This window comes from Schistocerca gregaria, chromosome 3, assembly GCF_023897955.1.
Source record: "Schistocerca gregaria isolate iqSchGreg1 chromosome 3, iqSchGreg1.2, whole genome shotgun sequence".
NCBI classification, from domain to species: Eukaryota; Metazoa; Arthropoda; class Insecta; order Orthoptera; family Acrididae; genus Schistocerca; species Schistocerca gregaria.
This window is the reverse complement of record NC_064922.1, coordinates 539,519,085-539,663,263: the sequence shown is the minus strand read 5'-3', so window position 1 is coordinate 539,663,263 and position 144,179 is coordinate 539,519,085. Positions and strand designations below refer to the sequence as shown.

Here is a 144,179-nt window from a genome sequence, read left to right as displayed (position 1 = left end):
ACACCGTCAGGTGGCTTGCGGAGTACGGATGTAGATGTAGATGTAGATGTAGTGTAGCCATGTATTGAAGTGAAACATGGACGATAACTAGTTTGGACAAGAAGAGAATAGAAGCTTTCGAAATGTGGTGCTACAGAAGAATTCCGAAGATTAGATGGGTAGATCATATAACTAATGAGTAGGTATTGAATAGAATTGGGGAGAAGAAGAGCTTGTGGCACAACTTGACTGGAAGAAGTGATCGGTTGGTAGGACATGTTCTGAGGCACCAAGGGATCACAAATTTAGCATTGGAGGGCAGCGTGGAGGGTAAAAGTCGTAGAGGGGGACCAAGAGATGAATACACTAAGCAGATTCAGAGGGATGTAGTTTGCAGTAGGTACTGGGAGAAGAAGATGCTTGCACAGGATAGAGTAGCATGGAGAGCTGCATGAAACCAGTCTCTGGACTGAAGACCACAACAACAACATTAAGTAGAGTTCCTCCACGCCCACATTGGATAGTGATGAATCAAAAAGCTCCGTCACAATGCTTTGGTTACTATCTGAATAGAATTCCGCTGAAAATGCAGCAATTTATTTTCGTCCGGCTTGTTAACCATTTGTAACTCTCATAGCAGGACCACGAGTGTCGAATTTTGAGTAAAACCTACAAATTTCTCTTGTTGTCATGTTAAAATTTGCTTTCTTTGCCATAACACAGCGTAATTTAGACAATCTCTCCTCACTAACACATTGTGCAGATGCAATTGCTACAGAATTCTGAAGCAGTGGTTGATTCGTTTTATTAACTGAGGAACTGAAGAAAAGTAAAGTCAGTATCTTATGAAAAAGCACAGCCTCGGTACAAAACAAACATGTAATATCTTCATTTATATTGTTCTAAAATCCATAGCATTTCTCATTTCACCAGCTATCGATGGCCCTTAAAAATTATATTCTTTCATCCCAAAACTCTGTAGCTAGTGGAATAACAAAGTAGATAATGAGATTTTGAGTAACAATCATATAGCAAAATACTCTTCTCTTTGTATGCTATCATTACCCAGAATCTCATTTCGATATCTCAAACCATTTGTGAAGTATTAGGAATATTAGGATATTCCACTTTGACTTTATCGCTGGCGAGGAGTGATCACAAATGAGTGCGCTACATCACACGAATTATCTCGAGATCCGTGACTGATACAGACCTCCTTGCAAGTCTCGAGAAAAATTAGATATGTTAGCTAAATTTTATATGCAGCAAGATATTATGTTATATGCACCAACTGCAAAATCATGGCGACACCTTTTTTTTATTGCAAACCTTTTCGAATTTAGGGGAGTGTCTTAATTCCATATAAATACCACAAGAGCTATGACCATTAACGAAATGATGGTCACATTATCGTGAACAAAAACTGGTCACTGTGCATAGCCGCGGACTCTTTACGCGTACCTTAAGCAACAACACACAGCAACAAGGACGTTATTGCCTCAGCAACGCTGTAACAATTCTTATGCCATGTATTTGTACCTCGTTTCTGTCGGCATTGTTATTAAAATAGCACCGATCGCTTTCCTCATTTTCTGTAATAGACGATATTTCAAATCAATGCATATTTTGCGAATAACAATTACTCCTCATTTAAGAAAATATTTTTGTAAAATCGAAAAATTTTTGCGCTGCTGCAATGGCTAATTTATTTTTCGGTTTTTTATTCGGTTATTAGGAAAAAGACGCCTGTTATATAACCGAGACCAAACAAGTACCAATAAATACCTATTATTTAGAATTAAAATACCGGTGTAGGTTTTAACTGGTCTATCAGGCTCCGACTTCTAGCGTGTAACACAGCGCGTGTAACGTACCTATGTCGGTGCGTTAGATACAGCCTATTGTAATCGAGTTTGTAACAGCAGAAAACGTGTCTCCCATTGAAATCCATAGAAAAGTGAAAGCTGTGAACGGTGATATAATACCAGACCACTTATGAGCACTGGGACATCTGGAAGAATCCGACAAAAAAAAATGGCTCTGAGCACTATGGGACTTAACATCTGAGGTCATCAGTCCCCTAGAACTTAGAACTACTTAAACCTAACTAACCTAAGGGAATCACACACATCCATGCCCGAGGCAGGATTCGAACCTGCAACCGTAGCAGTCCCGATGTTCCGGACTGAAGCGCCTAGAACCGCTCGGCCACCGCAGCCGGCAGAATCCTACATTTTGGATTCATTGCTGTCGATCGTCCTCCATACAATCCTGACTTTGCTCCATCCGATTTTCATCTTTTCCCAAAACTTACAGAACGCCCTCAAGGACCTCACTTAAGATAGTTATGAAGCGCTCCGGGTAGAGGTGTGTCAAGCACTGTACAGTGTCAAAATGCTCTATTGTTGGGAAAAACGTGTTTGTCACAGGGAGACTATGTTGAGAAATTAATGTATAGACATGAAGAAGAAAGATGTAGAATGTTAATGAACTTCGTTTTAGTAAAAAAAAATAAGAATCTTCGCATTAAAAATTTAGACGCATTGTTTTTCTGCATGCCCTTGAAGAATGCATGTAGGTACAATGTTACATGTTGGGAAAAATAATCGTGCACAAATAGTTTAGATTATTTGTAACATTCTGTTGTATATCATGATCAGTGATATCGATCCATTTCACGATTAGAGCACGGTAGTTGATGTTTTATTGGAAACGGAAGATATCGTACGGATGGCGTGGCCTGCTTGCTCTCCTGATTTGACTCCCACAGAGCACGTCTGGGATGCGCTATGGAGACAGGTTGCATCAAATCGGCACTCACCAACCACTCTCCAAGACTTGTGAGCAGTTGTGCAGGAATAATGGTTGTTATTGTCTCAACACGGGACTGATGACAGCACTCACAGCATGCCCCGTCTTTGTCAGGCCTATATTGCTGCCGCATGTGGTAACACCCTATGCTGTGGAAATTAACCAGTTTTCACCATGTATGTGCAAATCCGTTAAATTAGAACAAACGAAGAACATTTTTGTCTGCCGTTATGCATGTTACAGTTATTTACATTCTGTGTTATTTACATCGTTTCTACTTTATTATCACCTGTTTAGACTGTGTTGCGAGAGTAAAAAAAAACGCAACCTAGCAAAATTTCCGTTGGTTTCATTAGTTTTGGACACCAGAGTACACGAACCATTGGCTGGAGCCTACTAAGGGTGGAAGTATTGATCCTGATACGTCTTGTGAATAATCGACTCTACGAACCATAGCCACAAAAATGTTATACTGTCAGCATGACTGTTTCTCGTAAATCCCGACAGTATTAGTTGGTCAATATTGCCAATTGAAAGAGGTATCATGAGCATGTGTGTTACTAGCTTCGATCCGTACCAAAGATGGACGCAAATAGTATATAGCATTAAAATTGTGTAGGGCAGGGTGTAGTAATTTCTCTCCATTCTATGGATGCATGGTAATAGCATATGGAGAGAGTGCAGCTAGCAGCGAGTGCAGCTGAGAGGGCTCAGTACCTGACATACTGGATTCCACGTGGGACACAAAATCCGGACAGTACTGTTGTCTTGGCTGTAGGCAGATGTGCTGGTTCCGACTTCTAAAGAGCTACTTGCCAGTGGAAAAAGATAATATATGGTGTGTGTTCTTGTAGTGTCTCTGTATTGTTCAAATGGCTCTAAGCATTAAGGGACTTAACATCTGAGATCATCAGTCCCCTAGACTTAGAACTACTTAAACCTAACTAACCTAAGGACATCAGACACATCCATGCCTGGGGCAAGATTGAAACCTGCAACCATAGCAGCAGCACAGTTCGAGACTGAAGCACCTAGAACCACTCCGCCACAGCGTCCGGCCTCTGTATTGTGATTGCGTGTAGGATATATGATGGGCGTTGGCTAAAATTCAAACGCATATCATGTAAACTAAATGAAATACATATTGTAAACCTGAAGCAGTTAAGACAAATCACATAGAAACTGTAGAATACTTCATCATATATGACTGGTTACTGTACTGACATCATGGGTATTCCATGAAGATTCACAAGATGTCATACATAGAAATATCTCAGACAAGAAAAAGGTTCTGACACTTTCAGTAAGCCAACGCTAATTATACATGCACCAGTCATAAAATTAAATCCTGCGGTGCAAGACCACGCCAATGTGTGAAGTAGGCCTAGCCAATATAATTGTAAATAAATTGCCTGCGAGTGTGAATACCATGTCTGGAAGGTTCCAAAAGTGTCGTTAACAAGTAATGTGATTAAAGATCACTTGAGTGCCTTGTTAGAACAAACAGAAGATGGCATCATACAAATTATTGAGCAAAATGAGGGTTTCACTAAGAAGTGCGTAAATGTGGACATAACTAGGCCCAGCAAAGCTAGTGCCCCAGTCACGGACAAAATACTGGGATAGAGGAGACAAAAACTAATGTTGACACATGGAAAAAAAAGAAAAAAATGTGTAACAAAGATTTTCCAGTAAGTGTTGTAGGCAAAGTGAAAGTGTCCAGACAGATGCACAACAAGAAATTCATTCGATACGCAAGGACCAGAGGGAGGTGGATGGGGTGGTAACACTTGGTCTGGTATATATTTTCTATCTGTTGTGTCGACCAGGTACCAGCCAGTCCCCATTATCAGCTGGGTGTGGCAACCATTATTCACCGCTTGTACCAAAACCAGGCATCACACATATTTGCAGAGTAGTGGAGCCTTAGTCTTTCCTTTTCAAAATGAAGCACTGTGCAATAATACACAACCACTTTATTGATATGGAGGCAGTACTATTCCTTTATTTTTTCTCTGCACTTGTTTGGCTGAAACCTTTATGTTGTTATATCATACTTGATATAAGATTATTTTGAGTCTGTGAGCTAAACATCTCACTTCTTTTGAATCTACATCTGGTGATAACTGGTTTATTTCAAAGGGGGAGCTCACAGGATTGCCATTATTATTCAGATTTGCATAAATGAATTTGTTGAATGGAAAAGCTCCGAAATATCTGTCCTATATGGTGATAATATAATCAGTTACTCACTGTATGGGAAAACTATCTCATTATATTCAAAAACGGTTTAACAAAATTAGATTAGTTATAAATTCTGGAAACAGTATTTATCAACTTTAATTCATATTTGCCATCCGACTGAGAAATAGGCAAAGACATAGTTCCAAAAAGTTTAAAGTTTATGGTTCGGTGGATCCAGCAAGACCTGCAGCCCTTACACACGTAATTAACTTATTAAAGATAGTCTCACAAGTGTGGTGGATGTGAAAAAACAGTGAAGTAGGTGTCCACATGGAATTCCATTCACTGCTTGACTATGGAATAGTTTTCTTGGGCAATGCTACTCATAAAATAAATGCACTGAAATGAAATAAAGGATATAGACACTACTGTACCAGAGCACACTCAACTAAAGGCATCTCTCATCAAGAGGTGTTTCTCCGCTGTAAAATAAAATTGATGGGCACATAAGAATGGTACCAGTAAAGCAGAAAACAGCAATGTAAGTCATTTTCCAGAAAACACTTTTAGACTTTGGCAGCTTTCTGTGAAATTTACCTTTGTTATCAGTAGTCAGCTTAGGTTGTTAGACAAGGGATAAAAGATTAGTAGATTATTAAATAAAAAGAGTGAAGTCCTATGTCAAAACAGCAAAAGGATAGTAGTAATGGAATATCAGCAGATGCGTAATAATTATGGAAACATCACCTGAAGGTCACTGGAATTTAACAGATACATTTCCATGGTTGGAAACTAATATCACACTATTTTACCAGTAATATGCTGGAGGTAGCTAAAATTCAGATCTATTGCTGCATAGAAATCAGTGCTGTGCTACTGTAATTCGTTCAGCTTCCTCAATGACCAGCATACCAAGAAGCTCTGTATCTACTTTACAAATTGTTACATTCAATCCCAGGTTTTCCACTGTTAGATTTTACACAGAGAGAGGTAGTTTATCAGCTTATTCTGTCTGGAATGAATTTTCACTCTGCAGCAGAGTGTGTTCTGATTTGAAAGTTCCTACCAGATTAAAACTGTGTTCTGGACTGGTAGTCAAACCTGGGACCATTGAAATTATTGTATTCAGATTTCATTCTGCTTATTTACGAAGTTCTGTTTTTCATTAACGACACATTTTATCGTCTGGCCTGTATAGAATGAAATGTATCAAGATACATTTGTAAAGGTAAATACTGAAATTATCTAATACTATGCCCTTATCTAGTGTGCTATGTTCTATATCTTCTTGCATGATGATGATACAGATTATGGTTTTAAAGGGACTATGTATCTAAAATCATCAACAATATTAGGAAGATGATAGACTAGTATCCATTGTAAAAATGACAAGTTGCATTGCAGACAAGTGCACCAAAAAATCTGTCACGCAATAAATTTTAGCTTTCAGTCAAAGCCGTCCTCATAAAAGGAAAAACTCATATGTTCATACAAGCAAGCACATCTCATGCACACATACCACCATCTCCAGCAGCTTGGACTGGAATGAATTCTGCAAACTATCCTTTTCCTAGCATTGTCGACATTCCAGCCTGGAGTTCACACTATTTTATCTAACATCATGAGCTGTATTCATACCCCAGGCCATAATTTGTGTACCCATCTGTCTGCATCAAGAGTAAATCTCAAGCAAGTGTGAGAATATTTTGTAAATGTTTGTGTGGTTTATATGTTAGGTAGGGTGTTGGTACCAATCCAGTGTTCAACAAGTGAGATGTAGAAAAGCATCTAGAAACCACATCCAGGCTGGTCAATATTATTCTGTGAAACAGGGTTGGTCTGGGTCAGGTTTACCTCCCTGTACCCTGGAACAAGGGCATTAACATTTCCATAGCTGTGATTCTTGAGTTTCTCCCGGCGTATTTGATAATCAAAATATCCACGAGTGTACTGCCGGTCTATAGTGTCCAACGGGCACAATATTTCGACGATCAAACATGTCGCCATCATCAGGTGAACTGACGGACTGAGCTCCTGTGAACGTGCCGGCACCGAGATCCGTACGCTATGGCTGCTCAGGGGGAACTGGGTTCGGTCGCGGCGGCGGCCGATTTAAATACCCTCCGCCCGCAGCGCGCTCCCTCCGCCGTCCGCGCCCCGCGCCACGGTATCAGGTGGAACAGATTGCGACGGCGTCTGAGATGAGATGACGTCGGTGTGATGGCTCTGTCCGCCGTGGTCGTCACAACTATGTGCGTTTGCTCGATCTACTCTTGATTAACCCAATCGCTGGTTCCCAAGCCTTGCTAAGATTATAGCCACAGTTACGGTTTATGAGGTCGTCATTGGTGCGAATTTCGATGGCCTCTCTAACAACGCTGTCCCAGTATCTCGACGTCTGTACCAGAATCCTCGTGCGGTCATACTCCATAGCGTGATTTTCTGACAAACAATGTTCAGCGACCGCCGACGGCATCGATCCTCGACAGTTCGCATCGTCTGACCACCGGTGGTAGCGAATTTATACATGGAGAACTTCGAGGAGGAAGCCCTGTCGTCATCCGAATGGAAACCTACTTGCTTTTTCCGTTACGTGGACGACACGTTCATCGTCTGGCCACATGGCACGGATAAACTCCTTGACTTCCTTACACATCTAAACTCCATACACCCCAACATCAAATTCACTATGGAGACTGAAAAGGAGGGTAAATTACCTTTCCTTGACGTCTTGGTCAGGAGAAGGGCTGACGGCACCCTAGGTCATGGGGTGTGTCGAAAGACAACACACACTGATCTGTATTTGCACGCAGACAGCTGCCACCACCCTTCACAGAGGAATGGGGTACTTAAAACTCTAGTACATAGGGCGCGCACTATCTCTGACACAGAGAGTCTACCCCAGGAATTGGAACATCTGAGAACTGTGTTTCGAAAAAAAATGGGTACTCAGAGTGGCAGATCCAACGTGCTCTCCGCCCAACCACTGCAACACAACCTGTTGAGTTGGATGAAGTCACGAGGGAGGAGGTAGGCACTGCTTTTATTCCATACACAGGCGCACTCTCGGGGAAAATCGCCCGCATTCTGAAGAAACTCCGGGTCGGAACTGTGTTTTGTCCTCCGAATAAAACTCGTGCACTGGTTGGGAGTGCCAAAGATGACCTCGGTTTGAGGAAGGCCGGCGTGTACCAGATTCCGTGTCAATGTGGCAAGTCGTATATTGGTCAGACGATGCGTACTGTCGAGGATCGATGCCGTGAACACCAGAGGCACACTCGACTGATGTATCCGAGCAAGTCGGCGCTCGCTGAACATTGTTTGTCGGAAAATCACGCTATGGAGTATGACCGCACGAGGATTCTGGTACAGGCGTCGAGATACTGGGACAGCGTTGTTAGAGAGGCCATCGAAATTCGCACCAATGACGACCTCATAAACCGTGACTGTGGCTATAATCTTAGCAAGGCTTGTGAGCCAGCGATTGGGTTAATCAAGAGTAAATCGAGCAAACGCATAGTTGTGACGACCACGGCGGACAAAGCCATCACACCGACGTCATCTCAGACGCCGTCGCAATCTGTTCCACCTGAAACCGTGGCGCGGGGCGCGGACGGCGGAGGGAGCGCGCTGCGGGCGGAGGGTATTTAAATCGGCCGCCGCCGCGACCGAACCGAGTTCCCCCTGAGCAGCCATAACGTACGGATCTCTGTGCCGGCACGTTCACAGGAGCTCAGTCCGTCAGTTCACCTGATGATGGCGACATGCTTGATCGCCGAAATATTGTGCCCGTTGGACACTATAGACCGGCAGTACACCCGTGGATATTTTGACTTCCATAGCTATCTGGATAGATGTTTGTTTTCGTGAGGCAGAGAGTCATTTGAAGCACGGGTTCAATCCTCAGTGGGCATTAAATAATTACATAATGCGACTGTTACTTTTACTGCTTTGTCAATGCCCTCCACCATCAAATTTAGCAGGTAGTGGAAAATTCTAATGAAGGATGTCAAAACTGCAAAGACAGTCTCTTTTCCTAAAATCTCTGCATAATAGATAGCTCAGAATATTTTTCTCTTTGAATGGTTTTCAGTATGTTAGAAAAAAAGGTAGTGTCTCTTGTAAATGACAGATTTCATGAACTATTGATATATTGTCACTTGTGGAATGTAAAATGACTGGCTTTATAGTTCTGCAGAACCATTCTATCCAATATTCAAATTTTCATACAAAAATGACACAAAATAAATCTATAATTTGCATTTACTATCTCAAGTATGACCAGACTGTGCTTTTTAAAAAATAACTTAAAATGGGTCACTTTAAGCTGCAGGAGTTATTACAATAAGTTTTCCTTTAATGCAACCAACACAATGCACAAAATTCCCTTTTTTTAAATTCACTTTTATGAGCCATTCATACTCAGTTCCAGGAAATGTAAAACAAACAGTCCATGCATTACCTAATAATGATTAATGATTATAAGAACAAGTCTGTAATTTGTAAATGTTTCTACTTTTTAATGTTACTTTTTGATATTACTTTCTGGTAATGAAGCTCAATGACAAGCAATAACAAACAGATAAAGAAGAGTTAGAGGAAATTATGACTGGAATTAAGATATATTTGTCATGTGTAGATCTTACAATCACTTCTGGAAGCATGATTATTCAGCCTTCTCTGAAGACATCAATCTATTATGCTAAGCTCTCTAAATAATGTAGCACTTCAGTTGATTCTGTACTAGGGGCAATAGAAATCCACTTCAGTAATCCAAAGGGAAAGAAGATAGACACAGTGGCTTGGATAAAGCTGTGACTTTGTGGCTGTAGAAATTCCAGATGGATTGCTGTTAGGAATAATGCTGGCATGGTCATAGAGTGAAAATACAGTATTTTATTGAACAGATGATTGAACACATCTACAGAGTATTCAAACTAGTAGGATTCAGAGAACCAACTGAACAAAATGCTACACTATAAAGATGAAGCACACTTCAAAAAATTTGTCACTCAGAGATAGTTGCACATAATCACTGTTCAGGTGCAAAGTCCCAAAAAGGATGAAGGACAGCTCTGATGTTACACACAGATTGCTACAAGACAAATTAATAAATGGTACTTTATTCATTTATTCCTTGAACAAGTGAGCCAGTTAACAAAGCAACACACTATCTACTGTCACAGCATTGGTACATCATTTTGAGTATTCTTTAGGTCCTTTGATTTTTAATGATCCTGATGAAACTTGTATCTCCCAAATTGTTATTACTATTGACTCCCATGAATTTTTTATTTCTCACTTTCCATATTTCAGTGACTCCTAAATTATATAGAAAAGACGATACACGATGAAGAATGTTTCACAGCTAAACTTTTTTTTCAGTGTATCATAATTATACTAGCAGAAGATTTCATGTACAATAAATGTAATAGAAGTGAGTACATCACCTTCTGAGTTTGACACATTCCATTTATAATCGTGTGAAGGTGAAAAGTATTTGTACATGTTCACATAAAATGCTTGCACTACAGTGTTTAGCAAGCACAGTGCTATAATGTGAACCTTTGATAATAGTGAAAGTTTACAGTCTATGAGTATTATTGTCTTAAGGATCATCAAACAGTAAAAGAGAGTGTTAATACACTCAGCAAGAGGCCATTATTTAGAAAAACATTTATGGTGGACTTCTATCTGATAGTATTCATCACCAGTGTGCAGGGGTATTGCCATCTACTTTTAAATTGCATACAACAACAAAGTCCTAACAAATACTGAAGGTCATAGCAGTAAGACCACTGATATTTTGTTCTTTGACCAAGATCAGTTGTTTGGATGTCAAAACGTTAGTAATTACTTTATCTGGCAACAATGCTCAAACATTCCCAAAAAAATCCTAAGCAGTTAGAGTGATGTTATAGAAGGAAACAGCATCTCACAGAAGTTTCACAACTGACTAAGTTACACTGCTTAGAGAAAATGTGGGGAGAATACTATATATATGCTCATACAGTATTTATTATTAATAAAAGGTGTGAAACTGGAATGAACTGCGCAATTCACAACCGCAATACAAGAAGCAAAAACAGTTTGATACAGATTTTGCACAGACTAGTGTTCAGAATGGAGTATTATCTAATCAAACTCTGGAAATGTTGTCAGTACACATCAGGCAGAGAGTTAAATGAATGAGGTTTTGGTATGATGTGTTCCACTACATGCACCATCTGGTTTATCTGTGTGTCAACTTTTACCTAACAGATGTCTTGTGGTCACCATGTTTGAAGTTATTTACTGTAGCCGACCAGCTATGTGATGTCATTAGACTGTGATCTATGGCTTCCTCAACTTTTACGGAGGGTATGTGCTGAAAGAGAGCTCCAATCTATTGAAGCTGCTAAAATGAATTAATCAGTTTTGTGATAACTCTTCTCTATTATCATTGCAGTGTCTCCACTGTGCTGCTTCATTTACAACTAAGGGTAAAGCAGCTCTTTCTTAACTGGTAGCTCAGTCTAGATCACAAAATATGTTCCTGTACTGATCTGATAATACTGAATGTCAATTTTCATATATCTCCTATTGCTCTGGCATTGACATTATCACCAACATCCTTTGCTCTATGACATCCAAGGCAGTGCAAAGCCCTGATGCCAAAGCACAAGTGGCCCTCCAGAGCAGGTGAAGATGCTCATTCTCTCTCAACCCTTAACAATGTTCTGAGCTGATGCCCTTTACACCAAATCTGCAATCCTGACAAAATACAGTATGCACATTTAACAACTATTTAAATAATATTTCCAGTTTCCAAAAGCATCTTTTGTTGCATGAAAAGGTTATTAGTGGAACGGAATCAATATATTACACCACAGATTTCCCCATTGAGAAAAAACATGTTTTATAATCAACTGTGATTGACTAATTACAAACATCACATAACATTGAAAAATGTCAACTAAAAAAACTACAGTTTTATGTTTCATTCAATTGTTATTGTTTTTATCTGTATCTAAAGTCGCTTACAACAAAACCAATATTTATTTTTGAAAAATATCCATCATGTAATTCAAGTTATTTAGATAAAAGATAGAATATGTCATTTAAGTGCTCCATTTCACACTTAATATACTTCGTTCAAAATATTTGTGTCTGTCTATTCAACCATACCAGTGTTCATTGCAGGATATCGTCTAGTAAATGACTCTTCTATTACACCTTTTATTGCTATATTTGTATTGGATTTCCCTTGTGCTCTTAAACAATTATTTCACATGCACATTGTTTCTCTTTTATGGATAAAAACATGAGAGACATTTGCCATGTTATATCAGGCCATATTATTGTTACAGTACTCTCACTCAAAGGTAATTGCATTTATTTTGGTGTCAGTTCATGGATTCCAACAGCATAATGTTGGTAAGTCAATTATGTGCAGAAATATAAATTCAAAGAATCAGAGCCCAGGTAGGACTATTGGCCTTAAACTGTTTTGGAGAGCACTTCTACAGTGCAACAAACAGTCACTGCACAGCTTCCTACCTCTGTAAGAGCGGTGCTTACACCAACTCCTATGGGCAGATACTGTATAAATACCCTTTCATCTTTTTGATTTGAATGTCTCTTTATTAGTCCCTCTACTACACAAATATGATTCAGGTCATTTTGTCTATGGATTCATCTCCAATACCTGCATAAAACTGGGTACTTCCCATCTTAAAATCTTTAAGAGTGTGCACAACCACTGAACCTTAGCTTTATGCATCCCAGTGATGAAGTTTTTCCGTAGCACATTGACTAGCTTGTTATTCCTTCTTTTGTATATTTTTACCTATACACTTTGTAATCCCATAAGTTACATATATTCCATTAAATCATCTAATAATAAGTCTTCTATCATGTTATGCCTCCCGTGAACATTTTACCATGAGTTACTAATAACATTTGTTTCTCCTTCACTGATGATTGTATTATTAAGTGATCATGTTCCACTAACACAATAATCAAATGCAAAAATGCAGCACCAAGAGTTTACATACACGAAATATGTTTTTTTCCTTCATTTCTATAGACAAATGCTTGATATATATATTAAAAGGTAACATCTTGAGTTCTGTTGAGAATAATTCTAATTTTGCTCTTCATGTTTAGTTAATATGTCCAATACTTATGAAATTAGCCACATCTACTAAACAACTCATTGATTCTTTGATTTTATTCCTCTTAACATGACATGTGAATAACTATAGCATTCTTCATTGAAGTTTTGGAATTGCAGCCAGATAACATCGACTACCTGCCACAATATTTCAGCTGACAACCGTTCAGCCATCTTCAGATGAGTATTTTTACCTGAAGAGTACTCACCAGAAAATGGTTGTTAGCCAAAATATTGTGGCAGGAAGATGATTTTATCTGTCTGCAATCCTGAAACACCATGGAGTACTCCTTATACCATGAAAATTTCAAGAACTATAGTCTTTTTTATTTCACTTCCTTAGGTCATTTATGCATTAGCACTGTCTCATGAGATATAACTTGAGTCTTTTATATTATTTTTGCACATCAACTGTTAAACAATCCATTAATGCTCTTTCACCAGAGGTAACAATAATCTTAGCTACTGTACTGTTGTATAACGACTGGTTCACCAAAATATTATTTATTCTCATGCATGTCAGCATGTCATACTCCACATAGGGAAAGATTTCCTTCCCCCTCCCCTCTTCCCTCTCTTCATATGATATGCCTAGCATATATTTGAACATCAACCATTAAATAAATACGTGATAAGGCTACAGAACTTCAAGTAAGTAACAAAAATAAATAAAATTGTAAAAATTTAACCTATAGTTTTGAAATAAACCTTAGACCTTTCATCAGTTCAACAGCTGGTTAACTCGAGGCACACTGCATCTGTAAAGATTTTTAGGTGTTGTCAACACAACATACAATAGTCTCCTATAAGGTCAGGAGAACAGAAACACTTAAAAGTCATTTCCCACTTCTCTACTACACTATTCACATATTATAAGCATATGTAGCTCAGGTACATAACTTAGAATGCGTCTTGTTACACAGTATCTATTACTAATAAATTTCTATCTCCATACTAACACTAGTTCACATAATAACTTAAGAAATACATATCCTACACTTAAAGGTTCTTTTCAATGACCATTGGTGATTACACTTGCATTACTACAAAATTAAATCCAGTACAGATATGAATATCTCTCCTGACAAAATTACTCCTGTGCTCATTGGTAAACTCCAGTTTCAAATCTTCATCTGGATATTCAGTACAAGTTAAATATTTATCATACTTAGGTTTACAATCATTGTACATTTACCTCAACTTTATATTGTATTTTTCGTTCAGCTAACTGCTGTGGATGCTCCCCCAAAGAAGTGTTTGGGGCACTAATTACTTCACCAAATTTCCTACTTTGTTCTAATGCTTTTACACAACTCACATATCTGAGATTGAGTACAACTACTTTCAAATTCCTGGAATCATTTACTTCTTTAAAGTGTTTTTGAACCTCATTCCTGACTAAGTCACATTGTTCAGTTATCTCGATTTGTAGCTCCTTAGGTACCGGTAGGTTTGGTAATGTGGCTTTCATATTAGAAATGTTGTCTATTTTAGGAGATACCTCCTCCCCTTTGTTTTTTTTTTTTAAATCTGACAACACTTGTTCTTGGATTGTAATACTATTAGACAACTATTGTAATCTTTCTAATACTTCTGGTAAACTGTCTTCCAAGCATACAGTATAGACAACAATACAGCACACCATCGAACAAAGCCAAGGAAATGTGTTTTCACAATTCTTCACAGAATAAATTACTAATACAAAGAATCACAGATCAGCACTGTTTACAGCTTTCCTAATAAGGCATACAGTTAAAAGCAATGTACTGTGACACATCATGCATGGGCTAAGTGACTTAGCAATGAGCCCCTGCATAGCTGATGCATAGCCAGCTGACCAGCCGCTGCACCACAAAGCAGGACTGTGCTATTGTCATGCTGACCTGACACTGCAGGGATGCTGTTGGAGATCATTGCTACAGTTGCAGCACTGAAATGACGACAATTTTTGCATGTTGTTGATGATATTCTTCTCTACTCATATGCCCAAGGGTACTCTAGTGCAGGAATATCTTTTGCTGTTGACTTTGCCACTATGGTCAGTTGACATCCTCTCTTCAACTCCCTATGTCAATTAACACTCCTTTGATCTTAATCAAATTACACTTGTTTCTTCTTTTCCATCCATTTTAATTCAGGCAACATCAAAGTGTGTGCCTGCTTATATCTTATCAATTATTGACTTGGGTTACTCTGGGCATCATGTATAGTCTTCCTTTATTTTTGTCAAAATTCTCAAAAAATGCTTTTATCATTGTGAAACCTTTCTTCTTTCAGTGCCTGTAATTTGCATCTTATCAACATCACCAAATGGAATGAAACGAATTGAGTTTTCATATGATGTGTTCCACCCTATGCAAGATCTGTCACCTGGTTAATATGTATCCAACTATTGCCTTAGAAATATCTTGCCATCAGCCATAATTGTTCATGAAGTTATTTGCTTTAGTTGACCTGCTATACAGTGACATTAGACCATGACATTTGACTTATTCATCTTTTGCAGTAGGCAGTTACTGAAAGGGATCTCTGATGTATTCAAGTTACTAAAATCAGATTTGTAATATCACAACATCTATCCCTGTACTGATCTGACATTAAGGAATGACAGTTTTTATATAATCTTCAGTTGTTCTGGTGTAAAGATTATTGCCTGTGTCCTTTGCTCTGTGACTTCCAAGGAGCCACAAGGCCATGACGCCAACACATAAATGGTCCTCCACTGCAGGTGCAGATGCTCACTTGCTGTTTCTTCTTGTCCCAGTGGTCTGAGCTGATGTCTTTTACACTAAATCTGTACTTACAGCAAAAAAGAGCATTCACAGTTGGATGTTCCACATTTAACTTAAACAACAGTTCTTGTTTCCACCAGCACCTTTCTCCAGCATGAGAGGTTAGAAGTGGAATATGTTATTCTGCAGAATCAGCATGTTGCACCACAGGCAGGAAACTGAAAACACTGGTTAAAATAAATAAATAATGATACATCATTTGACACTCCCCATACAACTTATCAGTGTCTTTAGACTCGGAGATAAATTCTGCATGTGTCTGATATTCATATTAAGACAGGTTAATAATTTCCTCCAAGGGCATGCCACTTTCACAAAAGTACACAAGGAAGTTATTGAGTCAAGTACATAAAAATATACAATAAGCTTCCCACCAGTAAGGAAAAAGAAATTAATAATCTGCAGGTATTCAGAAAAAAAACTAAAAACATTCCTCACTGAACAATTGTCTCATAAAATGACTGCCTCCTCAGAGCTACAAAGCATCTCTTAGTGTAAGAACAGAAGAAACCACTTCCATAAAAACACACTATTAAGAGAAAAAAATCATGGTGCTACTACTTACATCATGGAGATAAAAAATTTGTATTGCAATTTAAATTAAGATAACAAAATTTAATATATGTATTTATAATGTCATTTGGGTAAAAATGTGAGTGGTAAAGAGAAATCCCTTGGCCAGAAGAAGCATCATAAGAATGTAGTGTTACATAAACTAATTTTGTAGTGTCCAGATGCATGAAATATGTTGGTAATAAACCCAACCAAGTGGTAGCCATGTGCTGCTTCCTACTCCCAGAAGGAATAACACCTACCATTAGGAAAGAGTAATTTTCACGTTTTGTCACTGGCATGTAACATAACAAGATGAAATTTGGATCATACATGGAAAGAATGAAGAACACTACCACAGTGCACCATACCTGCTTGTTGAGTGGCACATTCTGTCTCTTCCTGTTCTTTCAACTGACTTGTTTTGCCAGACCAAACTCCAGCCCCATTTGTTGCTATAGTCATGCTTACCTCACAGCATATGACATCTAGCCTTCTGTGCACAACCAAGAGACTTCTGGTAATTTGTTTCCATATTTTCATTCATTTTTATTGAGTGGTTAATATGTCATGGTTCTTTATCTAACTCTCCTTAAGTTTCATACAGCAGTGTAAATGCAGGCTGCTGAAACATTTCACCTCTAGGTCACTCCCCAAAGGCTGTAAAGTTGGTAATATAACTAACAAACAAGTGACAAAATGAGACTCTGTGTCTTCTGAACCAATAACAGCACCGAACAAAAGCTGGTTCTGGCATCGACAATACGACATTGCCAGCTTCCATGTAAACATAGTATGTTAGTGTGTGAATGCCTGCTTTTGTGTTGTATTGTGTTGTGTTGTATTAGTGCCTTGACTACAGTTTGTGTTTATTAAACAATGTCATCAAAAGATGTCATTCACCAAGTGACAATCCATTGCACTGTGAAGTGCCATTAATTAGTCAGGCTTTAGAATTGCTATAGAGGACAAATGAGATTTATGAGCCAGAAAAAAAATTGTTTCCATTCATGGGCATGCGTCAATTTCTGCCAATAAAGTTTTAGAGTGTACCTCAAAAACTCTAGGACTCAGTCAAAGAACAGTTATAGGGAAAGGAGTGCTACTTCAAGACTTTCAAGACACTGAAGTAAACAGCACGGAAGAAAGTGCCTGTGGGTGAAACAATGTGTTTTAAAGTACTCTGAGAAAGTAAGAAAAAACAGCCTTGTCCTGTTACAGATATTGATTCTTTCCAACCTGATGCAATTTGTTGGCACATATACAGATATGATAAAAGGAGAGAATATCCCACAATAGCAAAGTTGCTAAGTGAACTTTTCTCAGAAGGGAAAACATCACTTAAGATAGTATTAAAAAGTATCGGCTTCCATTTTCAAAAGTTACATTGAAAAAATCTCTAACCTCAAAAATCTTACATTTTTGGAGCTTGTACTGTTTTCTTACACAAAATTGTAGGAAAGAACATATGGCTAGGCAAAACCTGAGTCAGCTCTGGAGAATCAGTTGAGAAATGCTGAACAGATGATTCACCAACAGCAGCAGTCATCAGTCAACAGGAAGAGGATCCCGATTAATTGTGACCCATGCAGGATCTTCAAATGGCTTCATTGGCTTTTTCGATCAAGGAAAACTGGTGACTATCATGAGGATATGAACCATCCACAGTTTCTACAGTGGTTCAAAAATTTGTTGTTTCTACAGTGGTTTAAAAATTTGTTGCTCCAGTTTAGGGTTCTGACAGTGTTTGTGGTGGACAATGCACTATAACATTCCATGATTTTAGATAAAACTCCCACCACTAGTGAGTATAAAGAAGCAATGGTTCAGTGGTTGCAGATGAGATACGTTGCTGCAGATATGAGCATGATAAAGCTTCTGTTATACTCACTCATAAAACAAAATAAGCCTGTGATGCCTAAGTACGTTGTAGATAAAATTTCAAGTGAACAGGATCACTTGGTTATTAGGCTACCACCTTATCACTGCCATTTTAATTTAACTGAATTGTTTTGGAGATAAGTCAAGGTGTACATTAGAAGTAACAACAAGACTATAACAATAGTGGAAAGACTGCTACATGGAGGTTTGCTACTGTAGACACTACCTCAAGGAAAAAGAAAGTAGATTTTGTTGTCAAACTCATAAGAGAAGCACAGGCTATAGACAGTATTATAAATGAAAATGAACAATTAATGATTTCTCTTACTGATGATGATGATGAAGAAGACAACGGTTTTGACACTGACTCCAATAATAGTGAAGGAGAACTGGATGTAATAGCACCATTTATTTGGTAAATTGGTGAGTGTAAATGTATACAGAAATAATTCTTTCTCTCTGCAATCAGGTAGGCTATGCATGTTTTGCTTCATTTCTTTCTGTGAGAATGGATAGCCTGTTCTTTGGTATGCTTAATATTACATTATTATACATCACAAAATGATTTTTCATAGATATTGTCATTAACTATAGCTGTTTTTATTTCCAAGTTTAATATACTATCAAACCATCACCACATACTATTTCCATGATCATTCTCTCCAGTGTTAGAAAAATGTACTTTGTTCCACATACATATAACCATTGATTGTAGCTTACATTTACAAGACGTACTTCGGAGTTGTGGGCTTGTGCGGTGGCAGCTCTTGCAACCTCATAATCGCAGTATAGCCAAGTACATTCAAGCTGTCAAGTGACATGTTCCACCAGCCCAGATATATATTTCCAAGACTTACCAAGTGGGAAAGTGCCGGTAGATATGCACAATGAATGGAAGTTTCTTTCTATCATAGAGGGAAACATTCCACATGGGAAAAATATATCTTAAAACAAAGATGATGTGACTTAGCAAACAAAAGTGCTGGCAGGTATACAGACACACAAACATACACACAGAAATCAAGCTTTTGCAACCAATGGTTGCTTCTTCAGGAAAGAGGAAACGAGAGGGAAAGACGAAAGGATGTGGATTTTAAGGGAGAGGGTCATTCCAATTCCGGGAGTGGGAAGATTTACCTTAGGGGGAAAAAAGGACAGGTGTACACTCGCACACACACACACACACACACACACACACACACACACACACACACACACACACACACACACACACACATATCCATCCGCACATACACAGACACAAGCAGACATTTGTAAAGGCAAAGAGTTTGGGCAGAGATGTCAGTCGAGGTGGAAGTACAGATGCAAGGAAGTTGTTGAAAGACAGGTGAGGTATGAGCGGCGGCAACGAAATTAGCGGAGGTTGAGGCCTGGTGGATATCGAGAAGAGAGGATATACTGAAGGGCAAGTTCCCATCTCCAGAGTTCTGACAGGCTGGTGTTAGTGGGAAGTATTCAGATAACTCGGACAGTGTAACACTGTGCCAAGATGTGCTGGCTGTGCACCAAGGCAACTGTCCTATCCAAAGGCTTCACCTTCAGCCCCACTCCCAGATTCAACCAAACAGCCCTACTGCCCTACACTTGTACTCTCTGCTGGAAATATCACTTTGCCATGAAGTGAAATGATCCTACTCCTTCTCCTAATGATCCAGCTCCCCAAGACACTATCCAAATTGAACCCTGCCTGGAACAGTTCCGTCCTCCATCACAGTGGGACCCACCTCCTCTTCCTCAAAATCACCCACTCCAAACCTTCCAGGAATTTCTCATTTCCAGTCTTGCTTCTCAATCCTTCTTAAAAAAACCTTAATCCTACTCCCAACATCACCACTGCTGAAGCCCAAGCTATCCGTGATCTGAAGGCTGACCGATCCATCATCATTCTTCCGGCGGACAAGGGTTCCACGACCGTGGTACTTGATCATCGGGAGTATATGGCTGAGGGACTGCGTCAGCTTTCAGACAACACCACATACAAAATTTGCCAAGGTAATCCCATTTCTGATGTCCAGGTGGAGCTTCAAGGAATCCTCATAACCGTAGGCCCCCTACAAAACCTTTCACCTGACTCCATCAACCTCCTGACCCTACCAACACCCTGTACCCCTACCTTCTACCTTCTTCCTAAAATTCACAAACCCAATCATCCCGGCCACCCCATTGTAGCTGGTTACCAAGCACCCAAAGAACGTATCTCTGCCTCCTTTATTTAGAACTTCGGCATCTGAGAAGCATGTCCTGGTGTTTTCCTTTACTTCATGTTTTATTTGTATCTTTTTTTTCCTGTTTGTCAAGTATGAAATGAACCGTTTTAGTGCAGTGCCTGTAATGCCATATACTTAGAGCTTCTCCAATAATATGTTGTGGTCCAGTATGTCAACAGTTTTACTTAAGTCTAAAAAAATTCCAGTGGCTTTTTGTTTTTTCTCTATTGCTTGCAGGGCATTTTCTATCAAATCATAGATTGCACTGGTTGTTGATTTATTTTTTCTGAATCCACACTGACACTTAGTGAGAATTTTGTTTCTCTCTAAGAACTTCATTAACCTATTATACATTACTTTTTCTATGATTTTACTAAAGCCTGATAATAATGAAACTGGTCTATAGTTTTCTATATTTGTTTTGTCTCCTTTCTTATGGATAGGGACCAATTAATCAATTTTAAAGTGTCTGGAAATGTGCCTGTCAGAAATGATGAATTTACTATATCTGCAAGAAGAAGTAAAATGTTTTTAATACATTGCTTTATGATATAATCAGAAATACCATCAATCCCTATGACATTTTCCTATGAGCTGATGCACCACTGATGATTTCATCTGGGATTGTTCTATCAATGTAGATTGAAGAGGAACAAGAGTGCACTTTGTTTTTCTGTTTCTCTCTAGAATTTATGGTAAATTAAAAAAAACTGTTAGTCTTACTAACTAAGCCTATATATAAATACCAAAGAATCTTAATTTTTGGTGATATTAATATGGATATCAGGGTACAGAGTCATATCGTATTGGAATTCTTGGATAGCTTAAGAGCTTTTGATTGCTATTGTCTAAATGATAAGCCTACAAGATATAATGCCTGCTTAGACAATATAATAAGTAATATCCATGAAAATAATGTTGAAATTGGAGTAGTCAAGTTAGGCCTAGCTGACCATGATGGCCTATGGATTACAGTTCCAGTCAGCATTCCAGATGAACAATACAAAACTGTTAGACCTATGAATGAATGCAACATAAGAGAGTTTAGAACTAGATTAAGGTCAGTTAACTGGAATGACATCTTATACAAAGATATGTGTGTGAATAACACAAGCAAATTATTTATAGAGGAAATTGCAAGAATATTTGATGAGTGTTGTCCCAGATTAGTAAAAAGACAGAATAATAACCAATCTCATAAACCTCAGAGACTAAATAATTGGTTTACACCATACCTCAACAGCATCAGGATTATGCTTCTTATGTTTAAGGACAGATCTCACAACAGCAACGAGTACAAAGAGATGTACATTAGAATAAGAAAAATTTATAGATCTGAAATAAGTTTGGCAAAACGTAGGGCAAATGATAACTATATTCTTAAATCCAGAAACAGCTGTAAAGCTGCCTTGGAAGTAATTAAAAGTGAAATAAATAGACCAACAACACAACTAGCTATACCCATAGCCCCAGATATCTTAAACTCACACTTTGTTAACTTCAGTTTACAGCAAGATTTGTCTCCCCTCAACGCCATGCTTGATGCTAAAACTCTTCTAGGTTCAAATAAGAATGTAGTCCATAAATTCTGCTGGGCAACAGTAACTGAAAATGATGTTAGCAAAGCAATAGGCAAACTAAGTAGTTCCAGAGCAGAGGACTTCTACGGTCTATCAAGCTTTGTCATAAAGAAGATATCAAGTGATCTTCTGCCCCCTCTAACCAGTCTCATTAACCATATACTACAGCAAGGGATATTCCCCCGACTGTTTGAAAATAGCAGTAGCTATTCCCATATTTAAGAAAGGAGATAAATCAAATGAAAGTAACTATCGACCTATCTCATTAATCCGAATAATATCTAAAATAATCGAAGACTGTGTTCACCAACAAATGAATGACTATTTTGAGAGGAATAATTTGTTAAGTAACTCACAGTATGGATTCAGGTCTAAACTATCCACAGTTTAAGCAGTTGAAAATATTGTTAGTAATATATATGATTGCTTTGAAAATAAATTAATCTCCTGTGCTACTCTCCTAGACCTGAGTAAAGCATTTGGCACTGTATCTCATAGTACTTTAATCATGAAATTAAGACACTATGGCATGGAAGAGGACACCCTGAAATTATTAGAATCCTACTTAAGCAACAGAGTACAATTTGTTAGTGTAAACAGGCAGCTGTCAAAGCCACAAACAATAAAAAGAGGTGTGCTACGGGGCTCCATACTTGGGTCCTTCCTGTTTGTAGTGTATGTTAATGATATGCCACAGTATTTACCCTGTAAAACAGTCCTCTATGCAGACGATACAACTCTTATCAATTCAGGACAGACTCTTGAATCTGTACGAGAAAAAAAAAAATAATATTTGAAAAATCGGTTCATTGGTTTAGTGCAAACTCCCTATTCATAAATGAAACAAAAACTGAGGAAATATTCTTTAATTTGAAGGTATCAAACAAAGAAAATAAGTCCGTTAAACTGCTAGGAATGATGATTGACCAGAAACTTAGCTGGGATAAACATATCACATATGTCTATTCTAAACTTGCACGTGCTATGTTCCTACTTTATAAGCTTAGGAGTAATGTCAGCTAAAACTTACTGCTGCATTCATATTTTGCTTATATCCACCCCCATCTTTTATATGGTATTCTGCTCTGGGGAAATTCTCCCAATTCAATATCCATTTTCAGATGGCAAAAAAAAGCTCTTCGATGTATAGTGGGTTTATCTCCTTGGGATACATGAAGGGAAATTTTAAAAAAAACCTAACATCCTTGTTTGTACATCTATTATTGCTTACTACACGTAAAAGAAAACATAGGTCATCTGTCCACACCCACAATACAAGACAAAACCACACAATTGATCTGCCATACTCTAGACTGTCTAAGATACATAATAGTTATAAAAAATAGAAAGAAACTTCCACATGGGAAAAATATATTAAAAACAAAGATTCCAAGACTTACCAAGCAGGAAAGCGCTGGTAGAGAGGCACAATAAAATAACACACAAACACACACACAAAATTATGAGCTTTCACAACTGGCGGTTGCTTCATCAGGAAAGAGGGAAGGAGAAGGAGAGGTGAAAGGATGTGGGTTTTAAGGGAGAGGGTAAGGAGCTATTCCAATCCCAGGAGCGGAAAGACTTACCTTAGGGGGAAAAAGGATAGGTATATACTCGCACACACACACACACACACACATATATCCATCCATACATATACAGACACAAGCAGACATATTTAAAGGCAAAGTTTTTAGGTTTAGAGAGGATTATTTTTCTTCATGGCAAAATGATATTTCCAGCAGAGACTACGAGTGTAAGACAGTAAATCTTTGACAAGGGCAGTTTGGTTGAATCTGGGAGTGGGGCTGAAGGTGAGGCCTTTGGATAGGACAGAGGTTTCGGATTGGGAGAGAGGTTTGGAGGAAAGGTTAACTACTGAATTGGGGTGTTGTGGTTCCACATTGTGTTGACTACAATTTTGAGGTGTTGGGGGGAGTGGAGCTGGAAGTGGGAGATTGAGAAGATGAGAGAGACTGGGTCTGTGTGCAATGAGAGGAGGTTGAGGTTCGTTGGAAAGGTTGTGGAGGGTAAGTGAGTTGCCTTTCCGGAGGTGGGAAACAAGCAGATTGGATAGTTTTTTGAGGTGGAGGGTGGCATGCTGTTCTAATTTGCGGTTGGCCTGTAGGAGGATGCTCTGAACAGCCGGTGTGGATGTGGGAGAGGAAAGATTGAGGACTTTTATTAAGGATAGGAGTTGACAGGTGTGTTCATTGGTCGAGTCGATGTATAGTTGAAGGATTAGGCGGGTGAGGGCTATGGATTGTGCAGTTTGGAACTGGTATAAGACTGATGGAAAGAAGGATTGCAGCCAGAGATAGGAACTTTAAGTGTGAGGCATTTGGGTGTAATGCCAAATGTTAGACAAGCCTGAGTAAATAAAATATGGGAGCATAATCTGGCTAGGGTGAAGGCATGTTTGCGGAGGGAATGTAAATAAAATTTAATGGGGTCGTTGTAGGGATGTTGTGAGGTTGACATGGTATTAGGAGGTGGAAAGGGTAACATGAGGTTAAAGTGAAAATAAATAGATATATATATATATATATATATACAGGGAGAGATAAAGGTGTGAAAAAAGTCGAAAAAGTGTTAGTTTGAGACGAGCTATGTTGATGCTGTGCTGAACTTAAGTTGGTGTGAAGGTTAGGTAATTGTGTTGTCTTCAAAACACGTTAAAGGGTGGGGAAATTCAGGAAAATTTCGAAAAAAACTGCGTGTTGAGTATTCAAAGGACTGGTTATGTACTGGCAGATTATGAAAATGAGGCTAACAATTGTTTGACGAAGAAATAATAACGTACAAACCTGTGGGGAACTGCTAAAAAATTATCGGTTATGTGGGAAAAAAAGGAATGGAAATAAAACGAAAGTTGTTGCAAATAGCTGAGGTGGTTGTTTAATGGGTGAAAGGAACTGAAGCTGTGAAATAGTATTCATGAGTTTACACGAAATGTTTGTAAACTTGGAACAGTGGATTTTATAGCAGCGATAATGTTGAAAGCGTTAAAAGTATTTAGGTTATGGTTTGGAAGTAAATTACGTATTATTGAGTATAATTAGGCAGGGTAAAATGTATGGCAGATTACGGAAAAAGGGAAGATGAATACAAAGTGAAACTACTTGTACAAACAAAAAGAGAAAGTAAGATGATAGAAAAGATTTCGAAATGCAACAGAGACAATAACAAACGTAATTGTTGGGTTCAAATTAATGATGTAAAAAAATAGAAAGAAACTTCGACATGGGAAAAATATATTAAAAACAAAGATTTCAAGACTTACCAAGCTGGAAAGCGCTGGTAGGCAGGCACAACAAAATAACAAACAAAATTACAAGCTTTCGCAACCGGCAGTTGCTTCGTCAGGAAAGAGGGAAGGAGAAGGAAAGATGAAAGGATATGGGTTTTAAGGGTGAGGGTAAGGAGCCATTCCAATCCCAGGAGCGGAAAGACTTACCTTAGGGGAAAAAAGGATAGGTATATACTCGCACACACACACACACACACACACACACACACATATCCTTCCATACATATACAGACACAAGCAGACATATTTAAAGGAAAACTGTCTTGCTGTCATAGTGCTTTTATAGTTCTGGTTGGCCAGTAAGTAGCTTTCAATACTGACAACTTGAGCTTCGTGACCTCTAAGGCTTGCACTTATACAGGGTGAAAAGTATTTAAACCGACAAACTGTGGGAGGTTGTAGGACACACCAAAACAAATATTTTTCCCTAATGTCATTTTTTCCCAAGAGGAGTATTTAAACTGGTAGAGGAAGATTTCTCTAGTGGCAAATTAATTAAACCAACAAACACTTTTCCATTTTTTTATGACCAAGAGACAACAACTAGGTAGCAGATACAGCCCACTTAAACAGTCTCCAACGAGACCCCAATTAAACAGTCTCCAACAAGACCAACCCATACATTAACGAAGAGCCACACTTAATGAGTGCTAGTAACTGTGGCACGTGAGTTATCCTCACTCCAAACATCAAATTGTGCATGTTGAAGACTCCATCATGCCCGAATGTTGCTTCATTGCTAAGCAACGTTGCTTCATCGGTAAACAACACAGAAGATGGAAATGTAGGATGCATTTCATACTGTTCCAAGTACTACTGCAAAAACTGTGCTCTGAGTGGATAATCAACTGGTTCCAGGTTGTGGACACGTGTAAGTGAAATGGATGTAACAAATGCTCTCGAAGGATTGTTCTTACATTTGTCTGATTCATCCCTATATGACGTGCAATTGCACGAGTGCTGATTGAAGGATCCCGCTCCACATGCTGCAAGACAGCTTCCTCAAATTGCAGCGTTCTTACTGTGCAATGGCACCCCTGTCCAGGTAATCTGCTAAATGGCCTGGTCTCAAGCAGATGTTGGTACACTGCATCAAATGTCGTATGATGCAGGATACGGCAATTAGAATTTGTTGTTGATACACCCGCTGTGCAGCTCGCCCGTTGTGGTGCGCTATGTAGTACACACCAACCATATCAGTATACTCACTCCAGGTGTATCGCTTCATTAGTACACAGAGACAATGCACTACTATGCTGGTGGACAGTAGTTGCCTACAACTGAAGAGCGTAATACGCCCTCTAACTACTGAAAATCGTAATACGGTCTCTATCAACTGAAGAGCTTAATACGGCCTCCAATGGTTTAAATAATCCTTGTTGGAAAAAATGACATTAGGGAAAAATATTTGTTTTGATGTCCCCTACAACCTCCCAGAGTTTGTCGCTTTAAACACTTTTCATCCTGTATATTTTGCAGTACAGCTTACATTCACAAATATCTGATCCAAAGCAGTAGCAGTAGTTTTTGTTATTTCTGTTGGGATTGTTATAATCTGTTTTAAGTTGAAAGTATCTGTGAGGTTCCAAGAAAATCAATGTTGGAGTCCCCACAAAGCACTATAAATTTTTTGTGTAGATGAAGCCTGTTTAGTACATATTCAAGCTTATTTAGAAACGAGTCAAAATTTCAATTTGGGGAGTGATAAATACATGCTACAACTGTATTTGCCTCACTGACTTCAATGACTGTCAGCTCAAAGTCTCTTTCTGCACTGAGATGTTGAAACTTATTGACTGATTTATATTTTAACCCATGCTTGATTAAAATTGTGGTATGTCCATTTTTATAGCTGTTTCTACATAAATAATTTGCTAGTGTGTATCCTGGTATAGAAAAAGAGTCAATTTGGTCATTATTTAACCAGTATTCTGTAATGCACAGAACATTAATAAAGTTAAGCTCTGTATTTAGTAAGATCTCTACATCTAAAACTTTGTTTGTTATTGACTGAATATTTTGATGGCAAACAGAAAAATGTTTGTTGCTGTAATTTATTTGATTACCAGCACCGGGATTTACATTTACAGTTGAGATTCCTAAGGGCATTTTTATTTTATCACTTACCTCATTCTTGCTTGGTACAGATCAGTCCTTAAAAACCCATCTGTGTGGGAGCCTGCAGTCTTCTTCTACAGTGATGGAGTCTGCTTCTTTTCTTCCAATGTGCTGTGCCCCACTTATGCATAACAGGGAGTTGACTGCTGTTTTTTGTGAACAGAGAAGATGTGATGATGAATCTGTTTTCTTTGATTCTGTATGTCTTACCTCCAATTTCTTGTCAACACATATGTTTATTTTTTCCACAACAATCTGCTTCCCTAACCCATTTAGGTGTAGTCCATATGTCATGTGGAACCTATGTCCTATACCACTCAGATTAATGGCTTCTACTTTTTCATATTCTGTGCATATTTTCGACAGTAACATATTTGCAGAACTTACTTCTCTGTTTACACACGACTGTGGTGGTAGTTTGTATTTTTGTCAAAATAGTTTTAAAAAACTATTCTATTTTCCAACATTTCTTGGATATGCACCCAGGATATTTTTAACTATTGTATTATTCTTCCTCTTTCCCTTTAACTGCCCATGATTCGCTGCAGGCCTGTAGCAGTTCTCTTCAGATAACTCATTTCTGTCATCTAACTTTCCAAGTACTTTTTCCAAGATCTTTCCTTCTAATGGTATATTGATGGAATATTCAGAATAGTTCTATGTATACCTTTACATCAACTGACCTCGTTATATGTCCTAACGATAAAACTGATCAATCAGGATATTGCACCATGTCCCACAGCCTTTAAACATTTAACTGTCACTTTATCACAGCCTATTGTTTTCTATTTCTGAGATCCTTAATGTCCATCAGTACTTCACTTCTCAGTATCATTTTGCCACGTTCCAGTTCAAGCTCCAATCTCAATTTTGTATGACCTATATGTGTTTCTTATAATTCTTCAACCTACTCCTTCCATACACATTTGTTTCCTCTCACACATGCTGTCACCTTTCCATTCTTATTGAGTATTTTCTGTTTGTTGATTGCCTTTGGATCTTTGTTTGCAAGGGAGATTGTTTCTAATTTACCCTTAAAAAAAAAAAGAAATTCCCTCATGCATTCCTCTTTACCATTTATTTACCATCCTCAGTTAATATCCGTGATTCTTTATCCAGCTTTATATACTTTTCTTCCCTTCTGCTCCACAGTTATCATTCTTTCGTTATCCACATTTATTTATTTTATTGCAAGCTCTGTTGATCCTGATAGCAATGGAATTGCAAGGGTATGGAACGAGTCAGTATTTTTACATTGTTAACAATACAATAGCACACAATATGGCTAATTCATGACAAGACTCATAGTAACAACTTGGAACACTAATAGGAATTAAAGCTGATTACATACATAGTAATTAATATTTATGTATACACATTCAAATTAACAATAACAAAGTACTTGAACAGACCACAGGTGTACTGCACGTCCATCATGTCCAAGAGGCACAATATTTCGGTGATCAGATATGTCGCAACATAACTGTTCAAGCAAGAAATACGCTGGGACAAACTGCAGAATCATAACAATATCAAAGTATTTGAACAACAATATAACACTACAGCAACAAATAGTTTACATTTATGCTTACACTGAATGGCTAACTCAGTTGTATAATAAAAACTTGCCCCTATGCACTAAAAAACTCACTAATTGGGTAGAATGACTTTTGTATTAGGTATTCCTTCAGTTTGCTCTTGAACTTTGGTGTTTCATGAGCAAGACTTTTGATGACACTGAGTAGAGCACTGTAAATTTTGATTCTCTGTAATTTACTCCTTTCTGTACAAGGCTATAGTTTGACTGGTTGCTATGAAAGTCCTCTTTTGACCTTCTGTTGTGACCATGATATTCACTATTGGTTCTGAAGAGAGAGTGGTTTTTATTAATGAAACATACAAGGGAGTATATGTATTGAGATATCATTGTAAATAACTGTAGGTTCCTAAGCAGATTCCTGCGTGAGTGCATTGGTTGCACACCACTCATGATGCACATAGCTCTCTTCTGAGTAATAAAAGTTTTTCTGTGCCAATAAGTGGAAAAATAATCCAAACAAGATGGGAGCCTCAACAGTTGCTGAAAAACCAACACTAGCTGCAGAAGTTGAAATGCAGGCTGCACTCCCCAAGAAGACACCACTACCACATACAGAAAAGAAGAAAGTAGCCTCAGGAAGTACAGAATCTACGTCATCTCCTGCTGGCGTGGTACCAAGTACTTCAAAACAGTGAGGTCGCATAAATTCTGCAGAACATCATGTAAATCACATGTTTCTGAGTCTCAGGCAGGCTAAAAAAAATGCTCATAGAAGTGAAGATTTTTTTATAGGCTGCATCAAGGAAGTCCAATTGCGAACTAAGTTAGGACCTACTGCCACACAGACAATTCTGTGTCCTACCAAATTTCCCCATAACACAATAAATCTTCCTTTCTGTAATAACTGTTATGTTTTATTTTTACACTTAAATATTAGGTCCTAAAATATAAGACATGAACTTGGTATTCTTTTAAAAGATAATAGAAGAATGACATTATGCTTAAATGAACAATGGCTGATAGAAGAAGACATAAAACTTAATGTTCCGCCACATTTTGATCTAATAATAAGTTACTGTAGCCCCAGTGCAAGTTATGCACTTCCCCCTAAGATAAGTCTTTCCGCTCCCGGGATTGGAATGACTCCTTACCATCTCCCTCAAAACCCACATCCTTTCATCTTTCCTTCTCCTTCCCTCTTTCCTGATGAAGCAACCGCTGGTTGCGAAAGCTCGAAATTTTGTGTGTGTGTTTGTGTGTTATTTTATTGTGCCTGTCTGCCAGCGCTTTCCCGCTTGGTAAGTCTTGGAATCTTTGTTTTTAATATATTTTTCCCATGTGGAAGTTTCTTTCTAATTTATTTACATCACTAAATTGTATTTACCTTGGTATGTCAATATTTTATTTGATTCTTCTGTATATTATTTTCTATGTACTGTGAAATTAGCCATGCTGTTCTGTTCAGGTGTGTATGACCCGAAAGGGTTATAAATTTCGTTTCTTGTTATTTAAATATCAAAATAATATTATGAAATTTGATGAATTTGTCTGAAAATCCTAGGGCAGTATGTAATTAGAAAGTTTTAAAATATTTTAAGTCATCTGATCCACAGACTGTTCAAAGTAGTCTACAGACTTCTATTTCTAAAAGTGGTTACACAGAATGGCAGTTGCAACCACTAGCATAGTATGGCCGCCTACCTGCTTCTAATGTCATCAGGAGAACCCTGAAAATTACCAGGTATGCAAGCAGAAGAATAAATAATGTAAAAAATTCATTTGAAATACTATTTTCTACAGCACTTCAGAATGAAATGATAGGGATGTCAAATATTGAGAGGCAATGAGTTTATGGTAAACAATGGACAAACATTGATGATTCTCTTTTTCACACATACTTAGGACTCCTATTCGTAGTGAGTGTATATCGCTCACATACGGAATCTACAAAAGGTTTGTGGGATAAGAATACTGGTCAGAAAATATTTTGAGCCACCACATCCCTAGAAATACTCTGTAAAATATAGCTTGCCTTGTAGATTGATAAGAAATCCACAAGACAACATACTGATGAACTAGCTGCATTTCACAGTATCTGGGAGAAATTGTTAGAATTCCTTCCTAAATTGTATAATCCAGGAGAAAATGTGACCATCGACATTTAGAGGCTGCTGTTCATTCAAGCAGTACATCCGAAGCAAACCAGAAAAATATGGTATCAAGATACAGTCTCTGTGTGACAGCAAATCTTAATATGGACTGAAAGCCCTTTTTTTCCCTACAATGTACAGTTTGGGACAGCTGTTCCTGAAAAGGAAACTGACAGTGTTAGGAACCATACATAAAAATAAGCCAGAGGCTCCACAAAATATGACCAACAAGGAGGTTCATAGCTCTTCATTTGACTTCATAAATGACACTTTCCAAGAACAAAAGATTCTTTGAGAATGGTCAGGAGTGATAGGTGTGGCTAAACCAATAACAATAAGAAACTCTACTAAATGTGCATGCTGTAAGTTCTGTCCTTCAAGCAATGACAATAAAACAAAATATTGTGTAGAAAGTGTAATAAACATTATGCAAAATACACGTCACCGACTTCTGTCCAAAGTGCAGTGAGTAAGAAGGAAAGAAAGTGATATGGGCAGATGGTTGTTGAGAATAACTTTTTGTTAGAAATGTCTGTTGTTCCTAATATACACTGCATGCATAATAAAATAATAAATTTTCTGGAGTGAAATTCTATGTATTATTATTATTATTATTGTTGTTATTATTATTATAATTATTTCTTTTCTCAGACTTTATGTCTGGTCAAAAATGGAAACTGACGCAGACCTTGATCAAGCGTGACTTCTTTTTAACTGTCCGGTATATGTTACAATGCATTTAGGAACTTTTGGGTAATTGAACATGTATCAATAATTACAGATTTCGGTAGTTGTAAATATAATTTTGGATGTAGCTGTATTGCATTGATGTACTGGTGGATATTGTGTGGTATGACGCCTGTAGTTGATAGTATAATTGGTATAATGTAAACTTTATCCTGATGCCACATGTCCTTGACTTCCTCAGCCAGTTGGACGTATTTTTCAATTTTTTCTCCTGTTTTCTTTTGTATATTTGTTGTATTGGGTATGGATATTTCGATTAGTTGTGTTAATTTCTTCTTTTTATTGGTGAGTATGATGTCAGGTTTGTTATGTGGTGTTGTTTTATCTGTTATAATGGTTTTGTTCCAGTATAATTTGTATTCATCATTCTCCAGTACATTTTGTGGTGCATACTTGTATGTGGGAATGTGTTGTTTTATAAGTTTATGTTGTAAGGCAAGCTGTTGATGTATTATTTGTGCCACATTGTCATGTCTTCTCGGGTATTCTGCATTTGCTAGTATTGTACATCTGCTTGTGATGTGATCTATTGTTTCTATTTGTTGTTTGCAAAGTCTGCATTTATCTGTTGTGGTATTGGGATCTTTAATAGTATGCTTTCTGTAATATCTGGTGTTTATTGTTTGATCCTGTATTGCAATCATGAATCCCTCCATCTCACTGTATATATTGCCTTTTCTTAGCCATGTGTTGGATGTGTCTTGATCGATGTGTGGCTGTGTTAGATGATACAGGTGCTTGCCATGTGGTGTTTTCTTTCTCCAATTTAGCTTCTTCATATCTGTTGATGTTATGTGATCAAAAGGGTTGTAGAAGTGGTTATGAAATTGCAGTGATGTAGCTGATGTACTTATATGAGTGATTGCTTTGTGTATTTTGCTAGTTTCTGCTCGTTCTATAAATAATTTTCTTAAATTTTCTACCTGTCCATAATCTAGGTTTTTTATGTCAATAAATCCCCTTCCTCCTTCCTTTCCACTTAATGTGAATCTTTCTGTTGCTGAATGTATATGATGTATTCTATATTTGTGGCATTATGATCGTGTAAGTGTACTGAATGCTGCTAGGTCTGTGTTACTCCATTTCACTACTCCAAATGAGAAGGTCAATATTGGTATAGCATAAGTATTTATAGCTTTTGTCTTGTTTCTTGCTGTCAATTCTGTTTTCAGTATTTTTGTTAGTCTTTGTCTATATTTTTCTTTTAGTTCTTCTTTAATATTTGTATTATCTATTCCTATTTTTTGTCTGTATCCTAGATATTTATAGGCATCTGTTTTTTCCATCGCTTCTATGCAGTCGCTGTGGTTATCCAATATGTAATCTTCTTGTTTAGTGTGTTTTCCCTTGACTATGCTATTTTTCTTACATTTGTCTGTTCCAAAAGCCACATTTATATCATTGCTGAATACTTCTGTTATCTTTAGTAATTGGTTGAATTGTTGATTTGTTGCTGCCAGTAGTTTTAGATCATCCATGTAAAGCAAATGTGTGATTTTGTGTGGATATGTTCCAGTAATATTGTATCCATAATTTGTATTATTTAGCATGTTGGATAGTGGGTTCAGAGCAAGGCAGAACCAGAAAGGACTTAACAAGTCTCCTTGGTATATTCCACACTTAATCTGTATTGGCTGTAATGTGATACTATTTGAATTTGTTTGGACATTAAGTGTGGTTTTCCAATTTTTCATTACTATGTTTAGGAACTGTATCAATTTTGGATCTACTTTGTATATTTCCAATATTTGTAGTAACAATGAGTGGGGTACACTATCAAAAGCTTTTTGGTAATCAATGTATGCGTAGTGTAGCGACCTTTGTTTATTTTTAGCTTGATATGTCACCTCTGCATCTATTATCAGATGCTCTTTACATCCTCATGCTCCTTTGCAACAGCCCTTTTGTTCTTCATTTATAATTTTCTTCTGTGTTGTATGTGTCATTAATTTCTGTGTAATGACTGAAGTTAATATTTTGTATATTGTTGGTAGGCATCTTATGGAGCGATATTTAGCTGGGTTTGTTGTGTCTGCTTGATCTTTAGGTATCAGATAAGTTATTTCATGTGTAAGTGTATCAAGGAATGTGTATGTGTCTTCAATGTAACTGTTAAATAATTTAGTTAGATGTGAATGTGTTGAGGTGAACTTCTTTATTCAGAAATTTGCTGTTTCATCTTTTCCAGGGTCTTTCCAATTGCGAGTAGAATTAATTGCTTGGGTGACTTCATGTTGCAAAATTATCACTTCAGGCATTTGTGGTATCATCTTGTATGTGTCTGTTTCTGCTTGTATCCTCCACACATGCCTGTTATGTTGTACCGGGTTTGACCATATGTTGCTCCAGAAGTGTTCCATGTCTGTTATGTTTGGTGGATTGTCTATTGTAATGTGTGTGTTATCTATTGTCTGGTAAAATTTCTTTTGGTTTCTGTTGAATGTTTGGTTTTGTTTCCTTCTATTTTCACTTTTTTTGTATCTTCTAAGTCGTTTGGCCAATGCTTGTAATTTCTGCTTCTTTTCATCTAATTACTCTATCGCTTCTTGTTGTGAGATTTTACCTAACCTTCTTCGTTTTTTTTCTGATATTTCATTTCTTATAAATTGTGTTAGCTGTCTGATGTCTTTTCTCAGTTTTTCTATTCTGATCTGTAGCCTGTGTTGCCATGCTGGTTTTGTGGGTTTCTTCTGTGTGTTGGTTGGTTCTGATCTCTGCCTAGTGTGTATATTTAGTGTAGTGAGTGCTCCTATATAAACCAGTAGTTGTAACTCTTCCATAGTTGTATTTTCATTTATTTTGTTGTGTATGATTGTGTTGATAGTTGTTATTGTTGCTTCAACTAGAATAGAAGGGAGAACCGATAGAGGTACTCAGGGTACCCTCTGCCACACACCTTGATGCCTGTTGTTCTTCGTTTGGTTGCTCTGGGATGTTTGAGTCCATTACTGTATTTTCTTCTTCTTCTGATTGTACATTATTTTGTTCTAGTATTTGTTGTACTTGTTGTTTGATGTTTTCTAAGTCTGACTGGGGTATCCTGTTATTTTTTATTATTACATGGATCTGATGAGCTAGTTGTTGTTCTGTTAAAAATTTTAATTCTGGGTATCTGGTAATAAATGTTGTGTATACTTGTGATTTGTATCCAGTTGTGTTAGTTCCTAAGTTTGTTGCTTGGTAATAACACAACATGAGGTGTCGGTTAACTTCATATGACCATCTCATCCTCTGTCTTTGTTTTCTTTCTAGAGGGGTTGACGAAGCATGTCCTGCAAAATATCTCTATTTGGATTTAAATCATTTTCCATGTGGCTAGCAGTGTCGTTACCATTGTGGACGGGCATAGGGTTCAAGCACCATCCCCAGCCATGACAGCGCTTGTCCCAGGCTTCATTAGTTCTGTCCTGAACCAACTAATCACACTAAAAGGGGGGTTAGCCCTATTAGTTGTTTGTTCTTTTTGTCGCCTTTTACGACTGGCAGAACATACCGGAGGCCTATTCTTTTCCCGGGCCTCCACAGGTTTTATTATTATTATCATTATTATTATTGTTATTATTATTATTATCACAATGATCATTAACAACCTTCTGTAATATAAAAAAATATGTCAATGGCTTAAAAACTGTATGAAAAATACATGTGAGTAGAAGTAGTACATTTCTATAGTAAAAGTGAATAGAACAGCAGGGATAAGAAATTGTTCTCCAGTTTACATTTTATGAGCCTTGTATTATTATTATTATTATTATTATTATTATTATTATTATTAGTATATATACTGTAACTATGTCAACAAAATGAATTTGTACAATTTATGTAAACTCCCTATGACAACACCAAATGCATAAAAATGCTTAAAAATTGATCAAAATAAATAAATAAATCTACAATAAGAAATCAGTACATGATGCCGTAAACATGATTACCTATATTGAGTCTCGAACATACTTGTATTTTATGAAATCCTCAAATGTAGGTGTGGTGTGGTTAGTTGCCAGCCACAGGTTCCTTGCTCCAACTGACATGGAAGTGATAGCATCATGGTAACTAGGTGCAGACTTACACTTTTGGGGTGTGGTCACTCTTATAAATACTTGTGTAGAATTATTTGTTGATTTCAGAAACTAAATAATATTGTTAAAAATAGCTAGTTTAGATTTTACTATTCTGAATGCACTTTATACCAAGACAATAATGAGGTTCATAAAAAAGTTGAGGATAAATAAATTTTAAAAAATTCATAGTAAATCCCATATTATGAATAGCCTGTGCTACTTTGAATATGGTTGTCATCTTGAAAATTATCTTTCATTATGATAAATTGTACAATATCTTAATTAATTTGTTGATCAATTAGTGATAGATGTTAATGGATTCATAAAAATTCTGGTAGTGAAAGTACAATGCCAAAGTTAAGAATCTAATAGTTAGAACTGCACAAAAGACAATAGTAGGTATATCTACTCCCAAACTTTAATTGCAGATACCTCTCAAGCAAATTACTTTCCAGTAAATAGCAATATGCTCTCAGAAATGATTGCTATCAAATGTATAGTGTCAATATTCCAGATGCTGTCAATTAGCTCATGTTTTTCCACTAGATATTGTTATCATGGCTTTAATGAGCCATATTTTTTAATTATTGATGTTATAATGAAAGATATGTACTTTAAGTAAATCAGCATATTCCAAATAATCATTTGGATAATAAATGTAAGTGTGAGAAAGCTCAGATAAGCATCTGAAATACCATATTTATTTAAGTGTCACATAACACAGAGGTAACTGGACTGAAAATAGAATGAAATTTAGAAAATTAAATTTAGAAAATGAATTGGTTATTAATGGGAGAAAAAGCATAACAGATGAGGAGATTCCACCTTGCTATGTCACTCAACGTTCAATCTTTTGCACACATGCACTTAAAAAGAAATAACGAAATAGTCATGAAATAAAATAAAATAAAATAAAATAAAGGTATTTGAGATAAAACTTCGTCTTACTTTAAAATTAACAACTGATTGTTTTGCTCCTTTATACTACCACTCACTTACCAAAGTAGCAAAGTAGCTCCTCTTTTTTGATTGTGATAACACTGCTTGCATCTTCTTGCATCCCACCAGCTGTCTTTCTGCACACAGTTGCTGTGGGTTAAAATTCCTCTCATTTGTGTGTTGTGTGCAAAATAATGATAATGATTATTTACTCTCCCAAGTTTTTATCAGTATGCACTAATACACCTATTGTCTGTGAAGAAGCTCAAGCAATGGTGCACACTATTAGAACAATCCTGTTGTTATTCTATAACACAGGAAAAGATACAGACAAGCAGACAAGACATAAATAAATTATATAGGGTTGGCAGCCTCTTCTCCAAAATGTTCAAGATATTCACTAAATATATGACCAGCTGCATTGAAAAACATTGGATTTTAGTCAGGAAAATGAACAAGTTAATTTTAGAAGTGGATATTGCATATGGTATAGCATTTTCAGATTTTGAAAGAAATGAATGCTTTTCATTCAATTCTAACAAAATCAATACTAAACAGACCGTAGGAAACATGTGATTGATTCAAAATATTTTAATGTACTGAATAGTATTAGGGTAAGCAATGCTACAGAATCAGGGTTACAGGAAATTCAAAAATGGAAGCTAAGTCTTGAAACAAAATTCCATATCTCAAACATTAGTCTCACTAGCACAAGAGGATATCATCAGATCCTGCAATAGGGAAAATGAAGGCATATTTGACCACCTCAATTTTTCTATTACATTTTACTGTTTGCCTTTATTAGGGATAAACTTGACAAAGGGACAGAAGAACACAAAAGAGTGAGTCTGGAGTATGGCATGAAAACCAGTTACAAAAAGATTACAATAATGTATAATCAACATACTCAAAAGATAACAGTAAAAAAATTAAAATCTAAATAAGTTGCTCATGAGTTTTTGTATTCAGTGCCATTGAAGATAATGAGTGGATGGACAAGTAAAAAAATTGGCAGAATAGTGGATTTTGGCTGGAGTGCTTCTGACATGCTAAGTGCCGATAGAGTTTACAAAACTTTTAGCACCTTTGCAGACCTTGGAGATGCTACTTCTTCAAATGTGGTATCTTTTCAATTGGCATCAAGAGGATGAGTTGAATCCATCCTTCCACCAAGGAAAAATTCCTGGCAATACCAGGAATTGAACCTAGGTTACAACATGACAATGAGACACTCTGACGAACTAGGCCACCTCAGATACATCCACAATGAGTAAATCTAAGACAGTTCACTCCATATAGATCCAGAATGAGTAAATATGTGGAGGTGCAGCACTTGTTAAGTTATTTTTCTGAATTTTCTAATGTGCACGAGGAATTCCTAATGCTTAAAGGTACTAACTTATCAACCAAATTTTTTATGGAACTGTATATTGTGGCAATGCAAAAAGCTTTTGAAGAGGACTTCAGTAATCAAATATTTGTGTACATTGATCAAATAATAAATAGATTAATAGTGCCACAAACCAGTCCCCTACCATCAGGAGAATATGTCCCACGAATGTCTGTCCTATGCTGCCAAACTTAAACATACACTTAACCTACATACACTTAACCTACAACCTGTGGCAAATTGGGGTACTTAATTTTCAAAGTGATTTTGAGGAACAAAAAGAATTGTATTAAGCTATTAAATTTGGTTCAGATGTCTTCAGTATAATGTTAACTTTATAAAATCACAGTTATTATATTGTATTCAGTCATCTAACATCATATTTTATTGAAAAATTTTGCCCATGGATGAGGTGAAATGAGGAATAATTTCCCCCAGAAATTGGTCATAAATGAAAATCAACATACTATATACACAGTATTTCACATTCAACAATTAGTTGCAAGTGCCTTTTACACTATAAAATTTTAAGCTTCAGAAAAAGTGCATAGGCTACAGGGATAATATCCTCACTGTTGACACCCCACCGCCCTGCATATGGATTGTGAGCCCACTTGAGACACACACTACATCTGATTCAAACCTCTTCAGAATAATTTAGATAAGACAGGCATTCACTATCTTCTTCTAATTTACCTCTGTCATTGAACGAAGTCAGCTGCTTTAGATGGTAGGACATTTTCAGTTTAAAGACATGCGAGTCAACAGCCAAAATCCAGATTTTCAAAAGCCATTAACAGTATTTAGGATCACTGAGGATGGAAAATTTGCATTGCCAAACATGGTCATAATTTCAGACTTTTCTAGGATTTAATCTCAGCCATTTACAAATTACACCCTGATAATATTTACTGAGGGGTTTTAACACACTAAAGCCAATGGCTGGAGCCTATGAGCGGTGTATGGTGGCAAATACAAAACTACAACCCACCAGCTATTTCTTGATAGGTCAATTAGTTTTCATTTACTGTTATTTATTTATTTCATCTTTGAGAATTTTGCATGCTACTGATGTTAATAGTCTGTACAAATTGAATAATATATAAGGGAAGATATTAAAATAAAGAATATATTTAAATCATGAAGATCTGCATACAACATACAATACGTATAAGTTAAAATTTTAGATCTTCCTTGCACAATCAAAAAATTCCTCTATGGCATAGAAGGCTTTCTTTTTAAGCCAGTTCTGTAAAACATTTCTAAAGGATTTTAATGAGGCAGTGTGTGTTTCTGGTGGCAGTGCACTGACCAGTTTTACTCTAAGGTATGTATAGCTATCGTGAGACTTGCTTATACTTGTAAAGGTCTGGTTAATCTTTTCTTTGTAAAGTGCATTGTAACAAAGAAAAGATTGCCTTAACCTGTGGCTGTCTTGGTTTTCTTTTGTGCAGATTAGGCAACTATGTATGAATATTGATGGGACTTTCATGACACACAGTTTCTTGAAACTGGCCTACAAGATACATTGTTATTGAAAATGCCCACTAAACATCAGATAAACCTGTTCTGCCACAAAAGGGGGGGAAAAAATCACAACACTTTTTGTCCCAGTGGAGCTGCCCCAAATCAATAAGCAGTATATTACATAATAGGAGCTGAGCATCATGTTTTCATTCACACATACTCTAAATTTATGTAACAGGTACAAGACTCTTGATAATTTACTGGATATAGACTCTGTGAGGAGGTTGCAAGTTAATCTGGAATCCAAGCGTACACCAAAAAGTTTAACTAACATACAATCATTGTTGGTATTGCATAAACTAAAATTTACAATTTTGGTTTACAGTTAATTCATTGCCTTCAAAGCAGTTACTAGAAATTCTTAGGACAGCTGCACTTTGTTCCTTTTGACCATCTACGTCATTTTCAGACTGTTTCTATTTGATTAAAATACCTCTCCATTTAGCTTTCGAAGGCTTAAAGTAGGCTACATCGCGTAGCTGTGCCAAATGTGAGGTGTTCGGTGGCAGGCACACAAATTGTATATTGTGCTCTTCACACAGATTAATAACATTGCAGCTGAGATGGGATGACAAATTATCTCCCATTACAATATGGCTTCTTGTTTCTTGAGCACAGGCAAAAGGTGGGTGATAAACCCCAAGTGACAAATATTGCTTGGTCAATCCAGCCATGCTTACTACAGTGTACCTAGCACTACTGGTCTGTTGTCTGTCTATGTAGTCCAAAGGTGTTCCCCTTTACGTGTTATGTATGGCAGAAGAGATGATCCAGCTGAATTACCACAAAACGTGGCAGTCACATTAGTCGGTGTAGAATTTATTATCCTCTCTGGATATCTGTAACCTCGGCAGCAAATTACCTTCTTCCTGCGATGGTCGTCAGACATGCTGGTTTCATTTTAATTGTAATGTTGTCTCGTGGAATGTCTTTAGTCAAAGCACTCATGTTTTCAGTCCTGTCTGTAATGACTGATTCAGTGAAGGCAGCAGTTGATATTTTTATACTGTTTGTAAATCTGATAGATAACTTTGGAAAAGTTCACTTTCAAAAACAATTTTGCCTACTCAGTGCCAGGGAAGTTGTTTCTGAAACATTTCTCCATTCTTCCATGCACTGCGATGTATGACTTTACCATAAATTTAAATTCTACTTCATCCACAGAGAATCTGTGATCACAAATTTTATCACTGTGGCTGGTGAAGGCCAGCTCCTCTTCAGTGACCAGATGTCCAGGTTTATTCAAACGTTCATTCACCATTCTCCATTTTATTATAGATGTACTTATTTTGAAGTATGCTCAGGCAACTCTTTGGGACATTTATCCAGACCTTACAGCATTTAAACATTCTTGCAATTTTTCTGTTATGAAATCCACATACATTGTGCTCCCATCATATATTTTGTAATTTCGAGTCTTTTTTGACTACAAATTTGCAAATAAATAAACATGAAGAGTGTATGAATCATTTGATGACATAAATTTACAAAAGTTAATGATATACATTGTTTCGCTGTAAAATTTGAGAATGTGTAGCTGAAATTTTTAGGTTATAAGCACATTATTCAGCAAATATATCAATTTCAATGGGCCTTCGTTATCTATATAATTCGAACAGTTACTATTTTGTTGGCAGTTTAGATGAAATGTAAATTTCACTTTACATTGCATGTAAATGAAGTGTGGAGAACGCTGAAAGTGGAAGTTTGCCGGCAGCAACAATAGTTACTATTTAACGTTAGCTGTGAGAAGGGAAAGCAGAAAGGTGGAAGGAGTATATAGAGAGTCTATACAAGGGCGATGCACCTGAGGACAATATTATGGAAATGGAAGAGGATGTAGATGAAGATGAAATGGGAGATATGGTACTGCATGTAGAGTTTGACAGAGCACTGAAAGACCTGAGTCGAAACAAGGCTCCGGGAGTAGACAACATTCCATTAGAACTACTGATGGCCTTGGGAGAGCCAGTCCTGACAAAACTCTACCATCTGATGAGCAAGATGTATGAGACAGGCGAAATACCCTCAGACTTCAAGAAGAATATAATAATTCCAATCCCAAAGAAAGCAAGTGTTGACAGATGTGAATATTACCGAACTATCAGTTTAATAAGTCACAGCTGCAAAATACTAACGCGGATTCTTTACAGACGAATGGAAAAACTAGTAGAAGCCGACCTAGGGAAAGATCAGTTTGGATTCAGTAGAAATATTGGAACACGTGAGGCAATACTGACCCTACGACTTACCTTACAAGAAAGGCAAACCTATGTTTCTAGTATTCTTAGAGAAAGCTTTTGACAATGTTGACTGGAATACTCTCTTTCAAATTCTGAAGGTGGCAGGGGTAAAATACAGGGAGCGAAAGGCTATTTACAATTTGTATAGAAACCAGATGGCTGTTATAAGAGTTGAGGGGCATGAAAGGGAAGCAGTGGTTAGGAAGGGAGTAAGACAGGTTTGTAGCATCTCCCCAATGTAATTCAATCTGTATATTGAGCAAGATGTGAAGGAAACAAAAGAAAAATTCGGAATAGGTATTAAAATCCATGGAGAAGAAATAAAAACTTTGAGGTTTGCAGATAACTTTGTAATTCTGTCAGAGACAGCAAAGAGCTTGGAAGAGCAGTTGAATGGAATGGACAGTGTTTTGAAAGGAGGATAAAAGATGAACATCAACAAAAGCAAAATGAGGATAATGGAATGTAGTCGGGTCAAGTCGGATGATGCTGAGGGTACTAGATTAGGAAATAAGACACTTAAAGTAGTAAAGGAGTTTTGCTATTTGGTGAGCAAAATGACTGATGACGGTCGAAGTAGAGAGGACATAAAATGTAGACTGGCAATGGCAAGAAAAGCGTTTCTGAAGAAGAGAAATTTGTTAACATCAAGTATAGATTTAAATGTCAGGAAGTTGTTTCTGAAAGTATTTTTATAGAGTTTAGCCATGTATGAAAGTGAAACATGGACGATAAATAGTTTAGAAAAGAAGAGAATAGAAGCTTTCGAAATGTGGTGCTACAGAAGAATGCTGAAGATTAGATGGGTAGATCACATAACTAATGAGGAAGTATTGAATAGGATTGGGGAGAAGAGAAGTGTGTAGCACAACTTGACCAGAAGAAGGGATCGGTTGGTAGGACATGTTCTGAGGCATCAAGAAATCACCAATTCAGTATTGGAGGGCAGTGTGGAGGGTAAAAATCGTAGAGGGAGACCAAGAGATGAATACACTAAGCAGATTCAGAGGGATGTAGGTTGCAGTAGGTACTGGGAGATGAAGACGCTTACACAGGATAGAGGAGCATGGGGAGCTGTATCAAACCAGTCTCAGGACTGAAGACCACAACAACAACAGTGAGAAGGGGGAAAAACACTGTGGGGTGCATTGGACGCTAGCTAGTGCTGCCGCATGTCGAGTGAATTTGTTAAACAAGATATATACGTGCATTACAGCAGATCCTGGAGTGATTTTTTGTTATTGGGTCCAAGTTACATCCAAGGGCTCAAGTAACCTCAGCTTATGGTATAACGGAATTCTTGATTCGAGGCACAAAATAACGGAAAATATCAATAGCGACTTAAAAGTTCACCTGAATCGATTGGCATAGTATACTTATATTGTTCAGACATACTAAAATCTTGTGCATTGCAATAATAAAATCAAAAGTTAACATTTCGTTCAAGACTGCTTCACAATCGATAATAGTTTCGAAATGATCATTTTCATTTTTCGGCTCATTCAAACTTTAGATAACACATCAGATTGCAAAAAATATCGCTTTTACTGCTCCGATCATACTTTCCGATCGTGTTTCAGATAGATGTTGTAATGTAAATTTTAATTTAGTTTGTGTAAGATCCTAACGCTTGCTTAACTTAAACACCACGTACACTTCTCTGATGAAGCCGAAAAATGTCTAGCTGTTGCAGAATTGTTAGCTGCATTATCAAAAGCAAATTTCAACAATGGCATCCGCATGGCGTGAACAATGTTCGTTGATTAATACTGAGTATTCTCCTTCTGATATCTTCATTAATGCCAATCATACTGACGTTGCTATCATGTCCCTGTTCTCGATAGTTTTGGCTAACTAGGCCATTATTTTCTAGTCCCTTTAAAATGGCATTTGTTAAATACCGTCCCATTGTTTCTGCGAAGGCAATAAATCCAGCGAAATGTTCATGTATCTCTCCAGTTGAGGAATTCCACAATCTCAACCCTCCGTCGCTCGCGCGGTTGATACTCGTAATTCACATGACTTTCCCACTCAATTTTGTCTGGCAGGGTAGGATTGAGATCGCGCCATTTTCAGTACCTTTCTGTTAACTGTCCAGCAGTTAGCTCCAATCGTTATTGGCTTTAAGTTACGAAAGATACATTGTCTATGAAACATTATTATAGTCTGGAGAACACCAGTCACATGCGCGAGCTCTGCTACCGCAATCTGAAGCAAAGAAAGTCTGTGTTACTTTATTGCTTCCCTAGATTCAATCGATCTTTCATGTGCGTAAATTTGGACTTAATTGAAACTGACTGCAATTACCTTCCGTGTTACCTAGTATTCTCTTTATTTTTAGATTGTGGAAGAAAAGCCAACAGCAAAAAATCTTGGACAGAGTTTAGTAGAGAACCTAATGCACGCTTGAAATGGTTCAATGAACTGAGTGATGAAGATGCTCACAGTGATCACACTGACTTAGAAACTGAGGACAAAGTTCACGAAAGCGATCATGATTCAGGAACAGAACAAGAAGAGCCAGAGAATTATGAATATGAGTCACAGGAAGAAGTAACTCAAGAGGATGCATTTCTTTTAGGGAAAGATGGAATAACTAAACGGAGGAAAAATAAATATCCTACCATTGGTAGAAGCAGATCTTGTAATATTATTACGCATTTGCCTGGACCAAAAAATCAAGCTCGTATGAAAAAAGAAATTCTGAATTTGTTCTTGGATGAAAACATAATAAGCATTATCGCAATATGCACTAATATATTCAGCAGTGAAGTTCGTGGTAACTTCTCTATGGAAAAGGATGCTAAAGTAGCAGATGCGATAGAGATCAGAGCTTTCATTGGTTTGTTATATCTGTGTGGATCTTTGAGATGTTCTAGGAAGAGTATATCGAAATTGTGGGATAATTCAAAGGAAAACGGACTTGAATCATGTTATTTATACATAAGTGAAAACCGATTCAGGTTTCTACTGAGATGTCTTAAGTTTGATAATATCTGTGATAGAGGTGTTCAGAGAGTGACTGACAAGTTGGATCCTATCAGAGAAGTACTTGAACTCTTCACGAGCTGGCCGGAGTGGCCGAGCGGGTTTAGGCGCTTCAGTCTGGAACCGCGCGACCGCCACGGTCGCAGGTTCGAATCCTGCCTCGGACATGTATGTGTGTGATGTCCTTAAGTTAGTTAGGTTTAAGGAGTTCTAAGTTCTAGGGGACTGATGACCACAGCGGTTAAGTCCCATAGTACTCAGAGCCATTTGAACTATTAACGAACAATTGCTAAAATTATTTTTCACCTAGTGAATATCTTACTGTTGACGAACAGCTTTTGGCATTAAGAGGAAACTGCCCATTCAATTCAGGCAATATATTCCTTGCAAACCACCAAAGTATGAGTTAAAAGTGTTTGCTTTTGTTGATGTAAAAACAGCTTACACTTTGAATTTAGAACCGTATGTCGGTAAGCAACCAGAGGGACCATGTAATGTTTGGAGAAGGTGTTGTTCCAGGATCCGACCTTGACGAGCAAGCTACTGGATTAGCATAATATCCAGTCAAATTCAAGTTGGTGGTTTTCCAGGAAAGCTGTGAATTTTCAGCCCTTGCCTGATTTGTGTTTGCAGGCTCCTCGGCGACTGCATTATTTCCTTCATGAACACCATCGCCATTCATTGGTTCGTCAACATTTTCAGGGTCAATGAGGACCAGAGTTTGGATTCTGTTCTCAGAGATAAAATCCAAGTCACTGAACTTTTCTGGTTTGTACAGGAAGATCCCTGCTGCACCAAATCCTGATACACCCTTCTCCATGGTTGCGATGTTCATGTAAGCTTCATTGAAGATCGAAGCAATATCATAAACTGATATTTTCTCGAAGCAATTAGCCCTTAAGAACCTGTCACACTGAATGTTGAATGCTTTCTTGAGAGGACCGTAAAATGCCAAATCTAAAGGCTGCAATATGTGTAACATATGTGGTGGTATAGAAACCTCGTGAATATATTTAGCTCTACAAAACTCATAGCTATCTAGAGAGATGTGACTTCCATGGTTGTCCATAATTAATAACATGGAGTCTTCCTTTGTTGGTTTGGCGTTCTCTTTCAAGTGCTTAAGCCAATCACTGAAAAGATCTTCATTTGACCATCTGTTATGTGAACATCTATATATAGCCCCAGCTGGCCCTCCTTTATTCCAACTGAGGAGACATCCACTTCTGGGGATAGATGAACATGCGTGGGATGTAAATCCTAGAAGCACTTACAGTGCTGACCACCGTAATATTCCTCCCTAGTTCCCAACTCATCGCAGAGCCTACCTGATGTTGGACTTTAGGGGCTAAAACCTTTCCTGGCTTTTCTCTCATTCTTCCAAAGCATAATAACCTATGGTATCATTTTATGGGGAAACTCCAGCTGCGTGCAGGACATCCTTCTACTGCAAAAGAAAGCTATTGGGGTAATTACAGGCTCATCATGTAAGGCACACCATAAACCTTTGTTTTCTGAGCAAACAATTATGACTGTAGTAAATAATCTAAACGAAAAAGAAAGTACCCAAAGCTAAACGCTGAGAAAATATACATTGCTACTACACTAGGATGAATAGATGTATTTATACTCCATTCCGCACACACTCAAAATCACTTAACAATTAAGAGCTAATAGGGCACAAATTATTTAATAAACTTTCACTAGCTATACAATATTTACCAGAGCAACAATTCAAAGAAGCATTGTATGACTGGTAAGTTGCCCACCCATTCTACAACATAAAGGATTTCATCAATTGTCAAATTATATTGTAATGACAAACCGATCACTCTTTTGCAACAGGAATTATATAGTAATATAAGTATGACTTTGTAGGATTTTACCAATTGTAATATAACCATGTAATAACAAACCTATGGTTCTTTTGCAACATGAATTATATTGTATTATATGTATGACTTTGTCAATTGCAGTATTATACAGTAATAACAAATATATTGCTCTTTTACAACAGGAATTATATTGTGTTATAAGTATGACTTGGTAGGATTTCATCAATTGGAATATTACACTGTAATAACAAACCTATTGTTCCATTGCAACTTGAATTATATTGTATTGTATGTATGACTTTCTCTATTGCCTTAATGGCCTAACGACAGTAAAATTATTCTACTCTAATCTATTCTATCCCCAATAGTGGGGTGTTAGCATTACCCTGGAGGGACGAGATGGTGGATACCTAACCCTACAGACTACTAAACACTTTGAAATGCTACAACTACTATACCAAAATGTTCGTTAAAATATGTAATATCTAGCTGTATATGTTGTATTTTAGTGACATGAATGATTGGAGTATTACAATAACTTGTTCAGAAGTCCTTCTTTACACCGAAAACTATACAATTTTAAGATAAAAAACCACAAAACTACTGGCGTGCGTAGAACACAGAAACACACTGCGAGCTAGTTGTGGTGTCGTCCGCAAGGGTGCAGCGCTATGCTGCAGCGCTCTGCTATCAAAATACAACTAAAACCTATCGTGTTGGTATTGCCCCAGGTGTCGGCATTGCACCGGTCGACCCTAAGCAATTTTCTTGTAAAATGAACTTTCCTAAAATCTTATTTACTTGTTTCTTTGGGGTCATTTTCACCAGATTTCTCTAGGTTTTGTTGGGGACCATATGAATTGAGACAAGAGGCTGCGAATCTGTTACTGGAAATACCCACTTTCCCCGAGCTAATGACTAAAACTGACTCTCTTATATCAACAACTTGCTCTTGGTTATCTTTTCCTTTTTTTAACTCTTTATTCTGCTCATAATTTTCGACAGGAAGATAGATAACGTTTTACAGATCAAACACAGTCAAACAAATCCATCTTTCTCACTCTTTTGTAAAACGTATAGCAAAACATACAGGAAAGTGTTGTGTGCAGCTAAGAGGGCTCACAACTCCAAATTGGTGCTGAGTGCTGAAAACAAAAACAAAGCAGTCTGGAAGATTGTAAAACAGTAAACCAGCAACAGAAAGATGAATGTGCCAAACATAAAAATAAAAAAAGAAGGGATTCCAATAAAAGATCCAAAATATTTGGCAAACTATATAAGTAATTATTTCAGCAATATAGGTACAAAATTACAGCAAAACTTGCAAAAAGTCCCTCAGGCCACAAATCTAAACAAAAGTGTACCACATTCAATGGTATTACTGCCCACAACAAAGGAAGAAGTCTACAAAGTAGTCTGCAAACTGAATAATAAAAATTAAGCTGGTTTAGATGAAGTTCCAGTTTTTGTAACTAAAGACTGTATAGAGAGCCTGTTATCAAGATTAGTTAATATTATAAACCAATCATTTAAGCAGGGTTACTTTCCTGACTACTTAAAATATGCTTAAGTACTTCCTCTCTTCAAAAAAGGAGATACAGGAAATATAGAAAATTATAAGCCACTCTCACTGCTCTCGTGCTTTGCAAAAATAATAAAAACTATTCTGAATGATAGACTTATGAGCTACTTAAATAAGCACAGCCTCCTAGCCAAGGACCACTTTGGATTCTGAACAGGGAAAGGCACAGAAGCAGCAACAGCATATCCCACCTAAATATATCCTAGAAGCACTCGATAAAGGAAACTATACAACAGGTATATTTCTCAATCTAACCAAAGCTTTTGACACAGTGCATAACAAAACACTGTTGGTTAAGCTAGATGAAGTGGGAATAAGGGGGATTGTAAAAAAATGGTTCCAGTCATATCTAGAAAATTGAATACAGATGACTGAAATCATGTAACTCCAACTGTATTGAAAACATATTTCTGACCCCAAACATATAAATATAGGTGTACCACATGGGCATGCAACATTGTTTGCAGATGGCTCCAATGTGCTAATCAGTGACAAATACCATGTAGACCTAAGAGAGAAAGCTGAAGAAATACTAAAAAGTAAATATGAGTGGGGAGCTAACAACAAAGTCAGGCTTAATATTAAGAAAACAAGTTCTATGAACTTTTACATAAACAAAAAACCATATTATAATAACCTGAATTAGGTAATGAACCATACAATGGGTGTAAAGCACAAAATTTCTTGGCATGCAAGCTGATATTCAGTTGAAATGGGAAGACCACATATAAATACTTTCTAACAGAATCTCTACAGCATGCTATGCCCTCAGAGTTCTTACTTCAGCATGTTATATTTCATGTATTAGAACAGTATACTTTGAATATATCCATTCTGTTATTAGTTATAGGATAATATTCTGAGGAGTGAACAGGAAAAATATCGAAGCTATATTCAAATTGCAGAAAAGGGCAGTATGTATAATGACCAAGAGTGGCAGCATGGCTCACTGCTTTGAATTTGTTTAAAATTGCTGGAAAACTTATCTGTCCCATGTGAATATATTGTTCAGAATGTTATGTAAATTTTAAAAAAATATTGGACGCTATGTTAACAATGGTTCTGTAACTAGGAATTGCTATAATTTGCAAATGGATAGAAAAGATAAAGTTAAAATGCAACAGAGTCGTCTACTGTAAAATGCCATCAAATTATATAATAAATTACCGCAAAACATAAAAGACATAGAGACAATCTCCTCCTTCAAAGAAAAACTAAAAAAAATTACAAAATAAAAGCTACTGTACAGTAATGGAGTACTGGAATTAAAAAAAGGTTACTTCATATCTGAAAGTTCTGTGTTAAACTATATGGAGAAATAATAATTATATAAGACTGAAAAATGTAAACTAGATTATAAGAAAATTTCACTGTCAACTATTGTGTAAGAAACAAATTTAAACTGTTAAATTGTCTATTATTCAACGACGAAATTCATACAATGTAAATTGTTCCACAGATTAATAAAGAAATCAAGTCATATCCAATGAATGCGCTAAGAAACCATGGATACTGATTTAACCCTACAGGTATGAAATGAATCACGACACTATGATAAATGTATCAGAATATAAGTAATAACTTATTTGAAAATAATCAGATATTCACTTAGTAATGAATGGAAACTTCCCCAGAACTTACATGCGAGTCTCTGACTCTCTGACTTTCGAGCGGTATTGGCGTCTAGTACGCATGCGCGAATTAGCCAGAAACGCGAGGCCGTCAGTTGTTGCCGACATCGCCGATGCCTAACGCCGTCACTGTCTTTAGTATTGTACTCAGTCTGTTCCTGGCCACGTTAGACTAAAGTTCAATTGTTAAGATACGAGTTAACATAACAGCCAAACTAATATTAACGTGCCTAAATCTACTTTTTATGTGCTACTTTTACAAGAAAATTGCTTCTCTGTCGACTGCATGGTGCTGGGAAATTTATAATACGAGGGTCAGTCAAAAAGTAATGCCTCCTATTTTTTTTTCTACGTTTAATTGTCAGGAAATTTAAATGCAATTACATAGGTTGAAAACCACAACATTGAGGATCATTTTGTCATTTTTCAATGTAATCTCCGCCCATCTCTACAGTTTTGGTCCATCTTTGAACAAGGGCATGTATCCCAGCACGGTAAAAATCACAGCTCTGCTTCCTAAGCCATTGACGCACGGATGTTTTGACGGCCTCCTCATCTTCAAAATGAATCCCACGATGAGCTTCTTTTAGTGGCCCGAACAGATGGAAGTCTGATGGTGCCAGGTCAGGGCTGTATGGGGATGAGGCAAAACTTCCCATCCAATTTTGACAATCTCGTCAGAGGTGTGACGACTGATGTGTGGTCTTGCATTGTCATGCAAAAGAAGAACATCTGCCATTGATTTTGTTGGGCGAACTCGCTGAAGACGTGCTTTAAGTTTTTTGAGGGTTGTGACGTATTGAACAGAATTTATTGTGCATCCCTGCTCCAAAAAATCAACCAGAATCACACCCTCTGTATCCCAGAAAACTGTTGCCATAACTTTCCCTGCCGATCGCACAGTTTTGAATTTTTTCTTCCTCGGCGAGCTTGTGTGACGCCACTCCATTGACTGCCTCTTTGATTCGGGTTCAAAAAAATGCACCCATGTTTCGTCCCCGGTCACAATTTTTTTCAGAAACTCATCTCCCTCCAAACGGAAGCGCTGCAAGTGTTGGGAGGCTATTGTTTTCCTTGCCTCTTTATTCTGATCGGTTAACATTCTTGGAACCCACCGTGCACAAACTTTTGAGTACCCCAATTGTTTAATACTCGTGATCACACTGCCTTTACTAAGAGAAATAATGCGACACACTTCATCTGCAGTCACCCGACGGTCACCACGAATGATGTCATCAACTTGATGAATGTTGTGTGGAGTCACTGCACTCACCGGCCTGCCGCTCCGCTTTTCGTCAGTCAACGGTGTTTGCCCTTCAGCTTCCTTACAACGACGAACCCATCGTCTAACAGTGCTGACATCCACTGTCACAACACCATACACCTTCTTCAGTCTTTCATGAATGCGTATGGGCGTTTCACCTTCTGCATTCAAGAATTCAATCACACAACGCTGTCTCAAACGAACATCGATGTCGGCCATCTTACAGACTTCTGCTGTGCTGCCACCTGTTGACACAGAAAGTTACTACTGCAGTGGATTGCAGAAGGTTTGAGGAATGGCCCCAAATTCAAATTTTTCACTTAACTTAATTTTTTTAAGTAGAAAAAAAATGGGAGGCATTACTTTTTGACCGACCCTCGTATCATAGTGCATGGGTGGCTGTCATCATCCACATTAGAGTTGTCCGACTCCACACCTCACCAGACAATACAACAAACTCGCATATTATTTTTAAATTATGCACAATGGAAATATCAGTAGAATAGTGCGAGCTGCGCTGTAACGCAGCATAAATGTAAGTCTGAAGCCTACAAACTTCGGTGACGCTGCGTGGCACATAAGTACACAGTCAAATGCACTCACTAACGCATTCGACTTTTCATTGCTCCAAATTTATACCAATATTCTATATTCCCCATGAATACAAATTACTATCTAAGTGCAATATATACATACTAATAACTATCACATGCAGTATACACAAAGTAATGAGTAATAGCAACCTTTGCAACTATATGGGTGTAGACGTTAAATACCTCAAAATCGCGCTCGTCATCATATGTAGTACAGGCATGTGGCGCCACAAGTTTACTGTGGATCTGCGTATGGGCCCTCGTATAGGTGGAAGAACAGTGTGATCCGTTTCCTTTTGGTGTCCTATGGGTCTACTCATTCTTAACGAGATCGCAGTCCTTCATAGTTTTCCAGAAGTACGTTTTGCAATAACTGTTTGGAACTATATCTTGTGTCTTTAGAAAATCACCAATAAAAAATCAGTCTACTGATTATGCGATTTTTGAAAAGCATGCGTCACACCTTGACAGAACAAGGTCGTTATTTCCTCTTTTCTTTCAACCTAGATGGATTTTTTATTGGCCAGTTGCGCGCATTGAAAAGACTGAATTACCCATTACTTGTATATGATTCTTCTTCTGTAAACAAAATCTTGCAGACGAACACTGCATTGCTTTGCTTGCTTTTATCTACAATGTTCGGAAAAGCTATTGGAGCGAAATCTGGTAAGAATGAAGTTCTCTGGAAAACAGAACTCGCAGAACACTCCTTAGGCTGATCCCACGTACACAGTCAAGCTACCTTTTAGCGACATATGAATTGTATGTTAACTGTTGCTAAGATATTCGTTGCAGTTCTACAGCCAGTCTCTATTCTGTTCCATTGGCGTATTTTGTATTTGACACATCCGATTCTTGACGATATTTTGCAAAGAGAGAACGTGATTGCTAGTATAGAGGAGCACAGGGGCTTCAGACACACACGTTAACACACTAACTGTGGGGAACCTGAGACAGAACGGTTGAGGCGAGGCAGAACGGGGTAATTGTGTTTTTAGCCTTGTATGTGCTGCTATCTCTAGGATATTGCTAGAATTATAACGATAGACCGACTCAAAAACATTTAACAACGCGTCGACGCCACTGCGAGCTTTATTCTTTCTTGTGACTCGATCCATTTTTGTTACACGTTTCAACCATATTCAGATGTTAATTCACTGAGATGACAAAAGTCTTGAGATAGCCATGTCCATACACACAGATGGTGATAGTATTGTGAACACAAGGTAAAAAAGGGCAGTGCATTGGTACAGCTGTAATTTGTACTCAGGTGATCCGTATAAAAAGGTTTCCGACGTGATTGTGGCCACATGTTGGGAATTAACGGATTTAGAACGCGGAGCTAGACCCACGGAACATTCTGCAGTATTTTTTGAATTGTAAGGAAATTCAATATTCCGAGATCCACAGTGTCAAGGGTGTACCGAGAACACAAAATTTCGGGCATTAACTCTCACCACGGAAAATGAAGTGGCCAACGGCCTCTTTTAACGACCGGGAGCAGCGGCATTTGCGTAAAGATGTCAATGCTAAAGAACAAGCAGCACTGCTTGAAATAACCGCTAAAAACAATGTGTGATGTACCATGAACGTATCCATTAGGACAGTGAAGCGAAATTTTGTCGTTAATGCGCTATGGCTGCTGACGACCGGCGCAAGTGCCTTTGTTAACAGCGCCACATCGCCTGCAGCGCCTCTGCTGGGATCGTGACCATATCGTTTGGGCCCTAGACGATTGGGAGCCCGTAGCTTGGTCAGCTGAGTTCCGATTTCACTTGGTAAGAGCTGATGGTAGGATACTGCCCTGTTCATATTCATTATTTCGGATTTTTTGTTTTGTACACAAATTATTTTTTTGTTTTCTATACAGAATATTTCGAATCTATAACAGAAAAACTAAAAAGTAAAGTTGTTTCATCATATCCAAGCAAAAGGCTGAATAACTGGAAGAATGGGCTATAAGAAAGCGGCAGCTCAATTCAGCATTATTCAGATATTTGACCAAAATGCAAGCTTGACTCTTTGTATTAACAGTTAATGAACTTCAAGAATTCGTCAAGGAGTAAAGTGGGTAAGAGGATTTTTGAGGTGGCAGCAAACACTGAGTTTACAGAAGCCAATAAATACATCAAGACTCAAGCTGTGGGCTATAATAAACCAGCAGTTGACTGTGACTTGTTGGGCAGTGTTGTCGGCGAGCACAAGCTTACTGGGGATACAACATTTACTGGTGATGAACTGGAATGTCAGTAAACCCTAAAGGCCACACAGGACTAATTGCTCTCGAAGGGCATAAGCAAGTAGTGACTCTAACTTAATATGATTGAGGCGATACTGTGACAATAGAGATCTGCTTTTCCACATCTGGTATGTACATCCATCAAATGCCAATTTCCCCAAGGAAAAGGATGAGACAGGAGTTTCAGTCTCCCAGAGGTTCAAGAAACAGGGTGGATGACTTCAGAGGTCTTTTTACAATGATTCAAACAGTTCGAATCATTTGCAATGGTTAATGAACAAACTCCATGTCATCTCATTCTGGTCGGACATTCGACTCATGCAATAAGTTTGGTAAGTAATGGCGGCCAGTGTGAAATACTCTCGAAAGAGCAAATTTTGTTAGTAAAAAGAAAGCGTTAAATGAAAAAGGTAAAATACGAAACCTAAGTGAAAAAGGTAAAATATGAAACCTAAGTGAACGTCCCCCCCCCCCCCCCCCCACCAATGAACCATGGACCTTGTCGTTGGTGGGGAGGCTTGCGTGCCGCAGCGATACAGATAGCCGTACCGTAGGTACAACCACAACGGAGGGGTATCTGTTGAGAGGCCAGACAAACGTGTGGTTCCTGAAGAGGGGCAGCAGCCTTTTCAGTAGTTACAAGGGCAACAGTCTGGATGATAGACTGATCTGGCCTTGTAACAATAAACAAAACGGCCTTGCTGTGCTGGTACTGTGAACGGCTGAAAGCAAGGGGAAACTACGACCGTAATTTTTCCCGAGGGCATGCAGCTTTACTGTGTGATTAAATGATGATGGCGTCCTCTTGCGTAAAATATTCCGGAGGTAAAATAGTCCCCCATTCGGATCTCCGGACGGGGACTACTCAGGAGGATGCCGTTATCAGGAGAAAGAAAACTGGCGTTCTACGGATCGGAGCGTGGAATGTCAGATCCCTTAATCGGGCAGGTTGGTTAGAAAATTAGAAAGGGAAATGGATAGGTTAAAGTTAGATATAGTGGGAATTAGTGAAGTTCGATGGCAGGAGGAACAAGACTTCTGGTCAGGTGACTACAGGGTTATAAACACAAACTCAAATAGGGGTAATGCAGGAGTAGGTTTAATAATGAATAGGAAAATAGGAACGCGGGTAAGCTACTACAAACAGCATAGTGAACGCATTATTGTGGCCAAGATAAATACGAAGCCCACACCTACTACAGTAGTACAAGTTTATATGCCAACTAGCTCTGCAGATGACGAAGAAATTGAAGAAATGTATGATGAAATAAAAGACATTATTCAGATAGTGAAGGGAGACGAAAATTTAATAGTCATAGGTGACTGGAATTCGAGTGTAGGAAAAGGGAGAGAAGGAAACGTAGTATGTGAATATGGATTGGGGCTAAGAAATGAAAGAGGAAGGCGCCTGGTAGAATTTTGCACAGAGCACAACTTAATCATAGCTAACACTTGGTTTCAGAATCATGAAAGGAGGTTGTATACATGGAAGAACCCTGGAGATACGAAAAGGTATCAGATAGATTATATAATGGTAAGACAGAGATTTAGGAACCAGGTTTTAAATTGTAATACATTTCCAGGGGCAGATGTGGACTCTGACCACAATCTATTGGTTATGAACTGTAGATTAAAACTGAAGAAACTGCAAAAAGGTGGGAATTTAAGGAGATGGGACCTGAATAAACTGAAAGAACCAGAGGTTGTACAGAGTTTCAGGGAGAGCATAAGGGAACAATTGACAGAAATGGGGGAAAGAAATACAGTAGAAGAAGGATGGGTAGCTTTGAGGGATGAAGTAGTGAAGGCAGCAGAGGATCAAGTAGGTAAAAAGACGAGGGCTAGTAGAAATCCTTGGGTAACAGAAGAAATATTGAATTTAATTGATGAAAGGAGAAAATATAAAAATGCAGTAAATGAAGCAGGCAAAAAGGAATACAAACGTTTCAAAAATGAGATCGACAGGAAGTGCAAAATGGCTAAGCAGGGATGGCTAGAGGACAAATGTAAGGATGTAGAGGTTTATCTTACTAGGGGTAAGACAGATACTGCCTACAGGAAAATTAAAGAGGCCTTTGGAGAAAAGAGAACCACTTGTATGAATATCAAAAGCTAAGATGGAAACCCAGTTCTAAGCAAGGAAGGGAAAGCAGAAAGGTGGAAGGAGTATATAGAGGGTCTATACTAGGGCGATGTACTTGAGGACAATATTATGGAAATGGAAGAGGATGTAGATGAAGATGAAATGGGAGATACGATACTGCGTGACTGCGTGAAGAGTTTGACAGAGCACTGAAAGACCTGAGTCGAAACAAGGCCCCGGAGTAGACAACATTCCATTGGAACTACTGACGGCCTTGGGAGAGCCAGTCCTGACAAAACTGTACCATCTTGTGAGCAAGATGTATGAAACATGCGAAATACCCTCAGACTTCAAGAAGAATATAATAATTCCAATCCCAAAGAAAGCAGGTGTTGACAGATGTGAATATTACCGAACTATCAGTTTAATAAACCACAGCTGCAAAATATTAACGCGAATTCTTTACAGACGAATGGAAAAACTAGTAGAAGCCAACCTAGGGGAAGATCAGTTTGGATTCAGTAGAAATATTGAAACACGTGAGGCAATACTGACCTTACGACTTATCTTAGAAGAAAGATTAAGGAAAGGCAAACCTACGTTTCTAGCATTTGTAGACTTAGAGAAAGCTTTTGACAATGTTGACAGGAATACTCTCTTTCAAATTCTGAAGGTAGCAGGGGTAAAATACAGGGAGCGAAGGCTATTTACAATTTGTACAGAAACCAGAGGGCAGTTATAAGAGTCGAGGGGTATGAAAGGGAAGCAGTGGTTGGGAAGGGAGTAAGACAGGGTTGCAGCCTCTCCCCGATGTTGTTCAATCTGTATATTGAGCAATCAGTAAAGGAAACAAAAGAAAAATTCGGAGTAGGTATTAAAATCCGTGGAGAAGAAAAACTTTGAGTTTCGCCGATGACTTTGTAATTCTGTCAGAGACAGCAAAGGACTTGGAAGAGCAGTTGAACGGAATGGACAGTGTCTTGAAAGGAGGATATAAGATGAACATCAACAAAAGCAAAACGAAAATAATCGAATGTAGTAGAATTAATTCGGGTGATGCTGAGGGAATTAGATTAGGAAATGAGACACCTAAAGTAGTAAAGGAGTTTTGCTATTTGGGGAGCAAAATAACTGATGATGGTCAAAGTAGAGAGGATATAAAATGTAGACTGGCAATGGCAAGGAAATAGTTTCTGAAGAAGAGAAATTTCTTAACATCGAGTATAGATTTAAGTGTCAGGAAGTCATTTCTGAAAGTATTTGTATGGAGTATAGCCATGTATGGTAGTGAAACATGGACGATAAATATTTTGGACAAGAAGAGAATAGAGGCTTTCGAAATGTGGTGCTACAGAAGAATGCTGAAGATTAGATGGGTAGATCACATAACTAATGAGGGAGTATTGAATAGGATTGGGGAGAAGAGACGTTTGTGGCACAACTTGACCAGTAGAAGGGATCGGTTGGTAGGACATGTTCTGAGGCATCAAGGGATCACCAATTTAGTATTGGAGGGCAGCGTGGAGCGTAAAAATCGTAGAGGGAGATCAAGAGATGAATACACTAAGCAGATTCAGAAGGATGTAGGTTGCAGTAGGTACTGGGTGATGAAGAAGCTTGCACAGGATAGAGTAGCATGGACAGTTGCATCAAACCAGTCTCAGGACTGAAGACAACAACAACAACAACAACAAGTGAATGTGTTTCTAGTTTGCAACATTGATCAGTGTATTTAAAGTGGACATAAGTAAACTTTCATTTGAAAATAGTGAGCTGATGTCGAAGCAAAATATGATGAAATTTAGTTAACAAAACGCGTAGTCTTCGGATAAGTGGACAAAGGTATATAAAAATATCCCTCAACCCACGGGCGTGATAATAGCACGGGAAGTGATCAAGACTATAGGATGGGTGCTCTTGTGGTCTCCCACATTAGTTGGCGTAACTCCCGCGCTACGACATTTGCGATAAGGGGATGTGCGTCATCATGAAGCAACAGCACCCCTTCCCTACACCATTCCACAACGGATGTTTTCGACAGATATGCTGCTCGTTGCACATTCTTCATCTTCTAATGGATGTGTACAGGTTTTTGCCCTTCAGCAGTCGAGAACAGAATAACAGCACGTTGGTCTTATTTGGACGCATTTGGTAGTAACGTCGCCATAGTTCACGTTTGACTAGATTTCCTATCAGCCCAACTCGAAAAGTTCTCTGACTGAACACTATGAGAAGGAAAGATGCTTAACTTTTACTTCATATTATCTACGATAGAGGTTACTCATTTTATTAGAAATTTACAACATAATTTCTACCCACAGTGGATGGCGGAAGGCATACGAGATGTTACGTAATGTCAGAAATGTTAGAAAAAATGAACTCTTAATTCACTCAAAGCATAACACCCTGTCTTGCATAAATAAGTTTCCGGGATTGCTACCACAGCGACGTACGTCGGGAACATGGTCTTCTTGCACGCAACCAATACGAGCCCTGTAGCATATTTATCTATACCTGGTAGTGCTGAAAAAGTTTTCATCTCCGAAGGATGCGTGACGTATTACATGGAAATCGTCCTGTTCACTTTCATCGAAAGGGTGAAATTTGTCTAGCCTGCACATAAGCAGAAAGAGGGACAGAAGACCATTTTAACGATCTGTCAACGGTGAGGTCATTAGCAACAGAACACAACCTCATACTGATAAAGTTAGTAGGCAATATTCATTTCAAAGAAACCATCCCGATGTTCACCTAAAGAGATTTATGGAAACCAGTGATCTTTATAGCAAGAAGGGCTAACTGAATCTCGGTCTTCGTGATTTTTAAGTCCTGCGTTTTAACCTGTGTGCTGTCTCCGTCGGTTCTTGTGTACGGTAAAATGGTCCAAATGACTCTGAGCACTATGGGACTTTACTTCTGAGGTCATCAGTCCCCTATATCTTAGAACTACTTAAAACTAACTAACCTAAGGACATCACACACATCCATGCTCGAGGCAGGATTCGAACTTGCGACGAAGGGCCTAAAACCGCTCGGCCACCACGGCCGGCCCCGTGTGCGGTGACGATGATTTGATTCTTTGGCTGCCGTAGAATGGTTATCAGCATCAAAATCTCAAATACAACGATTATGTGTAAGCCTATATCGTATTTATTTTGAAGCTACCAGCAGATCGTATACGACGGAAGTACCACGAAATGCAATCGTATGTTTAATAAACGTAAACATGGTCCTCAGTAGGTTGTAACGTGATTTTTATTTAATCGTGCGATTAGCTAATTTCGACTATGTCTCATTGTCAGGCACCTGTAATGTAGCCCAGTTACCATGTGGTTGTAAGAAATTTGTGCAGTAATGTCATAACATAAGGTGCGTAAAGATTTATTTACACATGACGATGTATGCAGTAAGACAGTGTTTTTCCATGTTGGTGTTACAGGTGGATGACAATGACACGGAGTCTAACTTAGCTAACCGCACGATTAAATAATTATAGCATTACAGCGGACTACGAACCACGTTTATGGTTGTTAAGCATATGGAGGCTGTGGATCCCCACAAATACAAAACCTTAACAATCGTATGTTTGATGGTCTTGCAACGATTGCTTCGTTTATGTCATTGTTATTCTGAAAATAACTGAAAAGTGTACCGCGATTACAGTAGCTCTCCAGATCATGCATTTCCAGTCTGTTGTTGTGATGGTTTTTTCCTCTGATAAAACCAGAGTTACATGGCAGATATTTTGAATTATCGGAGACCGTTTCGTAGGCGAAGGCCAAGCAAGGAATTGCCTCAGGCAATCTTTCTCTAAGTCATTTCATCAATATAATTGTTTTTCAGGCCTTTTCTAACACGCCATTCTGGTATTGAAATACGGTACACTGTAATATCAGAGGAATTGTAAGAAGTTAAGAAAGATTTCTGGTCGTTTACTAATTTTTGGTTTTGGTCTTTAATGTGCAATGCTACTGACTAAATAAATAAATAATACAGGATCAACTTAGTTACTGATGCAACCTTAGCGATTTGAATACTGGCCGTTCATTGCACGTAGGTCTCCATGGTTCTTTGTGAAGTAACATCATTGCTTACTGATGGCTATATACATAAACATTATCGCAAAGCTATCTCTGACCAAAGTATCAGTTACTTTGGCGACTATATTATTAGGGCAGTGTTTCTACTGTCGAATCATCGGGCATGCTTCGTAATACATTTTGTAATTTTTTTTGAAGCACCGATTGTTTTAGTATAAAAGTACTACGCTCCATAATATATTTCGTATTTTTGAGACAACGGTTATCTTCGTGTAACAGGATTACAAAATACCTGTATCTGTTGTGGCTTTGGCAATGAGTAAATGTTTGACGTGTATTAACGGCGCGTCAGTGAACCAAGCAGTCCGTCAGTTTCATTATAATTTTTACAAACTTTACTTAATACGTTGGGTGTCGTAATGAACACTCTTCTCTATGACAATGAGGAGGAGACGGTAAGAATCATAAATACCTTTGTATAACTTAAATTGTACGTTAGCCTTTAATACGTCGTTCTACGGCACCAGGTTTATGTTTTAAGTTGTTAGTTAAATGTTCACCTAAAGACAGCAAAATATTAGTGTTTCTCGTCCACAGACGTATTTGTTGCCGTTCAGAAGTGCCACTAAGCAAACAGTTCCTCGAGTTAATTCCTTGATGTGTTAATAATAATGCAGATGTCATATGTTACAGAAAGCAAAGACCGAAAGTTGTAGTGCAGTAATCAGCTTTTTCCTACTTCTTGTTGCTCTGTAGGTTCATGTTCTATCATTGCTTCCGTAATAAGAAAACTCATATCTGTGAAGTAGCTGAATTTAGAAGAGTTGTGACTCGTGGCAAGCACAGAGTGCACGGTAGCCTAATTATGAATAGAATTTTTACCGAATAATTGACATATTTGAAAACGAGCTCGTCATACGTTTGCGTAAAAACATAATTTAGTTATGGCACAGTTCAGTTGCGGCATGATTAGAGTTCTTGTAAGGTTTCTCTCGATGGTTTGCTCAGTATGTCGTTCGTTAAATGTCCAGTCTAATCAGGGAGGCCTATACGCAAAATAAACGATTTCTCTTCATGTATACGTGGGTGTAACAATTACACTTCACAATGAATTTCAGCAAAACATGTATTACTTTCGGCAGGTAGGCTGATATTCTTAATTATATCGTTTGGGTGCTGCAATGTACGTGTAATTTGTTGTTCAGTTTTCCGGAATAACTGCATGTAAAATTTAGTGGTGACTAATTTTGAACGCTGTCGTTCATTTTCAAACCATTAATTTAATTTCTAATACCTAACTGCAATATAATTCCAGTGTAACATTCGAAAGGCTTGTTCATACAACAGATCATCATAACAGCTATTTGTTATTTTGCCCTGGTGCATGAACAAGTTTTTCGGTTGTTCCACTAGAATTATATTACAGTGAAGTATTAGAGATGCAGTCAATAGTTTGAAAAATGACCGCAAGCGTTCGAAACTAGTCACCAGTAAAGTTTTTATATGCAACTGTCACCGAAAACTAAATAAGCAGTAACTTAATTGAGTTACTGATCCTTTACGCCATGGCAGTGTTGGAATTCTGTAAGTGTAATTCCTGATACGTTCACATTGCGTCTCTCATGCCAATGGAACTCAGTCTCATTTTGGAATTTGGATTCCTGTTTTTTTTTCATATTTTACCATCTTAAGGTATGAGACAGTTGCGCTGCTCCTACATCATTTTATGGCCGAAAATTTTCTTGTATCAATAATTATTGTAAAAGAAGAAACCTGCAACGAGCTCGAAAATGGAGAAATGTTAGAAATACACACTGTGTATGTTAAGCTCTCAAATCTTAAGAGTTGAGTCAAAGCTTGAAATACTTGTGTCTTGGAAACTATTGAGAACAGTGAATACCTACATTTCCATGACGTTTCTCCTTCATAATTGTCTACTGGAGGGTTGCCCACAATGTGACAAGGGAGACGCGCGCGGCTCTTGCCTCAATCTAGTGCGGCTCAAATTGACTTTAAGCCCTGTACAAGGCCACGATGTGATGTACATGTACAGACCAACAAATGATCACAATTTCAGAGAAATTCGATGATTTATTAAAGATAAAGAGATTCACAAACTGAGCAAGTTAATAACGTATTGGTCCACCTCTGGCCATTATGCAAGCAGTTGTTCGGCTTGGCGTTGATTGATAGACTCGTTGGATGCCCTGCTGTGAGGTACCGTGCCTAATTCTGCCCAATTGGCGGGTTAGATCGTCAAAATCCCAAGCTGGTTGAAAGGCCCTTCCCATAGTGCTCCAAATGTTCTCAATTGAGGAGAGATTGGCGGCCTTGCTGGCCAAGGTAGGGTTTGGCAAACACGAAGTCAGGCAGAAGAAACTATCGCCGTGTGCGAGCAGGCTTTATCTTGTTGAAATGTAGGCCTAGGATAGCTTGCCACGAAGGGAAACAAAACGAGGCGTAGAATGTCGTCAACGTACCGTTGTGTTGTAAGGGTCCTGCGGATGAAAATCAGATGGCTCTTTCTATGAAGAGAAGTGTCCCCTCAGATCATGACTCATGGTTGCCTGGCCGACAGTCAGGTTGGAATCCGACTGTTGTCCGGGGCGTCTCCTGACATGTCTTCGGCCTGGTATCTCATTGACTGGAGTAGAATTGTCTTTAGTTATGAGTCCCGCTTCGAACTGAACACCGATTACCAGAAAAGCTACGTCTGGAGACGACCTGGACAGCAGTGGGATACAAACCTGTCGCCTGCCATATTGCCTGACAACCAGTAGTGATGACCTAGAGCGTCATTTCTTTTCATACTAGGACCCCTTTGGTTGCCTTCTGTGGTACCCTTACAGCACAGCGTTACATCGACTGTATTCTACGCCCCATTTTGTTGCCCTTTATAGCAAGCCATCCTGGGCTTACAGTTTAGCAGGATAATGCCTGCCTGCACACGGCGACATTTTCTACTGCTTGTCTTCGTACTTGCCAAACCCTACCTTGTGCAGGAAGGTCCCCAGAGATCTCCACAACTGAGAACGTTGGATCATTATGGGTAGAGTCCCCGACCATCTCGGTATTTTGACGATCTAAGGCGCCAATTGGACGAATTTGGCTCCATATCCCTAAGGAGGGCATCCAAGAGCTTTATCAATCAATGCTTGGAATAAATTCTTGCACAAGGACCAGAGGTGGAACAAAGCTTTATCAATTTGCTCAGTTTGAGAAGCATTTTCTCTTGAATAAACTATCGAATTTTTCTGAAATGGTAACCTTTGTTTATTTGTACATGTATATTACATCTACCGATTCCCGAATTTGAAGTCTTTAAAAACTTTATATGCCGATTCCCGACCCATTCGGATAACTCCTTCGTGGTGTGTCATGTATTTTTTCCCTTGGGGCATATTTAAAGTCTGACGTGACTGAAGAAACGAATAGCAGATTTAATCATTGAACACACTTAAATCTTGCTTTACATTTCTGGATAGTCTGTTTGTGGTTGATGTAGGGAATGGTTATCCCTTTTCACCTACATTTATAAAGGGTTCAGTATCTGTAAAGATTGAACTACTGGAACTACAAAGAAACGAAGGACTGATAATGATGAGAGTGTTCAACTATTGAATTTTGAAAGATATTTCCAGTAGAAAAACACCTCCTGGTAAGTGTGAGTTTGCTTCAAGACTCCGGAGTATTTGGCACCATATGTGAGTGGACCGCTGTTCTCAGCACTCAAGTTCGTTTAAATATCGATCTGAATTAACTGCCGGCCGGAGTGGCCGAGCGGTTCTAGGTACTACAGTCTGGAACCGCGCGACCGCTACGGTCGCAGGTTCAAATCCTGCCTCGGGCATGGATGTGTGTGATGTCCTTAGGTTAGTTAGGTTTAAGTAGTTCTAAGTGCTAGGGGACTGATGACCTCAGAAGTTGAGTCCCATAGTGCTCAGAGCCATTTGAACCATTTGAATTAACTGATGAATATTTAAATAAGTTTGTGGAAACTCTACTTGGCAGTTGACAGCCAGATAATAAACAACTCACAGCATAAAGACTCGAAAAACCACAATACAGAAGGAACTTATTAGCTTTTTTTATTTTTTTGTAAAATGAAGTGTAGTTCGGTCACGTTCCTTTAAAGGAAAAATAAATGTTTCCATAGTAATTAAATATAAATGTTTCTGCATTAATGTTAACTATTAGGCTGCTAACAATGCGGCTCTCAACAAATCAGCTCCAATTTTTTACTCACTGCAAAACATTGCTAACAGTCTCCCCAGAGGGCTTTAACATTCTTCGCCGATTGTTGATGCAGCATCACCAGATTAGACAGACTACGTTCTTAGTCTAGTCAACGATGAAAAATAGGAGGAAAACTCGTGTACTCACAAATTTTTGCACAATGGTAAGGGAGAGTGTCATAAACAACAGACTAAAAATCGTGCTGGCGGGGTGTGAGCATGAGGACATTGGGGAGGGGGTGAGGGGGGGGGCATTTATAGGTACACTATTTTATTTCTTCTCGAGTACCTTGAAAACCGTGACTTCTAGCGGAAACGTTTCCCAGTACAAAATTAAAAGGCATTAAATCCACAGAGAAGGTTCCATTCATTTTTTTCTCTAGAATTAATAGTTTCCATGGTTCAAGGGATGAAAAAATTGTAGATTAATAAAAATAGTTTTTAGAGGTATAAAATTGGCGTTTATTGCTAAAAGCAGTGGATTAAGATGTGCGTACCACATGTAAGTACAGAAGAACCGTATGAAGTGTTAAAATGCGTTGTGGCGGTATAAAGGGTAGAAAGTTGGGAGTGGAGGTTAGAAGCAGGAATAACAATGGGCTGTCGGGTTGTGGTCAAACATTTTCGTCCTTCACAGGTCTGGAGACTGAAGAGTGTGCAGGCGATGCCACACTCTCTATCGAACTACACCATAAAAAGAGACCATACGGTGTTTCACAAAGTTATACTGACCCTTTTGCAACCAACCTAATGAATCTCTGGGGATGTAGTGTGCAGACATTCCCGGGAGTCTCTATTTCCCACAACGTGTGTTAACACTACGTGGAACACAGATAAGAGTTACAAATAATTCTAATGCAAAGAAACGCGTATCTACGTAAAATTCTGCACACTGTTCTACACAGCTCTAGGGGAAACTTGTTGTTAGTCAACCTGTATGGCAGCTGTAGCGTTTTTCCTGGAATGGGAGCTCCTCCCGCCACGAACACTGCTCTCTTTTCCGTTTACAGACCACTATATCTCCCCAGCAATTTCTGTCCAGTTCTCTGATGCTAGCAGACAAGATAATTTTACTGAGCTCGTGTTTATATAGGTACCTTATCCTAAGATACTAAATGAGTATTTATTTGCAGCTATTATATAAAAAGCTTGACAGCTGGAGTTGTCAGTTGTCTACCACATTGAAGAGCCTGCCCCAAGTGCAACATACTTTCAATATATATTTGACAATGCCGATTTCATTATCTCTACTATCAATAGCTGGAATACTTTTGGCAGCATGAAAGATATGAAATGCATCACTAAAGCTTCATGTCTTCCAACATCTGAAGACGATTAGACGCTTAAATTGGTTCTTTCCGTAACGAGAATAGGTGACGTAAGTGTTACGGAACTTCAGATATTACATCAGTCAAGCAATGCAATACGGATTTGGACGTGATTAGCCATATTCCGTCAGACATATTGACACCCAACTTCCAACATTATACTGTTGAGAAGTGATAAGTTGCCCTACTCAGCGAAGCCAATTCTACAAGCGCGAACAATTCCTGAACTGAAGAGAGTTATGCATTCTACCAGTAACATAATTAAAGGTTATAGAAGTGCAGTAAAATTGGAAAAGAGAACTGGACAGGAAATGCTGTGGAGATGTAGTCTGTCTGAAAAGCGAGCAGCGCTAGTGCTAGGGGATTTCCCTTTCCGGGAAGAACGCTACACTGCCGTACAGGATGACTAAGAATTTTTGCAGAGATTGACGTGAATTCTGTTTTTATGTGTTTCATAGCGTTGGTATTATTAGTGAAGCATTTCTGCATTCCATGTAGTGTTAACGCACTTTGTGGAAAATAAACACTACCGGGCATGTCTGCACACTGCGTTTCCAGTGATTCATAAGGCGAGGTGCAGAAGGGTCGATATAAATTTGTGAAACTCCCTGTAGTTGCTTTTCGTGATGTAGTTGAGTAGAGCTCTTCAATTTGCAGACCTTTGAAGGAGGGAAGCGCATGGCCACAATCCGGCAACCCACCTTACCTCACGCTTCTAATCCCCATCCCAACTTTCCACCCTGTTACACCCCCACCACACAGTTTACTTTTCAATATGGTTCACGTGCACTCACATGTGGTAAACAGATTTAATATTTGTTCTTACGCCACTTCAGTTAACAATTAAAGTCATTTTCTATCATTAAAACACTATTTTTAGTTATCTGCGATTTTTCATACTCTGCAGTGCGGGAACTATTAATACTCAGCAAAAATTGAATAGGACTTATTTGGTAGAAAATTTAATGTTGTTTAATTTTGTATTGCGACACAATTTCGCTAGAAGCCACGGTTTTTGGGATAGTCAAGACAAACAAAAAAGTGACCTTTCAACACCCCAACCACATCACCACCCCCAACCCCCTAGCTCACATCCCAGCGATCAGGATCTTTCCAACGTTGTTCCTGACACTTTCTCCCCCCCCCCCTCTCCCCCTCCCCCCTCTTCCACGGTGCAAAAATATCCGACTACACAATTTATATCTACCGTTTTTGGTCTTCTTTGACTCATCTATTGAATGATGTTCCGTTTCCGGTGTGTATTTTCAGATAAAGTAATAAACAGACACACAAAATTAGATCGACCCGTTTTAAAACGTTTCTGTCACAGGAGAGAAGTACGTTTTTGCATCGACATTTTGCACAAAGCGTTCTCACAGTTGTTTTATCATGTACGGTATCGTTTCTGAGTTAGGTCCTACCTATGGCGTCAGTTATATGATAAACGTTTAATCGTTGCTCGTCAAATTATGCGGTTTTTACAAGTTTTAATCTGTGTTTGCAGTTATGGGAACGCCCGTCATGTTGATGACCGGTAGGATAAGTACAGCAGAAACTTTCTTCTTAACCCGGTACATCTAGGGAAATGAGCAATCTTCATATTGTGCGAGCATGTGGTTTCATAAGATCACTTCTCTCTGGTATGAGAGGAACAGAATTAGCTTGATTGGATTGGATTGGATTGTTTGGGGGAGGAGACCAGCCAGCGAGGTCATCGGTCTCATCGGATTAGGGAAGGACGGGTAAGGGAGCCGGTTGTGCCCTTTCAAAGGAATCATCCCAGGATTTGCCTGGAGCGATCTAGGGAAATCACGGAATACCTAAATCAGGATGGCCGGACGCGGGAAATTAGCTTGATTCTCTCAGGATCAGTCATAATTCAAGAAAAATGGGATAAGTTATCCCATTGTTCTTATGAGTCAATGTGGCGTTGATACAAGGGCAATCTAGACTTGGTATCTAAATCGTGCGGTTGGCGCTTAGTAAATTATTTGCTTTCATAAAACTGGACAATACATATGGACACAAAAACAAAGAGAGGAAACTACATTTTGACAATCAAATAACGAATCATCCTCTGCTTTATTACTACCTAAGGTGACACCGGCCAGCTACTACCTCTTCTTTCGACACCATGGGGTGTTTAGGAATTAATAAGAATATTCAACAGCTACTCATGTTACGGTAGATACCATCAGTGAACTAGGATTAGACTCGGCATAGTAAATATGTACCCTGAGCAGTAGCAGTAATTCTCTGAAAAATCAAACAACTAGCCACATTAGGAAAGGGATTATCATTGGATAAAGGTTGTGCAGACAGAATTACGATGTTGAAGGGAACCTGGTAACCGGCGGCAATATTACCTCATAAGCATTTGTATTCACGGTTTTGCATGTAGCGGCTAAAACCTGTCATGTCTTCTCTGGAGTAGTGCCCTCTGAAACATGTACGTGGTAAATCGGAACCCAGTGCTATTTAAAACCAACGATCGCTTCTAGTACCCTGCTGTTTCGGAGTGCTAAGGTTGGTGTCCAGTACTGTGTTATCGTCTAGTGAAAACTTCCAGTGATAAAATCAAGTGAGTAGATCGGATCCAATAGAGACTAATGGAAAAAATGAGAGAGAAACAAATTACATTTGTTTTAATGACTTCAGTTTGGAAGCAGGGACTTAAGAACTCATCCCCTCCGCCGCCTCCTGATGGCAAAATAAATAAATAAATAAATAAATAAGTTCAGATGGCTCTGAGCACTATGGGACTTACCATCTGTGGTCATCAGTCCCCTAAAAGTTAGAACTACTTAAACGTAACTAACCTAAGGACATCACACACATCCATGCCCGAGGTAGGGTTCGAACCTGGGACCGTAGCGGTCTCACGGTTCCAGACTGAAGCGCCTAGAAACGCTTTTTTTTCGTTATGGTTCGTTGCGTTTGGTCTGGCCGGACGTCACAACAAGACACCCGTTCAAGTTGATCGTTGGTTCCTTGGCTCAGTTTTTTTTTATTACAGAGAGCACACAGTCCTGTGACCGAACACGCTGAGCTACCGTGCCGGTTGAGATGGCACCCTAGTCGTCTTATGTTCGAGAAGGGTTGATGTCGTCTTTCTGAGGTTGGGACACACAAAGAAAAGAAATAAAATAGATCGGCGGTAATTGCTAGATAGTCCGGTGCTATTTTCTTTGTGGAGATTGCCAGAAAATCACTCCGTGCAACGGTCGTCTTGGGCGTGCCCTGGCTCGTCCAAGAAGGATAAAGATATATTAATAATTTTTTGGCCATCCTAGTTATTTTCTTAAAAATTTTGATGTCGTATAATAACTATACAGAAACTGGGCAGATAGTTCTCCAGTTCTTCAGAATCACAGTAGTATGGCTGACTGAATTCTAATTCTTTCAACTGACTGTGAAATCATTTACGAGAATTCTTAACTAAATAATTAATAAAAAATTTAATGCAGGTGATCTGTGGCGGAAAGTTCCCCCACACTACAACTGTTATTGCCGTTCCTCCTTCGTTTCCCACATTTCTGAAGGAAATGAGACCTTACAGTTGTGCTCTATTTTTATTTCAGGACAGAAGGAGCGGCGGTGGCACCCGGCTGAAGGAGCGGCCGATGCTGATCGTGAGGGTGAGCGACGACGAACAGCTGCGCCGTATCTACGATTTCGGAGACGAACTCGGCCGCGGGCGATACGGGGTGGTCGTGCAGGCACGCGCCCGCCTCACCCGCATGTCCTGGGCCATCAAGGTCATCAACAAGAGCCAGGTATGGCCAGAGCAGCTGTGGTCAGCCACGGTTTCCTGAGCGGAACATTAGCTATTGACATCGGTAGTGTTACTCACTGCTCTCTTGTGGACAAAATACAGAGTTAATCCCAGAGAGCTCTGGAGTTGTGAAAACTACAAGATGTACAGAAAACAGACATTCATGAATGGACAGAAGATCTCTCCAAGTTTTTAACTTCCATTATAGTTGATCAATACGGGAAACACTGGTGATGCGGTAATGTCAGTTCGATAGTCAAACTCTTGGCACATATTAAGGGCTTATTTCAATAGTGGTACAAGTCTATTTTTGTTCATTGTGAGTTACAGATTCCTAAAGTTAAATGAGAGCTGAAAAATCTGCAGCCAGATACCAGGAATATCCAAGCACATGACTTCTTGCTAGAGATTGTTTGCAGATCCATTATAGGCAGAAAAGTGGAAGTAATGGACTTGTACCACTGTTGAAATAAGCCCTTCATATGTACCAATTGGATATAAGAAACCGCATTTATTATCCTCACTTGCAGCTCTTCCAAACTAAGTAGCAATGGAGGCAGAAGTACATGATTTCTGACATAAGTCCATAATAAGAAATCGTATGGAGTTACGTCAGGTGACTGTAGGGTCACTCAATGTAGGAGAAGAGAGTCTTAATGGGAAGCACATGCAATCCACTGTTGAGGCGGTTCAGTCCTGAGGTAATCACAAACGTCAGAAAGAAAGTGTGGTGGTACACGTCTTGTTGCAAAGTGAAGTTTCTACTATCTTTCTGTAATTGTGACACAAACCATAGCTGCAGCATATCCAGTCACGAAAGTACCCACAATTTTCTCCGCACAGGAAAATGGTCCATAATCTTTTGAAGAGGGCGTGAAACAAAAGACGCCAGCTTTATGTCAATTACCAATGTGCTCTACAACCTCGTGTTGATGTTCCTTGCCCCGAACACGCACGTAATGAGGTTTCACCTTTCCAGGCACGTGATACGTGGCTTCGCCATTGAAAATGAACTTCTCCCTCCACCAGGCACTGCAAAAGTCATCGATACTCATTATCCCTAATAGTCGGAGTATGTAATAACTGCAGCCGATATTGTTTTACACGCAGATGTTTGCGTCGAATACCCCAGACAGTTGGCTTGCTATCTGAAGTTCTCTGCTCGCACTTGTCGTCCATTTCTTCGGTATCCTGACCAATTATTCCCACACACGTTCCACCTTCTCTGCTTAAGGTCCCAGCTGGCCTGCATGCTTCTCACCACATAAGCGGCCTGCCACACGGAATGTATTGTCTTGTCTGTCGCAGTTTTTACCTTGACTAAAACTGAGGAAATACATCGTCACAAAACGCGCTCCTAGCTCCATTACACACCATGTTCTGTTCCCATGTGGTGCGTTCTGCAACTACACCATGGAGCGTATTACGAATCGAAAACTGAAGAGATGTTCCATCCACTGAAATGTGTCTATTTTCTGTATGACACTCCTGTCCATGTTTACTTTATGCAAGACAAGTTGTATGTGAAACACTCCTGCTGTCATATATGACATAAATTAATTGTAAATTTCAGCTCACATATTGCATTTAATCCTAAAATACATCGAGTTTCTTACAAGTGATCGAAAACTTTTGGAACTGTAAACTATACATTGACATGTGAACATTTAACCTGTCGCATCGAGATTGTCCAAGATTATTGATCGAATGAGCAAAAATTCTTATTCACTGCAGACATCCTGCGGCGATTTTTTTTTTTGGAACGTTCTTAGTTCTCGAATGAAACTATCTGCTTCCACAGACCTTTCCAGTTTCAAACACCTATGATGTGTATATGCAGATCCAAGCGATGAATGAAAATTTTTACCAAGGCCAGATTTCGAACCCTGGCCTCCAGCTCACTAGGCAAATGCAGTAACCACTACACCACCACGGCACGATGGCTGTGTGTGTGCTTACGCATACTACACTATCACACATCCCTCCACAATCCAAATTCCCATTCACGCCGCAACCCTCTTAGTATTTTCCCCAAAGTCGAACAGCATTGCAGAAGCTCTCCAGCTGTATTGGAATAGCACCTCAGCATTGAAAAGAAAGGGGAATCCTGCGTGAAACTCAGGCATATATAGTTTAATTAAAGAAAAGTATATGATTTCAGAGACTTTATCAAGTCTCAAACATCATGCCTGGATTTGCTCTGCAAACACCGAAGAATGCAACGCCTACCCCTGCTACGTGTAGTTCGTATAGCTCAGTAATTGCACTGCGCGTCGCCGATTTATGTTTGCAAGGCACAGCTTGCAGTAACGCTTTCATCCAATGGGCATAAAATCAGAAGGACCGTTCATCTTCTTATCAGATCACATGTAATACATGATTCTTCAAATTACCCGGTGTATGTCATGAAGGAAATGTTCTGACGAACGGTCGGGCTAACAATGTACTTTAAACAGTTACAACAAGCAAGTATGCCCAAACCGAAGTTTGTAGGGGGGGGGGGGCAAGATCTGGGAGTTGGGAGCACGGAGTATTTTTAATATTTTGGAGACGAATGACAACTTGCAAATAGCCATAAAAGGGTTCTAGTTGCGACAGTGTTAAAAACCTAACTAAACTATATGTTTTGTATTCACTGAGAGTTATTGGGGGGGGGGGGGGGGGCTTGGCTCCAGTGGCTCCAGATGTGAGTGCCATTTACGGAAAATGGTGGTAAGATATGTCTTAACTGCTTCGACATTCACGACTCTAAATAATAGTAAAACGTACTCAGTTGCAAGGATACAAAGAACCTTGACATCAAAGAAATGCAACTGGAATGGCATTACAGTGGTGTGTGACAAGTTAAAAACAAAGTCTGTTGCTTTTATGCTCACATTTGATGAACCGAAGTTATTAGAATTCACTATGTAGTGTTGCACAGCACATTTCATTTGTTTAAATGTAACAGTCCATGTACCTGCGTCCAACGCGTTGAATTACGTGCCGACCACTGAGCCACACAACAATGGCGTGTAAAAGGCAGGCGACGTGCAGAAAATCCAATTCAACAGCCAACGACGAAAATACCCCAACTACTATTCTGTCCGTGTGTGTTAATAGCCCAGGAAAAACACAGTTCGGAGCAGCGACTATTGGGTCTTTATCGATAAACAATACTCGTGTTTGCAGTTACTATAATTCAACGTCTCCCGTACTTGGGGGTGAAACAAGCCTTTAAAGCTGCACAAACACCTCCTTTCATAAAGTCAGTCGCATCGCTGATGAAGCATTGTGTATAAAGCCGACACTTTAATGTGGCAGTTTTAGATGATGGGAGGGGGAGGGTAGAGAGACCCCAGCAAACTTGTACTGTGGATGTTACCGAATGCTTTGTGTATTACGCATTGCTTTAGGGTTGTGCATTCTCGTTGTTTTCTTTTGTGGAAAGTTTCTGATACATAGAAACTATATGCGAGACCTATGCCTTTCGCTGGTGAGTACTCCACAGACCGAGCTACACAACCATGAATCACGGACCTTCCTCAGAGCTCTACTTCTGTCAGTATCTCGTCTCCTACCTTCCAAACTTCATAGAAGTTCGCCTGCGAAACTTGTAAGACTAGCAGTCCTGGAAGAAAGGTTACTGCGGAGACATGGCTTACGACAGCCTGGGGGATGTTTCTATAGTAAAATTTCCACTCTGTTGTGGAGGGTGCGCTGATATGAAACTTTCTTCCAGGTTAAAATTGTGTGCCGAGTTCGAGTATCGGTCCGGCAACCGGTTCCAATTTGCTAAAAAGGTTCACATCGATGCACACTCCACTGCAGAGCAAAGATTTCATTCTGATTTTCTTTTCTAATTTGGAAATGAGTGAATAGATTAATGGTGGTCCATGACGGGTTTTGGAGTACATTTTTATCTACAGTTACATAAGTACTCTGCAGTTTACACTCTACACCTGCGGAATGTTCATCGAGCCAGCTACGTGATTACTATGCATTCACATTTAAGTGCCTCGCAGAGGGTTCATCAAACCATCTTCACACAATTTCTCTACCGTTCCACTCCCGAACGGCGCGCGGGAAAAACTAACATCTTACTTATTTATGTACGAGTTCTGATTTCTCTTAACATATTACGGTGATCATCTCTCCCCATGTATGTGGACGTCAACAAAATATTTTCGCATTCAACGAGAAAGTTCGTGATTGACATTTCGCAAAAAGATCTTTGTTTCAACGACTGCCATCCCAGATCGCCTTTCATTACTTTTCTTCTCACAATTACAGCCTAAGAAGCGGCCTATATTTATATTTTGGCGGCCCACAACTAGAACAGGCACTGTCGAATGGCAGTCATGGTGTCACAACCAACACGAGCAGCAATAATATGGAAAAATAAATTGTAGTCTCGATATGCCGTGGTCCCGATGCTGTCGACTTCCGAAGTGTGCGGGTGGACTTTACATGAGCTATAACACGATTCTGTCATAAACAAGCAACTTTCAAATGGTTGAGAAAGCAGAAGCGTGAACTTTCCTCACCCACAGAATGTATATAGCGTTACTCCCGCCTATACTGTGTGACTGGGCTGGAATACTAATCATCTGCACATCCAAGCATATAGTACGCTTCATAGTAGTTTGATGTTTGTTGCATGCTGCATTCATGGTGTTGCAACGTTAATGACCAACAGCACCATACATAGCAGAAGCATTTTCGTGCCAGAATGTCGTTGTTAGTGCACCAGTGCATGTTCCGGGAAGCGCTGATATCAGCATCAGCGTCTTATTATCTGCAGTCTCATGTTGCAGCTGAGACAACTGCCATGTCATATTTCGATGATAATTGGATCAGCACTTTCTTATCTCCAAGACCATTTTTGGAAACAGGACCTTACATTATCGCATCTGGCCACAAGCCAAGGCTATGGAAGGTAGGGGGCGAGGGAACGGAAGGGCTTCCACGACCCATGCGTCTTGTGTCCCTGCTCAGCAGCCGAATATGAAGTATCTGAATTGCCTAAAATACCGAAAATTTAGTAAACTATGTTTCGATTACAGACTTCTGAAAATTTGGTTAACGACTGATTCACCAGGCACAGTGATAAATTTCATTTCTGCAACTACACACATCAAAAAAGTTTTGCATCACCCCAGTTCCCAGAACTCCTGAAGATAGACGTTGGCTGTTGAGAGACGTCACTAAAGACGCCCAAAGATGTAAACAACCATGCATAAGCAGTACCTATTAGACGGAGGGGTCCGACAACCGATCGGTTTGACATTCCACCAAGAAGGACGTACACGGATCGTATTGCCTGTAATTCAACCATGCGTAGGCGGTCAATATCGCGTTCGATCGCGTCCGCATTCTTACTTTGTGCCAGGATGGGCTCTCAACAAGAGAAGGGCGCAGGCGTCTCGGAGTGAACCAAAACGATGTTGTTCGGACATGGAGGAGATACAGAGAGACAGGAACTGTCGATGAGATGCCTCGCTCAGGCCACCCAAGCACTACTACTCCAGTGGGTGACCGCTACCTAGGGTTATGGTTTAGAGGAATCATGAGAGCAACTCCACCATGTTGAATAATGCTTTTTATGCAGCAATAGGACGTCGTGTTATGACTCGAACTGTGTGAAATAGGTTGCATGATGGGCAACTACACTCCCGACATCCATGGCGAGATCCATCTTTGCAACCACGACACCATGCAGTGCGATACAGATGGGCCCAACAACATGCCGAATGGACCGCTCAGGATTGGCATCACGTTCTCTTCACTGATGAGTGTCGCATATCCCTTGAACCAGACAATCGTCGGAGACGTGTTTGGAGTCAACCCGGTCAGGCTGAAGCCTTAGATACACTGTCCATCGAGTGCAGCAAGGTGGAGGTTCCCTGCTCTTTTGGGGTGGCATTATGTGGGGCCGACATACGCCGCTGACGGTCATGGAAGGCGCCGTAAGCGCTGTACGATACGTGAATTCCATCCTGCGACTGTTAGTGCTACCACATGAACAGCATATTGACGAGGCATTCGTCTTCATGGACGACAATTCGCTCCCCCATTGCGTACGTCTTTTGAATGACTTACTTCACGATAACGACATCGCTCGACTAGAGTGGCCAGCATGTTCTCCAGACATGAATGTTATCGCACATGCCTGGGATATATTGACAAGTGCTGTTTATGGGCGACGTGACCCACCAACCACTCTGAAGGATCTACGCCAAATCACCGTTGAGGAGTGGGACAACGTGGACGAACAGTACCTTGATTAATTTGTGGATAGTATATCGCGACGAATACAGGCGTGCATCAATGCAAAGCGACGTGCTACTAGATATTAAAGATACCGGTGTGTACAGCACTGAGAAGTCCCAAAATAATCGTACACAGAAGATTATTGCTTCTGGTGATGCGTTTCTTTTTTTCATGAACAGACAAAATTATTAGTCTTGAACACTCTGAATGGGGTCTACATGGAACCATTACACTTGAGCGAAGTTCACATCTATCTCTTGACCTGATAAATATTGGCCAGTGAGATCCTGTATTCTGAAAACGCAAGTCTTTTGGTACCAAAAATGCTGTCTTTCTTGTCCTTGGAGATGAAGAAAGAAAATTTAGATCCTTTTAGGACCATTCCCATAATTTGGGTATTTGCATTCCAATTGTGAGCAGACCAAGTGCAGCTTTACTTTTGAAATCATTCATTGGAAGTGTACCTTTTATATTACAAAATGAGATATAGGAATTGTCGAGGATAATTTCCAGCACTCCATAAAACAGAATATATCAATACATTTTCGACATTGTGTCTATTTCATAAAGAGACGTTAACACATCAGCTTTATCTATGTCATCCACACCCTCATTATAGTCTTGTACAAGTGCCAGCGCTCCTACTTTATTCTTTGCTCTATCTTTCTGGGTTTTGGATATACTGCATAATTCGTCTCCATAATAATTTGAACGAAAGTTGTTGTGGCCGCCCACTTTACACATCGTGGCGCCTACTGCATCGACATCCCACTCCACGTCCAACCAACACGGGATGCCTGCACCCACAGGGCATATATTCACCAGGAAAACCTACGCCGTCTGTGTTGTCAACACAAACATTTCCCGGCGGCCACAACACAACACAACACCAGGTCTCCACCAATGGCCACCAGGGACCGGTACCCGTTTGCAGAGCCTGCAGAACAGCTTCACCAGATGTCACAGCTAGCCCGACGCACCACTTGGCAGTATACAGAGCTGCCACCCCAGCACCAACAGCCAGACGCCTCTTCTGGCTAGCCCATCTCTTGCAGATGGACTTGGTATAGTCGACGAACATCTTGACATTGTAGAATTGTTTTATTGTGATCTCTGCCCGTGAAGAGTCGAGTATTTTCTATTATTATTTGTTATTTTATATTTGTGACGATCCCCAGTTGGGATCGAATCTATTGTTCTTTTGGAGATTGTATTATTGTTTAGTTCTGGCGAGTCCAATAAATTGTTTTCGGACTTGCGTTCTCCGCATTTCTATTCTGCTAGCGCATATACTTCAAATGCGAACTGCATGGTTGTTGTCTCACACGCCTGAAGAGGTTTTACTTTATTATTCTGTGGAGTACATTTAATCTTCACTGCCTTCACTTCATTCAAATGATGTATCACTGTCATCTGGATAATTTTCCAGTCGAGTACGAATTTCTTCGTCTGTAAGATCTCTTCTGTAGAAGGTAGCTACAGCACGAAACAAAACTAAGTTTTACTAAGTTCACTAATGTTTTACAAGTTCCACATTATTCCTTTTTTATGTAAAATGAAATGCCATATTGCCCTGAGCAAACAACATTTTATTTACTAATGGTCCTGAAAGCAGAAAAAGCTTTGAACATCAAAGCAAAGCAACCAAAAGTCAATGTAACCTCAACTTAGACGAAGTCACTGCAATGGACTTGACGTGTCTGCTAATACCAATCATATTTTTCGCTGCAATTGAATATTACAAATGTAGATTGTTGATATTTTATCCAAATTAATGTTAGTTTGGATGAAGAGAACTATACAGGAATTATCACTCACCTCAGTTCACACATAAACCTTACATTTATTTACGAAACCTTGCAGTGTTGTTTCACACACCAAGCTGCCATTTGCAAAACAATTGCTCATATTTCAAATTCATGTATAGGATTCGGAACGGCTTAAAGGTTGTACTGACATCCAGCGTGGGAGGCACAAATTGTACTTAAGGTCTAACAGGCTGTTGAGTTACATAATTCTACACAAAATATTCCGTGACGCCTAAGTCCCGCCAGTAAACAGCTCTTCTGCGTCGTATTTGTCGGAGTCATAGAAGCTTATTAAAGCCGTATGCACATAAAACAGTCGTTTACCTTTACTTCAGTAGACAAACAAAAGAATCGTTGTTAAACGCAACACAACGGTTGTTCTGTTTGCTCTTCGTTAATCGACACCACATTGAAGCAATTGGCATAGGGCAAAATGGAGGACGTCGTAAATAGTATTTGATGGTGTTTCATACATTTAAGGAATCTCGCATAGGATCTAAATACATGACACATCCTGTTCCCAGTTAAGAAAGTCTACTGTACCCTTTATCTGGATTCCGAATTCTGTGGTGTTCTGTCCCAACATATGTGAACCTTAAGTAAAGTTCTGGCTTTACCGGTATAACTTTTACATAGGTTAAAAAACTGGTGGATTAACAGCTTGTGACAGTTAACTCTGAAGCGCTCCATAGCATCCTGCTGTCATATTACAATCGGGAAACACTCTGCATGCAACAAAATGCCGATTTTTGTGTGGTGTTCTGCAGTTTATGTACTGGAGTAACAAGCCCCTAAGCACGGTTAATATGTTACGTTTACTAAAAAGAAAAGTCAGGAATCGAAGTCAAGAAAATAGGTCTGGAAACAAAAACTGATAATGTGGCGTAGACGACAGATGAGTCGATGCGTTGTCTGTAAATACTACAAAACTTGACCACCATCCGTCTTTAACATCTTCATACAGTAAAGCAGCACTTACAACATGAAAAAGATTAATGTATCTACTAGCTGTCTACTTAGGTGTCTTTTTATATTTGAGATGTTGCCTCCAATTAAACGTTACTCCCCACATAGGAAACTTTATATAACGACCGAAGCAAACTGTCATGTCGGAAATTACCATAGCATGTGCTCCCTATAGTGTATGACATCGTATTGCAATTGTGTCAGAAAGATGTCGCATTGAGGAATCAATCACACATACACAACATTAGGTATTATACAACGCTTGATTCCGTGGAAATGGTTTCAACAGTATCGTTGTCCAAAGTCTGGAGAGATTTTGGAACATATACTGTATTTGAACTATAAGAAACAGTTTCACACATTCTAATTCACATATTTCCAGGATAATGCAACGTACTGAGGACAAAATACAACAATGCAGACCGCCCTACACTGGTTGGTAACATGTTAATTCGTAGGGAGCTGTCGGGTATGAAAAGCCTGCAACAAATATTCTTTTAAGACGTTTCAGTCAGTCAGAAACCACATGTCTAAGGTGTATCTGTGACATGACTTACGTTGCAGGAAGCATATTGCTATATCAACACGATCAGCTCTGCGTCTCAGTCCACCAATAAATTAACATTATGGTACATTACAATACGGGATGGAGTGTCCTGAGTATTGCTAAATTGTGGAGAGGTGGTCGACTGCTTTTTGGTGGCTATGGCAACGGTGTGTGGTGTGCGAGTACCGTGAAAGGCAGCTGAAACTCGAAGAAGTGCTGCATAACAATGTCGACCAGCCTTGTGGAGAAGTCACCTCATGTTGCATTAAAAGTAGTTTTCTGTATCTTAGTTTCACATTACAGGGTTGTACAGTTATTATTCAAAAATTTCAAAGCATTCTCTCCCGTTAGGGTGTCTGTAGGCTATGTCTGTTGACAGGTCATGGTGCGTTGCACTGTTCCACATTAATGTTGTTGTTGTTGTGGTCTTCAGTCCTGAGACTGGTTTGATGCAGCTCTCCATGCTACGCTATCCTGTGCAAAATTCTTCATCTCCCAGTACTTACTGCAACCTGCATCCTTCTGCATCTTCTTAGTGTAATCATCTCTTCGTCTCCCTCTACGATTTTTACCCTCCATGTTGCCCTCCAACGCTAAATTTGTGATCCCTTGATGCCTCAGAAACATGTCCTACCAACCGGTTCCTTCTTTTTGTCAAGTTGTGCCACAAATTCCTCTTCTCCCCAATTCTATTAAATATTTCATCATTATCATTAGTTATGTGATCTACCTATCCAATATTCAGCATTCTTCTGTAGCACCACATTTCGAAAGCTTCTATTCTCTTCTTGTCTAAACTATTTATCGTCCATGTTTCACTTCCATACAAGGCTACACTCCATACAAATATTTCAGAAACGACTTCCGGACACTTAAATCTATACTCGATGTTAACAAATTTCTCTTCTTCAAAAAGGCTTTGCTTGCCATTGCCAGTCTACATTTTATATCCTCTCTACTTCGACCATCATCAGTTATTTTGCTCCCCAAATAGCAAAACTCCTTTACTACTTAAAGTGTCTCATTTCCTAATCTAGTACCCTCAGCATCACCCGACTTGATCCGACTACATTCCATTATCCTCGTTTTGCTTTCGTTGATGTTCATCTTATACCCTCCTTTCAAGACACTGTCCATTCCGTTCAACTGCTCTTCCAAGTCCTTTACTGTCTCTGACAGAATTACAAAGTCATCGGCGAACCTCAAAGTTTTTTTCTTCTCCATGGATTTTAATACCTACTCCGAATTTTTCTTTTGTTTCCTTTACTGCTTGCCCAATATACAGATTGAATAACATTGGGGAGAGGCTACCACCCTGTCTCACTCCCTTCCCAATCACTGCTTCCTTTTCATGCCCCTCGACTCTTATAATTGCCATCTGGTTTCTGTACAAATTGTAAACAGCCTTTCGCTCCCTGTATTTTACCCCTGCCACCTTTAGAATTTTAAAGAGAGTATTCCAGTCAACATTGTCAAAAGCTTTCTCTAAGTCTATAAATGCTTGAAATGTAGGTTAGACTTTCCTTAATGTTTCTTCTAAGATAAGTCATAGAGTCAGTATTGCTCACGTGTTCCAATATTTCTACGGAATCCAAACTGATCTTCCCCGAGGTCGGTTTCTATCAGTTTCTCCATTCGTCTGTAAGGAATTCGTGTTAGTATTTTGCAGCTGTGACTTATTAAACCTATAGTTCGGTAATTTTCACATCTGTCAACACTTGCTTTCTTTGGGATTGGAATTATTATATTCTTCTTGAAGTCTGAGGGTATTTCCTCTGTCGCATAAATCTTGCTCGCCAGATGGTAGAGTTTTGTCAGGACTGGCTCTCCCAAGGCCGTCAGTAGTTCAAATGGCTCTGAGCACTATGGGACTTAACATCTATGGTCATCAGTCTCCTAGAACTCAGACTACTTAAACCTAACTAACCTAAGGACATCACACAACACCCAGCCATCACGATGCAGAGAAAATCCCTGACCCCGCCGGGAATCGAACCCGGGCGTGGGAAGCGAGAACGCTACCGCACGACCACGAGATGCGGGCCGGTCAGTAGTTCTAATGGAATGTTGTCTACTCCTGGGGCCTTGTTTCGACTCATGTCTTTCAGTGCTCCGTCAAACTCTTCACGCAGTATCGTATCTCCCATTTCATCTTCATCTACATCCTCTTCCATTTCCATAATATTCCCCTCAAGTACATCGCCCTTGTATAGATCCTCTATACACTCGTTCCACATTTCTGCTTTCCCTTCTTTGCGTAGAACTGGGTTTGCATCTGAGCTCTTGATATTCATGCAAGTGGTTCTCTTTTCTCCAAAGGTCTCTTTAATTTTCCTGTAGGCAGTATCTATCTTACCTCTAGTGAGATAAGCCTCTACGTTCTTACATTTGTCCTCTAGTCATGCCTGCTTAGCCATTTTGCACTTCCTGTTGATCTCATTTTTGAGACGATTGTATTCCTTTAAGCCTGCTTCATATACTGCACTTTTATATTTTCTCCTTTCACCAATTAAATTTACTATTTCTTCTGTTACCCAAGGATTTCTACAAGCCCGCGTCTTTTTACCTACTTGATCCTCTGCTGGCTTCACTAATTCATCCCTCAGAGCTACCCATTCTTGTTCTACTGTATTTCTTTCCCCCATTCCTGTCAATTGTTCCCTTATGCTCTCCCTGAAACTATGTACAACCTCTGGTTTAGCCAGTTTATCCAGATCCCATCTCTTTAAATTCCCATATTTTTGCAGTTTCTAGTGTTTTAATCCACAGTTCATAACCAATAGATTGTGGTCAGAGTCCACATCTGCCCTTGGAAATGTCTTACAATTTAGAACCTGGTTCCTAAATCTCTGTTTTACCATTATATAATCTATCTAATACCTTTTCGTATCTCCAGGATTCTTCCATGTATGCAACCTTCTTTCATGATTCTTGAAGCAAGTGTTAGCTATGATTAAGTTATGCTCTGTGCAAAACTCTACCAGGCAGCTTCCTCTTTCATTTCTTAGCCCCAATCCACCTATTCACCTTACTATGTTTCCTTCTCTCCCTTTTCCTACTATCGAATTCCAGTCACCCATGACTATTAAATTTTCGTCTCCCTTCACTACCTGAATAATTTCTTTTATCTCATCATACATTTCATCGATTTCTTCATCATCTGCAGAGCTAGTTAGCATATTAACTTGTACTACTGTAGTAGGCGTGGTCTTCGTGTCTATCTTCGCCACAATAATGCGTTCACTATGCTGTTTGTAGTAGCTTGGACTTTTTTTACATTGCAGACGTATTTTTGCAGAAATTATATCCGCGAAATAATTGATATACAACTCTGTTGTGTTTTTAACATGGGAGCCATCTGTTAGTGACAGTGAGACCTACTCATGGTACAACAAACGACCACTTCACGTTTCCTATAGCGCAGGCATCTGTTGGCGACAGTGACGTAGAAAATCGTGGGACAAAGATCGATTGCCCTCTTTTTCCGCTGTGCAGCCATCTGCTGGTGACAGGAGCCCTAAACTTTTTTTTTTATAGTGTAACCATCTGCTCATGAGAGGAGCAACTGGGATGTGAAACAAGATTTAATTTTATTTCACGCTTTCAACATTTATGAGATACTTTTTAAGGTATAACTCGTTTCCAACAAATTCGAATTCTTAATTCACTTTTACTAACAAATGTTGGTTTATACTTATAGAGAATTCCAGTATTCTATTGTGAATTATATATAGCTCCAAATCAAATTTGCTAATGTGATTCATGATTCAGTCTTTAAACGAATTTTTGGCAATTCAGATAATTTTTTATATGTGGCTGCTGAGCAAGGGGCGTGGATCGGGGTCTCTCTTGTTTCCCCTCCCCCTGCCACTCCATGGCCTTGGCACTGGCCATATGTAATGATCCTGATGTCATGATTCCCAAATGGCCTTGAGGATAAGGAAGTGCTGATGCTGCTATCGTCGAAATACACTCCTGGAAATTGAAATAAGAACACCGTGAATTCATTGTCCCAGGAAGTGGAAACTTTATTGACACATTCCTGGGGTCAGATACATCACATGATCACACTGACAGAACCACAGGCACATAGACACAGGCAACAGAGCATGCACAATGTCGGCACTAGTACAGTGTATATTCACCTTTCCAAGCAATGCAGGCTGCTATTCTCCCATAGAGACGATCGTAGAGATGCTGGATGTAGTCCTGTGGAACGGCTTGCCATGCCATTTCCACCTGGCGCCTCAGTTGGACCAGCTTTCGTGCTGGACGTGCAGACCGCGTGAGACGACGCTTCATCCAGTCCCAAACATGCTCAATGGGGGACAGATCCGGAGATCTTGCTGGCCAGGGTAGTTGACTTACACCTTCTAGGGCACGTTGGGTGGCACGAGATACATGCGGACGTGCATTGTCCTGTTGGACAGCAAGTTCCCTTGCCGGTCTAGGAATGGTAGAACGATGGGTTCGATGACGGTTTGGATGTACCGTGCACTATTCAGTCTCCCCTCGACGATCACCAGAGGTGTACGGCCAGTGTAGGAGATCGCTCCCCACACCATGATGCCGGGTGTTGGCCCTGTGTGCCTCGGTCGTATGCAGTCCTGATTGTGGCGCTCACCAGCACGGCGCCAAACACGCATACAACCATCATTGGCACCAAGGCAGAAGCGACTCTCATCGCTGAAGACGACACGTCTCCATTCGTCCCTCCATTCAAGCCTGTCGCGACACCACTGGAGGCGGGCTGCACGATGTTGGGGCGTGATCGAAAGACGGCCTAACGGTGTGCGGGACCGTAGCCCAGCTTCATGGAGACGGTTGCGAATGGTCCTCGCCGATACCCCAGGAGCAACAGTGTCCCTAATTTGCTGGGAAGTGGCGGTGCGGTCCCCTACGGCACTGCGTAGGATCCTACAGTCTTGGCGTGCATCCGTGCGTCGCTGCGGTCCGGTCCCAGGTCGACGGGCACGTGCACCTTACGCCGACCACTGGCGACAATATCGATGTACTGTGGAGACCTCACGCCCCACGTGTTGAGCAATTCGGCGGTACTTCCACCCGGCCTCCCGCATGCCCACTATACGCCCTCGCTCAAAGTCCGTCAACTGCACATACGGTTCACGTCCACGCTGTCGCGGCATGCTACCAGTGTTAAAGACTGCGATGGAGCTCCGTATGCCACGGCAAACTGGCTGACACTGACGGCGGCGGTGCACAAATGCTGCGCAGCTAGCGCCATTCGACGGCCAACACCGCGGTTCCTGGTGTGTCCGCTGTGCCGTGCGTGTGATCATTGCTTGTACAGCCCTCTCGCAGTGTGCGGAGCAAGTATGGTGGGTCTGACACACCGGTGTCAATGTGTTCTTTTTTCCATTTCCAGGAGTGTATATTGTCTCAGCTTCAATATGACACCACAGATAAAAAGCATTCATGCTAAGTCAACACTTTTCTGCCTAGAACATAACCCCCCCCCCACCCACCCAGCTACTGTCGTGTCCAGTGAGCTGTTTAGACACTTAATGACATAAACAATGAGGAAAGTCTGTCCAGGTAGCTAACGTTAAGATGGATAAATGAATGCTCTGAAGGAATTATGGAACTCAGTCAGGAAATATATGAACAAAAATCAAGACTTGAACAACAGCAGTCTTTAAAGCCTCTATGAGCAGAAACTTAATGGATGACTGGATGAAATGAAACTATTTCGGTCTGTGATGTCCCCTGTAGGGAGATGTGTCTATGCAGCTAAATACAGACGCGAGAAGAGTCAAAGGGAAAGCTGCTAATTCAGGCTCTGAAGCTGTCCTACACAAAGATCCCTCATGTATCGACTGTCTGAACTGAACTCCTTGTCGGACTCCACGTCCTCCGCCTTTATACTATGCGGTAGGCCACGTAGCCCCTTCACCGACGGCGTTTCTGGCCACTTCTTGCATGACCTTGTGTGAGACCATACATGGCCATCGCCAATGCCTTGGAAGGTCTCGCAGCTTCTTCGAGTGAGCTCCATGTCAACATTCTGCCACGCCCAACCGCGCCCTGCTGGCTCTGTTTTCTTGTACATTCTTAAACTTTTTTATACTGATTCGTATTCTTTGAATTTCAGGTGTCGCATTTTCTAAATAATATGTGACAAGGAGTTCCAGCTTATTTCATGTTAATGTTCCCTGAAATACTAAAATGTTATATATAACCAGAAAGCTAAATAATCACAAATGTGTGGCGAAGAATTAATCTGTGCAGGAAACTGGAAAAACGCAAAAAAACCTGCAATCATAAAGCTCCTCAAATATGCAGTCAGTTGTGGATAACAGAGAAAAAACCAGAACACTGAACCACAGAAATAATCCACGACTATTTGAAACCTAGATATTTTCAGATGTGTTTTATTTTCGGACTCACATACAAAATCTTTTACCATACAGTTTACAACAAGATCAAAAGCACCCTGGAACTATGACTTGGAGAATACCAAGGAGAATTTCTCCCATACAAGAGCTGCCCAGACCAGTTTCTCAGCCTGAAAGTAATAATGGAATATTACAAGTACAGAAATAAACATCTTTTCGTTTCATGCACAGATATCAAAGTTGCATATAATAGCACTCATTTTTCCATACTTTTAAAAACCCTCAGATCACACAGTCCTCATCCCAACTCAACAAAAAATCATTGAACTAACCTTAAGCAACACAGATTCCAAAGTGAAGTTCATGCAAGAAATGTCAAAAGCTTTCAGAATAAAAACTGATCATAGATAAAGTAAATGATTATCCTCACTGCTTTTCTTTGTAGCCCTGATTTACATCATAAATATTTTGCTAAAAGGAAACCCATCTCAAATCAAAATAGTGCAAAACCCTCAGTAGAAATGAACAGCATGGTTTTTGCTTGATTTAGCCATCTTAGCTCTTGACATGGAAGCAGTTCATGCCCAAATAATCAGACTGCGTAAAAAAACGCCTTAAACATCGGATAAAAAGTATCAATTTAGAAAAATGAGATCAGGCTTAGGAAATCCCTGTGTATAATTAAAATCTTCATAAATAATTAAAAATGGACATATCTCTACAATTTAAATGTCTTGAGAGAATCACCAAGCATAACTTAAAAATGTGGATAAATAGAACAAAAAATGAAAAAAGCTCAATTTCAAACTACCTCAACATAATATAAGAAATGCTTCTCAATAGACATTTAGATCAAACAAAAAAATACCATAACCCTCACAGAACCCACTTATTCCTGCAAACAATGGAAGAAGAACTAATCAGCTCCTCAAAACTGAACGAAGAATCATTAGAACTTATGTAAATAAATAAAAATCAGGTTGAAATAGACTGGAGAATCGTTCGAAATGTAACTCTCTAACTAGATATAGACCTAGTCATGAAAACAATGAAGAAGAAAAGAATGTCTTATTTCTTTCACGTTTTGAGACTGAAAGGAAAAAGAATTTTACAGCAGCTTGTGAGTAGAAATCGTAGAAAGTAGACAGGAGGACAATGTATACAGGAAATCCAGCAAGAGCTGAAAACAGTTGCACTTTGTGTATCAGAAGTAAAGAATAGAGGTTAAATCTGTACAATTCTAACTTTGCATTGGTATCAGGATCGGCAACGAAATTTATTCATAAATAATTACTTAAGGTTTCTGTGACAGATGCCTATAATATTTTTTTGCTGGTGACTAGTTTCGAACAGTTTCGTTCATATGGAAACCATTACCTACAACAAGAAGAAAAAGCGTGAAATACAAAATGCTAAAAACATACACAGTTATGTATATTGGATGTCCCACTTAACTTTGCTACCTCATACATTTCCGTAATGAAACAAAATGTGAAAAAATAAATAAATATCACGTTCAACACACAGTTATGTTGTTTTAAATAGCACATGAATGTTTTTCTACCGAAATGAAAGCTAGACGTACAATTAGTGATGGCAGACATAGTTTCACTGCTCTGTACTTTATACCTCCTGAAATACGTAGACTTTAAATAATGGAAACGATATCATAGCTTCTGTGGTAATGGTGTAATGCCGTAATGCGGGTGGCCTGCACCGCCCAGAAGCCTACAATAGGCAACACTTGGTCAATGCATTACGGCATAAACTGTGGCACCATTGCCAACCTTTAAAAACTACGTATTTCAGAAGATATGAGCTGTCATTAATTGTACCTTTAGTTTCCAATTCCGAAAAAAATAAAAGATGTACCACTTAAAAGAAAAAAAAGAATGCAACTTTGTATTGAAGGCGATGTTTGGTCACGTTTATGGATTGTGCATTCTTACCCATTGTGTGAGCCCATGAGTAGGTGCTTCCGTGATCAATTGCGTTTTTCACATTTTGTTTCGTCTCGGTGTCAGAGTTAGGTGGGACACTATGTGTAGAAAAATATGTCTTATTTTTTGATGCATAATTGTATGAACTCATTCTTCAGGCGATTTCAAGGTGCAAGCGCGCCCATACACACGTGCAGACACACACACACACACACACACACACACACACACTGCTCTTATTATCAACTTATCCAGTGATAACGAGACGCAGAAATTTACTTTTCTTTTTTTGTTTTTTGTTTGACTATGTTCTGGAATTAGAATTGATTCCATATTTTTAAAACACGTTTTGAAGACTGTTCTCAATGAAGCTTGCAAAGCTTGAGACCAGTGAACATGACGATCACTATACGGAGAAGTAGCTTAGTTTCAAGCGATGGCAGTTGCTTTAAAGTAATTAAATATTTTATTTCTTCCTTTTTTATTTAACATTTTATTTCTTCCCTTTCATATTTGTAATGTAGGCTATTATTTGTAAATTCACAGTGGCTAAAAAAGGCGTGTATCTTTCATTATAGGCCAAGTACCCTGGCATGAAGTTGGTGGATCGAGAAATTAGAATATTGCGCCTCATTACGCATCCAAACATTATCCACTTGGAGAAGGTCTACGAATCTCCAAAGGTATTTATCAACCAAACCTAAATTAAAATTTCGTAATTTTACTGTAACAGCGATCCGTACAGAAATTGAGCGGCTGAATATATTTAGAAGTCCCTTAACTTTGAATTTTCGTATGTCATAGATGCTTAGGAATAATAGTCAATTTTGAATAGGCTAGATAAAATCCCGAAATACTAATGCTATTGAACATACACACAATGTTTCTTTCTTGTAACGTACGTCGCTCCGCTACAACACGATGACTTCCCGGAACAGTTCGAAAACAGAAAGTATTGTGCAGTAATAAATGCAGTACACGTTTTTCTGTCGTTCCTCTTAGAAACATAATTAATAATATTCAACAGAGAAATATTTATCAATTAAGTCGTTGATTGATTTAATAAAGCGCAAAAAGATACACAAAAAATTCTGAGAAGTGACTTAAATTGTAAGCATTTCTATTTTTACCATGCAGCTAATAGAGGGTGTTCCTGTTTTGAACTGAGAAATTACTTTTTCTTCATATTGAAATCAATGAACAGTGGCCCTTTGCAGTCGGAGGAAAGGTCCTCATTGCTTCCCTGGAGTTGACGTGCCTATTTTCCAATTACGCTGCTAACGTTTCACTGGAGACCCCTTGCACATCCTTCCAGTTTCGATCTCTCCCCATGCCATTTCCATGTATGTCGTGCCACGAGGAAAGACATTCGCTGCCGTCGATTTGCTTCGGAGAAAGAGGTGCAAGCCTGGGTACAATGTTGGTTCTGTAGGCAACCTCAAACATTTTTCCATGAAAGCATTGACCATTTTGCCTCACAGTAGGATAAACGTATTAACTTTTAAGGTGATTTTTATTTTTAAATAATAAACAGTTTACTAACTTTTTTCTCTCTGTATCATTTTCATTTAATTGCCACTTATATTTCTTAATTTTGTCATCACCCTATTCATTTATGCTGAATGACCTTTCTACGGGAATGCACAGCACACATTCAACGAGTGTCCTTAGTGCTTCATAGGCGATATTGGCCATTATGATAAAAGAAGTAACATCAGAAGATGATTCTTCCGATTTATTATGATCAACTTATCTAAAAGAACACTATTTTGAAGTAAGAGCGAGAACTTTTTTAAGTCCTAAGATGAAGCACTGTTCTTTAAAGTCATTATTAGTAAATTCTTGAAATATTTTAAGTCTTCCTAATACGCACTTAGTTGTATCACTCTTACAGCCTTGCTATTCAACCGTTACTCTGTTTCGTTACTCCTACTATTCACAAATTTCTTTACCTTTCCATACATTGTTTCTTGTGCTCCTTGAACAACTCACTAACTTCTGTTGTGTCTGTTTGTAGTTTCTTATTTTTTTTAGTGTTTCATCTTCCACACAGTGCCCGTTCCAATCGCAAAGGCAGTTGATGTATTTTAAATGTTTCAGACTTCTCGAAACAAGTACAGGGGCTGTGAAATTTTGAGTGATTGGTATTGCAATACTTTGCTTAAGTTTGGGACGGCATTTGACATATTTTGCTAAATCAGTAAATCTACAATGAAATGGCAATTCATCATTCATAAGAAGATTTCTTCTTCCAAACTTGCTAAATTCGCACCGTCCTTGTGTATATATCCACGTACTACCGTAATCTACTTGTGGCCTAGTGGTGTAGCCTGAAGTGTGCAATACGTACTCAATCCAGTTGAGGTTAACAGCTTCTTGTACTTTTTAGAAAAGTGCTCTAAGACACATCGAAATTACGCAATATATTTTCTCCTTTAGGAGAAGCATTAAAAAATTTGTGAATGTTCTTGACAATATGTCACGTACGTTTTATTACAGGGTGCTAATCTTAAAGTTGGCGGCAGTAGCTGATAAAACTTGAGCTCTGCAGTAAATGTATGGCAGCTCCTGTCCCTTTTTCTCTAATAATTGAAGGCTGACCCCAATGACCGAACAACTAAAACTGGCAGCACCATCAAAAAAGCATATTAATAATTTCCCATAACAAAGTTTTCATTTATTTAGTTGATTATCAATTGCTGTAAATATAGATTCAGCTGTAGTACTCTTCACATCAACCAGGCGCGAAAATCTTTGTTTCACCTCAAAAGACAGAGTCGGCGCAACGTAACGAACTAGTAAAGACAGTTCGCTTTGGTTAGAAACACTTGTAAATTCGTCTGCCATTAGGGAAAAGCATTTATCATGGATAATTGTTTCATCTTTATTGTCTAGTTCATCATCAATGCAGTTTAATAATTCTGAAGCAGTATACACTGATGAGCCAAGACATTATGACCACTTGCTCAGTAGCTTGTTTATCCGTCTTTGGGACGAAATACATCACTGATTCTGCGTATCAGGGATCCAACAGTTTTTTGTATTTTTGCGGAGGTATGTGGAATTACATGTGTAGGTACAGGTCTTTTAATTCGCGTAAATAACCGGCCGCTGATATGCATACATGAGGATGGCGTCCGATAGCTACCCATATGGGTTCCAAAGTATTTACATCAGGGGAATTTGGTCACCGAGACGTCAACCTGAGTTCGCTATAATGCTCCACAAACCACTGTATGGTTCTGGATCCGAGGCACGTTAAGTTATTCTGTGGAAAGATGACATAGACGTCGAGGATGACATCAAGCATGTAGGGATGCAGGTGGTTCGGAACGGTCAGCGTGTCTTCGATTACTACCACAGGACCCATATAAGCACAGGGGAATGTCCCCCACAGTACAGTACTGCTCTCATCAGCCTACGTCCGTGGCTCTCTGCGTGTTTCGAGCTGCCGTTCACCTCGATAACGGCGTTTGTGGAGACGACCATCGACATACTGCAGCAAAGATATGATTCACCGTAGAGTCGACACGTTTCCAGTGATCGACGGTCTACTCTCGACGATACTGTGCCCACTACAATCGTAACTGACGATGTCGGGTCAACATGTGAAAACGTAGGGCTGATCCGCTGCGAAGCTCCATGTTCAACAATGTACGGTGAACGATATGTTCCGAAATAATTGTGCATGTACCGACATGGCAGAGGTGCCACAGATCACCATCTATCTTACTTTATAGAGCAGACAAGCCTCCGAACCCCACGTCCTGTGAACAATCGTGGACGTCCACCCATTTAGCACCTAATGGTAGTTTCACTGCAATTCTACGTCTTTCCATAGATGTTCACGACGTTAGCATATGAACATTCGACTAGCTTTACCGCTTTCAAGGTTCTCGTTCACAGGCGCTGTGTAATAATAATCTACCCTTTGTCAAAGTCGCTTATCTCAGTGGATTTCCCCATTTGTAGCGCGTATCTTCGCTAGGGTGATCCTCCGTCCGTGTCTGCTCCTCCGTCCGTGTCTGCGCCGCTTACATATATTTGTTAGCGCGTCACATATTTGCTAGGCCACCAGGCTGCATCCAACGTCGCTGCCTAGCTGCTCGTGAGCTCACCATGGCATCCACGACTTCTCTGACACTCGCTGCCGATTGTTCAAGTGGTCCGTTGTGCAGTAAACACACCCATCCTGCAAAGAGAAGTCAGCACGTCCTGGAGTCTAAACTGTACCTTGAACTACAGTCAAGGAGCAATCAATGCAGTGAGACATCATACCTATGGACAATACAAAGCTTAATGAAGAATAGTCTAACTAAGGGGCTATTGAAGTACAAAATGAAATGCGTCACGTGAATGGAACGCTGGAAAAATGAGAATCGTTTACTTTGACATTCGATACGTCTGTTTTACCAGGTTATATTACAGCTGAGTCTTACCACTAAAAGTCACACGAAGCTTCCCCTACCCTATGAGGTGTTCCACTTGCCAGAAGTTTGAGCACAACACTATGGGATGTGAAGATCAAGCTACGTCCGCTCACCCTGTAAGAACTACGTATACTTTCCTTGAACTTTGTGTGAGTTGTTCTGTTTCGCAATCCGCTTGGAAGAGAGAGTGTATGGTGTTCAAGGAAGAAAAATTCATGAACTGAAGGTGACTAAGCGTATATCCTACGCAGATGCGAAGAAAATGAACAAATCTCTTCAACCTGCAACCTGTTCAACATCGTTTGCTGCAGCACTAACGAAGAAATCTGTTCACAGTTAGTGTTTCCACCGATATGTCACTTACGGATTATGATACCAAGGAACGCTGTTGCAAATGCACTTGCACCTGCGGAAGCAGCAGTTCAGATTAAACTGTTGTTGATACCACGCAAATTCCACTGACAAGCACTGCTTCAGCCCCTGCCTTAGTTGCCTCTTTGAAAGGGCCATTGCTGAAATCTTGTTTGCCTCAGCTTAAATCGGTTTCATCAGATCTAAGGCTCATAGCAGAGTCTTCGTCCGCGGAATGTTTCTGTATCCGACGGTCCATTCTCTTGATTCCGCCTTCTTGGCATACGCTGAGCCTTAGTCTTCTCCTTCAGATCTGATGAAACCGATTTAGGCTGAGGCAAACAAGATTTCAGCAATGGCCCTTTCAAAGAATCCTCCCAGACGTCTACCTTCTGAACTGGTTCTTTTACACGCAGAAGAGCAAGGGGAAAACATAAATCTCCCAAGTAAATAGCTCCTGTACTTCAATGGTACCCTAGTGGGTACAGAACACACAGGGAAGAGCTGAAACTGTTGGCACAGGGGAGAGCCCTGTGTTTCGTTTCTTCAGGAAACGCGCTTTGAATGCAGCGACGGACTTGTACACAGGATATGCAACCTCCATCGGAAAGATGACCTCGGTGGAGGCAGATTTAAAGCTGGAGAGGCTATTTTGTGAATGATACGTACCACTCCACTCCTACCCATCTCCAAACAGCTGTTCAGGCAGTTGCTGCCTTAGTGCATAGTCCATTCGCCGTTATAATTTTTGATGCTAATGCATATAATGTGCTATAAGGATCTAAACCATCCAGCCCCAGGGTTCGAGTTGTAGAAAGCTGCATTATGTCAACAGAGTTACGTCTTCTTAAAGCTGGTGGTAGCATGCATTTTAGCATTGCCATATCGTCATTCTCGGCCGTAGACCTTGCTTTCTATCGCCCTACCTTTATAATCGCTGCCCTCTGGGAAGCGTTCGATGACTTGCATTCAGGTGACACTTTCCTATCTTGATTTATATCCCACGTAGAGTTGACCCTGAAAGGAAAAAACTGAGGTGGGTGTATGGCAGAACAAACTGGACACTGTACAGCCAATTTCCTTTTTTTGAACACCGAGATCATGTCCAAGACTGGGTGGATTGCCTCACTGTTGTGATCCATCGTGCTGCTGATGCATCTATCCTAAAGTCCTAAGGCAGACTTCAGAAGCGACATATTCCTTGGCGCAACGATGAGTGCCACTCCACATTTAAGGTTAGATGCATCGATTTGCGACGGTTCGAATGCCAACTGTCAGCTATGTACTTTGGAGCCATTTGGGTAGCGAGGGCAAAGGCACGAAGGACAATCAAGGAGAGCATGAAGAGGCCTTGACACTTGTTTCTGGAGTCGATAAATAGTTCGACTAGGTCTTAAAAGGTATGTGAAGCCATAAGGAGGATATCTGGCAAATGTCTCAGCGTCTGTAACACGCGTGTACTGAGGCAGGGATGTGTTCAGTTTACGCCTGAGGACACCGCACAGGCAATGTCAGTGTACTTTAGTTTAGTCATTGGCACTGCAAACCTGGATCCAGATTTCCGTTGCCATAGAGAGTTAATGGAGTGGGGTGGTCTGAATTTCCATCCACCAGCGCCAAGGACTACAACTGTCGCTTCTCTGTGTGGGAGTTTGCGTGTACATTGTCTCGGGTCAAGGCGATTGCACCAGGTGGAGATCGCATCCCGTACAGGAAGTTACAGTGTCTCACACAGGATGCAAAGTAAATCCTCCTATCGCTTTTTAATAAAATTTGGTTAACGGGCGATTTTCCTGATTCGTGGAAGGCGGCGATATTAGCATCCCTTGTGAAACCTGGGACAGCACATTACCCAGCAGTTACTGCTGCATTGCACTCACAAGCTGCATACGAAAGACGCTAGAACGCAGGATCAACCACCGTCTGACTTGGGTCCTAGAGTCACGGGATCTACTTAGTCGCTCCCAGTATGGGTTTCAGATGTATCGTTCAACCCTCGACAACCTTGCCATGCTGGAGGTTGAAATACAAGTCTTTCCTAATTATACAGCACTTCATTGGCATTTTCTCCGATCTTGAGATGACCAACGACACTACTTGGCACCATCATATCCTGGGGCAGCTTCAGAAATGACGCTTCTGATGACGGGTACCAGTCTTCGTGTAATCCTTCCCTTCCGGATGATTTTTTTCCGCATTATGTCGGTTATGCTCTTTCTGAGCGATTCGAGCAAGATAATGATGCCTCTCAAGGATATGCTTTAAGTGTGGCTCTGTTTGCTTTTGCTCTTCAATAGTATTAATTGATGCAATAATTTACCAACAGCCGTATGTATTATAGAAATTTATTTTATAAACTTCTTATGTGCTACCAGTTTCGGCATTAACTTGATGCCATCTTCAGCCCCCTGTACAATGAGTAGAACAAATGTACTATTATAAAAAAATATGAAACATACGTTAAGAATTGACAGATATCATATTAACTGTGTAAGTGACTCGAAAAGATATGAGGCAGCTACTGTTGTTACATTAATCCACTCAGCACAGTGCGGTGTGGACTTACATAGGGGTTCTAATGAAGTGGCTACGGTCACCAGGTGTTTGACGATTTTTACAGTACAATTGCATTGGTTCAATTCGTGAATGCAATTTCAGTTCGTTGCATCTGCACGGGTCGGACGTCGCAAGACACCCATTTCAGTTCGCCGTTGATCCATTAACTCAGGTTTTTTTTTTTTTCCAGAGGGCAGGTAACCCTCTGACTGAACACGCTGAGCTACCGTGCCGACACCATTCAGCTATCAGAGCGGACGGCCCTGTACTCTAGGACAGTGACACTAAGGCGATCCTTCTGTTTGATATATAAATGGTCTCTAGCCAAAACACTTGATTCTATCTTTTGTTCACCAACAGAACCCCAGGTGTGAGACCCGGATGAATCCCGTTTTTATGCGCGAAGTTTTGGAACATATTACATGGCACATGCTGTCGCATGCGTACCCATTTTCGAGATATCGATTCTGTCATTATTTTTCCAGATGTTACACAACTTATTGTTACAGTCTTTGGTCGCCTCACATGAGTGTGTGTTAACAGCACGTATCATTTTACAATTATTGTTAGACCGTAGTAAAACACCTTATTCCTTCCTAAAATCGAATACATTATTTCTTTATTGAGATCGTTTGGACATTTTTGATCACAGTCTAGACTGGGCTACATTGTAATTGGTCTTTTATTTTAATACTGGTCGCTGATTGGACGAGAGGAGACGTGGGTGGTACACTGTGCAGAGTGTGTGCGACATTTTACATTAATAATGCGCTTTCAGAAGAGCTTACATAATTTTTGCTGTGTATCTGGAATTTTCTAATATTATGCACTGAATGTTGAAAAGAGGGGGTCCATAAAGCACACAGTGGGTATGTTTCCATCATGTTGCTGTTTTTAATACTACGCAGTGATTGGCTGGAGATAAGGAGGGGGAGAGGAGGGAGTGATGTGACTTGATGTGCACGTCAGAAATAATGTAATTTGACACAATTTCTACGCGTCATTGTAATACCATACTCTGACTGGTTGCGGTTTTAAATTTTCCACTAACCCAATTGGGTTATTTTATTTACATTTCGATTTCTAATACTGCTCTATGACTGCGTCGGAAATAGGGAAAGGGAGAGAGGGCTTTTAATTTCCCATCAACACAACTGGGGTATTTGCACGATTCTAGATTTTTTAAATTTACCTATTTTTTATTGATTGATTGCCTAATTGATTTTATTGCTTGATGACATTTTGACCTCACAATATTTGATGACATCTTGCATGAACTGCAGGATCACATGATGATCACCTTGACAGACATTTCAAGGTCAAAGTGGATCAGGTTGTTGGTATCCCAACTACTAATCCTAAAGCTCAACACAAGAAGAAAATCTCGTTTGACAATTTAGAGACAGTAAATTTATCATAGTGCTCTTAAGTGACCATCCTATTATTCAAATAAGTCATTATTAGAAACTAAGAATTCCTAAATTTGCATTTGCAGTAAGAATTTGAACCATATTTCTTCCGAAAGATAGTTCAGTTCCTTTACCATTGTTACAAATGGCTCCGTAAAATAGGTTAATTTATTAACAAAACAAGAATGAGGACAATAGCTCTTCTAACAATCTAATTTAGTCATCACTTAGTAGGTAGGAATGCTGACCATTACATCACAACAGTTCTACGGCCAGCATTGCTGCACAGACTACCGAAGTGCAGTGCCTTCTCCCACAAAAATTTCAATTCAAATGTTCAGCTTATTTGCCCCTAAAGCATCAGTATTGCCGGGGCTCTCCGGCATTGCAATAGCACCCCAGCTTTGGACGTAACGGGGAAATCCTGTACCTCCCCATACGTCCAACACTGTGATGCGTTCTTTTCGAGAGAGACTATTGAGAGAACGTAGGTAGCCGACATCTGAAGCTCACAGCAGAACGATTCTGCTGCCACCAAAGTACATTTCAGGTAAAGAACAGGAAGATAGGAGAAACTATGGTCGCCGGAAGCACATAGACAGTCGTTCTTGCCTCAGTTTATTTAAGAGAGGGACGCGAAAGGAAATGTCTAGTAGTAGTACAGGGTACTATACAATGGCTGGCGGAGTATGTATGTATGTGTGTAGCTGCAGATGTAGATGTAGAACATTACCGTACCATCAGTGTAATATTTCATGACTGCAGAATACTAACACGAATGATTTTCAAAAGAATGGATGGACTAATACAAAGTGACCATGGGAACTATTTATTTGGGTTAGAAAAGATGTGTGGGAACACTGACACTATGAATTATCCTAAAAGACAGGCTGAAAAAAGCCAAATCTACGTTCACAGTATTATAGATTTAGAAAAAGTATTCGACAAAGTTGATTGGAATATAGTAGCTGAGAAAGAAAAGAGTCTGGGTTGAAGCCTATAACCCATGTTATTAACTCGGAAAAATTTAGCAAATAGGAAAGAAAACCAAACACACGTTCAGAAAGGAAATTAAAATTCAGCGAAAGAAAATAAAAACTTCAAGGTTCGACAGTATCATTGTAATTCTATCGGAGACGGCAAAGAACTTGCGGGACCATTACACAGAATGGTTAGTGACTTAAAAAGACGTTGTCAGATGGCACTGACAAAAGCAAACAATAGTAAACGAATGTGATCGAATTAAACCACACGATCCTAAGAAGAGAACTGAAGCTTTATGTAAAATGTGGTGCTACAGAGAAATTATGATTAGATAGGCGAGAAAAGAGGACGCTACGCTCACTGGTGACAGCACACTGCCAAATTACAGTTACGTTGCGATTCAATACGCATGTACTACTTTAAATCTTCGGTGCCTGTTTGATCTAAAAAAAAAAAAATCCCTGGGAGGTGGTGGAACGGACTTGCTTTAAATACTCTAGCATGGAGAGCTGCGGTAAACAAGTCTTGTGAGTGAAGACAACACTAATATAACTATACTCTTGCACTGAATGTTGTGGTCTTCAGTCTGAAGACTGGTTTGGTGCAGTTCTCCACGCTAGTCCACTCTGTGCAAGCCTTTTTATCTCTGCGTTGCAGTAACAACAGAGTGGATCAGTCAGGAGAGTTAAGCGACACTGAACGTGGACTAATGATTGTATGTCACCTGAGTAACAAGTCCACTGTTGAACCCTGTTGAAGATGTCCCAGTCCATTATTGGTGATACGATTGTGAAGTGGAAACGCGAAGGAACAACCACAGCTAAACCAAGAGCAGGCAGACCTCATTCATTGACGAATGGGCACCGTCGAGTATTGCGAATGGTCATTGTAAAAAATCGCAAGAAATCAGCGGAAGTAAACACTCGTTGGTTCTGAAGTGGTGCCAGTTTTCCAGCTAGCACAGTGACTGTGCGTAGGGAGCTAAAGAACGGTCGCGCAACTCCTCATAAGCTACATATTTTTGTAGTCAGTGCTAAGTGAAGCTTGGCGTGGTGTAAAGACCGAAGATAGAATACCTTTGGGATAAATTAGAACGTCGATTTCGCTCCTCATGCCAGCGTCCAACATTACTAACTTCCCTGGTTCCGGCTCTTAAGAAAGAATGGGCCACAATTCCCCCACAAATATTCAGAAGCATCATTGAAAGTGACCCGAGCAGAGTTCAGTCTGTCAACGGCGAAGGGTGGATACAGTCTAGATTATTATCCACTAATACCTGTCCAAATACAATTAGATGGTGTAAGTATCTTGAATGATACAGGTGTAAACCATCTACATCTGTATCTACATGGATACTCTGAAAATCACATCTAAGTGCCTGGCAGAGGGTTCATCGAGCCACCTTCACAATTCTCTCTTATTCCAATCTCCTTTAGCGCGCGGAAAGCATGAACACTTACGTACATCTTTTCGTACGAGCTCTAATTTCCCTTATTTCATCATGGTGATCGTTTCTCCGTATGTAGGTCAGTGTCAACAAAATATTATCGCATTCGTAGGAGAAAGTTGGTGATTGGAATTTCGTGAGAAGATTCCGTCGCAACGGAAAACGCCTTTGTTTTAATGATGTCCAGAGCAAATCCTTTATCATTTCAGTGACACTTTCTTCCCTATTTCGCGATAATACAAAACGTGCTACCCCTCTTTGAACTTTTGCGATGCATTCCGTCAGTCCTATCTGGTAAGGATCCCACACGATGTAGCAGTATTCTAGAAGAGGACGGACAAGCGTTGTGTAGGCAGTCTCCTTAGTAGATCTGTTATATTTTCTAAGCGTCCTGCCACAACGTTGTCTATCTGTTCCTTCCAATTTAAGTTCTTCGTAATTGTAATTCCTGCATATTTAGTTGAATTTACGGCCTTTAGATTTGACTGATTTATCGTGTAACCAAAGTTTAACGGATTCCTTTTAGCATTCGTGTGGATGACCTCACACTTTTCGTTATTTAGGGTCAATTGCCAATTTTTGCACCATACAGATATCTTTTCTAAATCGTTTTGCAATTGGTTTTGATCTTCTGATGACTTCATTAGTCGATAAACGTCATCTGCAAACAACCTAAGACGGCTGCTCAGATTATCTCCCAAATCGTTCATATAGATAAGGAATAGCAAAGGACCTATAACACTACATTGGGGGACGCTAGAAATTACTTCTGTTTTACTCGATGACTTTCCGCTCATTACTACGAACTGTGACCTCTCTGACAGGAAATCACAAATCCAGTCACATAACTGAGACGATATTCATAAGCACGCAATTTCACTACGAGCCGCTTGTGTGGTACGGTGTCAAACCCTTGCGGAAATCCAGAAATACGGAATCGTTCTGAAATCCCTCGTCAATAGCACTCAACACTTCATGTGAGTAAAGAGCTAGTTGTGTTTCACAGGAAAGATGTTTTCTATACCCATGTTGACTGTGTGTCAATAGAGCGTTTTCTTCGAGGTAATTCATAATGTTCGGACACAATATATGTCCCAAAATCCTGGTGCATATCGACGTTAACGATATGGGCCTGTAATTTAGTGATTATTCCTACTACCTTTCTTGAATATTGGTGTGACAAGTGCAACTTTCCAGTCTTTTGGTACGGATATTTCATCGAGCGAACGGTTGTATATGATTTTTAAGTATGGAACTAATGCATCATCATACTCCGAAAGGAACCTAATTGGTATACAGTCTGGACCAGAAGGCATGCTATTATTATGTCAGATTAGGTATAGAGGCCAATTGCCATCTACAAGATGTAGACATTTAAGAGAGGAGCTTCAAAGAGTATCACCCCCACCATTAGAAATGTGGCCTACTCCAAGCGAAGATGTCGAAAAACAGAACGTTTTTATTGCAATACACAGTGTGATGTGTAAACAATAAAACACCCCAGTGTTCACGAAATTGTCAAGCGCATTAAAAATTATCATTAGCGCGTTAAAAATAGTTCACAGATGATTCAAATATTACCTGACATTTGGTTCGTTCTTATTGGCCCCGACATTTGGTTGTGTTCTGGTCATTCTTGATGAGCTGATTGGGGTGTAGAGTTCTGTAATTTGTTAGTATCGACTCAACAGCTTGTGCAACAAACATGGATTTAATGTGAACATTAAATCTCGTCGTTCCCCTTTATTCGGAAAGGACTCTATTTCCATTCCTACTCCCTTATTTGCTATGGAACAAGGATTGAAGTGGAACCTTTTGAATACAGTACTTGTGGTTAAACTTTTGATAGTCTTTAATATGGAATTAACTATGTGATTATTATGTTTAAGACTCTTTGGCGATTATTCAGAAAAAATCATTAAAAATTGCATTAATGAAGCTGTAATATGTCTTCCTCTTATTGGTACTACTGACCAGATTGAAAAAGGTGTTTATTCTTTTCAACCAATGGCATTAAAAAATATACTATCAAATAGTAATTACTACACATAATTATTTGGACACACACACCCACTTCTCTAGTAGATTTTGTAATTGACGCCATAGATATTGAAAATTACACGCATTCGAATTCAGTAAAAATGTTAGATTAGCCTAATGACATACCCCAAAATATTATTCCATAGGATATTAAGGAAAGATGTGAGCCAATTGTAGCAATTTTTTTGTTTTATATCACCTATGTCAGGAACATGGAACCTGAAAATGATGATATGTTTAGGGGTTTTAGGAGTTCTGTGGTATGCCCCTCCCACACAAGATTATCAAGATCTTATCTCAATAATTTAACGTTGTCAAATTTTTGTTTGTATGCATCGTCATATTGTATGCATATACTGACTTTTGCTAGATCTAAACTACGTAAAACGAATGGTTTTAAAATGTAATGACATTGAATTCACTACAAGCCATTTACTAACGCCAATAAAAATTTCATAAGCACCCTTTTCTGAAACTGAACTTGCATCAAAATGTATCACACTGTTTGAGCCATCTGAAAAATTAATAACAGTAATGAAATTTATGAAAGGAGCTTACTATAAGGAAAAGCAGAAAAGCGGTGGCCCAAAGTGGGAACTTGGCGGTGACGTGCAACATTATACAATGTAGCGCCATTGAATGTATAGAACTTATGATTCGTTTTCTGTGTGTAGTGAAAAAGAGGGACCTGATGTGGTTGCAGAAGCTGTACCTGGTGTTCGAACTTTGCTCGAGCACTCTGGCTCAGGAGTTCAGTGAGCGCCGGCAGTTCACCGAGGCGGACGCCCGCGAGGTGATCCGCAAGCTGGCCAGCGCAGTTGCCTACCTCCACAGAAACGGTGAGCTGGCCGCTGCGTGCCTGTCCCCTACCTTCTCTTTTCTAGTACACAGTGTGTCCGAGACAGGTACTCTTAGGTCAGTATATTATGTTGTATGTTGGCGTACTTACGTATGTGCCCAGAAGATCCATATGGGCACTGTTGTGCCTTACACATATATCTATACGTCCCTATGTTCTCCTTGACACCTTGCGGCATACAGCAGGAGTTAGACTCAACACTTATACTCAATTCTCCATTAATCTTGTACAGACGTTGAGTCACGTCAGATTTGATTATTCCCTGTAATGATTTGTCTGGCGTGGTAAGGTCTGGCCTTCTTCGTGGCCATTTCAATGCAGCTGCAGCCAATGACTTCGCAATTGTTCATAAAGGAAGTCATGCATCTGAATAACAAAGTCTAATGGAGCCCCATCATGCTGTAAGGACATGTGATTCATGATTCCCTCGTCTCTGAGCTGAGGTACTAACCACCGTGTCCAAAGATGAATTTCATTCATGTGCCCTTCAAAAGAATATGGTCTGAACAGGTGTCATTATGAAATTCCGGCTTATAAATGAGGCTGGTTTATTTTCAGTTCTTACACGTAATGGGGATTTTCCTTAAACCAAAAAACCACTTTCTTCCGGTGTGAACTGGATACATTGCTCATTCATTGGAAAATAACACTCTCGAGTTAGACCCAGTACCTTAAAATTGTGTTAACAAAGCATGGCAGGCAGCAGCTTAGTGTTATATTATATCGTTGTCAGGAAGCATCTGTCTAAAACCTGACATACAATACTGACAACAATTTTTCGTCACCTTCATAGCAGGGATACCAATAAAACAGCTATTTACTTCCCCGATTGTACAAACTCGAGAACGATACGAGGGCCTCTGGGATATACTGTTCCACATGGGAAACTCTAAATATTTGTCCATTGTTAGTCGATTCAAGACATCCTGGGAGAAAATTCAGACTGCCCATCCAAATTATAGGTGAATCATCGCTCACGTCCATTATTTATTTTGAACACATGAAGTTACTACAGACACGAATGCATATGGCAACGCGTACCGTGTTAGTACAATTACCATATCGAAGTGGTATACCTTAAGCCAGTTCACAGCATGTGTTACAGTAAATTCAGGTAATATCCATAAATACAACCAATGTAGCGTAGGGGTATCGTCCATAATGCAGACCAGTACATAGCTATGTGAGCGATAAACTTCAGTTAACTTCTCAAGCTGTGAAAGCAACTTATAATGGCTTCATGACGCGGTTGGGCAAGCCCTCTGTGTATGTGATGTGTCCTATTCCGTCGTGGCCAGCAATGAACTGCCCTCTGGTAAGATATGCTCCATCCCCCCCACCCCTATCCCTTGTATGTCACTCTCTGGGTAGATATTGATACTGCTACGTGACACCAAATCCCTCCCTCCTGGCTTTGATATATAAATTAGAGAATATAAACTTCTTTGCCAAGCTCGCTAATAATAACCTCTACTTCCGATAACCGGTTTCTGCAATCACTGTTATCATTTTCAGATTTCTACAGAATGGCTGCATATGTCTTAAAATATCAGTAAGAATACTCTTTCTTACGAATTAGTAGGTACGTAACATACTAGAAGACTGATGCATAGGATAGTCAAAATTAAAACAACTATATACACAGGTATTCACCACATATATCTGTCTTATGTCGCTCACAACAGGGCACGTCATTGCAGCCACTGCGCCGCTAGATATAAAGGGTCAGAAGTGACCCTGGGGGTGTCCTCTGAGTCACTGATGGGGCAGAGGGTGACCTGTGGACACCATCTCGATGACCTCATGGCTGCAGTAGGTTCCACATAGTCTCCACATCTTCCTCATGTATCTCTCAACCAGGTTACTTTATGAGTTGTATGCTGAAATTAAAATGTGTTTAATCTTTTTCCTTCCAATGAAGAGTTTTCAAACACGTGAAATAAATTATGAGTCATTGTCAGAGAGTATAGCCTACCTGTGAAATATACTTATCCTCTACAGTTGATACAGTAGCTTCACTAGTTGCTTTCCTTACTGGATAAAGTTTGATAAATTTAGAAAATAGATCTACGAAAACCAAATTATAGCTACAGTAACCTTTTGAACTGGGCAGTGGCCCGTGCAGAATGGTTACCACAAGACTTGCTGGTTTGTCAGGGATGATGTTTTGCATAGCTCCCCGACTGGTTTGGTTGGTTACAGTTACTCTTTCGCGCTTGTCACAATCTGAAATACACTTCCTTACCTGCTTCACTGTATTGAAGAAGTAGATATTCTCTTGTGATTCTGCAGACATTTCTGTACCCCAAAATTGACATAACTCTCATGTGCATAGCTAAATAATTTCTCATTGAATTGCTTTGACCAACATAGTTTCTAACAGTCAGAGTGCTCCCGAGTACGTCTGAACAAAACACCATTACGGATTTTATAAGATTTGGTTATATTTTTCTCACCTGATATCCCTAACTGGGTTTTTACTGACAACCAATTTTCATCGTTATTTTGATTTCTCCCCATGTGTTGTTATTGTGGTCTTCAGCCCTGAGACTGGTTTGATGCAGCTCTTCATGCTACTCTATCCTGTGCAAGCTTCTTCATCTCCCAGTACCTACTGCAACCTACATCCTTCTCAATCTGCTTAGTGTATTCATCTCTTGGTCTCCCTCTACGATTTTTACCCTCCACGCTGCCCTCCAATACTAAATTGATGATCCCTTGATGCCTCAGAACATGTCCTACCAACCGATGCCTTCTTCTGATCAAGTTGCGCCACAAACTTCTCTTCTCCCCAATCCTATTCAACACCTCCTCATTAGTTATGTGATCTACCCATCCAATCTTCAGCATTCTTCTGTTGCACCACATTTCGAAAGCTTCTATTCTCTTCTTGTCCAAACTATTTATCGTCCATGTTTCACTTCCATACATGGCTACACTCCATACAAATACTTTCAGAAATGACTTCCTGACACTTAAATCTATATTCGATGTTAACAAATTTGTCTTCTTCAGAAACGCTTTCCTTGCCATTGCCAGTCTACATTTTATATCCTCTCTACTTCGACCATAATCAGTTATTTTGCTCCCCAAATAGCAAAACTCCTTTACTTACTTTAAGTGTCTCATTTCCTAATCTAATTCCTTCAGCATCACCCAACTTAATTCGACTACATTCCATTATCCTTGTTTTGCTTTTGTTGATGTTCATCTTATATCCTCCTTTCAAGACGCTATCCATTCCGTTCAACTTCTCTTCCAAGTCCTTTTCTGTCTCTGACAGAATTACAATTTGGTAAAATTTGGTTCTTTCCATGTCATTACACATTGTTCTGTTGGTTGTCTCATCTTTACTCCTTTCATGTACATAAGTGTGAATTTCCGTTTCTTCTGCCTCAAGAAATCCCTCATCTGCTCCAACTGGTGATTGTGAGATGACATCTACTGTCTTGTTTCTAAATATCTTATATATTCTGTGTCATAACCTGGCTGTTGGAGGAACATTGCTCACCTTGCTAATTGGTTGTGATGTAACTTGCATTCCTGCATATAGCTTACGGCTTTGTCGTCAGAATACACTATGGTTTTCTGTCCCACCAAATAGTTTTTAAGCCTATTGTAATGCTAGTGAACTGCAATTAACTCCTTTTCTGTTACTGTGTATTTCGTCTCATGTTTTAACAGCATTCTCCTTGCAAAAGCAATGATATATTCTTTATTTTCACATTTTCCTCACCAACTTGGAACAGGCGAGCCCCTAAACCATATTCACTGGCATCACAATACAAACAAATAGGTAAAGCGAAATTATGTCTACATATTATTTTACAATTACGTAGGCCTTGTTTTATTTTCTCAAAGGCTTCCTGACAGGCTTTGTTCGACTCCCAGATGGTATTCTGGTATTTTTCTTTAACAAGTAGCTGCTCGGAGTGGCCCCTCCCGCCAGAGGTTCGAGTGCTATCGCGGGCATGGGTGGTGTGTGTCGTTCTTAGCATAAGTTAGTTTAAGTTAATTTAGGTTGTGTCTAAGTCTAGGGACCGATGACCTCAGCAGTTTGGTCCCTTAGGAATTCACACACACTTTTAACAAGCATGGAGTATTCATACAGTGTCCATTTTTCGGTAGAATCCTACTAATCCGAAAAAGGTTTTTAACTGTTTTCGAATCTTAGGTTGGGCCAATTCAGCAAATAGCTTTGAGTTTTTCTGAGTCTGGTAAAATATCTTCTTCAGAATTATGGAGCGCTAGGAATTTTAATTTTGTACCCCAAGTTTACATTTCACTACTATCTCGGTTGTACCTCTTTCTCTTAATGTAACAGTTATATCTTTCAGAAGTTCATGGTGGTTTTTCCCAATTTGACCACATACAAGCATATCAACTACATAAATGACCATTTTGGTTATCACCTCTTGTCTGATAAAATCAGCTAGAGATACTGTTAGTCTGAAAGGTATAATACTGTATTGGAACCACTTTCCATTGTATTAGAACCTTCTTGATTCAGACGTTAATGATATTAGGTCCAAACTTGCAGATATTATTTTTACATGGTCAAAATTTGTGAAGTATGTCGTCGACGTGTTCTGGGTGATCATTCTCTCTTTGAATACATTTATTTAAATATCTCTAGTCCAGCAGAAGTCTAACTCCACCATCACGTTTTACAATTACAACTAACAGGTTAATGTATTTACTATCACTTCTTTCAACGATACCAAATTTCTCAGTTTGTTGTATCTCGTTTTGAACGGCAGGTATATATGGAAAAGGTACATAACATGGCTTTGCTAAATAGGATTATGTGGTTTTAATCCTAGTTCAAATTGAAAATCTTTCACTGTATCAGGCACATAATTAAATACATCATTACAATTCCAAATTAATGACTTGATAGATTCCTTTTGTTGATCATCTCGCCCTTCTGCTTCAGATACCTTTTCATTACCAATTTTATAGAATCCTCAGTCTCCTTCCTTTTCTCTTCAACATACTTTACCATATGTGGGGTTTCCTCAACAAAAGATAAGTTATCTTCTTTGTACATGGGGCTTTGTAGTAAAAACTTAGCTTGTGTTTCTGTATATAAGGCTTTCTCCTTCCAGTTTACTATTCTACTGGATTTGTATACCCAATCTATGCTGAAGACGAAATGTTTTCCGGGGTCAGGGATAATGAGAAACCAATGGTTGAACATGGATTCACCAATTTTAAATGTTATTAACGGTTGATACTTGATTTTCCTAATGTGTCTACCTGTAGACCCTTCAGTCTTTACTCCAATTACTGGGAATTCAAGATAATTTGAATCTTTCTTAAGCTTCTTACTGAGTGTTTCTGGTATATTCAAAGTTCGAGTTCTGGAGTCCATTAGACACCCTCCTTCCCATACTCCCACTTTCACATTAATGAAAGGATTTCCTACCAACTCATTCCTCTAACGAACCATTTTCTATATAATCATGATTATAAATATTGGTCACTTTATCAAAAAATGTCATGCTTAATTCAGAATTGTGGGTACATACCTTACACAAATCATTTTCAAACAGAGATTTGAAGTTCAACGTTTGTTGTTATTGGTCACTTAAATTTTCTTTAAAATAGTTCAAATATACACCATTATGGTTTTTCTACCATTCAGGATTCTATTGTTTAGTTACTGCAGTCGGTTGTTCCAAGATTTTCTACAGTTTTATTGCATTTTTATCCTTTAGAACACTTGAATCCAAGCACTGTAGGTTTTGTATAGCACACTTTTGGTCTTAAGCCCCATTCCTGCTTAAATCTTGAGCAGGTGTAGACATTTTCAACACCCAAGGCTTTCTATAACTCATATGTTCCCTATAGGTCTGTAGTACACCAAACAACTCAAAAGCATCTGAGGCCTCATGTTCCTCATCTCTCAACATCCCTTCTCTCTTTAAACTTATAAAATATCTAACATCATCATATTCATCACTTCCAGCTTCAGCTCTTGACTTCACAACATCATCAATTAACATTTTATCCCTTGCACGAGCAGCAGTTACCTTATTTTATATTGCACCCTCACCCTTATGCTCAAACAAGTCTGCAAATTCAATGTCATTGCCATCACTTCCTTCTAAGTTACCCAAATATCTTGATTGAATAACTTGTATTGATCCCCTTATTCTAAACAAAACTCATCACTTACTGTTTCACCATTACTTTGGCTTCCTGAATGTTCTTTTTAGTAACCACTCCAAAATACCTCATCTACTACTTCTTTACCCATTTGAACCATATTAACTACGTTTTTTTTTACATTATCACAACTCTGAGCTAAGTGCACATTAGAAACATTGGCCCCTGTCTAATCTTTTCTATTGTCTCTTGTATTGTAGACCATCATCCGAGAGGGTCTCAGTTTAACAGTTCATGTTTTTCATCATATGGTCTGAAATGTTGCTGTGTTTGTGCTCAGGCCACAGTTGAGCAATACCTTCAAACCACCTGTTCTGTTTTCATGAAAGCTTTGGTTACCCCTTTCAGGTTCCCTTTCTGCATAATAATTTTATGAAATTACTGTCATTAGCTCCACTTCTTCCACAATAGTTGTTATTGTAGTTAATATTATTGTCATTACAGTTACTGTTTCTACAATAAGGTCCCCCATAATCATACTTTGCTATCAGTTCTTTTGAATGCCCAGTCCAACCTGTCTGCATATTAGGAATAGATCCACTGATTCACCAGGCCCATAAGCTAACTCCCACTGCATCTTTTTCAGGTAGTCTCCTTTTGAGTGTATTGATCTGCATTAATTCATCAAACAGTTGACTCAAATGTATTAACTTTTTCAACTGGTCGCTACAAAATTCTTCTACAGTACCCTTTTGTTCTCGGCATCTAGGTCCATTCAGAAACCCACTCTTAATTCTAGCCTGCTCAGCTTAAGACCAAAACTTTTTCAAAAAACTAAGTTCAAACTCAATAAAGGTTAATCTATGGCAATTAAGTTGGTTTGCTCAGGATTAAACTTCATCGCCTAAGAATCTTTTCGCAATGATGCTTGAAATCTACCCCTTTGAAAATCTTTATTGCCATGAAAAGGCTTATTTGACCAGATAGAATACCCAGCATTGAAGAATATTTTGAAACAGGCTCCTTCTTGTGATTGATGCACTTGTTTCTGTATATTTACAACATTTGCGTGCAACTGTGATACCTTGGTATCAGTTTCTTTCCCAATTGTTCCGACTTCTTCTCAGACATCTTATTATTAAGTGTATCACTGTATCCCATGTTTTTCTGTCTAATCACTTCCAGTTCATACCTACATTTGGTTTCTACAGCATCAATTTGCACCTTCTCATTTGCTTCAATCTTTCTCTGTTCTACAATTCTCGGCCTGGAATCTGAATTGACAACCTTCTTTTCTACATTTTCTACTCACACATCTAATTTCTCTACGTTGCTGCAAACAGCTGTTGCATGATCACATACCTCAGTTTTAACATCATTAATGTGACTGGTTAGCTCAGTAAACTTAGCAGTTTCAATAGCAGTGTTTTTATCTTCAATTGTTTCTTTTTTCGATTCCAGTTGATGCTCTGTTATTATCTTAAGAATTTTGGTGAGTTCTCAAGTGATGAGAACATTTTTGGACAATAGCATTAATGTTACGACACATTTTCATTAAAATGATTTGCAAATTCCCCTGTCCATTGTTTTCACTTTGGCCTGGGTCTCCTCACGCATCTAATGATCTGTCTTATCTACATTTGACAGGTCAGGTGACACTCTTTCTACATTTACTATCAGAAACTGTACCACCTCTTCATCTGGTTCTTGCTTTGTTTCGTCAACCAGACTCGGCATTTTGAAAAAATTAAGTTACTCTTTCAAAAATATCGATACTAAAGTACATTTTAAATTATAATTTTTTCCACTATCGCAATACAAACTGGAGAAATAACAGTCGTAAGTGTACTTTACTTAGGTGTCTGTTAACACAGCTGTTTCTGGAGTCTGGCGTCCATCTTTGTTTTTCCGTCCATGGTAGCATCCATCTTTCATTTGCATTTCACGTGACAAGTATGTTGGTAGCAGCCACCTTAAAGTTTTTTTGTTGTATCCTATGGCTGTATCTCACGGAAATAAAAACTCTACATACCTTTTCTACAACAGAAACGAACCTGTTAACATATGCGTATTAGAATCCTGGTCGCGGCACCACGTCTAACTTCGCTTCACTTGCCTGTCCTCATACCTTTTGAGTATGACCAAATTCTAGTGCTAGTCTTCTATCCTTAAGTATCTAAATTTGGACAAAGTGAAGAAGGAGTAGCTGAATCAACTGTACTTAGCTTTAGGATGTTGAAGTTTTGACAATGATCTCCCAGGCTACTGCTTCTTCGTCTTGTACAAGCTTGTAAAAATAGGTTCTGATAGCAGGTTTAAGTTTGACATTTGCTTTTTAATAAACAGTCTTGACCATATAGTCATTTATACTAGATGTTCTAATTCCAGATTCTGATATACTTTCACAACTGATTACAATATTCACGAATATTAGTGATGACAGAGGTTTATAGAGCGATCCTTAACACCCGTCCGCTTCGTAGCATTCCTGACAGCCAAGTACGTCGTCAGTGTCGATACGCCAAAGACCTCGTAAAACCTCCAGGTGCAGGCTGGAGTTGATATTCTGGTTTTAGATTACGCACTTTTGAGACGGCTTAATACCATGACAAAAACCAGAAAAATATGAAACATACAGGTTGCAATACAGCTTGCAGTATCTACTGGTAATTATTTATTGGACTATGATATTTGTATTGTGTTGTCACAGGTATTCTTAATTTGACTTGGGCGTGTTTTCCACTCTGATTGTCAAACAGATATTTTGCAGTTTTATGTTTCTCTTCGAATAGGTTGCTTCTGTTTGAGGATTTACAAATAACAAAAGTAATTTTAGCGTGAACAATTTTGTAACTCAATTTTTTCTTTTTTTTTGAGTTCATAATTACGACGCAATTTTCGTATTTCAAATTTGGCTATTTTTTGTTTGAGATAGAACTAACAAAAACTACGAAGCATTTCAGTGTCTCTGCCTCCTGAGTTTTTAGATGGGACATAAAGTTCCAGAAAGTAATTTAATTAATAATTAATATTATTCCACAATTTGTAATGTTCGTCTTCTGATTTGTTATTGAAATTAACATGGCTATTTATATTATGTTAACGCTGAGTGATTTGTTTACATGTAATATGAATTTTACTTGTTTCAAAATTTATGTTTTCTCGGTAATTGTGTAATTGGAAATCTGGTTTGAAGTCTACATTGAAGATAATCTTCGAAGAGCTGTAAAATCCTGATTATATTTCTTGTACATAGATATTATAGGGAATAAGTTGCTTTTCGTAATGTTGTATGTACAGTTTAAACAGATTAAGTGGTAAGACCCTATCTCCTGAAGATCGTAAAGTTCAACTACGAAGCTTTAATGAATTTACCGGTACCATATCTATAAGGTTATAACGGGCAGGGGCTGCGAGCATGGATCTATATTGTACATGGCGTCCGTCTACCCTTGGGAGCCCTGGCAACAAGTGTCATTGCTCAGAATCTCCCACTCCTGGTCTACTCTATGCGATGCTGGGGCCAAATGAGATGTGGTGGCGCTTGGTAGCACCTCCCATTGTTTTTGTCATTTGTTGGTCCAACGAATGGACCATCGTCTCCACCTCACTGTTGCCTTATGGATGGAACACTGCAAAGGTGACATTTAATGCAATTCCTGTTACAAAAGCGACTAAATGTCTTTCATATAAATTAGAGACTATTGAATGATATTATGGTACGCGCTAGGTCTTCTGTTGATAGTGACTCTGCGATAGTAGAAGTGAGGGAAAGCTATGGAAAATTGGGCAGTCCACCAGCACTAACAACATGGACCAATATGCCATTTTGATGCAAAACATTGACCCACAAAAAATTTATTATCGCTACCTCAGTATGGTTTAATGGAAATCTTGGATACTGAGAATGAATTCATTGCACACCGGGGAAAGAAACAGAAGCATGAACATATGGTACTGCCCCAAGATGAGTGGAAAGTTGCCAGAGATTCGCCTTATAGGCACATGACATGCAATGAAGACATGCAATCGCCCACTGCAAGCCTAACTTCTATTCACAAAAGAGAAGCGAGAAACTTTAGATGTGTGTAACAAGGTGAAAACAGAAACAGGATGATTAAAGCTTTGTGTTGACATTAATTTATCCATTTTATTAATTGTTCAGCTGGTTGCTGAATTTCTGAAAAAAGCCTTGTCTCCCATGGAATAGGACACGCTAACACATGACTCTGACTGTGCAAGACTATAAGCCGCCTCACTGTAGCTTCCAAGTGTCGCCAAGAGAAGTACCTTCACTTTACCAGCCATCAGTCGATAACTTTTGTACAGAAAATCTTGCGACATTTTAGCGACACAGAATTCGTCTAAAATGAATATGATACGTGACTATTTAATGAACTAATTCCAGCTTCTGTGTAGTAAAGCTAAAACATGCTGTCTGAAAATTGTTGTGGTACACACGTCCGCTTTGCAAAGCCGGAACTGCGAGATCCAGAATGGTAAAAGCTTTGTACCGCATTGCACCAAGCATCGACTGGTAGCGGGCTTTACAAAATTTGTTTATAAAGCGAAGTTGAAGAGCTTTTAGCCCAATAGGACACTGATCATCTCCTCGTTAATTGATGGTCACAAAGCTCAACGAATTTGTCTTTGCAGTTGAACTGAAGCCCAATGGGAGTCATAAAAAGCCTGTATTGATACACATTGAATAGAGGGGTCTATCCACCTACAGACATTGAAGTGCTGAATCATGTGAGGTCACGCTGTTGCCAATCCACTTAGTCTGAATACCGCAGTGCTTTACTAGACGTGGTCCTGTCGGAGGTGGTATGCCGTTGTCTTCCTGAACTACGCAGTTATACGGGGAACTTCAGTCTAAAGTGGACTCCCAACCCTGCCAGTACTCGGCAGTTTTCACTGCCTAACTGTTTTTCCATTTGGAAATACAGGGCTTAAGGGGTATAACTGAAGTTTTTTTTAATATGTGGAGCCTTAGTACGTACATACATCAGTGTGATTGTTGTTTCTTCTCTGCGTTGAACAGTCTTTCCACAAACACGTCACAAATCTTACCTCCTGATATTTTCTACATGGTCGTACTGCACTAATAAGTAGACTACGCATGTCAGAATAGAGCATCCGCGTGTTCACACTTCAGCAACTTCAGAAAGCTGCTGTTGTCACATGTACTTAGAGGTACTAACCAACCTAAAAACATATGACTTGTAATAGCTGTAATTATTAGTCCACAAACAACGTAAATACTGTTGTAATATTCTTCAGTTCATCGTTCTTAGTCAACAGTTGCAATATCTGCATTTATGTCCATTACGCCCTGTATATTTGGAAAATAAAGTTGAAACACAAAACAAGGTTTTAGATGTCGTGCTGTTAGGAATCAGAAGGGGGACTATAGTATTGATAGTAAAAAAATTAAGCAGCTGGCATTTGTACAAGAATATTGGTACTGAATGATTGAAACTGCTTACTATTTACAACGAACTTAGTTTTCATTCTGCAGCAAGTTTTAATTAAACTTGATCGGAAACCGTGAATAATTGTGACCTGAACCGCCAATGTATCCCATTCACACATCTAAGAAAAAATACAATGATTTATGAGATTATGCGTTTGGCACTTGACAGCTGGAATGTTCTTGATAAACAGTAGAAAAATTTAATCGTAATTAATATTTGTGTTTCTCACCGAGAAGGACGTCTGTGTTCAATATATTTTGTTTTTTAACGGGGAACCACAGTCGTAATACTTCCAGGCCTCAGCCTCAGATGTCTCCTTTGCATTTCGGTTCACAGAGTGGAGCCATCTGCGGTACATTTTCTTGATGAATATAACTTGCACTTTTCTTATGACCGATAGAACCGAACTGAAATATTTTCAGATAACTTCAGAACATTTCGCCCTTGTTTTGCAATCCTATTTGCACCATCATCCTATTGTTTTGTAAAGGGAATATAACCCAGAATATGCCGATTCTGATTTTTTCATAATAATGATGGTTGTGCTGTTCAGAGTGTTCATTATGTTTCTGTGAGACTTTAATTAAATACATGCCGTGCATATGTTCTAATAAGATATCTTACACACAGTGAATTAAGCAATGCGTGATAATGTTTGTCAAGGTTTTAATTTTGTTATACTTATCTCGTGTCGTTTTCGATTAAGAATTCGATTCCAAGAAGGAACTAAAAGTAAATCACGTAACGTAGTTAGCTTCGTTAAAGCTTCTTTTAGCGTTTAATCAAATACCTTCATTCTCTGAAAGGCCATTTTCATAGCTTTGCCATAAATTGGCGGAGAAGCATGCTATGATGTTCCTTTCAGCACACGGAAATTCGCAGGCATCGTGCACAGGGACCTGAAGCTGGAGAATATCCTGCTGACAACGAACCCGGCCGACCCGGAGGACAAACTCTACATCAAGGTGACCGACTTCGGGCAGAGCGTCGTCCGAAGCGGAGTCGCCCACGACCAGATGCTACACGAGCGGTGCGGCACCATGGCCTACATGGGCAAGTACACCCTGCTGGCTGCCTCTACACTGTACAGACTATCAGAATAAACACGGCCTACAGATGTCGAAGCAACTCGTGTGGAAGTAGACAATACTCTAGGTGACAAAAGTCGTGGGATACCTCCTAATATCAAGTCGAACCTTCTTTTCCCCAGTGTAGTGCAGCAACTCGGCGTGGCATGAACTCAACATTTCGCTTGAAGTCCCTTGCAGATATATTAATATATTGAGCCATGCTGCCTCTATAGCCGACCATAATATCGGAAGTGTTGCTTGTGCAGGAATTTGTGCACCAACTGACCCCTCGATTAGGTCCCATAAACTTTCGATGGGATTCATGTCGGGTTATCTGGGTGACCAAACCATTCGATTAGTCCAGGATCTTCTGCAAACCAGTCGCGAACAGTTGTGATGACATGGCGCATTGTCATCCAAAAAAACTTCATTGTTGTTTGGGGAAATTAAGTCCATGAATGGCTGCAAATGATCTCCAAGTAGCCGAACATAACTATTCCAGTTAATCATTGGATTAGTTAGACCAGAGGACCCAGTCCATTTCATATAAACACAGCCCACACCTTTATGTATCACCAACAGCTTGCACAGTGGCTTGTTGACAACTTGGGTAGATGGCTTCATGGGGTCTACCCACTCTCGAATCCTACCACCAGCTCTTAGCAACTGGAAAATCGGGAGTCATCTGACAAGGCCACGGTTTTCCAGTCGTCTAGTTTCCAACCGACATAGCCACGAGCCCAAGTGAGGTGCTACAGCCGATATCGCGTTGTTAGCAAAGACACTCGCGTCGGTCGCTGCTGCCATAGACTATTAACGCCAAATGTCCCCACACTGTTCTAACGGATACGTTCGACGTACATGTCACATTGTTTTCTGTGATTATTTCACACATTTCTTTAAAGTCAGTACCGCCATTGGACTGTTTTTTATTTGCAGTGTTACATTTACACGATCATGATTTCGGCTTTACAATGCCATTACCAAGTATTTTAAATATTGACACTTAGACAATGTGTCTATTAGTGTATTTTAAATATGACAGTATGCCATCTTAGGCACCGTATAACATTAAAACACTTGATAATGGCATTGTAAAGCCGAAATCATGTTCGTGTAAATGTAACACTGCAAATAAAAAAACAGTCCAATGGCGGTACTGACTTTAAAGAAATATATTATGAAAAAATTATTATATTCACGCATTGTTGATTGTTTGTTACCACTGACAGCTCTACGAAAACGCTTTCGGTCGTTAAGTGACGGGAATCTGCCATTGCATTGTCCGTTGTGAGAAGTAATGCCTGAAATTTGACGCTGTGGATCTAGCGATATCGAATTCCCTACTGATTTCCGAAATGGAAGGTCCCATGCGTCTAGCTCCAACTACTATCCCGCGTTAAAGGTCGGTTAAGATCCGTCTTGCTGCCTTAATTGCGTCGGAAACCTTTTCACATGAATCGCCTGAGTACGGATGTCAGCTTCGCCAATGCACTGCCCTTTTACATGTTGCGTACGCGCTACTCCCGGCATTTGTGTACGTGCATGTCGTTATCCCATGATTTCTGCCGCCTAAGTACAACTCGCTTTAGGAAATTCATTCTACTGAATTAGATCATGAGTCATTTGCTCTTACCTAATTGGAAGAAGACAAAAAATACAATAGATCAACAACAGATAACTTTCATATCAGTAAAACTTTGACACGTTCTATTTCTACATATCATCTATAATAACTGGAAAATTGGAGCTCTCTGCCATTAAACAGAAGTGGAAAAAATTGTAATAGAGGGAGAAACATCAGGTCGTCTTCAAGGTGCTGTGTTAGGTTCACTGTCATTTTTCCTATAAATAAATGTCATAGTTTCATTATCATTAGTGTAGTACACACTGATGAGCAAAATCATTATGACCGTCTGCTTAATAGCTCGTTGTGCCATGTCCATAACGCAGTGTATCACCGGCACTACAGTTCGTTCGTAGATTTGACGAGCTACTTGGAACCAGGGATCTACGCACGAGTCATGTAACTCCCGCAAGTAACTGGTGCTGATTTATGTACACGATGTTGGTGCTCGATAGCAGCGCAGGTGGAAACCATCGTATTCACATCAGGCGAATTTGATGGCTAAGACATTAACGTGATTTCGCTATCATGCTCCTCGAACCACTGTAGCACGATTCTGGCTTCGCTACTGAGAGATGAAATTATCATCAGGAAAGACGTCAGACATGAAGGGACGCAGGCGGTCCGCAGCTTACATGGTGTCTTCGATTGTATCTACAGGTCCCATGCAAATGACATGGAAATGAGCGTATGGCATTGTTGGCCGGGAGGCCCCATCCGGGGAAGTCCGGTCGCAAAGTGAAAATCTTATTCCAGTCGACGCCACATTCGGCGACTTGCGTGCCGATGATGAGGGCAACACAACACCCAATCCAAAAGCGGAAAAAATCTCCAACCCCGTCGGGAATCGAACTCTGCGTGGGAGGCAAGCACATTACCACAAGGCTAAGCAGACGGACTACAGGTCCCATGCAAGCGCAGGAGAGTGTTTATCATTGCATAATACCTGGTGTACCGTTATGAAATGAGCCTTAAAATACAAATGTGTCGATAGGGAACATTTGTTGTGAAGGAGCCTCATTTTTTTTGTTTGGTTGGTATGACATCTGTCAAAGATATTTAGTATACAAAACATATGTTTTCATCGTGTTAACAATGTCGAATTTTGTACCAGAAAGTGATGATTTGCGGAAAGCATTGATTTTTTTGTTTTCATTTGAAAAAAGTACTGCAGAGTCGCATCGAATGCTTGTCGAGGCATATGGTGATCATGATTTTGATGTAAGAAATGAAGAACATGGAAGACCGCCAAAAAATTCGAAGACGCCGAGTTGCAAACAATATTGGATGAAGATGATACTTTGAGTCAGAAGAAAATGGCAGTAATGCTAAATGTTGCAAACAAACAATTTCTGACCGTTTTAAAGCTATGGGAAAGATCAAAATGTGTGGTAAATGGGTGCCACATAAATTGAATGAAAGACAGATGGAAAACCGAAAAACCATTTGTCAAATTTTGCTTAAAAAACACGAAAGAAAATCAATTTTGTATCGAAATGTTATAGGCGATGAAAAATGGATTTATTTTAAGAATCCTAAAAGGGAAAAATCGTGGGTCAATCCGGGACAACCGACAACATCGACGGCAAAAGCAGATCGATTCGGCAAGAAAACAATGCTCTGTGTTTGGCGGGATCAGAAAGATGTGGTGTATCATGAACTTCTAAAACCCGGTGAAACTGTGAATACTAACCGCTACAGACAACAAATAATCAATTTAAACTATGCATTGATCGAAAAAAATAACAGAATGGGCCAGGGGACATGGCAAATTAATTTTTTTACATGACAATGCACCTGCACACAAGGCAAAACTTGTTCAGGATAGAATCAAAACACTTTGCTGGGAGCTGCTACCCCACCCGCTGTATTCACGAGACTTGGCTCCTTCCGACTACCATTTGTTTTCATTAATGGGACACTCATTGGCTGAGGAACACATAGATTCCTACGAAGAAGTCGAAAATTGGGTGTCTGACTGGTTTGCTTCAAAAGACGAACATTTCTATTGGCGTGGAGTCCACAAAATGCCAGAAAGGTGGTCAAAATGTACAGAAAGCAATGGCCAGTACTTTGAATAAAATGATTTTACTTTTCAATTCAAAATTAGTGTTTCATTTTCATAAAAAATGCTCATTTTATACCGGTACACCTGGTACAGATCCCACCAGCCTGCGTTCATGGCGCTGTGCACGTTTCGAGCAGCGGCTCGCTTGGACGACGGCATTTGTGGGGAAGACCATCAGCCTGGTGTAGCAAAAACGTAGTTCAGCCGACGAGCCGACACGTTTCCAGTGATACACGGTCCAACCTAGATCATTCCGAGCCCACTGCAATCGTAACTGACGATATCGGCAGGTCAGCGTGTGAACACGCAATGGTCGTCTGCTACGGAGCCCCGTATTCAACAATGTGTGGTGAACCGTGTGTTCTAAAACTCATGTGCGTCTACCGGCATGGTGCTTTTTCGCCCGAGGTACCACAGATCGATATCTATCTTACTTTTCAAAGCAGACAAGCCTCCAGTGCTCACGCCCTGTTAACAGACGTTCACATTGCTCACGTCCATTGTATCGTCTCCATACACCTCTAGCATGCGACGATGGATTTCAGTCGGCGCAGTTTCTTCAGCAGTCAACAGTGAGGAATTCAATGATACACCACTGTTTTATACCATCGTCCATATGAGACACAATTTTGGAACACTCCTCTGCTGGCGCCAGCCACCTCTGAACAACGGAACCACCTGCAAATGAAAGAGGAAGGTTCAAGCATAAGCACTTCACCAACGACATCTGGCGCGGACATCCAAAGTCGCCACACAAAAAAAGAAAATAGTAGGCATTACTTTCGGAACGATCTTCGTATTTTTGCATAAAGAAAAGTATTATCTTTGTAATAACCTTCAAATTGTGAGATACATCCTTAATTTTTATATATGAATTAGCGAATTTACTCATGGCACTTTTGTTGCCTACGCTTGTGGTCACCTTCAGAAATGAATGAAGTATTTAAGTTTATGAAATAATGAAAAGTTTTATTAATCCTTTCGTAACTACAACTGGCTGGTAAATCTTACACAAAAATGATAAACACTGGATTGGAAGCTATACAAATTCTCCCCTGAAATAATCTGACTCTGTTTACATGAATCCACTTTGAGGCCCAGTTCTATTCAAATGGAATCAACTTCGAGCAAGGACACCACAAACTATGTTTCACCCGAGAACAAGGAGTTGTGAATACCATTTAACCACCCTACGCCAGTGCAGCAGTATTTTATCGTTTCACATTGATTCAGGGGGCAGTAGAAAACAGCACGCTGTGGGCGAGGAGCGGGCCGCTACGGCAGTTATAATGTTCTGACGCATCTACGAAAATTTGGCGTTCCCGTTCGCTGGTGTGGCCAAACCAATTTGCCTCACAGGCACGAAGGCGCGTGCTGGAATTGTCAAACGTCACACGGCCGACTCAGGATGAATAAGTTCATCCTTGTGACACATATGTCTGAGATGATATTCAGTTCCACTGTCGGTACAGTTGGAATTTGCCACTGGCTATTAGTGCACCACAAGATACAGACAAGTCTCACCCACTAAGGAAAGACCTGAATTTCTCCGCCAGGGGAGGACCAGAAGACGAGGCAGGCGAAGAATCAAACCACTTTCCACTAAGCCTCGGAATGGGGGCTGAATTAGCAAAAACGAAACCGCCCCCACAATTCACAAACCAGTCGAATTATCCTCTACTCACTGAATCTACCCTCCTGACTGCTCTGTTGTCCTGGTAGCCAATCCAGACACAGCACCAGGTTCCCACGCTGGGAGAGCGAGCCTCCGCTTTGCATATTCTGAGTGAAGCCAATCAGCGACTCCAAATCTCTCTTGTCTGAAAGAAAATAAAAATTAGACTTGGGAGGCGTCGTTCTCACGGTAAGTATGGCCATGTTTTGGCAGAAAACACCTCTCTGGGTGTGACCACCATTCCTCATTTATGGAGGGATCTAACCTTTCTGGGCCAATCATTGACAATTTCTAAAAGAAGGTTGCTCGGCTTCCCACACAGTCATGCTTATGAAATACATGTTTTTGCCACTCCCTAAAAGAATCTGGCGACTTCCTGGCGACAGGGCAGGGTTACAGTCTTGCCTCCACTAACTCGTACACTAGCTGCTCTGTACTTATCGTCCCAGCTTCTAACATGAGATCTACATCATCCCAGCTTCTAACATTAGAATATATGGAGTTTTATGACCTTCCCATCATTTGCACAATGCCTCAGTTTACAGGAGTCTTTCTTAAATGTCTTCCACCACCCACTTTCCGCATCTGGCAGTCTTCACAATGGACTACTGCCTGACCCAGGTAAAATGCTTTGCGAACCAGCGCCTTTCTGTCTGACCTTAAACAGGAAGGAGGAGAGGGCTTTGGCCAGAAGTCCCTCTGCAGGTATGATCCACTGAGCGCTGCATCCCAGAATCACTCACACAACCAGGTTGCTACACTCAGCATTTATGGCCCGCAATTGATCTCTCTTCCTGTTCTCTGTCGTCTCCACTATGGCCCCTTGAGTGCAAGTTCTCTAGAGCTCACACATGCCGTTATAACAAAATTCTCTCCACAATTTCCCCAAGTAAACAAGTTCATAAACCACACATACCAAATGTGGTACCGTGGGCACCGAGATTATGACCTAAACTGTGGAAGTTAATCTGACTGACAATGTTATTAAAGTGAGACAGTGGTGTGCCGCCTCTGAACGTTTGCGTTACCTTGTTGCGATGATGACAGCTCACCTGTTGACTCACCGTGCTTATGTTCACTGCCAGTTCTCCGTAGACATTCTGCAAGCGCCTGTGAGTATGTACTATTGTCTGGTTTCACGCCAAACGAAACACAATGACACCTCTCTGCTTGGAATAAATCTCTGTTACAGATGCCATTTTGAAGGCTACATATAGCGCAACCACTTACCGGAACCTGAAAAAACTTTGGAGGCTGTAGCACGAATATTCTACGGTGGTCTACAACAAATTCCGCATTTTTTCAACCGAAATTGGCCGAGAAAAAATGTGTTGCATTACGTATTTAATGCCCCAAGTAAAATATCCATCACAGTGTATTATAACCAAAGTTATTCTCCATTGACACTTTCTTAAAATTTTGGATAACGTTTAGCATCCCAACATGAACAAGTACTTCATTGATGTCCAGGGCCAGTTTGAGTGTATTTCTCCACACAAGCGACTTGACGGTCAATCCCCACCACCTCCCCCACCACTTTCTCCTCGTACACTTTCACTCGTGTCTGTTTTCGTTGGTAATTTTATACATACGACTCTTGCAATAGAGTGCTCCTCTCACACTGGTTCTCCAATCGACCGCTACTAATAGTTAAAAGTACTGTATGGAAATTTTACAGTGTAGCGTCTCTGGCGCCCTCTCACCTTCATCGCTTCGGTCTTAAACCAGCCCTTTTCATATAAACGCCATCTCTGTGCTAGAACAAGAAATGTTTTTCGTGCTCTAATAATACAGGATGTATAGAAAAACCTCATCACGTCTTGCCGTATTTTGGTGAACAATAAACTGGTCATTTTTAAGGCGAATTCCTGTTTGGTAATTTGTAGTTCTTGCAAGGTAGGCGTCGAAGTTCTTGAACAGTAGTGTCAAAGTTTCTTTGAGCTGTGTTTTATTGCTAATTGACTCCGCAACCCATTGGCTATCAGTATAAGCTTGGTGCACGGACTGTGCCTTCGGAAAGTTTAGTACCTTCAACGGACAGTGAACCAATATTTTTTCAAGAGAGCGTACGTATCTGTAAACTCATGATTTGGGCGCCGTAAGTCGTCAAAATTCTGGAAAAATATAGATAGGGTGGTGAGTAGGTGTTCGTGCCCTTGAGCATATTCGTACCAGCACTGGAGAGTCATTCGTCATTTGCAGTGACTCTCTCAGTAGTCTGCAGGCTCTTGACCAGTGCTACCCACGCCATCCAATTGTTGTTGCCATCCAGGAGTCCGTTCATGCTCTTGAACAGCATGGACGTTCAGTGGAGTTCATATGGGCCCCGGGACACGTTTGGATAGCGAGAAACGAACTCGCCGACAAGTTAGCCAAAGAAGCTACCCGCAAACTGACGTTGGAGATCGACCTCCCGGCAACTGATCTCCGATCGGAGTTGCGCCGTCGGGTCTTTGGGATGTGGTGAGACGAATGGCGCATGGCCATGTGCTGCGTCGAGAGGACCCCCCTCGTTGTCGCTGTGGTGCAAACATGACGGTGGCCCATACATTGTTGCAATGTCCTCTTTTAACCTCCCTCAGGCGAACTTTTAATCTCCAAGGTGATTTACCATCTCTTTTAGGTGACAATGTCTCTATGGCAGATCGGGTTTTAAGATTGATTCGCGCAAGTGGCTTTTATAGATCCATATAATTTTATTGCATCACCCTCTTTTGTGCTGTATCTTTTACTTAGTTTCGTGTTGTCATTCGACTCCACCCTAATCTCTTAGGCTGGAGGTTTGAACGTGTTGCAGAGTGGCTGGCTCATCCTTTTATTTTCGTGATCAGCCAGCCACGATCCTCTGCTGTAGAGTTTTGATTCTTTCTGCCTTTCTTCTCGATGTTGTTTTGGTTGCTGTGCTACGTTTTCCATGTTGCTTTATTATTGACCTTGGGGCTTTTCTTCCCCTGGAATTTTTCTTTTGTGCTTCGAATGACTAATGGATGGTTTCACTGTGTTCCGTGTCTTTATGAAACAAGGGACCGATGACCTATGTAGTTTGGTCCCTTTAAACCAACCATCCAACCATGTTTCCTTGAGAACACAAGCAGGAACATCACACCACGCAGTAAATTACGAAATGGCTTCAAACATTCGACCTCCAATTTGAAGTGGCTCTGCATTCAGTATTTCACTTCTAGCGAGGATTCGTGCGATGAGGCTCACCCCTTACGAAGTCTGTACAAAAAATTCCGGAACATTCGTAATTTTTCTAATGGTGTGTTCGAGCTAAATGCGGCTGGGATTCCTGCACACGCCTGTGTTTAATGTTTAACTGCGGGAGGTGTCATTGCTGTATGTCTGTAAATTATTGTTCAATGCCGTATTGAGTAAAACGTTGTGTCACACAGTTTGGGAATTTCGAGATGGCAGAGTTAGAGGAGTGAACAAAAGCACCGTGAGTCAACGGATGAGGTGTCTGTCATCAGCGCAACTGTCTCACTTTAATAACATTGTCATTCAGATCAACTTTCACATTTTAGGTCATAATCTCGGTGTCCCCCAGTATCAGATTTAGTATCTGTGGTTTATGAAGTTTTTTTACATGGGGAAATTGTGGACAGAATGTTGTTATAACGGCATGTGGGACCTCTAGAGAATTTGCACCCGAAAGGCCATAGTAGAGACCACAGAGAACAGGGAGAGAGATGAATTGCGAGCCATAAATGCTGAGTGCATCAACATGGCTGTGTAAGTGATTCTGGGATGCAGCACTCAGTGGACCAAACCTGCAGAGGGACGTCTGGCCAAAACCCTCTCCTCCATTCCGTTTAAGGTCAGACAGAAGAGCGCTGGTTCTCAAAACATTTTACCTGGGTCAGGCAGCAGTCCATTGTGAAGGCGGCCAGTTGGCGGAAAATGGGTGGAGGAAGACATTTGAGAAAGACTCCTGTAAACTGCATTAAATTTTTCATGAAAATCAAGAAAATCTTTACAGAGACACGTCAAATTATGTAGGAAGCCTATGGTGATGAGTGCCTAAGCCGTATTCGGTGTTACGAGTGATTGACACGGTTCAAAAATAGCCGGACGGGAGTTAAAGACGATCCTCGTTCAGGACGCCCTTCGACGTCTACCGACGACGCTCATGTCTGAAACGTCAATGAAATTGTGCGTTTCAATTGACGACCGACTGTTCGAGAAATTGCGGAAGAATGTAACATTTCAGTTGGATCATGTCATTAAATTCTCACACAAAATCTTGGAATGCTTCGTGTTGCCTCCAAGTTCGTCCAACGGCTCATGAGTGAAGACCAGAAAGACTTTCGCCTCGCAATCTGTGAAGAGCTTTTGGATCGCACAAATGAGAGCGAGATGTTTCTTAAAAGAACGATAACTGGTGATGAAACGTGGGTCTACAGTTATGATGTTGAGGCCAAGGTTAAATCTTCACAATGAGTCGGGGACGGTTATCTAACACGAAAAAACGTTCGTCAGTTCAGATCAAATGTCAACGCCATGCTGATAGTTTTCTTTGACTTTGAAGGATTAGTTCATCGTGAATTTGTGCCACAGGGATAAACTGTTAATCGATGGTATTATCGGGACGTGTTGCGACGCCTGTGAGAAAATGTGAGAAGGAAACGGCCTGAATGTAGGGAGACAATTCATGGCTCTTGCATCACGATAACGCACCCGCACATTCATCCCTGTTGGTACGTGACTACTGCACAAAATACGAAATCACTGTACTGCCTCATCCTCCGTACTCTCGAGACCTGGCCCCTGCGAACTTTCTTTATTTCCAAAGTCGAAGATCCAGTTGAAAGAACGATTTGCAACGATAGACGAGAGAAAAGAAAATTCGCAGGCGGCGCTTCGCGCGATTCAGCGAGAGTCGTACCAAGACGGCTTCCGGAATTGGAAAAGGCGTTGGGAGCGCTGTATCAGTTGTGGAGGAGAGTATTTCGATGGAAACCATGCACAATAAGTAAAAGGTAAGCTCAGAAAAATTTTTGAACAAAGTTCCGGAAGTTTCTGAACAGACCTCGTTTGTTAGAGGACTAGCATACACCACACCCAATACCTTATAGAACATAATCAAAGATGTAAAAGATGGTGACACTGCTGACTATGGACCTGGTCTTCCTCTACCAGTCTATCAGTTGGGATATGTGGCGCCCAGGTGGCACCAAACATTTGCATCTGAGCTTAGAGCTCCGTCATCATGCAGCCACGTTATTAGACGGACCCATAGTGGCAGAGTGGTTGGCGTTATACTAAACCCAGTCACAAACTTTATGAGCCCACATGTTCACATTGACTGGTACTGGTTACTTCTAATGACTTGTGCACGCGGATTTTCGTCTTCCGAAATGTAATTGTTGTGCGGATTCAACATTTTTCTGGAGTAAAGTTGCATTCATTGGCAAATACTCCAAAAATCAGCTGTTGTGGCTAGGGTTGATAGCACCGTAAATACCACTGCTGAATTCTTAGCGCACACTACTACTGCCTGGACCTTCTGCAGATGGTATTGATATACTCGTGGTAATGGGAAAAACTTTTCATTCCATCATGACATGCGCTCTCGTTTGCCTCCCTAGGCGAAAATACTTAGAAAAATTCTTCATCAAAGTGTCTAAAAATGCCCTCCTCAAACACAACTGCTCGAATCGAGCATGGATGGCCTCCATCAATTTTTGATATCTGGAATACGAAAGAATTGACTGTTTGAGAAAGCCATCTGGACATACGAGGGCGTGCTGAAAACTGGTGCCTTCGAATTTTTTTATTCTGTCCTCAGTATCGATTGTGATATCATATATCATGCATATCGTTCGTTCGACTTTCCGCTTTGCTGACGCAAGTTATGGTGCAGCCCCCTGTCAGTAGAGGGCTCCACTGCATCGTGTAACGTGGTGGTGTCCAACATAACTGTATCGGTGCACCAGAAACAGCGTACTGTAATCGAGATTCGAATTCGAAGAGTTCGCCCACACATCGAGCACCTGCCCTTCAGCATGACAGTGCCAGACCACACACTAGCGCTGCAACAGTGAGACGCCTTTCGTTCATCGATCATGGTCCATACAGTCCCGAACTGGCGCTGTGCGAATTTAATCTGTTTCCAGAACTTACAGAACACCTTTGACGATGTCGCTTTGATAGTGATGAAGCGGTGTAAGCAGAGATGAAGTTGTGGCTCCGTCAAAAAAGTCAAACATTCTATAATGTCAGATCAACAAACTGGCCTCGCGTTGACAGAGATATGTTCGTCGCCAGAGCGACTATGTCGAGAAATGAATGTGTAGACGTGAAGTATAAAAATGTTGAAAGACTACCACGTTGGTTTTGTTTAAAAATCGTTAAGATTTTTGACATAAAAATTTAGGGAAATTATTTTTCAGCATGCCCTCGTGCAGATCATTGCTCAATATCACACAATAAATTGTTACACTCACAAAAAAGACACTCTTGTGTGCTGTATATGCTACTTTTCTGGAATCACAGCAGACGCAAAATAGTGAACTTACATGCTACTTTACGGTCATTCCAAACATCTTCAATTGTACGATTGATTGGACGTATTTCTGTGAGTATTTTCATTTCAGGTACCACAGCTACAAATTAATTGAAGGACTACTTCACTTTCCACCCTGCTTGTTACAGGATAGTGCTATTTACACCACCATTAGTTACATTCGGCTTTTTACTATTTTCAAGGGCGTACTCCTATATGCTGATCAGCATAGGGGAGAACAACATCCTATACTCGTCAGCGCTTTAAAATAGTTACTGTCTTAGTGGCATATGTACGTAAACATAAAACTCACTTCCCTACTCGCACAGAATATTGTCCTACCTGGGGTCATTCGACGCTGCTCGGTTTATACTAAACAGCTGTTCAGAGACATATCGACAAACATTAATGACTTCCAAGCTTATCAAACCTATTGATATATGCTGTTAACATGGTGCAGCGGTATTATATATCTTTTGTAGTGTGTTTCAAAATTATTGTGATATGAGGACATGCTTGAAAGTAATGCCTCCGAATTTTCATGAGAAATCTCATAAAGCCTTTAAACAAAACAAGCGTTGTTAACATTTAACATCGTTTTTCTTCATGTCTACATGTTTATTCCTGAACATAGTCGCCCTGGTGTCGAACACATGTCTCCGAACGGGAAACCATTATGTTGATACAGTCACCGTAGAAGGTTTTACTTTCTTGACGGAGCAATAACCTTAGCTCCGCTTGCACTGCTTCAGCACTATCAAAGTGACACCCTCGAATGGAAAGAAATGAAAATCGGATGGGGCCAAGTCGATGTTGCATGGAGGATGACCTATGACAGCGAACCAAAGGCGTCGGATGATTGCAGCACTCGTGTGTGGTCTGGTATTTGATGCTTAAGGAAAGGGTGCTCGATGTGTGGACAAACTGTCCGATTTCGGAATTCGTTTACAGCGTGCTGTTTCTCACGCTTTACATACGCCACGTTACATACCACAATTCAGAGCCCTCTCTGCTAATGGAGGGCTACTAATTTGGCTGCATGAAGAATACATATGTTGAATGTTAATAACGTTTTATTTTTTTATTTATGAAGCTCTAAGAGTTTTCACATAAAAAACGGGAGGCATTACTTCTCAGAACTGAAAAATTGCATATCTTTAAAGTTCCTTTGATTAAGTCATTACATTTATTAGTTTAATTTTTGTGATTTTCCTTAAAGAACTTTTGAATTTTCCTATCATGCTCATCCTATTATACTCATCCTCATTCATAATTACCATTGTGTTGCATTTATTGCCCTTTCTGATTATTGCCTTGTTTATTTCAACTTTATTGCTAGTATGACAAGATTGTTTGTTTCTTTCCTAATCCCACCGGTCCTCGTCTTCTTAAGGTTACTTTGTTGTCCCCAAGATATTATATGTTGTTTTATTATGCTCCAATAATGATAGCTAAACCATGCAGTTACATATTATATGTCCTATGTTAGTAAAATAGTGAGAACGAAGTAGCACAAGAACTACTCTAATTGATTAATAAAAGATATGGCAGTAGAGGATGTAGAACAAAATATGCTATGAACATGAATTTTAAATTGTTTATAAAGATAGTAAATTGACATCCGCTTCATGGAGCCAGAGCTGGAATTATTAAATAAATCCCTGAAGTTCAACACACAATCAAAGAACTGCTACAGTACAAAAGGTAACTGAAGCAAATATGCAATAAGATGAACAAAAATTACACTTTTATTCAAAGAAAATAAAGGCACTGAAATCATCACGATTCTTGATGGTCCCCAGGACATTACAAAAGGTAATATATAGATTGCCGGAAAGAAATTAATACATTCTTTTAGAGATTTCCACTCACTCAATAGTTATTGTTGCAACATTGCATGTGGAGTACATAAATTTATTATATTAAAAGGAAGATTGTGATCGCTTCTCAGTTTTGGTTATTGATAACTTGATACCAGTGTCTGAGTTTAATGCGTACAGCACCGAAGATGAGCACTATGTGATCGAAAATCGATTATGCTATCAATAAATCATTAATATTACGACCAACGCTGACCTTCCTTTTTATATAACATATATGGTCGTGGTGCACACAGCACTCCATGGAGTCGCCAATCAATAAATTTATTACATTTACAGATCAATAACACAAGCGGCTCTTAGTTACCAACTATTTACCAGTGCTGAAACATTCATCGTCGGATAAAAAACGACGTCGTCTTTCGAGGTGTACTAATTCTTTTCGGCAGTGTGTGATGGCCAGGAACGGCAGAGCAAGCTCTGCAACCTAGCTTTTTGTGTGCTGGCCACAATGTCGGTTAGGAGTTTTTGTGATAGGGCGTTCCATTTCTCCACCAGCGAGGTTGACAACTGTTGGATAGTTGTTGGTGCATGTGATCGTTCTGCAGTACGTCTCCCCAGCGAATCACATACGTGCTCGATGGTATTTAAGTCGGAGGAACGGGAAGAGCAACCTATTCGCCGAATATCCTGCCGCTCCAAAATCTCCTCCACCTGCGCTGTTCGATGAGGTCGCGCACTGTCATCCATAAAATGAAGTGATGGGAATGAGTATAGTGTCACAATAACGTTGACCAGTGACTGTACCATGTTCAAAGATACGGAAAGGAGTACCCGTGTAATGTTAACACTCCCTTCACCATAACACATGCACCACCAAAACTATCATGTTCGACAATACTGGCGAGAGAAGGGAACACGGAATGTATCCAGGAACATTGTCGAACATGATTATTTTAGTGGTCCAGGTGTAATGGTGTGGCGAGGCATAATATTGCGTGGGCATACATACCTCCAAATCATTGAACTAGGCACACTCATCACTCAACGTTATTGTGACATTGCACTGCTTCTCAACGTGCGTCTTTTCAGGGGTGCATTCGGTCTTCACGTGATTTTTATGCCTGACAGTGCTCGACCGCATCGAAAACGCAGGCGAATGACTTATGGGATCAATTGGGGAGATACAGGGAATAGGCAAAATAATGTGAACAGTGGTAGTAATGGGATGCTTGTGTTTGATGGTCAACAAAGTGTCGCTCTGGACTGTACGTGTTCAGTGCGGACTAGGCATCAGTGCAGGTTGTTTACGAGTAGTGCACACTTCGTATTTGCATTCAGATAGCGAGATCGACGTGAAATGAAAGACCTAACAGAGCTCCAAAGAGAGCAGATTATAGGATCCCGATTAGCTGGAGCATCAGTGGCCAAGGAAGCCAACTAATTGAATGTTGCAAGAGCAACTATTTCAACAGTCTTGACAGTCTACACAAAACATGGAAAGACATCATCGTGTAATAGTGGGCGCAAATCAAAACTAAATTACAGAGATCGTCGTACGCTAACAAGAATTGTGTCGAAACAACACAAAACTACGGCGGCTAAAGTGACAGCACAGCTCAATAGCTATCTTCGAGACCCCGTGTCTATCGACACTGTCCGCCGAGAATATGGTGTCAGAAGCATAAATCCTGGACGACTGATCAGTGGAAACACGTTATATGGTCCGACGAGTCCACATTTTCAGTATTTTCAACATCGGGCCGGGTTTACGTCTGGAGAACTCGAAAGAAGCCCACAATCCTGATTGCTTGATTCCAGCTGTTAACCATGGAGGTGGGAGTGTGATGGTGTGGGCTGCAATATCGTGATATTCTGCTGGTTCCATCATTACTCTCAAAAGCAATGTTACAGCCAAAAATGATGTGCACATTTTAGGTGATCAGATGCACCCCAAGAATCAAATGTTGTCCCCCATGTTTCAGGACGATAATGCCCCCCTCCACATAGCCAGGACAGTACAATTGTGATATGATAAGCATGTAATTAAACTGCAGAGTCTTCCCTGGCCAGCACAGTCCACAGACTTTAACTTTATCAGTCCCTTCTGCTCGGTATTGGAGCGTAGACTCCGGAGCAATTTCTGCATCCATCGTCAATATAGGAGTTGGAAGAGGTTCCGATCGAAGAGTGGCATAACATTCCACTGGGGACAATAAAATCATTATATGTCAGGATTCCAAGAAGAATCGCAGCTGTATTACGGACGAATGAAGGTCCAACTCCTTATTAATAAACTGTTCCCAAGTAACTACATCTGTCCACATTATTTTGCCACTCCCCTGTACATCGCAGAACATCCACATGCATCGACGACCATGTAGCAGTTACCAGCCGAGATGATAAAGGAATGGAGTGCCCTACCACAAGAAGTCCTTACCAACAATGTGGTCAGCTTGGGAGCACGTTGAAGAGCGTGCATTGCTGTCTGAGATGGTCACGGACGCCACTGAGAACCATTTCCGAATTTTTTTATGTCCAGGGGCCATCATGAATCACGATGACATCAGTATGTCTTCGAAAAAAGTGTCATTTCCGTTCGTTTCTTTGGTGTTTTACTATGTTACTTTCGGTGCTATACTGTAGCTTGATGTGCATCTTCATATTTTCGAGGCGCAAAGACAGATCCATAAAACTTCCGGCGTGCAGTCACATAAATTCGCCTTCTTCTTCTAATATTTCCGCTGAATACCGTCCAGCCGTCTTCAGAATGAGCCGAGGTGGCTGACGCTTCAGCACTTGCTCCGTGCTTTTAAACGCGCGGATCGCATCACTGCGCATGCGGCCACAGATGCACTAGGCGCCAGAGACGTTGATCGGCGGCAAAGACGAATGACATACGCGTGGAATTATATCTATGGTTGCGCAGTCGATACACTCGGTGGTATCGATGTATCACTGCGAGCTGCACCGTCGCGACGTCTTTGTGATTTTATTACAGATATTGCCGGATTCCATGATTTTTCCAAGCTGAAGCCGCTATCTCTATTAATTAAATTCGTCGCCAACCGAATTTCAGTTGCTTCCGTCACTACTGTGTCCCAGAAAGATGAAGGCGATGCTAAAATTTCCACGTCATCGTTCACCATAGAGTGCCCAGTGTCAATGCAGTGCTCTGCCACCGCAGATTTATTGGGTTGTAAGAGCCGGGTGTACCTGCGGTGCTCTGTGCATCTCTCCTGGACAGTACGTGTCGTCTGTCAGATGTATGGACGGCCGCATTCACAGGGGATCTTATAAAACCATCTTTAACGGAGGGCGAAAAATCACTTTCACTTTGTGTTTACTGAGGATCCGTCCTACTTTTGACGATAGGCTTCCCACATATTTCAGAAAAGCCATGGATTTAAAACTTTCTGTGTCTTCTTCTGTCTTTCTTGCATCCACAGTGGGTTTCATTTGTACTGCCTTACGTATCTTCTGTGGAGAGAGTCCGTTGGCTTCAAAATCTCTTCTGAGTTGTAGAAGCTCGTCCTCCAGACTGCTCTGGTAAACAATGTGTATCGGAGTTCTGAGTACACTCATCGACTGCGAAGGATGGTGGCTGCTATTTGTACGTAAATATAAATCCGTATGGGTCGGTTTTCGATATACTACATGTCCCAAAGTGCCATCAACATTCCGCCGTACCAACACATCCAAAAATGGCAGGCATCTATATTTTTCGATTTCCCTTGTGAACTGAATGTCTGTGGATGGAATTCAGATGATTTAAAAATCCTTTTGACTTGTCTTCGCCATGGGGCCACACTATAAACGTGTCATCAATATGCCTTCAAAACACTGTAGGCTTCAAGCTAGCACACTCCTGCGCCTTCTTCTCGAAGTCCTCTATAAAAAAAGTTCGCCACCAAAGGCGACAAAGGAGTACCCATGGCTTCACCGTCAGCCTGATCATAAAATTCGTTATTGAATAAAAAATACATCGTGGTCAAAACTTGTTCAAACAAAGCTGAAATCTTTTTATCGAAAGTTTTTCCAGTTAGAAACAATGATTCCAAAAGAGGAACCTTTGTGAACAACGACATTACGTTGAAACTGACTAACATATCAGAATTGCTCAGCCTGAGTGATTTCAGTTTGCCAGTGATGTCCATAGAATTACGTAAGTGATGCGCCCATTTTCCCACCAGAGGCCTTAATAACGACGCTAAGTGTTTGACACACTCATAGTTTGGAGAGCCGGTGTTACTCACTGTCGGACGCAGAGAACACCATTGTTGCGAATCTTTGGAAATCCATAAAGCCTTGGAGGAACCGTACCACTTGGTTTCAATCTTCTCACAACTTCTGTTCGAAGGGGGAGGCGTTCAGAAGCGAAGCAGTGTTCCTTACCATCTGGTTGGTGGTGTCTTCACTGATCTTCCGGTATGTGCTGTCTCTCAGTAAATTGTTCATTTTATCATGATAATCGTCACGAGACATTAAAAATGTGGCATTACCTGCATCAGCTGGAAGGACCACCATCTCGGAGTTCTGCCGAAGTTTACGTAGAGCAGCCCTCTCTGCCACAGGTATGTTACTCCTTTGTGGGTGAGCCTTCATAACTGCTGGACAAGTTTCGCGTCTTATTTCTTCTGCTAATTCCGTAGAAAGAGAACGAACAGCTTCTTCAACGGCGCTGATGAAAGTTGGTATTGGTAAAACCCTCGGCGTGGGTACAAAGTTCTGTCCTTTACTTAAAACCATCATCGTAGCGTCGAATAACAGTTTCTTGCTGTGATGACGTCACAAGCCAGCTAATCTTTGCCATCTGTCTCGATGTGGCTACCTCACGAACGCAGTCTGACTTGGCTAACGTTATGGTACTTTGGGACACGCAGAATATCGAGAACCGGCCGATACGAATTTATATTTACGTGCATCCTTCGCAAGCGATGGGTGTACTCAGAACTCTGGTACACAAAGCACACATCATTGGTGACGAGAACATTCTGGGGGACGAGCTGCCACACCTCAAAAGAGTTTTTTGAAGCCAACAGGTACTCTCCACACAGGTACGTAAGGCACTACAAATGAAACCAACTGTAGGTATAAGAAAACCAGAAGAAGATACGGGAAGTTTTAAATCCATGCCTTTTCTGCCATATGTGGCAAGCCTATCGTCGAAAACAGAACGGATCCTCAGTAAGCACAAAGTGAAAGTGATTTTTCGAACCTCCACCAAAGACAGCAGCACTCCTTGGTTCCGTTACAGATGATTTGGTGCTTCGGAAGTCTGGGTTTTATAAGATCCCCCGTGAATGCGGCCGTTCATACATCTGACAGACGACACGTAGTGTCCAGGAGAGATGCGCAAAGCACCACAGGTACACCCGGTTCTTACAACCCAATAAATCTGCGGTGGCAGAGCACTGCATTGACACTGGGCACTCTATGGTGTACGATAACGTCGAAATTTTAGCCTCGACTTCATCTTTCTGGGACTCAGTAGTGAAGGAAGCAATTGAAATTCGGTTGGCGACGAATTTAATTAATAGAGATAGCGACTTCAGCTTGGACAAATCGTAGAATCCGGCAATTTCTGAAATAAAATCACAAAGACGTCGCGACGGTGCAGCTCGCAGTGATACATAGGTATCACCGAATGGATGGACTGCGCAGCCATAGATCTAATTGCGTGCATATATCATACCTCGTTGCCGTCTATCAACGTCTCTGGCGCCTTGTGCATCTATGGCCGCATGCGTAGTGATGCGGTCCGCTGGTTTAAAAGCACCATACAAGTGCTGGAGCGTCAGTCACCTCAGCTCACTCTGAAGATGGCTGGACAGTATTCAGCCGAAATATTATAAGGAGAAGAAGGTGAATTTATGTAGTTGCACGCCTGAAGTTTTATTGATTATACTGTAGCTGTTCCCTCATGTATGCTCCAAGTTTAATCGATCATTGCTACGAGGCAGTGACACGTCACGCTGAAGCTACTCTTGTCCGTAAGTTTCGCACACCAGTGTATTTATTGGTTGTGGATATGATTATGGTGGCTTGTATTAGTTGTCTGACTCTTTATCACATTAGTACAAATTCGCACGTTGGAGTTGCATTAATACTGAGGCTCAGTTCCTGTTAATCAGAGAGTCAAGGCACCCAATTCTAGTCAAATACATACTTCAGTATTCATAGTAACAGACATAAAAAGCGGAAAGTTGGGCACATCAGTACCCAACTACGCTCTTTCACTGGTAATTTGTTTTGTCGTTATAGGTCCTTGTAAAACTAATCGTGTCCTCTCAGACAGTCTTAGAGATAAAATAACATATACCTCAGATGAACCGTTCTTGTCAGTCACAGCAGAGACTTGTGTGTTCAGCGCCCGAGGTGCTGGAATCGCGAATGTACTCGCACCAGTGTGACGTCTGGTCCATGGGCGTCATCACGTTTGTGCTGCTCGTCGGCGAGTTCCCGTTCACCGGCGACAATCCCGACCAGCTCAAACAGCGAGTTCTCAACGACGAACCTCTATTTGTCAGTAAGTTACGTCCAATAATCATGAAATCTTATCGACAGTTCAAACACAAAGATTTTAAAAAATAGCAGTATATATAAAGAATGTATCTTCAGTCTACGGCGGAGTGTGCGCTTCCTGGCTTAAAACTGTGTGCCTGACAGGGAAACGAAACTGGGAACTTTGCCTGTCAAAGGTCTCATGTTAAGGTAGTGGTTTTAATGCTTCACGTGTGCTACATGGACTCCCCCATTTGAATACATTTCACATAATGTTCGTAAAACAACATTATACTGTCTTATTGGTCATGTCATTCAACTTGCGTGTCACATTGGTCTGAATGTCAGTTATGCCGTCAAAGCATTGACTCTTCGTGTGAATGTCTGCACTTCTTCGTTTTGTGGTAGGTTCGTATTGATGATAACAAGTCGCGTCACCCATGATCATTTTTACCAGAAGATAATTTTCACGTTTTGATTTATCATCTAGTCGCAGTACGGGTCGTCATTTTTGTTCGAAAGTCAAGGTGCGCTTTGCTTTATAATATTCTGAAGAATGTCTTGATTTATAAATGGTGCTCGTATATTGCGGTTTGTGACACAACAACATTGACAAACTTTGCTTGCACGTCCTTCACTTATCTCTGTCTGATCACAACTGAATGGTCGAATGCACACCGGCAGTTTTTACTGTAGTTAGTTCAAGCTGCCGCCATAGTTATTGCGTTCACATAGCTTATACGCAGAAGTAAAGTCAGTCTCGGAACTTCTTGGACAGAGAACAGACGGTGTATGTATTCGATGCAACTGTGGTAAACACGGCAGAATTGTCGAGAATCATTGCATATTAAATGAGCATTCTAGTTGTAATATCTTATAAAGCTGTTCTCGAGCTGATTTCAACACCTCAGCACTGTACTAGGCATGGCCCTATTGGAGTTGGTATGCTTTGCTTTCTAACAAGCTTTGAACTGACTTACCCAGTCAGTTGCAGGGGAACCTACAGTTTAACATCAATTCCGAGCCACGATGTAACGCCACACATTCTACATAGAAAAATCATTGCCAAAGGTGGAAGAAACAACAAGCTACAAAAAAATCCCAAGACCAATTGGGGATCGAATCTCGGACCTACAGATTGAAAACTGGGACTTACCTATTGAGCCAACGGTCATGGCCTTCTGCACGACAATATTTATATATTAACCATAGTCCCTTTTTGATGACAACGAAGGACCGTTAAATATATATAATTATATGTTATAGAATTATATGTCTGTGAATATTTTTGATAATCTGTTTATTTTGCTTTCCTTTATTTTTTTCTATTCTGAACATTGAATTAAGTTTAGAGTGTCTATAATAATATTTTTTCTGATGCTTAGTTCTTTCTCCTACCACCGCCTCACCTATACACTACGCTACATGCGGTTTACCAATGGCATCTCTTCACTCAGTCAGTAGGGTCTTCCTTTACTGTAACAGATAAGGAGTCATAGGTTTTCGTTATCTCAAATTATCTTGACTAATTTTACAGTTATCTTTATACCTACTGTTGCTTCTATTGCTAAATCAGCACTTACAACAATAACAGCAGCAGCAACAACAACAACAACAACAACTATTACTACTACTGAAAACAATGTTACTAATAATAACACTAAAACTAACACTTCTGCCAGCTGAAAACTGCTCCTGTCGGCGCACAAAAAAGTCATATATGCTCCTCTTTAAAAGAGTATGTCAGAAAAGTGGGATAACAGCTGCCTCAATCCTCCTTCCGCCTTCCTCACCAAAAATTTTGGCATGCAAACATCTTCCTTCCCCTTTAACGTACAGCATTCTAAACTGTTTTACCCAATTTCTATTTCCTGTGAAGCCTTCATATCCAGCATCTGCCTCTCACAGTCTCTCTTCCACTGTCTCCTCTCTGTCTCTCCCACTGTCACTTTCATCCCTGTCTCTAGCTTTGCCTTACAACTGCCTCCTTCTCTGCCACTTTCACTGTCTCTCTGTCCCACTGCCATTGTCTTGGTCCATTCATTTCTTCTCCCATTGCCACATCTCTTTCTTTCTCGTTAACAGTCTGATGACATTATCTTCAGCCACGATTGTCTACACATACGACGTGGCGATGGTTTGCTTGGGGATTTGGCTCCTAGACCGGGTAACTTTAACAGTTGGGTATAGGGAATACGGGAATGTGAGCTAATTCTTTTCGTGTTAAAGTTCGTCGGTCTGGTCTCCACCCATCTCTCTTTATCATTTGCACTGTCATCTCTCTCTTATGTTACCAGTGCTACTGTCTCCATCTATCGCTCTTTCTCTTTTAGTGCTACTGTTTCTCGCTGACCATCACATCTCCTCTCTCTTAGGCTCCCACTGCTATTGTCTTCATTCATCTCTCTCTCTCTCTCTCTCTCTCTCTCTCTCTCTCTCTCTTTCTCTCTCTGTGTGTGTGTGTGTGTGTGTGTGTGTGTGTGTGTCTCTTTCACTCCCACTTTCTCTCGACCACCATCTTCATCTCCTCTCTCGTTCTCACCCACTTGCACTGTCTCTTCTCCCTTCCACCATCGCTGTCTCTCCGTTACTCTCTTTCAGCACAAAAATGCGTGAATATGTTCGCATGCAAAAATTTGTTCTGAGGAAGGCGGAATGAGTATTGAGCAGCTAGTTCTTCACTTTACTGTCAGTCTTTCAAAAGCGAACATATTCGCCTTTTTTGTACTCCATCAGGAGTATGTTTCACCTAGTTACCTTCTTTTCCTTGTTACAGCAGGATGAGCTGCTTTTATAAAACGAATTACATAGGTCAGTAAAGTTTTGACAGTTTATTTATAAGTATACATAATGTAAGCTCAACATGAAATTGCCACGGATCCAGTGCAGATTCAGTTTACACTACTTTACATAAAAATGCACAACATTCATACATTAACAGTATACGAAAAAATGCGCTGTTTGATTTGCAACTACAGAGAATTTAGTATGACAAAATAATTTTTTGTAAGCTGGGCGCCATCGAATAATTTCCAATTCTAGACAACCTATATAGGCGTTAAGTGTCCATTGTGCAGAGACAGCAGGTTATAATGTTTTTAAATGATGACTAAAACATAGTTTGGTGATCTCAGAACCCATCGTTAACTATGTCAGTTAAAATTACACTTAAACCTCAGACCGGATATTATGTGCATTTTAACAAGAATAAGAGCGGTAAATTTGATCTTCTGGATTTCGGTAACGGATAATGATACCGAAAAGAGTTCCAAGGTTTCGCGAGAACATCATCTTAAAAGCATGTGGTAAAAATTTTGTTGATGCGCTGTGCATAGAATTTACAGACGTGTCCATCTTCATGGCTGGTACTTTTGGTACCCAAAAACTTAGTTTCTCGGATGTGTCTTGATAACAGACAAAAGATTTTAGAAAACGGGAAAATGTCGATATATGTCTGAAGAATGTGTATTTAAAATAAAGCCGTTTCCTATGATCAATTATTTAGATAATTTCGGCCAAGGATATTCAAATGGCTCTGAGCACTATGGGACTTAACATCTGAGGTCATCATTCCCCGAGAACTTAGAACCACGTAAACCTACCTAACCTAAGGACATCACACAATCCATTCCCGAAGCAGGATTCGAACCTGCGACCGTAGCAGTCGCGCGGTTCCAGTCTGCGGTTTTCTGCATAAGTGCAGTAACTTGGAACCATTGGATCTCGGTAACGGATAATGATATCAAAAAAAGTTTCAAAGACCTCCGAAACACCGTCTTAAGAACAGATGGTAAAACTTTCGACAATTTGCCGTCAATAGAAATTATAGACTTTGTTATCACCACAATTTGTGCTTTTGGTGCCCATGAAATTATGTTTTTTCGGGGCTTTCTAAGGAAACACCCATAAACAAATGATGATTTTATACGCCACCTAAGGTCCACTCTAGACTGTACCTAACACAAAGGAATCAACCGATTTCCTCCGTTTTCCTGTCCTGGAGGAAGCGTGTAATTTGTATTTTTCGATCCTGTACTTTAGGATAGCTACACTACGACTGTTCTTACGATAGGTTTACACATTGTCGCTAGACCTAGGGCTATCCAAAAATACTTGACCCCTTACGTCTATGATCAACAGAAACACAGATACGACCCCCAGAAGAATCGCACATCGCGTGCAGCTTTTTGGAACATATTATTACCGTGCACTGTCGTACATGAAATACTTACGATGACATATGATAATGTTAGGGTCACTGAGCCTCACTGAACAGCATATTGTCTTATGTAGCTTCACTATTTCCCTTTAAAGTAGTATGGGATGGATACACCTGCACACAATGCAAAAGGAATCTATCTAGTTTCTATCTTCCGTACCGGATCGGTCACTCCGTCGGTTCTAGCAATATTTTATGTCCTCCAGATAGTATGGTGACGGGTCAGAGCGCAACACTTATATTTCACTGAGTCTCCCGGTCCTTTTAGATGACGCTTGCGGCCACCTCCCTTCCTTCTTCCGTTATTGGACAGAGCGATCTTAGTGCTATCGCACTTGGTTCTCTCCCCAAAGGGTCGTCTACAAATCTTGCTCGCCTTTGCAGTTGCGACTGTTCGCTACAGTTGGCCTTGCTTTTTCTGAGGCGTATGGTAACTTTTGATGTGGTATATGGCAGCATTACTTATCGGTCTCTGTTTTATGTCTGTTCCATACTCTGTGTCTGCAGCGTATATTAATTTTCTCGCCTCATTAATAGCATCCTCATTACATTTATTTATTTATTTAACCTGGCAAGATTAGGGCCATCAGGCCCTCTCTTACATCTAACCAGGCAATCTACTTATTTTACAGTCATATGTTTTAGTAGGCATGTTAAACTACATCTAATACAAAAAGTGAGATAAACAATTAGAAAGGTACACCTCGAAAAATACATTATTGAAGAGAAAGGTTTTAGATAGGAGTGCTGGCAGCAGGGAGTATGAGGGAGACTCATGGTGAAGGGAGGATAAGAATAGAGAGACATGATGAAACATAATTAAGGAAAATATAAAGGAAAAGAAGACTGCGTCGCTAATAGAGATAGATGAAGAGGAAGGCATCTCAGGAGCAAGATAGGAGACGCTAGCTTTGCTATTTGACAGATGAGAGGATTGGCCTTGAACATTAATTTTGTGGAGAATTTTATGCGAATGATAGTAGAAAATGCTTCAACTTCTTCTTACCCTTTCCGAGTCTATGGTCATCGTTATGTAAATCCATGGGAAACATGTGGTATTTTAATCTGCTAAATAGCATTGTTTCCAAACTTTTGGCCATTATCCTTATTAGATAGGTAGGCTGGTATGATTTGGGCATTACGGGATCTTTATTTTCTCCTGCCGTTTTCCAGCATTTTGGAAAACTTTCCTGGATCATGCGTTCATTAAATACTCTTCTCGTGTAAGGATTAGTTGCACTACTCTCCGTGTATGCCTTCGGGACCTGGAGCTCCATCCACTTTCACTTCTCACACGATTTCAGTCGTCTGTGTATCAGTACATGGCTATAAGGGAGCTGTTTTGTCATAGGGCTCTTCTAGCTCCTTCCTTTTTTTTGTGAAAGTGTCATCCTTTTGGTCATCATGTCGAAGGGGAAGTTGAAGGAGAACTTCAGCCTGTTCATTTGGCCTTCAGTCAGCACTGAGGATAGGTCAGCGGGATAGCTCATTTTCTCAGTTGTAATGTTTTCAGGGTTCAGCCAATGGATCAACTGCCAGGTTTTTAGGAACGAATGCCTTCCACTAAGTACGAGTTGCAGCCCTGATCTCAGACTTAATCTCCCTTTTAGTTACCTATATTGAAATAGTCGAAAATCTCCGTCGTACAAACTCGTTTGACATACATTCTTCTAGCCTTACGAGCTTGTCTTCTAAGGTCACTACGTTCTGAGTTCCAAAGTGTTAGTTGTGCTGCAACGACTTGTTTCTTCAGTGACACAGCCCTTTCTATTACTAACTGGATAGCATTCGATAATTGGAAGGCTTTTTCATCAACGTTAGTAGATAGAAAGTGTTGGTTCAGGCCGAAAGGTCATTTTGCCAGATTTGCCCCTCCCCAATCCTCTCCCCTCTCTTTTCGCCCCTCTTCTTATAACACCACGTACTGCTTCCCGATTTCACCCCAATTGCCCATTGTATAAACTGACAGGAAGTTCAAGAATTTGGTGGGAAATCCAAAATTAGTGGGAAATAAAAAAAATAGCCCAATTGTGGTAGTGGGTTTTCTCCCCACTCCTATGACGTCACTGTGGAAGTCAGGCTGTTTTCCTATGTATAAACTGACACGGAATCCAAAATATTCAAGACGGTGCATTGTCATATTGGTCCATCTATGTCACTTAGGCATCCTAAATATAGAACTCAGATAGCCAATAGTTTTTACTCTGATATCATCTTGGAAGTGTGGCAGTTGTCCTATGCATATATTAGCGGGAAATTCAAAATCCAAGATGGTGCATTTTCATGCTGGTAAAAGTTGGTCACCTGTGATAAGTATGGAATCCAAGACGGCAACCTTTACATGTAAGCACAGGTTCCATGACGGCTGAATCCAAGGTGGCCCTCACATGATGGCTGACGTGGAATACAAAGCACATCATGCATCGTCGCGAGATTTCCAGGGTTTTCCTTTGATGTCACTTTCCCGAGACAAAGGATGTTTGTTGCGTCTGCAGGTCCAAGCTTGCCACTTATGTAAAACACAGTCTGAGCTTATGGTTTCAGCACAAAGTTGCCCGTCCCCTTAAAATTACACCACAGAAGCCTTCGCGACGTGGTATACCGCACTGTTTTATTCACTAAGACCTCGAGTATTGTACACATGTGCTGCTCCAAACAGAGGTCGCTAAACCTCCGCTTCGCGGTCCATATTCTGGCATTCTGGCCCATGCAAGTTTCTCCAGAAACATGCACAAACAGTAGATATTCTTGTGAATGGAACATTGAACAGAGTAAAATCAGCATACTCGTACATCTTCCACGGCACGCTAACGCCAGTGGCCCAGCGTAGACGACGACAGGCCTCCCATCGGGACTCCACAACACGTCCACCGACTCGGACAGTGCAGTGTCCGTCAACCGCAGCTATATCTCCTCCGACGCGGACGACCCGCTTCAGCCACCGGGAGAGGGGGCGGCGGCTGACGTAGCATCCTATGTGTCAGCCTATGCGCTCTAGAAAAGTGCAGTGTCGTGCAGTGACATTGCAGCGTCGTGTGTGCATAGCAAGTGATCGCGATTCAGTAGCTCCATGCCTGGACATCAGGAGCGCTGCGTTGCGCGTGCGATTCGTTTCTGCATGTGCCCAGGTACACTTAGATTTAAAATAAGCCCAGTTCTTGTTCTATTCGGCAAATCTCTGACACCGTTCTACGAAGTTTTCTAACGTCCTATCTACTTAAAAATTATAATTCTGTTACGAGGCTATCGCTTCAGTTACGTTATGCTTGAGTTACTACACGGAGAGTGGCGTTACTTGTTGGAATCTATACAATCTGTTCTTCCGTTCCTGAATGGAGTACGTCAGTCAGGGTTGGACAGCAATTCTCTACAAGAACCGACAGTATCAAGTGTCCTGGTAAAATATGGGAGAAGTACAGACGTACAACAGCTGGTTAATGAAAGTCCTCGGCAAATGACAAATAACGTGATGATGAAGACAACAGTTTCTTCGTCTACAGCAAAGTTATACTTCATAACGAGACAATCGGACGTACAGAAGGAATCAAAGCAGTTCAGGAACATTAAAGGTAAACTTTATAAAAATAGAAATGATCGAGTGGCACTGATGGCCTGGAGGCTCCATCCGGGGAAGTTCGGCCACCGGGTTGCAAGTCTTATTTCAGGCGACGCCACATTGAGCGACTTGCGTGTCGGTGATGATGCTACAATGATGAGGACAACACAACACCCAGTCCACGAGCGGAGAAAATCTCCAAACCTGCCGGGAATCGAACCCGGGTCCGCTGCATCATAGGCAAAACACATTATCCCTCAGCCAAGCAGGCGGACAACTTAACAGAACCTACAATGTCACAGGCAGCAGAACAGTCAATATCTCACGTAAGGTTAAGGAATCGTTACTGATGACTTGATATGTTTCGTGCAAAGTATAATCACACAGCAGGTTTCCATCTGGATTTCTAAGCCAGAGCATAGTAGTAGAGTTTCTGCAAAAATCAGAGGAACATATGTTTACTGGTGAACAGCAAATAAGTGTACATTACGGCATACATGAGACTAGAATGTTGCTAATGGCATTGATACGTTCCGAATTCGTCAAGCAAAACAGAATCCATCCTTTAATGTGTATTATTTTCCAATAAGAGTTGCAGGAGTACTTTACGATATCAAAGAACGATGCTGCTCCAACTAAGAAAGTTTCTGCGATCGGAATTGTTTAATGGGATGTGGGACCTATATTTGATGCGAAGGTATGGCTTTGATGTGTTTAAATGGCAGGTGCATTCTAAAATTTTCAGAACTGTTTGACAAGCGGATTTCTGTCTTTAGATACCACTTTACGAGAACGTAGCACTTCAGTTCCGGTGATGATGATTCGAAAAACTTATGTATGGTACTGACAGAATCTCGTCACTGCCTGACACTGACTCTGAATCCCTACAGCTATGAAAAGAGAAGTTCGATTTATTTCAGACTGCATACAAGTATAGATGCGACTGAGAAAATACTTTTAGGAGTTTCGTACAGCTTTTCATAGTAATGGATTCCCTGCAATTCGCAGAACACTGTTCATTATACAGGACTGTGAATGTCCCACTTCTCTCTCTCTCTCTCTCTCTCTCTCTATATATATATATATATATATATATATATATATATATATATATATATATATATATATATAAGACAGACACAGATATTAAAGAATGGTTCCAAGGTATTCATTCGATCAATCTGGCGATTCTGTACTTTGCGGAAAAAGGACTCTCTCGAAGGTGGTGTTAAAGGCACAAACATTCATCGCGTATCGTATGTGGACACGTCTAAACTTAGAGTGACGTGAGATGGGAATCATTTAAATTTTGGACAGCTGGACTTTAAACTGAGGCAAGTGATGTGTAACGATAGGGGAAGACCCAGTACCCATCGTGAATTCTGTGCTTAGGACAATTGATCTGACAACCGTGACTGCAGGGACCTACATACCTGTGTCAATAATAGGTTTGGAAAAACAAGTTAAGTGGTTTTTATGTCACTGAAAGGTTTCTACATATCGGGTGAAGAACATGTTTATGTATCCACAGGCTCAGACTGTCCTCCTTTGTCTAACAGACAGGTTTCGCCCTGCAGGGGAGAACACCTTTTATTCTGAACGTGAATAGCAGAGCAGCTTGCATCAGCATGAGGGAAAAGCTCTTTATCCTAGAACTGGCACAAGGGAATTGAGAGGAACATTGGGAGCAGTGCCCTTTTCCCCAGAAACAACAAACTTAGACATCTATTGTCTAACAAGCAGGCCTGGATATGCAGGGAGAACAAACATCATTTTCTCAGGTGAGTGACATCAGGGAAAACCGAGGAAATCTGGCTAC

The 144,179-nt window shown here is 40.0% G+C and overlaps 1 protein-coding gene across 1 annotated transcript; it reads left to right on the top strand.

Annotated features, from left to right (window-relative positions):
* Positions 1 to 29,651: 29,651 nt before the first annotated feature.
* LOC126355454 (serine/threonine-protein kinase 33-like) lies at positions 29,652 to 136,271 on the top strand. Its single transcript, XM_050005769.1, has 7 exons — positions 29,652 to 29,756; positions 69,587 to 69,781; positions 88,228 to 88,332; positions 101,570 to 101,705; positions 114,196 to 114,366; positions 134,452 to 134,610; positions 136,123 to 136,271. Exons 1-7 carry the CDS (start codon positions 29,652 to 29,654, stop codon positions 136,269 to 136,271), a joined length of 1,020 nt encoding a protein of 339 aa, XP_049861726.1.
* The last annotated feature ends 7,908 nt before the right edge of the window (positions 136,272 to 144,179 follow it).

Bases quoted from the DNA above. Each gene is read 5' to 3' on its own strand.
- LOC126355454 (XM_050005769.1), top strand. From the start codon at position 29,652: ATGGGAGCCTCAACAGTTGCTGAAAAACCAACACTAGCTGCAGAAGTT. The intron at 88,333-101,569 runs GTATTTATCAAC...ATGTGGTTGCAG, and splicing joins AGGTCTACGAATCTCCAAAG to AAGCTGTACCTGGTGTTCGA. The intron at 114,367-134,451 runs GCAAGTACACCC...TTGTGTGTTCAG, and splicing joins CGGCACCATGGCCTACATGG to CGCCCGAGGTGCTGGAATCG.